At 41.6% G+C, this 144,179-nt stretch overlaps 1 protein-coding gene across 5 annotated transcripts; it reads left to right on the top strand.

Moving 5' to 3' along the window:
* The first annotated feature begins 37,732 nt into the window (after window positions 1-37,732).
* On the top strand, window positions 37,733-91,242 carry LOC147612111 (Beta-ketoacyl synthase). Of its 5 annotated transcripts, none has more exons than XR_015263654.1 (14): window positions 37,733-38,032; window positions 38,596-38,828; window positions 39,436-39,543; window positions 39,753-39,824; window positions 39,918-40,004; window positions 40,133-40,284; window positions 49,287-49,367; window positions 49,460-49,493; window positions 49,706-49,772; window positions 60,464-60,540; window positions 61,552-61,608; window positions 61,683-61,765; window positions 61,857-61,928; window positions 90,566-91,242. XR_015263654.1 is itself a non-coding variant. In XM_086783987.1 (14 exons), the coding sequence occupies exons 1-14, from the start codon at window positions 37,894-37,896 to the stop codon at window positions 90,728-90,730; spliced, it is 1,431 nt and encodes a 476-aa protein (XP_086640113.1). In that variant the 5' UTR covers window positions 37,733-37,893; the 3' UTR covers window positions 90,731-91,242. The 5 variants fall into 5 exon arrangements, 3 of the variants coding, with proteins under 3 accessions (XP_086640113.1, XP_086640115.1, XP_086640114.1); XR_015263655.1 differs by having other exon boundaries at window positions 61,867-61,928; window positions 90,566-90,630; XM_086783987.1 differs by having other exon boundaries at window positions 61,548-61,608.
* The last annotated feature ends 52,937 nt before the right edge of the window (window positions 91,243-144,179 follow it).

Here is a 144,179-nt window from a genome sequence, read left to right as displayed (position 1 = left end):
AAATTTATTTTAATAAGAAAGGATATTTTCCCATCCAAAGATATCTAAAAACTGAGTTACCTCTCTCTAGAATATTTTCTCTCTCTAGGCCAAAACAGGTAGAAACAAGATCTTTTATTATTCTGAAACGGAGATTGATTATAGGGAAAGAAACTGGACATCTTGAGGGCTGGGGAGGAATCTAACATCCTCTCCCACTTGAAAAACATGAGATGTCCTCATCTCGCAAACTGGGGGTAATCCCGCATCAGTTCGGCTTCTTTCTTTCCCAGGTGGCATCTTCAAAAGGATAGAACTTCCATTTGACTAATAATTCTCTTAGAATTCTGCTCCTGAGAACCTTCTCTCCAACATCAAGGATTTCTTCAGGTTGGAGTTCCATTAGCCCTTGGGTTGAAGAAGTTAAGAGTTCATTAAGCACATGATTCGGGCTTGGTACATACTTCTTAAGTAGGTTGACATGAAATACATTATGTACTTTGAGATGAGGATGCATAAGAAGTTCATAGGCTAAGTCACCTACTTTCTTTGTAATCAAATATGGCCCACAGTATCTGGGGGATAACTTCTTGTACTTTCCAAGAGATAGAGAACTTCTTTTGGGGTGTACTCGAATGAAGACCATATCTGCTTCTTTGAATTTTCTATTTGACCTCTTCTTATCTGCATACTACTTCTGTCTATCGTGGGTAGCTTTTATATCTTTGCAGATTGACTGCATCTGTTGCTCCATGTTGTCAAGCATGTGTCTAGACATCTTGACTCTAATCAATGGGTCGGACCAAGTTAATGGTGTTAGGCAATCTTGTCCATACAAAGCTTTGAAAGGGCTCATCCCGATGCTTCAGTGATGATGATAAGAGGCATTGTAGGTGAACTCGACTAGGTGCAGATAGCTTAGACACTTCTTGGGTTCCCTGCCCCATAGCATGACCGAAGTATATCTTCGATTAGTGGGTTCACCCTTTCTGTTTGACCATCGGTCTCGAGGTGGTAAGCTGTGCTGAGATCTAAGAAAGTTCCTACTGCTTCGAAAAATGCAGTCCAAAATCTTGACGTGAACTTGGGATCTCGATCACTTACTATTCTCCTGGGTACGCTATGCAATCTGAAGATTTCCTTGAGGAGGAACACTCTGGCCGCATCCACTGCAGTGTAGGTTTCTTTTACTGGAATCAGATGGGCAACTTTGGTTAGTCTATCAACTACCACAAAGATGGAGTTGTAACCTGATTGCACTGAAGGTAGTCCAGTAATAAAATCCATACTGATACATTCCCACTTTATCTAGGGGATGTCTAATGTGGATGTAACTTCCCAGGCATTTTTACTCTCTGTGCTTTGACTTTCTGACAAATTAGGCATTGACATACATGATTACGTACATCCTTTTTTAGTCCAAGCCAAAAAAAGCTTTTCTTTACAGACATGTAGGTCTTGATGAAACTTGGATGTCCTGCAATAAGGCTATCTCATGGGCTTTATTTAGAATTTGACCCTTAGTTCCCTCATTATTGGGAATGCATAGCCTGCTATTGTAATACATAATTTCATCATCCACCAGGCTGTACCCTTGAACTTGGTTCAACTCCTGATGAGGAGTTTTGTTTTCCTGCATAAGTAGGGTAGCAATGGCCAAAGAATCTATCCTGCATGATCTTCTCTATTGCTTCAATAATCAATGGATTTGACACCACTGTGATTGCAAGCAAGGAGGCTTTTCTGCTGAGGGCATCTGCTACCACATTTTCTTTGCCTGGGCGGTTTCAAAATCAAATTCTTGCAGGGTCTGCATCCACCTTCTTTGGCGCATGTTGAGATCCTTTTGAGTGAAGATCCACTTTTAGCTCTGATGATCTGTCATCAAAGTGAATCTTCGACCCAGTAGGTAATGTCTCCACAACTTCAAGGTATATATTACTGAAAGTAGCTCGAGGTCATGGACAACATAATTTCTCTCATGTGTTCTGAGTTTTCGGGATTCATAGGCCACTGCATGACCTTTCTGCATGAGTGCACCTCCCAGGGCAAAACCACTGGCATCAGTTACTACCTCAAACGGTAGAGAGAAATCTAGCAACTTTAGAATAATGGGATTGGTTATACCAAGGTGGTCTTCAGCTTATCAAAAGCGCTTTGACACCTGGCAGACCATTGAAACAGGATATTATTCTTGAGAAGATTCATTAGGGAGGAAGCTATGAGAGCATACTTAGATATAAAAATTCTATACCAACTAGTTAATCCCAAGAATCCTCTGACTTCTTTCACTGTCTTTAATTCAGGAGGCCAATGTATGACTGCTTAGACTTTTGGGGAGTCTGGAGAAATTCCGTCTTTGGATACCAAAAAGCCCAAGTATTCAACATGGTCGGTAGAGAAAGTGCATTTTCTCTTTTTTGCAAAGAGTTGGTGCTCCCTTAGAATCTCAAAAACTTTTCGAACGTGAGCTTCATGGTCAGCTGCATTCTTTGAGTGAATCAGAATATCATCAAAGAAAACAAGAACAAAATCATCCAAGTATTCTCTGAGAATGTCTTGCATTAGGCGATTGAATGTAGCTGGGGCATTTGTCAATCTAAATGGCACAACTGTAAATTCATAGTGCCCATATCAAGTATTGATGGGCTGTCTTCGAGATATCTTGCTCATTAATCTTGATCTGGTAATACCCTAATTTGAGATCTATCTTTGTGAAGATCTAGGCTCCACTTAGCCTGTCCCAAAAGCTCATCAATTCTAGGGATAGGATATTTATTCTTAACTATCAGCTGATTGAGACCTCTGTAATCCACACAGAGTCTTAGCGTTCCATCCTTCTTTTTCTGAAAGAGAACTGGCACTCCCCAAGGTGAAACACTGGATCTTACAAACCCTTGTTCTAACAACTGCCTAAGCTATTCCTTGAGTTCAATGGCTTCAAGGACTGGCATTCTGTATGTGCACTGGGCTACTAGCTGAGCTTCAGGGGTCAATTCTATCACATGATCTACTTCCCGAATTGGAGGCATCTCTGTTAGTTTTGTTGGGAATAAATCATCATACTCACTCAACCATTCTGGTTCTTTAGCTTTTAACTTTGAGTCTACCTGATTCATTTTGACAACATAAATGAGTTACCTCTTTCAGTAATTTAGAAGCTTTTACTAATTGCAGAATTGGGGATCCGAAAATTCTAGTTCCTTGAACATTGTTTCCGTGAAGGTCACAGAAGGAAATGGTTCCACTGTGAGAGTGAATGTCAGCTTGATTTTTTGTGGAGCCAATCCATTCCAAGGATCCCGTCAAAAACTCCCAAGGTAGGACTCTGAACTGACAGGTCAGTTAAATTCTCATCTAAATTAAACTGAATACGATCTGTCTCATGGGGGTGAGTGAAAAGGATCTTTCCCGTGGTGGCCAATTCAACTTGCATAGGTTTCCTTGATTTCTGTTCTAAGACTAGCTTACGCAAGCATCCAGGGGAAATAAATGAATGAGTACTACCTGAATCAATCAAAAGTTTGAATGACTTACCCTTATACTGAGCTAGAGTATGGATGACAGAGAATTGATGATTTGGCCCTTGGTTTTCAATTGTGGCATAAATCTGACCTCTTTCCTCTTCCACTACTTGTGCTATTGTAACTGCTCTAGCTACTGCAGATTGGGGCAGAACTCTTTCTCTTTGGTTATCCCAGTTCTGGGAGGGAGTTCTGAGATTACTATGAAGAGAGGCAGATGGCTGAGCTAGATTCCTCTTGGGATTGCCCTGATTTTGACGAGACAGACCCTGATTTGACTGATAGGAAGGGCTGGTCTCTGCATTCTGGGTCCTTGACTTCCCTGTCCTCTTGACATGGCGGGAGTCGGGCAGTCTTTAAGCTGGTGAGATTGAAACCCTGACATCCAAAACATCTGTTCTCACTTCTAAGCTCATCCCTCTGAGTACTTAAAAAAGGTGGGGCTCCGAAGAAAGTGTTCTGAGGGAAGGGTCTTCCTTCACTTTTGAATCTACCAGCATCTTGATTTTGATTTGGGCCTTGCTGTCTCTTTGAGGGTGGAAAGTTTGAAGTACTTCCCGAGGTTTGGAACCTTTTAAAGCTTGAGGGTGCAGGCTTTGGCGGGACCTTGATAATAAATGCCTTGGAAAAGTCCTTTGCCATTATGATAGCTTTCGCCATTGAGACTGGTTTGGCATTTTTCACTAAGGTGTCCAATGGCTCATTCATTCCTCGAATGAATCTGGCCATCAGCTGCTCTTCATCCAAAAGTGGAGAATATTTGAGAAGGGCAAATGCCTAATGGTATTCTTCAATTGTCTAGCTATCCTGTTTCAATTCCAAGAACTCATTCATTTTGGTTTCCAGGAAGCCCGGAGGACAGAACCTCTTCCTGAGGTATGCTTTAAGATTTGGGTATTTTGGTCTCTCGAGACAGTTTGTCTTGCAATGGTTCCTCCATGCGACCCTGGCCGTTTCCACAATTTTTAATCTGGCGAGAGCCATCTTGCTCCTCTCATTATAATCGGTTACATCAAAGTACTCTTCCATTATAACCGGTTACATCAAAGTACTCTCATTATAACCGGTTACATCAAAGTACTCTCATTATAACCGGTTACATCAAAGTACTCTTCCATTGACTCAATCCATTTTTCCAATGTTTCTCCTCCAATGTTTCTCCTAAATGTTCCTCTTCACCCTTAAATGGACCAGGTTGGGATCGGTGCAGGGCTTTACGAATGTCCGGATCTAACTCTTCATCATCGGTAAGAGGATCCGTCTGTCTAGCACGGGCCACGTGCCTCATGATTCTGACAAAACGAGATTTTTGTCAACTTAACTTTGTCATCAGATTTATGACTTTTTTTTTGAGATTTATCTCTTAAACAATTAAATATTCCATCATAATTCTTGAAAACAAGATTCACTCTCTGATAATTTTGTTAACCAATATTCACAACCACGAAAACAATTTGGAATCTTTTGCAAAACATCATTTATTATCAAAAGTTTTTGATATATACATAGAGCGTCTTGGCTCCAAAAGTCACTGCCTCAATCGCGTACGCATAAAAAGGCGATACTGTGATGGAGACATGCTATGATATACACGATTCATCACTAATAAGGGTGCTGTAATTCTTCTTCTAGGAATAAAGCAGCTTAGAAGTGTAAAAATTCGACAAGATTTTCTAAAATTCCAAGGCGAATGATTAAAGAGTTGGACATAATGAACAACTCCTAGCCTTATCAAGATCATAGCTAGTGAGATATTCTGCCTGAGTCTTTGAAGCTGATTGGTATTGACGTTAATACATTGCCCTCCTCAGAGAACCACATGTGCTGACGTCGCTCTTCTGGATCAGGGAAGTATAGATCCTCAAAGTAACGAGCGAGCCTCACTCTGCTTTCTCAGTTTTGCTTTCTCGGGTTGTAGATAGCAGAGTTGATAAGATTTTTGAAGGCAAAGGCGATCATATCCTGACTCTAGGAAATTCCAGGAATGCTAGACAGATTTGGGGTATCCATCTAAAAATACAATTCAATTTATGAGTTTTCAATTTATGAAATCATTTCAACCATAATCTTAGCAAGTAAAACATTTTTTTCGCAGATTTACTTTAAAATTTTAGGCAATTTCCGCTGCTGTTTCATAAGTTTACAACAGCGCTCCAGTTGTGCCCCCTCCACGCATTGGATTCTCGGTTGATAGCAATGGAAGTAACTTCCTCTTGCGTAGGGCAAGGTTTCCCACTCAGGGCCTTGCCCTCGAATGTTTGGACACGAGACTAACCTGGTGGTCATTCCGAATTTGAAGCCGAGAAAGTTTTCCTTGCCCAAAAAACGGGGACGATTCCACCTTTTTGAATTGCTTAATAAATTTTCTAACGGGGTCAAGAGACTAAACTAACCTTCACCTGATTAAACCAAATAGAAGGAAAACTATTATAGACTTAACTTAAAGAAATCAATGCTTTTTTCCTAAGTGAAATCAGGCAGCACAGCTGTTGATCTATTCATTTGAGAAGTCTTCAGGTTATTATTTAACTATTTGAGTCCTAAGCGTATTCCTATTATTCAATTTCATTATTAAAACTCTACTGATTCCAGCCTAACCCTATCCGGTCCATGGGGCCTGTGGGTTAGCCACTGCCCAACCACCACTGGAATTGGTAGAACCAGACAATTACTCACCCACCCATATTTGAATGCCTTTCTTAACTTTTGCTTTCGAATACAGATACGCACACACTTCTCTTTAAAACTTAACTTATAAAACAATCCAATAACAAACAATTATTAGTTACAGATGTTATAACTCAAAATTTTCATCCAATCCTTATTTCTCAAAAAAAAAGTATTACTTTGGACTCTCCGTCGAGAATTAGCAGCAGAGCAGCAGCACAGTGAGATCCAGTAATAGATTACAATAATCATTGGTCCATCAAACAAACTTCCACAACATACGCATGGGTGTCCTAGGCACCGCGAGCCCGTGCATTGCTGCCTGCTTAGAATCCTCCAGGATCCTCCTTAGGTGTCTTGGCACTTCACCCCCAGGGACCGCTTTGTCGGCCCTCGTCCATCGTACCAGAAGTGCACCATTTTAACCGTACCAAGGCAGGTCAAGGCTTTGCCACGTGAGCTATCCTTTGAACACTCCCTACCAGCTATTGCAACCAAACTTCCCTTAGAAAAACACATATACCAATGGATATTGGACCACAAAAACTTCACTTCCCTCCCTTTGCATGAAATCTCAATTTTCACATAGCCTCTTGCCTTTCATCTCCTTTATGATTCAAGCTAGAGGGTAAGGGTTAACATTGCTCAGTGGACAATCGTAAAGATTTACCTATGGTCCCCAAAGTCTTTCCGCATGCTCATTCCGCTAAAACCATTGGTACCTCCAAAGGAGGGCCGCAATAAGGCAAGGGCTACCTTGAGAAGTCACAGGCCCACTAAGATAATAACTCTTGATCCCACTTATCATGAATCATAAAAGAGGTTCAAAATTGGGTTAAGCATGAGGAGCTAATGCTAAATGAGATATTCACATGTAAAGAGAGTGTTTGAAAGATAAGAGAATGGCAATGACACAAAATGCTCAATTGAGGAGGCTTCATTCATTGGTATGAAACGGAGAGGAGGGCTCCTTTTATAGGTGGAGAATCACCCTCTCTTCCATTGTTACAAATTACAATATAAAAATCTTCAGCCCTTCACTGACATAAGGGTAGATGTCACCATCAATTGTCCTCTTAGGCTAGGTCTTCTATTGATTATTAAATTGAAGACTTTTTGACTTTGAAAGTGTGATGAGATAATAGCCAAGTCTAAGTGGCATGTAGGTGGAGATCCCACTTACACGTGGCAGAATTCTCCTCTTCCATGTAGGCATTCTAGAAGAATCTTTCCCAACTATGCACCTACACACACTCCTCCACATGCCTTCCACACTCCCCAGCTTGTAGCCTTATGGTGAATACTATATTAATAATACAATTAAAATCCATGTGAGCATGAAGGCCCACTTTTATTTTCCATATATCACTAGCCTATCTACCATACCAAAGTATTTATCAAGCATACTTGTGGCATTTACAATGTGTGCACCCTAAATCAAGTAAAACCATTATATTTGAAGATAGAATAATGCTGTTATCAGGGTAGCCACCAAGTCGCCGCATCACCACATTAGGACCTCAATGGAAGGCTTCTTGGGCCCTTTTATTTGGCAGTTTAAGGGAGTCAAACCTTTTCTCTTAAGAAGAAACGTTTTCTAATTAGAAGCTTCAAAACGGCTACTTTATTCCAATTTGAATTTTGGGGGAAAATGGAATTTAAAATCTAGCGGATAAAACCATATCATGTAACATATCTATGGAAAGCTCTTGATGCGTAGATCATGGATCTGTAATCTCCGCTCAAATCGGAGCTTGTATGTAGAAGTTATGGAGGTCCGAAAATTGTAAAATTGTCCCCCCCCCCCTTTTGGGGAGAAAAAGTGCACCCTTTGACCACTCTTACACCTCTCTTAAAAACCCAACATTTCAGTCCACATGGCAACCCCCCATTTGGCTATTCCTTAATCACCTTGATTAGGCTTGGGCAAATTAAAGGGCCCAAGAAGACCCCATTCACTTCCTAATGTGCCGTTATTCCATTATGGGCGCCGCAATCTTCTTGGACAAGCTTCCACCTTATTACCATTGAGAAACCATCAAAATATGCACAAATTTAAAAATGAAAGATATCAATTTTTCATGTCACAGTACGTTGATTCAGGTGCTTCGAACCACATGACAAGTCATGGGGAGTGGTTCAAGGAGATGAAAAACCTTGAAAGGCCAAGTTTTGTGAAAACAGGGGGGATGATACTGCTCATTCAATTGCCCATGTTGGAGATGTGCCATTGTCTATGCAAGATGGCAAAGTGAAGTACCTTGCAAATGTACTTCATGTTCCTAACATAACAAAGAATCTGGTTTCAGTTGGCCAAATGATTGAGCAAGGTTTGCAGGTTTGGTTTAATCCTAATCGTTGTTATGTTGAAGACTTTAATGACAAGTGCAAGTTGGTTGCAAAAGGCAACAGAGTGGGCACAATGTTTACATTGAATGTAAACATGCCTAAAGTGAGTGCTGTAATGTTTGCAAATGGTTCAGGAATTGTTGCTGCAGACATAGACATTTGGGCGTAAAAGAATTGGACATGTGAATGTGCAGAGAATGAAGAGTCTGTGCAGACTAAAGGAATTGTGACAGGGTTGCCAAAATTTAAAGTTGAAGGTATGCAGAGAATATGTGAAGCATGCCAATTTGGAAAGCAAACAAAGCATGTATTTCCACATAACAGAAATGTGAGCAGAAATGCACTAGATACTGTGCATTCAGATGTATAGGGTCCTATGAAGACCATGTCTATGGGAGGCTACAAGTATTATGTGACATTTATTGATGACCACACAAGGAAAGTGTGGGTATACTTCATGAAGGAGAAGGGTGAGGTATTCACTCACTTTCAGAATTTCAGAGTTATGGGTTGAAAAGCAAACAGGGAAATATGTAAAGTGCCTAAGGTCAGATGGAGGGGGAGAATACGTCTCCAATGAGTTCTCTGAATTTTTTATGAAGAAAAAATGGTATTCGGAGACAGTTTACATGCAGATACACTCCGCAGCAAAATGGAGTTGCTGAGCGGAAAAAGAGGCACATTGCTAAGATTGCACGAGCATTGATGGAAGAGAAGAATATGCCGCATAGCTATTGGGCTGAGGCTGTTTCTATAGCAATTTACATCATGAACAGGACTCCAACTGCAGCCATACATGATGTAACTCCAAAGGAGAGGTCTACTGGGACAAAAAACCTGATTTGTCTCATCTGAAAGTCTTTGGATGCATTGCATATGTGCATGTGCCAGATGAGCTAAGAACTAAGCTGGATCCAAAAGCTGAAAAATGTGTGTTTATTGGATATTCCCTTGAGCAAAAGGGATACAGGTGTTATAACCCTACTACACGTGAGTTGAGGGTAAGCAGGGATGTTGTTTTTGATGAGATGAGCAGCTGGTGTGCTGCTAAAAAAGAAGCTATTGGGGTTGATGTGAGTGGAAATGTGGTTGCACAGAATGCAAGTCAGTAATCATAGTCTTTGAGTGGACCAAGAGAGTCCTCATCTAGTGTTTCAGTTTTGATAGACTATGGAGTGGTAGGCTACATCATAATACCAGTCCTGCAAATGTGATTAGTACATCACATAAAGGCAAAGAGAAAGTGGTTGAGTCCCCCCTTAGTATGCCTGACATTTCTGCAGGGCATTCTCATGTTGATGGAGAGTCTAGTGGCTCAGAGATGAGCCTTGATGAGGAGCTTGGGATACCAGCTATGAGAACACCTGGTGTAAAAAAGATTATGGAAGCCATGAATGCAAAGCTGTGAAGATCTAGAAGAGTGAAGAATCCTGTGCAGAGGTTTACCTATGATGGTTATGTGGCACATCACTATGCATACATGGCAAAGGTTGTGCAGGTTGTAGAGCCCACATGCATTGATGAGGCTGTTGGAAATGTGTGTTGGGGAGAAAGCTATGGATGAGGAGATGGATGCACTATATGGATTTCTGCAGGGCATTCTCATGTTGATGGAGAGTCTAGTGGCTCAGATATGAGCCTTGATGAGGAGCTTGGGATCCCAGCTACTATGAGAACACCTGGTGTAAAGAAGGCTATGGAAGCCATGAATGAAAAGCTGTGAAGATCTAGGAGAGTGAAAAACCCTGTGCAGAGGTTTACCTACGATGGTTATGTGGCACATCACTATGCATATATGGCAAAGGTTGTGCAAGTTGTAGAGCCCACATGCATTGATGAGGTTGTTGGAAATGTGTGTTGGGAGAAAGCTATGGATGAGGAGATGGATGCACTATATGGAAATGGAACTTGGGATTTAGTGCGATTGCCTGAAGGCAAGAAAGCCATTGGATGCAAGTGGGTGTACAAAGTAAAACATAACAGTGATGGAAGCATAAACAGGTACAAGGCTAGATTGGTAGCCAAAGGATATGCGCAAACATATGGCATTGATTATGAGGAAACTTTTAGCCCAGTTGCCAAGATGGCAACATTGAGAGTTGTGATAGCAGTGGCTGCGTCAAAACAATGGTCTTTACATCAGATGGATGTAAAGAATGCATTCTTGCATGGGGATTTGCAAGAAGAGGTGTATATGTTGCAGCCACCTGGTTATGAGGATGTGGGTCACCCCGAGCATGTTTGTTGGAGGTTGAAGAAAGCCTTGTATGGCTTAAAACAAGCACCAAGAGCATGGTCTGACAAGATTTCTGAATATCTTGTCACTATTGGCTTTCAGGTAGCCAATGCAGATTTCTCGCTATATGTGAGACATGGTGATAGAGGGGTTGTGCTTGTTGTCATCTATGTAGATGACTTGATCATTACGGGGGACCATGATGCAGAGATCTTTGATGTAAAGATCTTGCTTAGATAGAAGTTCGAGATGAAGGATCTGGGGGAGCTCAGATATTTCTTGGGCATTGAGGTGATTAGGTCACCACATAGTATTGGATTGCTGCAGAGACAATATGGCTTGGACATGTTGTCCAAGTATGGTATGACCGGCTGTAAGCCTGTTTCCGTGCCATTGGATCAGAATGGCAAGTTGAGTGCAGATTCAGGAGAGATCTTGGAGGATCCTACTATCTATAGGTGCATAGTAGGAAGCTTGATATACATGACGATAACCAGACCAAATTTGAGCTATGTTGTTGGGCTGGTGAGTCAGTTTATGCAGGTTCCACAGAAACCGCATTTAGATGCATTGAGACGTATACTGAGGTATGTGAGGTCTACTTTGCATTGTGGACTATTTTATGAGACTGGGACAGAGATATGTGTACATGGGTACACAGATGTTGATTGGGCTGGTAGTATCTCAGATAGAAGATCTACTAGTGGCTTCATGTTTTCTTTGGGGAGTGCTGCTGTGACTTGAAGCAGCAAGAAGCAGCCTACGGTTGCTCTATCCAGTACAGAGGCCGAGTACAGAGGAGCTGCTATGGCAGCATGTGAGGTAGCTTGGTTGAGAAAGCTACTTGAAGATTTGGGTCTATCAGTGGATAGACAAGTTGTCATTTTCTGTGACATTAGCAGTATACAGTTGGCCAGGAACCCAGTCTTTCATGCTCGCACGAAGCATATAGAGGTCCACTACCATTTTGTCAGAGAGAAGGTCTTGGCAGGAGACCTTGACCTTGTTTCACCAAAGCATTGGGTACAGAGAAGCTCCGCAGATTTAGAGCTTCACTTGGTTTACATGAGATGGAGTTGAGCTCGAGGGGGAGTGTTGAGATATCGAGCTTGTGTAGTGAGGCGGTGGACACTGATGACCCGCCTGGGGGATAGGCCCCACACTTACACCACTGGCATGGTTGGTGAGATCTTGGGTGATATGCGGCCAGTGGGATGACAGGTTGTGTGACAGCCATTCTAGAGACTGGCATAGTTATAGCGCCAGCTCATTTAGTTGGGTTCACACTATAGAGAACCCTTGTATGTATTTGGTTGAGTACCTTTCATATTGTGTGTACTCTTATCTTGTATATGGTGTGTTGAGTGTTGAGTAGAGAAGAAGAAGATTTTCAGCCTCTCACCTTGCGTGTTCTCTATTAGGGTTTTGTGAGTGTGTGTGTGCTTGCAAGAGCTCAAGCTCTCTTCCCCCCTGCATCTTTTCACAATTGAATCGTAATCTCAATGTAAACCCATGGGAAGTAGAGAGGTCTTCAAAAATGTGCCTCGAATACATTCGGAATAGGGAAACCAAATGTAGTGAAACAGGCAAACTCCTCCAAAAATAGCATGTAGGATTGTTATGGCAGCCATGTTGTCGATGAAGCTTTCCTTGAAATTTTTCATGAAACCTCCATAAAAATGAGCTGCAAATGATGCATAGCCGCACCCAAAAGGGTCCCACAAATTTGTCATCGAACCAAATGATCTTCCAAGTGTGTTGGAGTAGATTGGTAACCCCAACAATAGATACAACCAAAGCTGTCCAGAGATTACAACACATATAAAACCTCATGATATGCCCATTCTTCACATAATAATCATGCCACTTGATCAAGGAATACTTCCATCAAGTAAACCATGTTGTTGAACATACTCCATTGATTTCCAAGTAGCCTCATCTATGGGCAAGCGCTTCTATTTCACAAGGAATTCATCAATGTTCCGGTGTTTGGGACATCATAGCATAGCGGAGGCTACACTCCAACCCACACACTTTGTCAATCCGTGATTGCAACCCGGTTAGTGCATAGAGGCTATCCCGAATGGGAGAAGATTAGTTAACCACACACTAATGACTTCTAGTCCTACTCAATCCTTCTTCAACACTCAAGCAATCAATCTAACATAATCAAAGCATCAAGATTAGGCTACACTTAAGCATAAAAATGCAACTTATGCAAAGAACCTAACATGCAAAGAGCTATCACACAAGCCTCAACTACACATCATTTCATGCACAAGCTTCATCACATGCACTCTTCAAATCACATTTTAGCATCAAAACATCATTAAGAAATCTAGATTAGCAAGTGTGTAGACCATAACCTCATATCATTGAAAATGTAGAGAATAGTGAGTACAAGATTGAAGCATGAATGGAGATGGAGAGCTTGGGAGAGCACATGAGAAGGAGCTATGGAGCAAGCTCTCTCTATGAGCCTCTCAACCAAATGACCAAAGAGTCCTCTCTAGCTCTCAAATGGGCCACCTTTTATACAAAAACTCTAGAACTCCCAAAAGTTCCCATGTGGGATTATTGTCAAGCCCTCTCCCACATTCATCTACAACTTGGAACTCTTTTCAAGAGCCCTAAGTGTCTTTTTTGTTGCATCCTTGTATTGATCTTCATTTGTCATGCAACACTCTCCCCTTCCTATTTTGCGCACGTCCTCGAGCGCGGTAGTAGCAAAAGCTGCAACAAAAAAACAATGGATACAAGTAAAGTCTTTTATTGAAAAAAAAGAAAAGAAAAGAAAAGAAAAGAAAAACCAGCAATGATAATTTCACACGTGAGCATACAAGTGCAAGGCTGATTAAAGTTTTAATGAGTACTAAAATAGGTGAGTAAAGACTAGTCAAAATGAGACTTAAGTGGTAGATAGTGCTATGCAAAGGCAAGTGTGCTTTGTACACCGCCGGTTATGACCGCAGTCTCAATGTCCTACAAGTATGTAAGTTATTCCTAAGTGGCAAACCTACTCCTAAATATGAGCAAAGGTGATTGGAACTCTTTTTTTTTCTTTTTTTCTTTTTGATGTGTGTGTAGAAGGTGATAAAGATTAAGGTTCCATCCCAAAGAGACCCAAGCAATGGCCAAGAGACCTCCGCCAAGAGAATCTAAAGACCGCTAGGTATCTCAAGGGCGACAGACCCTTTTTCTTTCTTTTATGACCTAAGGAGTACCCCATGAAGATGAGGGCATCGGTCTCGAGGGCCCATAGTGTACCCCAGAGTCCTACCAACATCTATCAAGGCGATAGATTCCTCAAAGGTCTTTTTCTGAAGCTTTTAGACATCAGTGTTCACCCCATGGAAACCAAGGCATCGGCCCCAAGGTGCTAAGACAACCCCGGGTCCTACCAAGCATTCCACATGGCTGTAGACACATCATGTCTCAATTTACTTTGTATATATTTTTTTTGGGTATAATTTTTATTACTCCTAGCACCTAGCTCATACCTAAGAGGTAGCTACCACTAGGGATAACTAATATACCTTGAAAGCATAAGAACTTGGCATACTCCCTTGGTATATATCCTACACTGTCTTTAGATAGAAATATCTTTTACTAAGTCTTCTAAGAGTCTAGAATTCACTCACCATATTTTAACAACTAATCAAAAACTTAAACCAGCCAACATTGTGTGAACATACAAACCATATATTCGAAAGATAAGAGCACATAAAGAAATAAAGATTAAGATTTGAATACACCTGTTTGCAGTGCCCTGTTGATGTTGTTCGTTTGCATTGATGCATTGCTGATTTTGTGCAGATTGCTCCTCCTTGATTTTTGTAGGCATAGCATGTCTCCCCCCTTCCTAATTTGTGTGCACGGTAGTGGACTATTGGAGCGTGTTTGATGCTCTTTTTTTAGCGGAGATCTCTGCAAAATTTTTATTAACAAACAAGAAAAGAAAAGAAAAGAATAAAATTTGCTATTGGTGCCAATCATCGAATATAGCCGAGGGGAAAAACCCAATGAGAGAAAAGTGCCCTGGCTTGTCGATCTTATTATGGAGTCACTGATCTTACCCTTGCCCTGGTGGTGGATATTACTCAAAAAGAACATAATCCTCTAAAGGCATAAGGAACTACATTATTCAAACATTGATCTACCAAAGAGCTTCAATTGTAGTGTTAAGGCCTTATCTTTGGTTTTAGGTATATCCTTTTTAAGAGGTGGGAACTTTAGCAATTGTCTTGGAATTTGAGCAAGATAAGAGGATTTAGGCATTGAAATGCTAGAATCTATGCTCAAATGAGACTCATGTGAAGTTGGATGTGTCTTAGGTACACCAGTTTTGATGATGGAATTGTGTAATATGGAGAATTTGGGACAACCGGTGATTCATTACATGTTTTAGGAAGATCAACACAAGTAGATTTGTAGGAGCTATCACAGCCACCTATCCTATCTTGAAGAGTTTGTGTTGATTTCTTTTGCACCCACTGATATGGAAAATCAAGGGTGGCTTTTGGAATCTTTTTGAAACACTTTTTTACCCCTAGCAAAGCATGGCATTTTGGAAGCCAAATTGATGTTGCACCCTCATAATAGCCTTGTGCTTTAAGAACATGTTTTGGGACCCATCGAGTAACAATCCAAGGTTTAGGCTTGGAAATGATGTGCTTCTTAAGAGGCTTAGCAACTGGACTCGATGGTGCAAGTTTGTACGCATCTTTGGGTAGCCACATTGATAATTCCTTCTTGCTCGGCCTTCTTTGAGCAGCAACTAGAGTAGTTGGAACATGCCAGCCATGGCCCTCACTTGAGTACTCATCAATTATCCACATCATTTGTTTTGGAGCTTCAAGAGCAGATTTTGAAAGTGGGTTGTGTAGGGTAGAAACACCACCCTTTTGACATGATAGAGCTCGTGGATTAGCAGAGACTTCCTCTACTTGCAGTGCTGTTGTGGATGTATCTCTATAGTACAAATCATCTAGAAGGGCACGTGGTTGTACCATTCGTATAGGAATAATGTCATATCCATCTGAGTCACAGAATTGAATTGGCTTAGGTAAAGCACAGGTTGATAATGTTGCCAGGACATGACTCCATTCTAATGGATCAATTAAATGCTCAGGGAAGGGTTGTGGAATGTATGCCTCATCTGATACACTTCGATTACCCTTAAGTCTCTCAGTATTGAAACCCCTACATGAGGCTCCACACATCCACAGATCTTCTCGCCCGTCTGACAATGTAACTCTTGAGCCCTCAGATGAAGCAGAATCAAACTCATCTATTGGAGACCTTGTTACATCACGATATGAGTGATTCCTTAGGTTGACCCTTGTGATGACAGAATCATGTCGGAGGTACAAATAATTGTATCCCCAATCTTGAATCATTTTAAATTGTCACATGAATGGTCTACCCAATATTACTTCATAGTTTGGGTGTTTTCCAAAATCCACTACTGCAAAGGTGTGCTCATATTCAATCCCACATGTGGTGACCAATATGTTCTCAAGCAGCCCAAGGGGATGTTCTAAGCTTCCATCTGCTAGCTGCAAGCGCATCCTGGTACTCCTAATAGCTGGTTTGCCCCACTTTTCCCAAATGGACCTTGTCACAATGCCCACTCCTGCACCACTATCAAGTATTGCAGTTGAAGCTACTTTTCGCACTTCTAATGGGAGTGTAGCATTTCCCTGATCGTCCTCATAAAATTTTCCTACTTTGTTGATAGGAACTAGCATAACATGCTTTGTCTCAGGGTGTATAGTACACTCATGGTGACCCTTTTGTAGCAATACCTGCTCTGACAAACATGTGGCAATATCATTCCACAACTCAGGTCGAATTTTTATCAAATCAAGCAAAGGTAAGGTACAAGCCACTGGTGCTGACAAAATAGCTTGCACGATACTCATATCCTTCTCCTTTGTCAACCTTTTATGCATGGAGGGTATCCTCAAGGTTTGAGAACAGTTCTCATATTCTCCCAGATATGACGGTAAGGTTTTCATTGTATGCTTACTTCTAGAAGAAACGATTGTTTGAACTTCCTCCTGGATGCTTGGGCGTCTAAAGTTGTTTTCCGTGCCCCTGGTAAAATCCACCTCAGAGAATGGAGGCAAACTAATAGAAGACATGTTCTCATTAACTTTCTCATGAACTGCGGCCCACATCTCATTTGCCATGTCCTCATTAGCATCAATAACTTCATCATTGCATGGGAAGGCAAGGCTAGGTGGTGGCAGATTACCTCCTTTCAATTGGGTGTCAATTGGTGCAGACCTTTCGCTATGAGCTTGTGAAATGAGCTCACTTTTCATTTCCCGACTTGATGACACTTCTGGTATGGTTTCTAATGTTGGCTTAAGAGAGGTTGGGCCCCAAGGAATAGGTGGTGGTGGTCCCTCAAGTATTGACTGAGCTTCCCTAATGAGTTACTGATGTACAGCTAGATTGATCTTCTCCTCACGAGGGTTTGGGTATTCTTGAAGCTTCTTGGGTAGCTCAGATAAAGCTGCAATGCGACTTCTATGAGCATCAATGATGGCATCTAGAGTCTCATTCACTTTATCCACAAAAACAGAACCCCCAGAACTATCCTCAGTCGTACTAGCCTCATCTTGTTTAGTACTAGGCCCAGGTTGAGGTTGATGCTCCTCATGCACTTCTTGGGATGTAAAAGTTTTATCCCTCATGTTTTGTTTAGAGGCTTCTTGAGAACTAGTGGATGTACTTTTAGTTTGCTTGTTTCGGTTCTTCTTCCTCCGAGTGGTTTTTTTTCTATTGGACTGTAGGGTCTTGTCCACTAGATTTGTCTTTGCATCCCTAGTTCGAGGTGTCTCATCAGTTTGTATTTCAGCATTTCGTGTCTGTAATCTAGTCATGACTCTAAGTGGCACGACATCCTCATTCTCAGATGAAGGTGGTGATGGAATTTCCCCTACAAGGTTGAGTGAGACCTTTGGTTGAGAGGTGCCTTCCTCATGTGGTTTCAGCAGACAATCTTTTGGGAAGTGTTCTACACAACACCCTAGACAATATCTTTCAATTGGTGAAAACTGTTGTACTGTTGTATTGGATCGAGATGCTTGCCTTGAGCAATGTGGATAATCACGAGCCCAATGGGGTTCTCCGCACTCATAAACAGGGACCCATTGGTTTGGCCTCTACTTTTCTTGGCTGCCATTGACCTGAGGGGCCTGGAGTCCTAGGTTGGTAGCCACCTAGCAACATTAAAGAGTTTTGTTCCCTTGGTTGAGTGTCCAGTGCTGGGCTTGGGTATGCAGGACTTTCAAAAAGATTTTCTTTGGATGAAAATGATGCGTATTCCTCCTCCACATAGCCCGGGTTTACTAAGTCTCTACACATATTTGAATTGTCGTAGTCGACAACCCTCACAGGAGCAGTCCCTGGAGCAGGAGGTTGAGCACCAAGAACAGGTCGTGCTTGCTCTTGTGCCATCGGTGGCTTACGTTCAAAATTAGTATACTGTTGATACATTTGTGGAGCCACTCCACCCCTTGGCTGCTCACGTTCCTGTCTCATTCTCGCAATGCGAGTACATTCCTGTGTGGTGTGGGTAAAGTTCCAAGCACAGGCTTGGCACCACTTTTTTGTGGGTTGGTTTGTGACTAGTGGAGAAAAGGTATTACATTCCTCTGTTTTATGGTTACCGCCACATGCTCCACAAAGATGAGGAACTGTAGGAAGTACACTCCTCATTCTCTGCTGCTGTTGTTGTGGCTGCATGGGTGGACGATAGGTCTGTCCCAATCTCCGTAGTACTAGGTTAGCTATCTGGTCTGGATTTACTAGCGCGCTAGACCTTGAACTTTGGTCATCACCCCATTGATCTCTAGGTTTCACCTCTGGGCCAGACCCATCTTGGAATTTGAAGTTATCGGTGAAATCCATAGCATCATGGCAACACTCATTGAAATTTATATGCTTCTTCGCATAGAGATGTGTATGCAGTGTCGAATTTTTGAGTCCTTTTAAGAAGAGAGAAATTAATCGACTTTGGGCGGGATTCTCATCTTCTGGGCAACGATTAATGTACTGCTTCATTCTATTTACACAGTCTCTAACACTCTCATTCTCGCCTTGCTTGAAAGAGTAGATGTGTGCTACTGTGTCATGTTGAATTCCCATCAAGGAAAAAGCAGTAATGAATCTCTCTGCTTATCAGCCACTTGCTCAGCTCGAACTGCTTGCCTAAATGCTGCTACATGGTCGTATGGATCTTCCGACCCTTCATACTTCTTTACCAGTTTCTGAAGAGTTGATGGCCTTACTTGTCTTGAATACTCATCATAGGGCCTACGGCCTCTCACTCTCTGTGGGAATTGTTCCTCTCTTTGGAAAGATGGTCCACATGCATCCCAAATTGGTGTGGGTATCCTATTACCAGCCTCACCAAACCCCTCCAAAGATCTTGTCACCCGCGGTGCATTAATGGGAGGCCGAGTTGGCTCCCCTCTCCTCCGATTGTCATAGTGAGAAAGATGTTGTTGTGGTGTGACCTGTGGTCGCACATTTTGTGTAGGACGATATCTTGGTGCTAGAGTTGGGCTACTAGCAGTGGTCCACTTGGATGTTGAAGGTCCCTCTCTAGTGAACTCTCGTAGGGGAGGAGCAACAGTTTCTCCAAGAAAGGCTGTCTCTCCTGGTTTGGTTGTATTTGTTGATAACACTTCCATGAATAATGGTTGTAATTTCCACGTGAGTTCCCGAATCTCTTTCCAATCTAAGGTTCGGTATTCATTGGCCCATTTATCAATTATTCTGTTCATGTGTCCTGCAAGCTTCTCAACTACCACTACCAGTGCTAGAGGAAGATCTAGCTCCGGCAATTTAGTTGTGGCATAATATCCCTCTAACGAGTCCTTATAGACCACTTGAAGTGGGTCATCCTGTAAGACCTTTGTCACTGGAATTTGTCGTACAAACTCCCATTGGTTCTCAGCCCCCTGATCCATTTTACACTTGCCTTTCCTATCCTTTTGCAAATTTAGATCTACAAGAAGTAAATCATCTATGGATGGCTTTGAGGACTGGGCATTGGAGGGTCCAGGCATGTCCGGCTCAATGAGCCAATCATCTCTAGACTCCCTTGCTCTGGAAAGTTTTGATAAGTCTAAGAACTCGGTTTTAGTGAGCTCTCCTAATTTGTCTACATTTTCTGGATGGTAGGTGACTTCGTAGCGAACACCATCTCCACCCATGTACATGTTACCCTGGTCATTGACTAGAGGTGCTCTATCAAGTTCTGAGAAAATGTCTACGATCTTAACAAGATACCGTTGTTGTGGATCCCTAAAGATCTCAGCTCCTTGAGCATTTGTGTAGACATATTGGAGTCTTACATTGAGTGTTAACCCCATGGTGTCGGCTTCAAATGGATTAAAGGATCTTGTGGGTGTTCTATTTGGAGCTACGGACTGACTATTTGACGGCCCTAGATTGTCCATGGACAATGAACTAGTTGTTCTGGAGGAAAGGGTATCGGATTGGAATTCAGAAAGGGTTTCAGCAATATCTGCCAAATTTCCTACCGATTGGGTCCCACTTTCCTGCGTAGGTACTCTAGAAGGTGCCCTAGGCCCTATGGCAGAATCTACAAGACGTCCCGACCGCAAGTGCATAAGGTCAAATTTTTTTGGTTTTTTATGTGTTTTTGTTTTGTTTTGTTTTGTTTTGTTTTTGTTTTTGTTTTTTGTTTAGTGTGGCGTAACTATCTATCCTATTTTTTTATTATTATTTTTTTAAATGATTTTTTTAATGATTTTATGATTTTATGTTTTTACTTTTTTTTTAATTACAAAAATTATGAATCACACTAAAAAAATACTAATTATGCACAAAGTTACAAAAACTAAAAAAATGCAAGTTACACTAATTATGCAAAAAATTAAAAAAAAGAAGAATTACAAAATATGCAAAAAAAATAGACTCCTAAAAAACACTTAATTTATAGAAAAAAAAATTAATTTTTTTTTGTTTTCTTCTCCTTTTGTTGTTTTTTTTGTTTATTTTTTTTGAAATTAATAAATTTCGTACCAATTACAAAAAATATGAATCTACTAATTATGCACTCAATTACAAAAATAAAAATAAAAAATGCACGCTACTTTAGTTATGCAAAATTTTACAGAAATTTTAAAAAATGGATTCAAACCACAAAAATAAAAATTGTTTTTCTTCTTTTTTTCTCTCTCTTTTTTTTCTCTTTTTCTTTTTCTTTTTTTTTTTAAATTTAATTATTTTTCTTTTTTTTCTATTTAATTTTTCTTCTTTTTTCTTTCTTTTTTTTTAAATCTCTTTTTCTCTTTTTTTTAAAAAAAATAATTTTTTTGTTGTTTTTTTATATTTATTATTATTATTATTTATTTAAAATATAAAAAAACATGAAAAATTAATAAAAATTAAAAAAATTAAAAATTGCACCTACCTTATCCTCCACGCTCCACCGCTCGCCCGGATTCTGCGCTGCCCCCACGCGCTCGCGTTCAATGCGGCGCTCGCTTTTCTGCGCCTCCTGCCAGCTGCACCACCAGAGTCGCCTTCCTCTCCTTCTCTCTCCTTCACCAGAGTCAACCGCCTGCTCGTTCTTTCTCTTCTTCTGCCGGCCGTCTGCTCTTATGCTGCTCCGCCAGAGTCGCCGGCCTCTCCTTCTTCTACGCTTCTTCCACTTCCACTCTGCCTCAGAGCCGCCTACTCCTTCGCTTCCACGTTCCAGCCACTCTGCCTCAGAGCCGCCTACTCCTTCGCTTCCACGTTCCAGCCACCGTCTACTCCCTCTACCAGCGCTTCCACGTTCCAGCCACTCTGCCTCAGAGCCGCCTACTCCACTACTGCTGCAGCCCGACTACACTGCCTGCACAGCAGCCGGTCCTTTTTTTTAAATTATTATTATTTTAACGTTTTTTTTTCTCCCTCGCCTTCGTCCGCTTCACGGCCCTTCAACGAGTCTGCTGCCTTTGGTTGCGCTTCAACTGGCCGCCTTCTTACAGATGCATGTATTGTTTGGGACATCATAGCATAGCGGAGGCTACACTCCAACCCACACACTTTGTCAATCCGTGATTGCAACCCGGTTAGCGCATAGAGGCTATCCCGAATGGGAGAAGATTAGTTAACCACACACTAATGACTTCTAGTCCTACTCAATCCTTCTTCAACACTCAAGCAATCAATCTAACATAATCAAAGCATCAAGATTAGGCTACACTTAAGCATAAAAATGTAACTTATGCAAAGAACCTAACATGCAAAGAGCTATCACACAAGCCTCAACTACACATCATTTCATGCACAAGCTTCATCACGTGCACTCTTCAAATCACATTTTAGCATCAAAATATCATTAAGAAATCTAGATTAGCAAGTGTGTAGACCATAACCTCATATCATTGAAAATGTAGAGAATAGAGAGTACAAGATTGAAGCAGATGTAATGCTCAATGCCCTTATAGAAGTTGACGAAGAGAACTGTTCTTAAACTTACTAGCATGGTTTTCTCTTCTTTTTATTGCCATGCGTCGACATCCCACTGCTTGAGCGTTTGTGGTGATCTTTCGAGGGGGGAAAGAGCCTTTTTATATGTCACATCAATTGGTTTGTTGGTGGTAATTTGATGGTATGGGACATCCAATTCTCACGGAATCGATTGTAGTCTTGGTGGAATGGGACGCCAAGGCTTGTGCATGTAACTTGACTCTTTGGCAGGTCTGTATGTACACTTGTCTGTAGTGATAAAGTGTGCAAGATAAAATTTGAACTTTGAAAATTACCAATAGAGCCATAAGCTGGGATAAAACCCAGTTACAGAGTTCGGAGAAGCTCTAAGTAGCAAGACCATGATGGTGTACTAGTGCTAACAGAGTGATTTAGTTCCGGAGTGATCTAAATCTAGAGGTTAGCAGTAAGACTAGTTTGGTTGGACAATTTCATGCATGGGGGACGCCCTATAGCATTTTGCAAGCGTAGTCTTGCCTATGTTCAACATAAGTGTGCGATTGTGAGCACATTTTAGTTGCTACCATATGAATTTGGAAAATATATTACTTTCCTACATAAGCAATTGTAATATTGCATGACAGGCTATTTTGCTTACAAAGTTCATGTGCGTGTAAACCCTATAAGTCGTATGACCCTTGGGAAATGAGTGGAGCATTTCTAGGATTTAATAAGGTTTTACATCGCAATAGTGAGTAGTATCTCACTCCAGATGAGCCTGATTGTTGTTAGTATCGGATCCAACATATAAAGTGTACATAAACTCAGGCTGAGTTAGGATAGAAGGCTAAGCCGGAGAGCTTAGTGGTAAATCCTACTGTATCTGGTGAGTTTTGACTTAACCGGAGTGTTAAGAAGTAAACTCAAAGTCTGGGGCTGAACCGGAGTGTTCGGAGGCAGACATATCTTTTGTTAAATTGGAGAATTTAGCAAAAGATGAGCTTGGGGTGAACCATGGTACCCAGGAAAAAAAGCTCTTCACACTAAAATAGTGCACAATAATTTTAGGGTGATAAAAATCCATTCGCAGGAATGTTTTACAACTTTCCATAGATGATAGATGAAGACCATGTACTTTACGGAGTTAAAGTACATAGGTGGTGACTTCGGCGCCACATTTTTTGTAGGAAGTCACCAGTGGTGTGGTTAGGTCAGCCAAGACTCCACAAGACCTATGCACTAGTTTTTAAGTTGACCTCTATTAAGGACGTCCAAAAATTCGTGTTGTAATACCAGAGATTGTACTGCAATGTGCAATGAAGGGGTCAATTTGTGTAGTCACTTCTTAGCAGCAAGTGACTTAAGCATCTTGTTATAGATGGTTGTATACGGTACTCCCACTCGGGGGAGGTACGCCATTGGGTACGGAGTTACTCACAGACTAGTATGGAGCTACTAGTGTGATGATAGTGGGTACGTAGTTACTCACTACTAATACATAGCTGCTAATAAAATTAAATCCTCGAGTGAAAGATACTCTACATCAACATTTTAAATTACCGAACCACAATCCATGAGTATCGAGGTACTCATAAATATGTTGACGTTGCTCAAATCGAGGGACCGATTTGTTCGATGGTATGGAATAAGCAAGGAGAGTGGAGTAACTTAAAAGTTACACATCACTAGTCCTAGTAAGTTGTCGAGGTCATCCGTAGTTTGATGATCCCCTCTACCTATCAGATAACATTCAATTTTGCAAGCCCTGGCATTTAATCCGTAGTGATTATGAGTTTGGTGTGAGATATGGTTATGAAGTTCTTACAAGAGTACTCGTTTATTTGCTTGTCATTGGTTATAGCTTGGTAGAGATTGCCACCTGTGATGGGTAGGTAGCTTTGCCGCTATAATGAGGAGGTAGCAAATAATGTTCTCATAGTTATACTTCATACCAACACCAAACAGGGATAGGATGAAATTCCTAAGTTCATCATCACGAAGTACTGTGATGTTTGCATTTATATTGAATGTATGATGTAATGAGACATTGGGCTTGTGTAATTACCATCAATTATCTAGCAACCTATGGCTTCGCAGCAAGCTCAGTCATTATATGCGGATTGATAATGTGGTTATTAGTAGTTTGAAATTTTCTTGATAGATGGTACAACCCACCCAAATGATTCATAAGTGTGTAACCGCTTATGAAGGGTAATAATATGCAACAATGAAGCACTTTGTTACAAGTGTGAAACCACTGATCTGTTGCAAAGCAGTTTATCAATAGTACCACCATATGTGCGTAGACACTATACCACATCTTCGTTGCAAGATGTTTAAAAGTTTCTTGGAAGGACTCAAGAATATAACATATGATATTAAACACGGTCTAGATTTGTTCTTGGACCTATGACACTAGCGTGTAGTCCGCTTGAGAGTAGAGTTTTTGAGGACAAAACCTTTCTTGAGGGAAAGGAGGAATATCCTCAAATATCACATAAACTCGAATAGTTGTGTAAGTCCAGACAATACTTGAAGGGATGTGTCTGGTAATAGCAACAAAGAGTTGTAAATGATTGGATGTAACTCTAGACACCCGTAGTGGTGCAACAATCTTTATCAAACATCTCCACATACTATATGGTCTGTCCACATATATAGTATGGCATAAGAGATAGGAAGTTTGATTGTTATATTTGAAGGGAAATTTTCAAAACTTACATTTACTCTGAGTTAGAGTGGAGTTTAACCATCCGTAGATTGATGGTAGTTAGAAACTCAACAAGATTATAGAGCATATGCTTGTGCAAAGATGTTACTCTAAGAGAGAAAGTATCTCTCAACTTTGGAACTAATCCTTGTGATGCATGATTACATTGACTCTAGTTTATTTCTCCTATGGCCGTAGAGCTTTCCAAGGAGAAGTTTTAACAAGTTGGTGATGCAACATGGTAGCGAGGTCTACAAATATCTAGTAGCATAGTCTAAGAACTTGCGCTACTAGAGTGCTCTCCAGTACATTAGCTTCCGTGCTAATGACATGATGCAAAATCAAGGCATGAAATTTGCCTTAAGGTTTTGGTTGAAATACCAAATCATGGCTTGTGTGAGCATGCTCCTGTCTTTACAGAGGTCTGGCGCGCTGTACGCGTACGCACTTTGTCACAGCCGCGCCCACCTTCCTCGCCGGCACGTAATGCTAGTCCGGAGAGACTGGCTGTAGGTGCGGCAGGTAGCGAGGCGAGAGTTAGTCCGGAGAGGCTAGCCGAGTCTTCGGGGTATAGTTTTGAGCCGGAGAGCTCAGACGTAGGCCCTTCATCACCTTTGTTTTCCTACACGGTTTCAAAGGATGATGCTAAACTTCGTCGTGGGAGAAATATGATAATTACTCCATTGACGATGGGTACTTACTTTACAAGGGTAGAGTATGTGTACCAACTATTGGTGACTTTCGGGCCCAAATTCTTAAAGAAAGTCATGATAGTCCAAGTGCGGGTCATCCTGGGATTCACAAGACCTATGCACTAGTAAAAAGGCAGTTTTATTGGCCTAGTTCCTCAAGGGAAATGGGAAAGCATTTCCATGGATTTCATTACCGGTTTACCCAAGACGAGTCGAGGGAATGACTCGGTGTGGGTGGTAGTGGACATGTTAACTAAACTGGCAAAGTTTATTACCACGAGAAAACTGTAAAAACGCCAGAGTTGGCAAAACTCTTTATTGAACATCTCTACAAGCTATATGGCCTGCCCGCAGATATAGTGTCGGATAAAATAGAAAGTTCAACAGTCATTTTTGAAGGGAAGTCTTCAAAAAGTTGGATACTACTCTGAGTATGAGTACGACAGATCATCCGGAGTCTGATGGTCAAACTGAAAGAGTTAACCAAATTCTAGAGGATATGTTGCGTTCTTATGTTAGTAAGAATAAATCTAATTGGGAAGAGTACTTGCCCTTATTAAAGTTTGCCTATAACAGCTCCAAACACTCAGTGACTGGATTTACACCATTCATGTTAATGTATGGATTCCAGCCGAGATCTCCGATGGCTGTGGGCCTGGAAAAGGAGAAGATTCAATCTGTCAAGGAGTTCCTTGATAAATGAATGATATGCTCAAAGCTGCACGCGAGAGCATTCGCAGCGCACAGGATCGCGCTAACACATTTGCCGATAAAGGACGCAGACAAGTGACCTTTGCAGAAGGTGACTTTGTATTTCTTAAAGGTTCCTACGCAGTCAGCACCATGCAAACGGGAAAGTGTGATAAACTTTCTCCTAGATATTGCGGTCCTTTCAAGGTCCTTAAGAAGATTGGGGACGTAGCCTACAAACTTGAGTTACCGGAGAGTTCTCAAGTTTATCCTGTCTTCCATGTTAGTAAACTGAAGAAATCAGTTCACGGGTTAGAGAACGTAGTTTCTCTAGATATTTTGGTGGAATTGATCACTCCACCAAAGATACCACATGAACCGGAAAGGATTCTTGGGTATCGAGACAGACAAACCCGACATAAAGTGTACCACAAGGTACTTGTTAAATGGACAGATAGGGATGAGCAGGTGGCAACCTGGGAACGCCGTAGTGCAATTTCCAAAAGGTTTCCCCAGTTTGTTTTCGAGGACGAAAACTCTTCTTAAGGGGGGGTAATGTCACGTAGGCTGTAATGCCTGTGACCGACGGCAGATCGGATGGCCATGTCTGGGGTTCAGTGGGAGAGGACGCCCATGCGGAGTCATGGGCGGCCAGGCTAGTGTGGACGGCAGGCCACACACTATATAGCCTGGGGGATGAGGGACAATCCTCATTCTTCCTCTATGGCTGGGTGGTGAGCCAGAGGCCGTCCCCTCTTGTGGTAACGCCCGTAGAGCGGCGTTACGGGAATGTAACAATCCACCACCACAAATACTTGGTCCCATCCATGCTTCGTCTTTGGCAAGCCCGTGATGAAGTCCAAAGCTAGAGATATCCAAATGCAAAACTTTTTAGCTCAAATGGAAGCCTTTGATGAGTACTACAAGCCTATGTAATTGGATCTAGAAGACCTTCAAACCCCTGTGAGACTGAATTAGGGTTTACTGTTTCTGCAAAAACCCTAAATTCTACCCTAAAGAGATATCGAAATACGGAGTTTAAGGGCTCATTGGGTAGCTCTAAGGAAGCACTAAGAGCTCATATGGTCCCTTTTAATTCAGTCCAAAAGGGTTGGGACTGAATTAGGGTTTTTGTGAATCTACAAATTCTTGCCAAAGTGACCCTTTTTGTGTCCAATTGATCTTTGTTTGCTCCCAAACCAATGTCAACACCTTCCGCACCTCATTGGCATCCCAAGGTCTGCAAATTATGCTCCACAAGCTTCAATTGTCCATGTATGACCAAAAATTTGAGAAAATTTTGACATAGTCTCCTTTATTTCAGGAGCTAAATCTCAATTTTTCTCAAGTAACAATGCAAAAATCCATAATCCTCTTATCAATTCCCATCCATTACATAGCATGTGCCTCAACTTGCATCACCAAAAGGCATACAAATTCCTTGCAATTCCAAGCATTCACCATACGTTTTCCCATGGCATAATGCAAGATCAATTCCCATAAGATGTCCATATTAAGGCGCCATTGCCATGTACATAAACCAAGAGGATGATTGTGCGAAGAAGATCGTCGGTGTAGCGCGTTGAAGCTTGCCGATCTCCCGGCGAAGCTCTTCTCACCCCCGTACCTAGTCCGAACCAAGGCACAGGTTGAGGCCAAGTCTCTACCTCCACACCTAATCCTCCACCGTACCGCTTTACCACGGCACTCACGGCACGGTGGATTCAAGCCATGCCCCCCCCCCCCCCCCCGGGGCCTCGCCACCAACACCCGGGGTACCCTCACCAACATATCTAGTTTCTAGAAATTGAAGTGAGTGCAAACAATTATGAGGTGCATATAGCTTGAATATGAAAATGAGGCGGATCACTTACAAGGATGTGGCATGACTCATGCCCATTACAATATACTCATAAACCATTATTCATGAACTCATGCTTATCCACATAGCTCCAAATGTCCGCCATTCATCCAAAGATCCAACATCACTCAATAAGCACAAGTGAGGTAATACCATATACCAATGACATCAATATCCAATTGGTATCACTCCCATAAGCATTGCTTATGAGTAATTGGCATCAACAAATGGCATTCAAGGGCATCAACTTGCATTTGAATGTAGCATTACCAATTGATTCCAATCACACATCAAGCTCTTCCAATGCTCAATAGCATCATTCCAATGCATAAAATCATCATGTCCATAGCAAAAACCTTCTCATTATTACCCAACATCCACTCCATGCATGTGGTTCAATCAATGCATCTAAGCATATGCATTCCTTCATCCATTTATGCATGGATTCATCAAAGAATCATGTGGCCATTTCTCTCACAAATGGCCACATGACATCCAAATGGGTGTGATTAAAGAAAGATGTGAGCAATAAGCTTTCTATGCATCCCCATTAGAGCATGTAATCACTTTCCAATGGATCATGAGTTATGTAGGAATGTTAAAATTCTGTAAATTAGGGTTTCCTTTCATGAATAACCCCAATTTGTCCATAGCATGAGGATTAATCACCAATGCTTGAGAAAATGGCCATAGCAACTCACCAATGGTATTCTGAAAGCTTCAATGGTTGGATTGTTGCTTGATAGAGCCTCCAATGGATCCAAATCTTGAAGATTTTTGTAATTGCTGAGAGTTGCTCTCAAACCTCCTCTTCTCCCTCTCCAATAGCAATGAAGAACTCCCCAAAATCCACCAAAAAGATGCCAAACATCATAGCTAACAACCACATGAGAATGAAATGGAATGAATGAAGCTTCTTCTTGAGATTTTTGGCCGTGAGGCTGCGTGGGAAAACGGCGCAGCCATGCCTAGCCTCATGAGAGCAAGATCAACTCCAAGTTTGGCCCTCATTAGCAATAGAATACATTTACAGCCATTTAGAGTGAGTGGAGATGGACAATGGTGAGCTGTGTGAGAGAGATTAGGGTTTGGAGCAAAGGGAAAGAAAAGGGAAACAAATTTTCAGCAAAAATTTTCAGAAATATGCATGTAAATTGGTATTCTATGTGTGCCTCTCCTCAAGATCAACAAAAGCCCTAGCAAATGGGAGCAAAACGGGGGAAAGATGAGAAGTAATGGCTATGGAAAGCTTGGAAAAGAAGCACAAAAAGATAAGCGTGATTAACAAAGAGATTAACAAGTGATTAATTCAAATATTCCTCAATTTTTATACCCCACCCCAAATAATTGGTCCAGGGTGTCCAAATTAGGTCCAATTGAGCTAAATCTCCATGAAATCACATGAAATGATGCTCCCCTCCACTAATCTCCAAAGATTAAGTAGAAATTAAGCAATATTAAGCCAAAACTCCAAGAAATCAAGAGAAAATTCAGAAAATTATCAAGAAAATGACTAATCTCATGCCCAAAACCTTGATAATGGATCAAAATCAAGGCTCTGATACCAAATGAAATGGATCTAGAGCAAAATATTGAATCAAACACATCAAAGCAAGAATCTGGTATCCATTACTTATGAGATTAGTTATCAAATGGCTCATCACATGAATATACAAGAGAGAGAGAATCTATAAGTGCATGTAGCAAGAGAAGATGCACAAATAGCCTAAGTGTGTTTAACCTCTCACCAAGAGGATGGCTTTCAAGTTAGCCATGAACTTGACCATGGAAGGCCAAATCTCCATTGATGGAGCCCAAAGGTACAAGATGACCAAAATTAGTAAAAGTGTCAAAAGATCCTACCAATGTCCCCCAAGCCCTATTTATAGTCACTTTCTCCTTTTGCCCATGGGCCCCTATGTACATGTGGAAATCAAGCTCTATGGTTCATGACATCACATAAGCAAAGGCTTTGAAATGTATTTTTGTGGGGTATAGCAGGTGAAAGCAAAGGATATCGACTGTATGTTCCATCCAATCAAAAGTTGATTGTATCCAAAGATGTCATCTTTGATGAATTTGCATCTCAACCCATGTTTTCCTATCGGCTACATCCATGAATTGATGCTCCGGATGTATTTGATAAATTGATGCCTTTGTTTGGTAGTGGTGCTGACACCTTTAAGCCTTGACTCAGCTAGCTCCTCCTGTAGCTCATCAACAAATTCATCAGTTCAAAAATATCCCTATTGCTCTTTATCAGCAAGCCCTTTAATTTGGATGCCTTGGGTGATGCATTAATTGAAGAAGATGCCACTATTCGTGATTCTTAGCGGATTCCACGATGGCTCTGGGGTACTTTGTGTGACAACAAGCTGCCTGAACCTTTGCTAGGAAGGACACAAGCTGCCTCTAGACATGCATCTCACTTTGTCAACACAACCCTTGTCACCTACTGTGCTAAATGAGGAACCGATTTCTAACTTTGATGCTTTGAAGGATGATAATTGGGTTTTAGCCATGTGTTCATAATTGGATTCCATTACTAGAAATGATACATGGGAGTTAAGTGATCTGCCTATTGGCAAATGTGCTATAGGCACGAAGTGCTAGCAAACGTACTATAGGCACCAAGTGGGTGTTTAAGCTGAAACGGAAGCCTAACGGCTTAGTTGATTGGTATAAGGCTCGATTAGTTGCCAAGGGTTATGCCAGAGGGAAGGCACTGACTACAATGAGACTTTTGCACCTACATTATGTATGACAACCATTTGGACTCTGGTTGCATTGGCTGCGCATAAAGGTTGGAACGTGCATCAGTTGGATGTCAAAACTGCATTGGCTGTGCATAAAGGCTGGAACGTGCATCAGCTGGATGTCAAAACTGCATTTCTGAATGGTAATCTGCAGGAAGAGGTTTATGTCACACAATCTCCTAGCTTTGTTCCAGCATGGTATAGAGCATCAGGTATGCATATTGCACAAAGCACTATATGGCCTTAAACAGGCTATCAGAAGATACATTCATACTTACTCTCTTGCCTGTTTCAGAATAGCCCCATTGAAAGCACTCCTTATGTCCGCACAAAAAGGGATCATCTCCTTATCCTCCTCAATATTTGTGGACAATCTGCTCATGATAGGCCTTGATGAGTGGCACATTGTAGGTGTCATCCACTAACATGTAGAATACATTTGACATTTCCGACACGAGTCTTCTGCATTATTATTTGGGTGTCTAGTTTATTTTGACTAAGGGGGGGCATCATGTTATCTCAAAGAAGATACATTCAGCAGCTCTTGGAATGCTTTCAAATGACAGATTGCAAACCTGTTTCTACTCATATGGAAATGGTCTCTGCCTGTCAATTGAGGATTCTTCTGAGCCTTTTGATGTAGCCATCTACCATCAAGCTGCTATTGGATGCCTTGTATATCTGTGCAACACCCATCTACATGTCAAGTATGGAGTGTCACAATTGAGTAGGTTTATGCATTGTCTTGGCACTCAGCATTGGCAGGTAGTGAAACATGTCTTCTGCTACCTTCAAGGCACTCAGCACTATGCATTGTTTTACAGCAACAATGAGTCTTCTTTATGTTTGTCTACCTACACAGACAATGACTAGGCAGAATGTTCTGACACAAGAGTGTCAACCAGTGGTGGATATTTTTTCCCTGTTGGTAGCTCATGCATCTCATGGCTCAGCAAGAAGTAGCTGACAGTAGCCACATCCAATTGTGAAGCTAAATATAGGGCAGCATTCATAGCTCCTGTGGAATGTGTCTGGCTTCGCCGTCTTTTGCTGATCTTGGTATCGGACAACAGTTTGATACCACCCTTTACACTGACAGTAAAATCACAATAGAAATTACGCAAAATCCATAATTCCATGCATGGACAAAACACATTGAGGTGCATTATCACTATGTCAAGGGACGGATCCATGTTGGAGAGATAGCCTTGACCTATGTGCCGACACATGCCAATGCAGTAGATGGTTTTACCAATCCCCTTTCTAAAGATAATTTTGAAGCTTTTTGACAAACTCTAAAATTATTACCACTACCAGGGTAGTCTCTTACACCGTGTATTAGTTCACGGCATTCACTTAAGGGGGGGTTGTTAGCCTTCTACCTCCATGAAGTTCATGTGTGAACAGAGTTGATTACCCTATACTGGTAGGGGTAAAGGATTTACCTTTGGTACTTTGTCTCATGGCCTTGACCTATGTGCCAACACATGCCAACGCGGTAGATGGTTTTACCAATCCCCTTTATAAGGATAATTTTGAAGCTTTTTGACAAACTCTAAAATTATTACCACTACCAGGGTAGTCTCTTACACCCTGTATTAGTTCACGGCATTCACTTAAGGGGGGGTTGTTAGCCTTCTGCCTCCATGAAGTTCATGTGTGAACAGAGTTGATTACCCTGTACTGGCAGGCGTAAAGGATTTACCTTTGGTACTTTGTCTCATGGCCTTTATAGACTTGCCCGATGACTCTGATTTCGGCTTGTAAACTACCCTAAAGAAAGGATTTACCTTTTGGCTCTTTGCTGGGCTGGCAACAAAAGCCCGATCTCCTATACGCATGACATATCTGTTTGCCTGGATTGCTCTTCTTTGCAAGAGCACAGAAACCAACTCCTCAAACTTCAAGGCATTTGGATTGCCTTTTCTCATGAGTCTAATGGTAGAAGCAAAACTTTGATACGAGTCTAGCGACATATTCAAGACAATAGACACCAATGAACTGTCAGGATATACTTCATCCACATTGGCCACCTGCTCCTTAAAATCCTTGATTTTTGTAAGAAAATTGTCCATTGAGTCTCCCTAATTCATATGCTTTGACTCTAACTGTTTGTGTGGATAAGAAACACGTGCTTGATTACATACCTAGACAATTATGCAAGTGCATCCCAAGCATGTTAGCAATCCTACATGACTGAATGTGAGAAATGATACTCCTCTTGACTGATAAAGCAAGCAAAGCATGTACCTACGCATCTCTTCCATCCCACTTTGTTTTTTCCTACGTAGGAGGTATGCTATCATGTGGTAATGCACTGTGTGAAACTGAGTCCATGTCTAAAGATGTGCCTTCTACATCATGTTCATCAGAGGAACCATGAAATTTCTACGTACCAACCACAATATTACATAGCCCTTTGGCTACCAATACATACTGCATTATATAGGGCCATAACGGGTAGTTGGTTCCATCAAGCTTATCCTTAGCGTTTCAGATAACATCCAAAATACATCACTATCTAGCCAAGTAATCATGCAACCTACAAGTGCTAATGATCCTTTGATGCAACCAAGGTGGCTGCTAATAAGGCCACCTTAGTAAAGTGAGTAGAGATTTTACTCGTAAGATATAGAGATCGATGTTACTGAAGTGTAGGTCATAGACAAGATCTGGTGTGGTGAGTGTTTGATGATGCTTTCATGTGTCTGATGATGCTTTCACGTGTCTGTATTAGATTTGACAATACTAGTCCAGGAATTTGATGAAGAACAATGCAAATCTAGACCCTATAGATGTCTATAAAAAATCAAAAACTGTGCGAATGGCCCCCAAAATATGCCTGGAACAAAAATTTGATCAAAAAACTTCAATTCAAAGTACTTCACACTTCCAAGTCCTCTTTCTTCTCCTAGAAGAGCTCCTTGGTTCAATTCAAGAAGATAGGCGACTTGGGGTGAACGGGAGACAGCAGCAACAGGGGCGAGGAGCATATGCTCTGATACCAAATGTTGGAAATAGGGTTACAGGAATGCGCACACACACACACACACACACATTGTGGAGAAGCTCAAGGGAGCACACAATGAGATGATAGATAGATAATGAATGTGTGCTGTGTACAAAGATTATAAGGATACACCCATCTTACACAAACATAGTGGAGAAGATGGGTGTATACTAATCATCTTTGTACAGCAAACATTCAGTATCTATCTATCATCTCGTTTTTGTGTGCTCCCTTGAGCTTCTCCACTATGTTTGTTTGTGTGTGTGTGTGTGTGCGCGCGCGCCACACACACTTTCTTGCAACCATGTTTCCAACACTCAATATGAGAGCATATGCTCCTCGTCTCTGTGCTACTGCCTACCCTTCACCTCGAGTCACCTATATTCTTGAATCGGATCAAGGAGCCCTTCTGGGAGAAGAAAGAGGACCTGAAAAACTTCAGTACAAAGTATTGTACACTTCCATGTCCTCTTTCTTCTCCTAGAAGGGCTCCTTGATCCGATTCAAGAATACATGTGACTTGTGGTGAAGGATAGGCAGTAGTAGCAATAGGGGCAAGGAGCGTATGCTTTGATACCAAATGTTGGAAATAGGGTTGTAGTAATGCACACACACACACACACACACACAGTGGAGAAGCTCAAGGGAGCATACAATGAGATGATAGATAGAAAATGAATGTGTGCTATAAAAAGATGATATATAGACAACGAATGAGATGATAGATAGATAATGAATGTGTGCTATACAAAGATGATAAGTATACCCCAAGATAGGTGTATACTAGCACGGAGGGGAAAAAACCTCCTGAAGAGGGAAAAAGTGCCCCGATTGGTCCTAGTGTGTTTACACACATCACTACCAAATATGGATGCATGCTCATCAACCAATCCAAGGCGTCTATTAGGTAATGTGGTTTTGCCAAACTTAAACTTTGACCTCAACACTGGCCCTAACATCAAGGGAGTATTGTCTTACTTCTAGAGCATCAAGTATCTATCAATACACTACCTCACCACCTTTGAAGATATGTTCAACACAAACTTTTGGATGTCATACTACTTCTTTCAGAGGGTCAAGTACCTATTAGCACATTACATCACCACCTATGAAGATATGTTTGACACAGACTTCTAGATGCCATACTACTACTTATAAGTGAAAGGATATAGGCAGAGGGTCTCTACTAGGAAGCACATGGACTTAAACCCATATAAATTTCAAGGACAGAATGTACCTCAAGAAGAGAGGGCACCTTAACACCCTTTTGGGGTTAACAAATTTTCGTATACTCATTTGTATATACTTCCATTGACTTAAACGCATATAAATTTCAAGGTTGAAATGTACCTCAAGAAGAGAGGGCACATTAACACCCTCTTAGGGTTAACAAATTTTTGTATACCCATTTGTTTAACCAAAAAAGCTTAGTCAAGAGTTGTATTCTCCTTTAAGTCTATTTAAGTCCATGTAAAGGCTAATGTTATAAAGTCTATATCCTTTGTTTTTTAAGCCATTTTTTAAGAGTTATGACTGCCAAGTGTGAAATTAAAGGAATGTTATATAAGTGAAGCCTTCACTATTGTATGGGCACCCTTATGCATAAACTCTTGGGCCAAAACTATTGGCTAACTCATGCATGAGAGAGAGAGAGAGAGAGAGAGAGAGAGAGAGAGAGAGAGAGAGAGAGAGAGGGATCATGAGAGATGGAATTACATTGTGCATTGTGCCTCTTGATTTATTGCTTCATGTGTGCGAGAGAGATGAAGTGAAAGAGATCGAGTGAGAGAGTAAGTTGTCTAGTGCTATGAAGCACCGGTGAGTGACACCCCATTAGAGTAAGCAAAGAAGAGAAGTGACCAAATGGAAGCTATCTGTAAAAGGTAAAAAAACACACAAGAAGTAAGATACTAAGCTTGAGATGGATGGTGGACACTAAACAATGATTCTCTCAATGGGATGCCTTACACCTTGTCTCACTGTCAATGCTTTAGCTCATGACCCACTTACTAGTGAAGCATTCCATCTATGACATGTATTACTAGATGTGAAAGAGCAGGTGTTTTTGAATAATGGCACTACACATCAATAATCAATCCTCCCCACAAGATTTCCATCTTTTGGAAAGAGAGGTTGCATGACCCCCCTTATTAGTACCACAGTATGCTATTCAAAGCAATGCTACCTATTGACTTAGCTCTCATCATCTACCGACGAGTGAGACTAGGTTGGAATGGGGGTTTAGAGCTCTAGAGGACAACACACACATTATACTTTTGGCATCGTGCAAGAGACATTCAAAACACACTCTCTTATATATGCCACTGTTTGTACACTTTTCCTCATTTATTTGAAAGAATAAACCATCAACATATTCCTCACACAGATAGGGAAAGTCATTGCTCTATCCACCTTTATCACTCCGATGTCGTAAGGAACTTACCTCTTTCATCTCTTCACCACCAACCATTCATTGTTGTTGCTGAAGGCAACAATCTTTTCAAGCTTATCTTAATCGACAAGTTTAAATGTTATCTAGTACATATCCAGATGCACAAGTCATTGATGCGCAATTCTAACATCCGCAAGAAAGAACCAAATGTTTTCTAGTACATATCCAGATGCACAAGTCATTGATGTGCAATTCTAACATCCACAAGAAAGAACCAAATTAGGATTCTCTAATCAGGAACTTTCTTCATATCTCATGTGGGTTGGACCTTTGTTTCGGGCAAACCAACCACCAAGTGTGCCAAATGTCAATCCATAGTATTAAAACCTTAGTCACCTTAGTCATTATTCCTGCACTTAGATATCAATCGGCATACTGAAACTGTATGTGCCGCTTTATATCTTTTCGATTATCTTATAGCGCAAGGTGCAAGCTCACAATGTAGTAATGGAAAATCATCAGTAGTCAAAGATATCTTTTATAGTAATACATAGATACATTATGCCATCATTGTTTATCTTGTAAATGTATGGTATGTACTGATATCTGCTTATGTTATCAATTGATCGTAATATATTAACATGTCAAACCGTATTGGTTATTTGCCAACAATGGAGTGTGAGCATTTATTGAGACATGAATGGCACAAGGGTGCATGTCTCTTGTGGACTAGGGCTACTATAAAAACATGTAATCCAAAACACCTCGACAATAATACACATAATGCAAAGAAAAAACTAAAGAAAAAGAACAATCCACCTAGAAATTTCAATCAATTTCCTTTGTTAATGTATATTGCTATAGAATATTTAAAATATTATATATGTATTGACTAATCACATGTTAATAATTGTTAAAACCACACAATAAATGTTTTATTTTTAATAATTAATTTATGTTAATAAAAAAAATAGATAGATATGTATTTACTACCAAATTATTTTAAAACTTTTAGTACTTATTTATTTACTAAAATAAGAAAATATTAACTGGTTAACTACTAAAACTTCTCTGAATGAACATCTCCTAAAATCAAAGAAAATAAAAGGGAGACCTACCTCGTCTCTTTTTTGAGAAAGCTTTATTTGAACTTTGTTTGAATGAACATCTCCCAAAATCAAATAAAATCAAAGGGAGACCTATTGAGACCTCCTCTCTTGTTTGAGAAAGCATTGTCTAATTAATTAATTTTACTTAATATAATTGAAAGCACTACATGATTTTTTCAAAATAATTGAAAAGTATAAATAAATATTAATTGATTAACTATTAATATTTTAAACTTTATTTGAATGAAAATCTTCCAAATCAAAGAGGGATACCAATTGAGAGGAAAGCTTTGTATTTTTCTTTACGAACACAATTGAAAACACTATATATGAATGTTGAAACACCGCGGCTGCTTGCACCTTAAGCATTAGCATTTGGATTTGCATGAAGGCGGCAATAATCCCCGGTAGTTGTCAACCCGGGAGTCCTTCTCTGTAGAGTTGCAGTTCTGATGTGTCTGAGGTGGTTGCAAATGGAAAAGCTCTTGAAGAGACCTCGAAGTAGCGTTTCTGCACAGAAACATCTTGCTCGAGGCTTTGCAAGCTTTGGCGATCCGCCCCGCCACTCTCAACGCAGAGTTGTGGTCACAGGTAAGCTGCAATCTCTTCATGCTTGGCTTGTAATTAAGAGAAACAGAGAAAAAAAGAGAGGAAAAACAACATTTCTAGGGTTAGGGTGGTTAGGGATGAGTTCTCTGAAGTTTTCTGTTAAGCATCTAGGATTAAAGCTCAACTTGTTTTCTAGGTTTAGTCATTAGCTTAACCTTTTTTCTAAGGTTTTGATAAGCCTAATCTTCTTTTGTACAGGTTTAGAAGGGATTACATGATAGGAGGGGTTATATGATAAGCCTTGCTTGTTTTCTAGGGTTGGTTATAAACCTAACCTTTTTTTGAGAGATTAATTATATGTATGTGCTAGGGCTTGAACCCTGAACCTGCACGCGCCTTTAGGCCAAGGCATTACCACTTGGGCTAGATCCCCAATGGCCTGGTTAGAATAGGTTGTAACTTGTCTTTAGAATCAGTTTCAAGCTTAACCTGTTTATCAATAGCCTGGTTAGAATAGGTTGTAAGTTGTCTTTAGAATCAGTTTCAAGCTTAACCCGTTTGCTAGAGTTAAGGATGGATATTCATAAGCCTAATCTGTTTTTTAGGGTTAGGGATGGTTACTCCTTTAGCAAGCGGGGTGGAACTTACATGGCAAAGGCTACTTGCGAAGCAGTGTGGGGTTAGAGCATTGCGGGCTGAAGACCTCAAAGTCACTGGGTTGCAGCCTCATGATGCGTTGCTGGAGTTGTTGGCACAAATGCCCTCGCAAGTGATTGCTGGTGTTCCTTATGGCTCTGCACCCGGGGAGTTCGATGCTGCTCAATGGCTTCAAGGCAAGGTTTGATTTCACATGCTAGCCTCACATTAGTGGAAAAGAGGAAAAAAAGCATCTCAAGCAGCAAATGTAGGACTTTGTAATCCCCAAGGTCATGATCTTCCAGACTAGCTTATATTATTTGGACAGTAAAAATGGTAAAGTTTCTTTACAGCTCACAAGACCACAACGGTGTATGAAACCATTGCACATTGGCATCAAAGTAGAATAAAAACTAACACAAATTCATAAATGACTAGCTGTATAGACCAACAGAAATGAAAAAGGCAGTGCAGATGCACATGATGTCATGACCATTATATAAACCATAAATGCTGTGCTCAAGTGCCTTTGCAATGAGTCTCTCTGGATCAGATATGAGGAATTAAGTAGCAAGATGCCTCCTTGGAATCATGATTGCTTGCCGCTGTGTTGTTGTCTTAGGCCGTTTGGTTTGAGGCCTTGGGTGGCTATTCTTATCACTTCAATTGAAATATTACTTTGTTTTCTATGAATAACATGCTGTGTGTATCATGTTTATTAGATGCATGGTAAAGCCTTTGGCTTTTTTCAGCTTTACTGATTCTGAATGATTGGCCTTTATTTTTGATTGCACTGTGGTATTCTACAGGATTCTAAATCTCTAGCACCATTCATAGCATATGCCTTGTGTGCTGCTGAAGAGGCCCTTTCAGATGCCAAGTGGCATCCTCAAGATTCAGGAGAGCTTGAAAGAACGGTATGCAAGTAGTGGCACTTGCATTATGCACAGGCCGTTGTTAGTATTTTTCCTTCTTGATGTGTTTTAATTTCTTTCATGTTTTTGGTTGCTTACATACATACATAAGTGTGTATGTATGCACTCAAATAGGTACGTTACATATGTGCAAAGGTACATACACATATACATACACATACATACATGTGCTTGTTTTCTCTTTTTAACAGGGAGTTTCAATTGGAGGTGGAATTGGTTGCATAAGTGAAATTACGGAAGCTGCTGGACTTATCCTGCAGCAGGTTCATTCTTGCACCAGCCATGTATTAGCTCTTTGCAAGGAGTCTTATCAACCGGTGTTTCATATGCCTTTTTTTTTGGAATTGCAACTGCAGCGCACCAGGCGCCTGAGTCCTTTTTTTGTTCCTCGCATTCTAATCAACATGGCAGCTGGGCATGTGAGCATGAAGTATGGATTTCAGGTCAGTAAACTAAACTTTCCTTGTGAACGGGGTTATCAACGCTCTTAAGTCCATCCTTTGGTGAGCTTGTAACGAAAATTCGATCCCTTCTATTTCACCTTTTAATTCTGTCTTTTCATGAAATACAGGGTCCGAATCACGCAGTAGTAACTGCTTGTGCAAGTGGTGCACACTCAATAGGGGATGCCTATCGCATGGTCAGCTTTGGTGATGCTGACGTGATGGTTGCTGGAGGAACAGAATGCAGCATTGATGCTCTCTCAATTGCAGGTTTTTCCCGGTAAAACATGGACATTTTTCTCATATGGCTCTTTGGATACTCCTGGAAACAGCAAATTGTCATATTACTGTGAAAATCATGGAGTTCTGCTGAAATCAGATCTCCACTGTCAACTTGACCTACATCGAAATTGGGAATTTTGATTTCCTCAACTGACCTGTCACTGTCATCATATACTTTCTGCAAAAGCTGATCTCACAGCACCTCTTCGGACAGTGTCAAGGCCAGAAAGCTGATCTGTCAGCATCTCGTACCCTCTCCTGTCAGTGTTAAGTCTGCTGCTCCATTTTAGAAAACAGGATCCCTGTTTTCCAAACAGGAAAGGCATTCCAAGCGTCATTCCCTAATACATCACGATCTAATCAAGGGAATTGTTGCGAGTTGGTTACGGAGAGAGTAAAAATGCTTGTTTCCAGGTGACCCTTTCTATGGTTGCTACATGCACCATTTTTACCTGCATACACAGCCATCCAAGAACCCGATGGGAAGCACGAATAAGTACAAGAGTAGATGTAGGAAGTGTCACACTTGTATCAGGGCCAAATGGCTTTTTCATGTAGAGATGGCCATAATGCTTTAGCCTTGCTATGGACTCTTTTGCTTCAATGAAGTAGCTAGAGAAGCAAATGAAAAAAGGAGAAGAGACAGAGCGGCGAATTCTGCAAGACCATTACCTGAAACTGGGAAAATGTTTTCCTTCTCATTCCGACCTGAATTCAAATGTCAAAAAGAAGGATGAGTCTTGGGTTGCCACACTCATCCACAACAATGCCAGGCATGCATTCTCAGGCTTTGTGTGGTGCCAGCCCCGGGTTTGGTACCTGTTGTGGGCTGCACGACCCCGTTTGCAGTGGGCAACCTTACTTTCTTTGGTTGCCCCTTATCATGCAGCCCAATCAGCCCAAATACGCTGCCCATTTACTGCCTGCCGCCCTTCTGCATGGACGCTCACTTTTGTCTAGGGCTTTCAAGCCCAGTTTGGGTGCTTACAAAACACGGGCCATGCTTCGTAGATGTGGCTTTTGTTGAGTGTGATTTCATGGTGGGATGATCACACACAGACCATGTAAGTTATATATTGATTGTATGCAAAATGAATAGAACCGGCAAGTTGTAAGAGATGTTGCAAACAAATTAAGAACACTTCGAGATGATTGTTTTGGGTGCATTCTTGCTTTATTGATGCATGTGCTTTATTGATGCATGTGACATGGTTGAAAAAAAGGAAGAAAAAAAAGCAGGAAAAAGGTAGAAGCTTTGTTTATTTTTCACATGCGTCACTTACGTGAGTGCTGTGTGGACACGATTCTTAGAATTAGCAGACTCAAGGGCAGAATTGGATCAGATTGGATAGTCCAATAGGCACCTAGAAGTGCCCAAGATGCATCCATAGGTGGCACATCTTTTGGGAACAGTATGAACACAATGCATGATATTTAGAATAAGTTTTTGGGGTCTGAAAATTGATAGCCGACCAGAAAATGACCAGCCATCAGAAATGTAAAGCTAGAGTCAAGGAAATAGATGAGATTATCCAGATGCCGGTATTTGCAAGTGACAGTCCTGAGAGCAAGAGAGGCAAGTAGTGGGTCAAAAGAAGGGCATTCTCAAGTAGCTATCAGAAAGGTAAAAATAGAGTTAAAAAAAGCCATATGCTGGTATTTGCAAGTGCCAGTCCTCAGAGTAAGGGAGGCAAGTAGTGGGTCAAAAGAAAGGCATTCGCAAGCAGCTAGATTCAGCCTGGGAACTGCCAAGACAAGTTTGTAGCATTAATGCACAGAAGGATGCAGCCGGATCTCTTATAGATCTTGTGTTTTATCCATTGTAATATACTGATTCATGCAATACATAGTACATTAGGTCAATTCCACCTTGTCTATTGAAAGAGGTTACAATGTATGGTGTATAAAAGAGAACACTCACAAGAAGTAGGATCTTTCACAGCACAAAACTTTAAAACTCAAATTGCACAATAATAGATAGAGAAGAATTTTACATTATTGAAGTGATACAATAAATGGCAAAATCCCACACCCGTGTGCTCTTGTGAAGAGAGCTTCGATGGCTAATCTAGAACTACTAAGATGGAGGGTGTATGCTAGTAGAAGCTAGGGAGTAATTTCACAGTGATTACTAATGAATTGTGAGAAGGGGCTGTGTATCTATGTGGGGCAGCCATGACATGATTGCGTAGGTCTGTGGTCATAGTCGGTGCCACCGTCCGTGGTGTAGACTTGGCCCATAAAGATGAACAAAAAATTGTTACGCAGTAACGCCACCTCCCACGGCCATTCGGGCTCATATTAGGCCCTGTTCAGGCCCTGCAATGTGATAGGGTGTCCAAGAGTATCTAAAGCTCACTAAAAAGCCAGGGTAATCTCTCTGAAGAGTAGTCAATGTCTCCCATGTAGCGTCCTCCTCAACACGATCCTTCCACTTGATCTTGTGTTCCGTGATAAGCGTATTACGCAATCTTCTTTCACGAAATCCAAGAATCTTTTCAGGTTCGTGCGGAACAAATGTCATGTCCTCGACATCTATAATTTCTTGAGGAGTAACTAACTGATTTGTTCCACCCAGTACTTCCTTAAGTCTATTGACATGAAATACAGGATGAACTTTCACATGAGAAGGCAAATCCAATTCATATGTAAATGAACCAATCCGTCGTGTAACACGAAATGGTCCACAGTATCTAGGGGATAATTTTTTCGGAAATCGACCTGTCCGTAAAGTCTCGGAATCTTTAGGAGCTCGTAAATACACCATTGTTCCTTCAGAGAACTCTCTGGGTGAACGATGTCTATTAGAATAAAACCTGTCTCGGTCTTGAGCACTTCTAATAGATTCTTTCTCAACTTGTAACATTTCCTGCATATCTTGCAAAAAATTACGTGCTGTATCATGCTGAAGTCCTGAGAATCCTACTGTAACAGGTGATCTAGGTTGAAAGCCATACATAAGCATGAAAGGACTAAAACCTGTACTCGTATGCTTAGTACTGTTATATGCAAATTCTAACATAGGAAGATAATCCTCCCATGAACTCTGTCTTTTGGATACATATGCTCGAAGCATATCCTCCAAAATCTGATTCACTCTTTCAGTCTGGCCATCAGATTGAGGATGTTCAGAGGAACTCAAATTCAAAGTTGTTTCCAACTTCTCAAAAACAAGTTTCCAAAAATCACTCGTAAACTTAGAGTCCCTATCACTGACTATGTCCTGCGGTAACCCGTACAGTCTAAACAATTGCTCGATAAACTGCCGTGCTAATTGCGTAGCTGTAATAGTCTTTCGGGTCGGTAAAAATCTAGCCATTTTTGTCAAGCGATCTACCACAACCCAAATAGAATCGTGGCCTTGATGTGTTCTTGGCAATCCGGTAATAAAATCCATGGAAAGACTTTCCCATTTATTACCTGGGATTTGCAAAGGATGCAACAACCCAGCCTGTCTAAAGTGTTCAGCTTTATTTGCCTGACAAATTTGACACTTGAGAACATAATCTTCTACATACCCTTTCATCTTTGGCCAATAAAAAGTGTGTTTCACTAATGATAGTGTCTTGTGTACCCCAGGGTGTCTAGCAGAAGGGGCGTCGTGACACTCCTTAAGAATCTTGGACCTAATGTCCGGGATCTGTGGTGATAAGACAATCGTGAGGTGTCTGACATGATCCTCAAGAGTACGACTATATATCAAAATATCATCCAGGAACACCACCATAAATTTTTCCAAATGTTCATGAAAGAGTTCGTTCATCATTTGCTGGAAAGTGGCTGGAGCATTGGTTAACCCAAAAGGTAATACGAGAAACTCGTAATGGCCATACTTAGTTTGAAAGGTGGTTCTTTCGACATGCCTTTCATGAATACGTATCTGGTGATAGCCAGTACGTAAATCTATCTTCGTGAAATATTTCGCTCTTGCTAACCGGTCAATCAAGTCATCTGATCTAGGGAGAGGATAACGGTTCTTAATGGTCAGCTTGTAATCTCTTGTAATCTATACACATTCTCCAAGTGTTGTCCTTCTTTCTCCTAAGCAACACAGGTGTACCCCAAGGTGATTTACTTGGACGGATCTGGCCCATCCTCAAATAATCTTCGAGATGTTTAGCCAACTCATCTTTCTCAGCTTGGCTCATCCTGTAAGGTGGAATACTGACAGGATGAGCACGAGAGATCAAGTCAATACTATGATCTACTGCCCGTTCAGGTGGTAAACCCGATGGTAGTTCCTTAGGAAATACATCTTGAAACGAATCAAGTATCTTGTGTAATTCTTTGCTTTCAAACACACTTAATTCATTTACATCCATGGAAGGTATGAGAAATGAAGAAAGTGGAATCAAGACGCAATGGAAAGCGGTATACAAAGAAGAATCCATTATATTTCCAAAATCAATTGTATTTACAAGAAGTCCCTGAGAGGGATGAATACAATCACCTAAAATACTATACTGGTCCCTATGCTGAAAAGAAAAAATATGACTAGACCAATCTATCTGGAATCGATGTGTCTTAAACCACTCAATCCCTAATAACAAGTCTACATTCACTAGGTGCATTACATAGCATTCCAGAGTATCTTTGTAGTCCTGAATCTGGATTGGAAGCATCTCCACCTTTCGATCCCATACTTGCCTTTCCGCAGGTAGGCATACCTCATTGGTATGATCGCTGGGTGTCGTATCAAGACTCAATTTCTGCACAAGTTTGTAGTTAACAAAGTTGTGTGAGCTGCCAGGGTCTAGAAGAATGTGAATCTTATGGCCATTCACTTCTCCATAAACTCGGAGAAGATCATGCAAGCCAAATACTTTAGAATTGAACAGACAATCAGAAGAAGTACTAGGGCGAGAAAGTACAGTAATTGACGTACCTGTCAAAGACAACTGGTTAGCTGCCTTTGGCTTGGGTCTTGCGTTTGTCTTTGCACCCTTTTGCTTTGGGCACTCGTTACGCATGTGTCCTTTTTCTTCGCAGATAAAACAACGTCCTTCCTTCTTGAGCTTTAAAGCCCTAAGGAGTCGTTTCTTCTTCGCTGGTGTCGAACCTATACAAGGCATTTGCCACTACATTCTTCTTTCCCGGAGTACAATTTGAAAATGGAACATAGAAAGGAAATTTGTCATTCTCATTTGCTTCTCAGAGAGCTTTGTTTGAGATAGAGAGTACCTCAAACTTTGGTTATCGGATTTGACTATAAATTCAGTCCCAAGAAGATAATGCTTCCATATTTTCAAGGCATGAATTACAACCAAGAGCTCTTTTTCATAAATGTCCATATGGATCTCTACATCATGCAATCTACGGCTCTCATAGGCTACTGCATGACCCTCTTGATTTAGGACTGCAGCTATGCAATTCCCACAAGCATCACATTCCACCGTGAATGGCTTCTGCAAGTTTGGAATGATCAATACAGGCCCACATATGATAGCATCCTTGAGTTGGTACAAGGCATCCTGTTCATCTTGGGTCCATTTGAAAGTGGCTTTCTTCTTTGTAAGCTCATGTAGTGGCGAGGCAGTCTCAACAAAATGCCTTATGAATCTCCTGTACTATGAGCATAATCCAAGAAACCTACGGACCTTATGCACATTATGTAACTCTGGCCAATTCCAAATGGTTTCGACCTTAGTAGGATCCATTCTCACACCCTCCTTGGATACAATGTGTTCCAAATAGTGTATCTTTGAGAGAAAGAACTCACTCTTCTTGGCATTTATGAAGAGTTTATGCTTTCGCAACTCTTCAAATATTGTGGCCAAGTGAATCCTATGCTCTTGCTCATTCTTGGAGAAAACCAAGATGTCATCAAAGAATAAACCTGTGAAGTTACGATGGGCTCGAAAGATCTTGTCCATCATACGGTTCAATGTTGCCGGGGCATTGGTAAGGCCAAAAGGTATCACCAAAAACTGATACAACCCAAAAGCTGTCTTGAACGCGGTCTTATGGACATCTTGGGGACCACACGAATCTGGTGATAACCACTCTTCAAATCGATGTGGCTAAAATAAGCCGAACCATCAAGTTTATTCAAGATGTCATCTATGCGTGGGATTGGAAACTGATTCTTGATAGTGAGCTTGTTTAGAGCTCGGTAATCCACGCACATACGGAATGATCCATCTTTCTTTTGCACAAGAAGCACGGGAGAGCAAAAAGGTGAGGAGCTTGGCTGAACCAAACCCTTCTCTAAAAGCTCATTAACTTGCTTCATGATTTCCTCTTGTTGTGCAGCACTCACACGGTATGTGGGTTTGTTAGGTGGAGAACTACTTGGCACAAGATCTATGCGATGATCCTCGGGCCTCTCAAGAGGTAGCTTTCTCGGCAATGCATCGGCAAAACAATCTCTATATGCATTAAGAAGATTTAGCCTGTCTCGAGTCAATACATCCACATTCACATTACTTTGTTCAATCTCACGAACAAAAAAAAAGTACGTAGAAAGACCCTTTTTCCTTGTCTTATTAATCTGGATGTGTGATACAACCAGGATGGAATTCCCCTCTTTGCCAGCATCAATGACATGCATGCGGTCTCTATGCATAAAAGTGATCCTGTTCGTTTTGTACTCTTTGCGGGGCTCAAGCCTATGATGCCATGGCTTTCAAGCAACACATCACATCCATTCAAAGGAGCAATCAAGAAGTGCTCATGATATAGATAACCTTGTATGTGTATGCGCAACTTCCCAATAAGAGGAGTAACCTGCACCTCTTTGCCAACAAAGGCGGCCTCTACCTCAACCTGGGGCTCCATGTTCTAACCTCTATGCCCAAGGCGGCTGCCATTTGTGTAGAGATGAAGTTATCTGTTACACAATCATCAAACAAAAACAAGGCAGGCTAATCCTTGATTTGCCCCCAAGCTTTGTATACCACCCTCTCGTTGCCATCATGCTTAGTGCTACCTTGCACATCGGGAACGGCATGCACATTGACCTTAGGTTGGTTGTCCTCTTGCTTTTGCTTGCGGTTTGGGCATTGCCTCGACATGTTCTCTTTGCTACCACATGGAAAGCATTTCCCCTTTTTCGTATATTGCTCCCTTTGCTCGGGAGTCAAGCCAAACTTGTTCTTCTTTGTTCCATTGTCTTTAGATGAGGTATTTTCAGCTTTACCTCCTTTGTGGGCTTCCCGAAAGTTCTTTTTAGGTGGCTGTCCACCTTTTTGCAGGTTTGGGACAGCCCCCTCTTTGCCCTTGGAACCCCCATTATCTTGCTTAATTTTAAGCACCAATTGCTCCATAGTAAGAGCAGATGAAAGGGTGTATTTTGGGTGCAATTCGATGCCCGAACGGTAGGCTGGTTGCAACCCGGAGTGGAACTTTCTTTTCTTCTCATCTTTGGAAAGATGCATAAAGGGAGTAACCTCCAGCAAGACCTTCCAAAACTTGTTCACATATTGTTGCACACTCTCATTGTCTTTCTACTCAAAGTCTATCCCACTTTTGTGTGAGTTTGCTCCGCATTCGGAGGCAAAAATAGGGCATAAACCTGTCTTTGAACTCTTTCCAAGTGCAAATGGGATCTTTGGTGGTCTTTTTGGTGATCCACCAATGTGCGGTTGTCCCCTTCAAGAACATGCTTGCATGGCGGGCTTTAGACTTCTCGGTGAAGTCCTTGTAAGCCCAACGGGGCGTGCAGTGAAAAGACTCAACCGTGTGTTCAAGATATCTATATATATATATATATATAGAGAGAGAGAGAGAGAGAGAGAGAGAGAGAGAGAGAGAGAGAGAGAAATGAAGAGAGAGAGAGAGAGAGAGAGAGAAGGGAATAGGAATCTTGCACAATACACCACACTGAGCGGGGGGAACATGCCCCGTCCCCTTTCAGGAATTTATTGAGGAACAATCTAGGCCAGGATCAATACAATCAATGAATACAAAACAAACAGATATGCCGATGAATACACCACACTGAGCGGGGAACAGGCCCCGTCCCCTTTCAGGAATTTATTCAGGAACAATCTAGGCCAGGATCAATACAATCAATGAATACAAAACAAACAGATATGCCGATGTAGGATATCCAAGTCGATGTCGATGTCGAGGCAGAAGATCTCTGATGTCGAGCACACCACGGGGATGACCCACAAGTATCTCTCATCGGGCTAGTAGCAGAACCAATATCCAAATCCAATGGATCCAAATCCAAGTTTATGTCCAAGTTCAAGTTCCAGTTCCAATCCAAGTTCCAGTTTATATCCAAGTTCCAGTTCCAATCCAAGTTCTAGTCCTATCCAATGATAAGTCCAAACTCTAGTTCCAAGTCCAAGTCTAAACTCTAAGTTCCAAGTCCAGATCAAGTCTAAGTCCAAAATCCAAGTCCAAATCCAAGTTATATGTCCAAGTTCTCCATGTCTATGCTGCATGTTCAAGGTCTATGTTCATGTCCAAGCTTCATGCCCAAGCTATATGTCCAAGTTCCATGTTCAAGTTCATATCCAAGTCCAAATCCAAATCCTAATCCAAGTCCAAAATCACTCGCTCATCCCATGAGTAATCTCCATAACTCCTATAGCTTTGTCGATGAAGGAAACCATGAAAAAGCTCTTTTTGACAAGAAAACTGATATAAAACCTGTTTTAATGGTTTTCGGGCGATAAAAACCACCAAAAAATAGTTTTTAGGGTTTTTGGAGCAATTTTAGGTTTTTTGAAATTTTCTGTCCGTACAGTCCGCATAGTTCCCTATAGCTGACAGATCCGTACAGCCATACAAAAAGATGATGACATGGCTGTAACACTTTTGGTCTCATAGACTTTTTGGTCTTCTGTAGACGTTAATATACCTTTCTTTGTGTGGTGTGTGTGTGTGTGTATGCTATTCTTGATTGGTTCTGTAGGGATAATGTTTTGAGGAGTCTTGCTTATTCCTCGGCTGGACTCTTGACTTTTGTATGTTCTATCATATTTAATTCAAGATTTTCATGTACTCTGGTTGTTTTTTGATGGTGTAAAAAATGTTTCTTTTCTTCAGGGCTAAAGCTTTAAGTACAAGGTTTAATCACGAGCCAAAGAAGGCCTCAAGGCCATTCGATAGCAATCGCGATGGGTTTGTGTATGTAAATAAAAAAAACAGAACTCCCCTGACCTAGCTTTTGGCCTTGGAAACTTTGTATCAGACTGTTTATCATTTGTGATTTTCTACAGGATAGGTGAAGGTGCAGGCATCATGATTTTAGAGGTGAGCGCATGCTTTTAAGCATAAAATCGAATTCATTGAAGTGCCCCAATTAGCGAGCCATTCTGATTTGAATGCGCTGTGATCTGCTCTCCTATTGTTGTCGTCTTTTTTTTTTTTTTGGGGGGGTTGGGCTGTCTTACATGAGCAATGCTCTGCAAGTTGGACTTCGTGTTTTCTAAGTTAAGAAAATCACTGCTTGTTGGAAATTTTAGGAGTTTGAACATGCAAGACATCGTGGTGCGAAGCTTTATGCCGAAGTTCGAGGTTACGGCATGTCAGGTAGAGCGACCTAAGATGCAAAATGTATCAGCATGGTCTCTTGGCAATGCTAGTGGAAACAAAAGAACACTACACTCACACATTAGGTATGAGATTGAAGGTGCTGAAAGAAGGCATATACTCTTATTTTCTGAATCATGCAATGTGCATTTCATCGTGTCCACTAATGCCAAGGTTGTTCAAAACTTACTCTTAATGCCATAGTTGTTCAAAAACTAGTCCGATAGCCAAAGTGCAGCTGGTTTGATTAAAAGTTTCCACTGCAAGGAGTCTCAACTTGGTTTATTGATTTTTTTGAGTGGGTTTCTTGATTTTTTGCAGTGTGAGCTTGTATTTGTGTTTCCCCTCCTTTAACCTAAATCTCCTCGCCTCACTTCTCCAAGGTGCTCCATCATTGGGAAGCAGTCACTGGACTTCCGTACCATCTGGTAACAAAGTGCTGCATGTTTATTATGGGATTCTCGAAGGGCAAATATGCGTGGTGGGAATTCTAGAGGGCTTAGCTAGGTCTGTGGCAAATGTGAAAGAGAAATGGCCGAGGGAGAGGTCCAAGACATTAATTGTAGTATGAGAAGATGAATACCCAAGGGGATTAGGCCAGCTACTACTGTGCAAGGGTGGACTTATCAAAACATGTGAAAAGACTTTCGAAAAATTCTAAAGAGGAAGCATAATCATTAAGCAAAGGCTTGTTCATGGTTGGGAGGTGAAGAGAAAAAAAGTGCCTCTAGCCGTTGTGAATTGTGTTTCTGCATGAAGCTGTCTGTGAAAAGTTGGGGAAGGTAAACTTTTTATTAGCACACTTGGACCTTGTGGATCGACCTTAGAGTATGGCTCCATCCTCAAAACCACACTTTGGACAATAAGGATTTACCTTGTGAATCCTTATTGTGTCACGTAGACAGTGACACACTGGCATCATCATCAGTGCAATATTTGTACAGAAGTAATACCTTCTTCTAGGAATATTTGTCGTATGCCATGACCCCATTGTGAGCCCTCAGTCCAGGGACAATCAGGCACGAGCTATGTAGGTCAGTCTCTGAGCCATATAGGGCAATCTGGAGTTAGTCCTCTTTACCCACTTGGAGAAAGCAGTCAGCCTTAGCAGTAGTGTTGCATTCGAAAGCATGTAGCAGCATATATGTCAGGTAGGCGTGCCCATGGGTTAGCCAAAGGCCAACCCATGGCTGGTGGACCTGACAGCAGCAGCCTGGTTAAGCCCTGAACCCTTAATAGAGGCAGCCAACAGCAATAAGGGATCATGTGTCCCCGTCGGCCAGCATATGGGGCTGTCTTAGGGATCACATCAGCAAGTCGTGGGCCTTTTAGCAGTCGGCCAGCAGGTTGGCAGCATTAAACCAACAAGCGCCAGCCTTAAATGTTAAAACATTTTTATGTCCAATATGGACCTAGCCCACAGATTACTTTGGCTGACCAGCATCTAGGGAATCATATACAAGCAAGCGCTGATTTTCAGCATAAATCATTCAGAAATTCAGCAAGTCTCAAGCAGATTTCAGCAGTAAATCAGCAGATAAATATCCTATCCTCTCGAGGCAAATATTGAAGCTCCTCTTCCATTCTCAGCCAGCATATGTGCAGTCCTACAGCTATCAAGACTTGCATAAGAGACTTCTGCAGAGCCATTGGATTGGTGGATACTCAGCCAAGGTACGGTCTTCCTCTCATCCTTGCGTTGGGTAGTCATATTGCTTGTTATCAAGCATTGTACAACAGTTCTCCAAAGAATTAATATAAGAAAATACTCTTGCTTGCAGGAGAGAGAGGGGTGGGGGGGAGCTTCAGTGGGTAATTGGGACCCAATACTGTGTCGTCTACTTCTCTTCTATTCTCTTCTCTCTCTCTACTCTCTGCTAAAGATCTCACCACATAAAGGTATAAAAAAGGCCCTGTTGTGTGTTACCACAATCAACCTCAGTGCATGTAACATATTAGGATTCACTTGGGACCTTGTGGATTGGCCTTAGAGTATGGATCCATCCTCAAAACCACACTTCGGACAATAAGGATTCACCTCAAAAATCCAAGCTCATTGGCACCAAGCGGAGAGCACGGCCGGTTGCCAAAGGCTTAGCACAAGTCGAAGAATTCGACTTTCAGGAGGCTTTTGCTTTCACAAGTTTATTGACCACAATATTCACTGTCGTAACATTATCGGCTCATGAGAGTGGCATGTATATTAGATGGATGCCAAATCTGCTTTCCTCAATCAAAACCTCAAGGAGAAGCTTTGTGGAGCTGCCATAAGGGTTTGCAGTTCATGGTTTCAAACAAGGTGTGTAGGTTGCAGAAGGCACTGCACGGGCTGCAACATAGGAGTGTGTTTAATTTGTGTTTATAATACTAATCATATCTACCTTAGGAAGGACTAAATAATGAAGGTGAATTTGTGAACTTGGAAGGTTCACTCAATGAGTGACAAATTTCTAGCAAAGGAGATATAGAACCACGTCAGCTAATGTGTGTCAGATTTCTTGTCATGCTTTGGAAGATGAACGAATGTACCAAAGCCTGAGGACTCAGAGAATCAGATTATGCACTGTACCAAAGCCTGAGGACTCAGAGAATCAGATTCAATTCTTAGCCACAACTAATGTGATTCAAAAGCTGAAGGGCACAATCTATGGGACAAGCTTAGGACGAGATCCACCTCTACGTACACTTGGAGTGATTAAGCTCTTTGAGTCTACAAAAACCCCAGGTGACATAGAGGAAGCCTCTCAATTAGATGGAGAAAAACCATTTTCACCAAAGAATCACCAAAGACGCCCATCTAAAGTGTAAACCTAAAAAATCAATAGCAATAAGTATACTTTTCAATGAGCCATTGATGCACTTGAAGCTTTCTACTTATAATGTGAAATGGATTTAAATAATGTCTTTGTTCTATTAAAATTAATAATGATTGACAAGGAAATGAGATCATATTGTGTGTTATTTGTATGTTTTTTTCTGAGCAGGGCATGCATATCCTTATAGTTGATCACTAGAAGAAGATATCACGAATGCAAAAGATGCTTAGTGCTGGGTTTAAGATGACATTTCTTGGGCTCATGCGCTATTGTTTCCAGATTGAAGTCTGGTACAAGCCAAGCAACATCTTCATCTCTTGATAGAAGTATGTAGGGGAGATACTCAAGGCATTTAGTGTGTCAAAATGCATGGCAATTGTTACCTTGATAGAGATTAACTTGAAGATATGTGGTGGACACTTCAAAACTTGTGGATCAGACTTGTACAAGAAGCTAGTCGGGAGCATAATCTTCTTGTGTACTCTAGATTGGACATCAGTTTTGCAAATTGGTGTTCAGAGTGGTGAGTCCTAGAGCTGGAGCTCCCTTGCTAGCATGTACAGCCTCCCCGTCTCCTGTGCGTGTTTGAGACAAGACCATAGTTGTTTCTCGTACGCGTACGAACCTGTTCGTACGTACGAGTCGTACGGTACGATACTGCACGAATTCGTACGGTACGAGTTAGGTGTTTTTTTTTCCCCCAAATTTTTTTTTCCTTGAAAAAAAAATTCCAAATGCTAAAAAAAAATAGAAACCCTGCTTTACGAAGATCCCAAATGCTCGCAATACTTCGCAACTTTCGTGTCCACTCAGTATTCCATATGGGGTTGTGGAGAGACCTAAGAAATCTGGCGAGGTAGATTGGTAGTGTACACTTGATTGGTAGGATGAGAGAATCTTGCTACATCACTTGGGGATCCCTGGTATAGGTAGGCTAGACAATTAGATTCTCAAGTTATGCACGAGGGAGAACATTTGGACATGGCCATTTTGATCTAGAGAGGAGTCCCTAAACTTATCACCCTAGATGCACTCCTCGTATTTGTGCAAGGACGGTCCCTTAGTCATAAACGCTACACTGGGAGACCTTTGGTATTGCATTACCCATCCAGGTTCTTTTTTGGAGACAATCGGGAGATCCAACCGGGAGAGACACATATCCATGTACTGGTTTCTCAAGCACTGTAGACTCCTCCTCTCCCAACCTTCCCTCACATTCAAGCTTGAAGCTCCATAGCTTGTAAGTGTGGGGATATTGAAAGAGTATATAAACTTAGATGTGGTGTTCTTAGGCCCAAAATTTTATATGAAACCGGCATTACAGGTAAGGTTAATCAAGAGACATGCATCTTTGGCTGTGCCTAGAGAGAGAACACTTTTCAGGCACATTTCCAGGAGGTACAAACAAAGCCTATAACTCATTGATCGGACCAACAGCCTACTTAGATGTGGTGTTCTTAGGCCCAAAATTTTATATGAAACCGGCATTACAGGTAAGGTTAATCAAGGGACATGCATCTTTGGCTGTGCCTAGAGAGAGCACACTTTTCAGGCACATTTCCAGGAGGTACAAACAAAGCCTATAACTCATTAATCGGACCAACAGCCTTGTATGGGGCACCATTCTGGGCTCTTGACTAGAAGCTTGATAGAGAAGCTGCAGGTTATGATGCTCTGATGTCTCATACTTGGCAAGCATCACAACAGCTTGCAGCCTGCCCACTACACATAGATGCCTCGTTTCAGCTTGTCATTACATACATAGGGTATGGCGTCTTGAATGCACACGACTGTCCCATGGCTGGCCTTGCCTTCATCCATACACTTAGTGTCATGTGCACAAGGCAATGCCATGTCTAATCACTGATCATATCCCTAATTAGGCAACCGTATTAGGTGCATCTGTGCATCATCATCAAGTTAGCTGTTGCATGCGTGGAAGCCTTGCTATACTGATCCACAGCCCTAAGCCTGATTAAGAACAAGATGCTGATTTAAACATGATAAAGACAGAGGAGAGAGATAGTTGGTGTCAAGTTTTCTTGTATTTAATATGGTACAAAAAGGTTACTGAAAGCTTGTACATGATTAGGCTGTTGGCCAGCCCCTTAGGGGTGACCTCTGGCCCCTTCTACATGCTTGATGATGACTTATACTTAAAAATGATGAAATGACTTGGTGTGAATGTTGCAAATGATGCCTTTGCTTATATATTATGCTGGGCTACCCCGGAGCTTAGTATGGGCATGGGAATGGTGTGAAAACCATCCCCATGAGGGCCAGGAAGGCCCAGGCTGGAACCACCAGCCATGGAAGGGCTGTGGGACAGCCCTAGGGCAAAGATAAGGCTATTTTCAGGAGCATACAGCCTTTAGATGGCTGTAGGGCATGTATGGGGCAGCCCATACAGGCTGCCCAGCCTTGGGATTGTGGACAAAAGTGGTGTCCAGCCAATCAGAAGCAGGCGCATTACTTTCAGCCTGTTAGGAAAAAAAGGCAGTATTTTTTGAGATTTAATTCAGCATTTATTGCTGAATTTCCACCAGTCGTGGGACATAGCCTGTTTTTCAGCTGGCCGACTGCTCCTGAGGAGGAGTATAAATAGTGGAGGCCATAATCCCATCATTCATCTCAGTTTTCACCAAGTGCTCAAGCCAATTAAGGGCCAGTCAAGCCAAGGAGATTGCCAAGCAAAGGGGTGGACTTTTGAAGGTCAAGGGCAGGATTTTCCAGCCAAGAAAAGGTCAAGTTTCCTGTATTTGTTTTCAGATTTACATCATTCTAATAAAGCAAATACACCATCCGTGGTGGGGGCCCTACAGAGGGTAATTGGGACCCAATACTGTGTCCTCTCCATCTCCCCCTTCTCTCTCTATTTTCTGCACATCTCCTTTCAGTTTGTGCGTTAATTCCGTCGCAAAAAGAGTGCTGATTTCTGAGTTTTGAAGTACCGATCCTTCTCTGAAGCTTCCGCATACTACAGTGGTATCAGAGCCTACTTCAAGGACAAAGATTTAGCAAAGAAAACTAGAAATTTTTTTTCGCTCGTGTGGTTGGTTTTTAGACGCCGGTGGACTACCCCTTTCGGATTGACTCCTGTCCCTCGAAGGACGGTTGGTTTTTAGCCTCCGGAAGCCTCCGGAAGTCTCCCCACACAGATAGTGGATGGTCAGATTGCGTTCCGGAAAGGAATTGCATTTCCCCGCTATGGCGAGCTTCGGCGACGAGAGAGAACCAGAACCATGGGACCAGAGTGCACCAGGCAGCCCAGCTAGGGCAGCTACCTCCGAGTTGGACTATGCACGATGTATTTCATGTCAGTTGGTTAAAGCCATATGCAGGTCCACCCCCTTCAGAGGTCAAAGACGAAGCGGAACCAGACATAGTTGATAAAGCAGAAGTAATGGTTCCAGAACAGATCCTTCTGCACCGTTTCAAGCATGGCTCAGGCCGAAGACTACAACAGTTCCTCACGAAGTTTCAGGACCGAGGAACTCATGAAGCGGTATGGCTCGACAAAGAATTTTTCAAAGACTATCTGGCATTATTGACAGATTATTTGGAGGCTATGCAGCTTCCGTCAAGTTAAGCAGAAGGGGATGTCACGTGCATCCCGCACTTGGATGCCACGTAGACATTTCTGTACAGAAGGTGCAGGACTTGGGATGGTGAACTAGTCCCATGTGAGCCCAGTTCGGGACGAGTCAGCTAGGGATCCATCTCAGATGTCCGAGGTCAGGTGTGCATTGTCCTGCATAGGAGTCTAAGGTCAGGTGTGCACTGTCTTGCACATGAAACAGTGCCGGTCTGCGCTGTGAGTCTCCCTCTAGAATGATGTCAGTGGTTCTGTGTATCTGGTATGGTACCGGATGCCAGATCACTGAGTAGATTATGTTTAGGACAAGGGGCCAGCCCATAGGGCTACCCCGGAGCTTAGTATGGGCATGGGAATGGTGTGAAAACCATCCCCATGAGGGCCAGGAAGGCCCAGGCTGGACCCACAAGCCATGGAAGGGCTGTGGGACAGCCCTAGGGCAAAGATAAGGCTATTTTCAGGAGCATACAGCCTTTAGATGGCTGTAGGGCATGTATGGGGCAGCCCATACAGGCTGCCCAGCCTTGGGATTGTGGACAAAAGTGGTGTCCAACCAATCAGAAGCAGGCGCATTACTTTCAGCCTGTTAGGAAAAAAAAAGTATTTTTTGAGATTTAATTCAGCATTTATTGCTGAATTTCCACCAGTCGTGGGACAACCTATTTTTCAGCTGGCCGACTGCTCCTGAGGAGGAGTATAAATAGTGGAGGCCATAATCCCATCATTCATCTCAGTTTTCACCAAGTGCTCGAGCCAATCAAGGGCCAGTCAAGCCAAGGAGATTGCCAAGCAAAGGGGTGGACTTCTGAAGGTCAAGGGCAGGATTTTCCAGCCAAGAAAAGGTCAAGTTTCTTGTATTTGTTTTCAGATTTACATCATTCTAATAAAGCAAATACACCATCCGTGGTGGGGGCCCTACAGAGGGTAATTGGGACCCAATACTGTGTCCTCTCCACCTCCCCCTTCTCTCTCTATTTTCTGCACATCTCCTTTTAGTTTGTGCGTTAATTCCATAGCGAAAAGAGTGCTGATTTCTGAGTTTTGAAGTACTGATCCTTCTCCGAAGCTTCCGCATACTAGAGTTGACCTTCAACCTGTCGCCTAGTCGCATGTTGCCTAGGTACCTGTTGGCTGCCGGCAGGGGTCTGCTAGCGATAGGTCATCCTAACCCTCATGATGATGTTGATGATGATGCTTCTATTGCTAATGATGCTCTAAATGCTGTCCAAGTCAGGGATTGATGATGTTCATGGCACATGCTGGAGATTAGCGTGGCACGGGCGTGCACGTGACATCCCCTCCTAAACTTGATGATGGGGTGGACACTATGTCATCCTTCCTCCGTGGACTACTGACTTTGACTTGCTACTTTAACTTTGACTTTGATATTTTTGTCTGAAAACCTTTCACTTCTGATCTCTAGTTCCAAGTCTTGCTGAAGAACTAAACATTTGTCCATTGTTGTCCCCATGCTTGTTATCCCTTTTCGCTTAACACAGCGGAAGGTCACTTTTTGTCGGAACTGATCATGCCTGTTGCTAGAACTTTGGAACCATCTTATTGATGGATTGGTTCGAGTACATACCCACAAGGAATGCTTTCCTCTAGCTTCGCCTGTTGTAGACCACTCCATCTGCTACCTTGATTGCATTCTTCTGTTGGATTTGTGCACCTCCTTGGGACTATGCTTAATGGCTGAGCCTGAATGCTTTGATACCAATATTGCATGCGTGAAAGCCTTGTTGCACTGATCCATAGCCCGAAGCTTGATTAAGAACAAGATGCTGATTTAAAAATGATTAAGACAAAGTAGAGAGAAGAGAGATAGGTGGTATCAGGTTTTCTTGTATTTAGTATGGTACAAAAAGGTTCATGAATGGACAGAAGATTTCAGCATATATTTGTCAGTCGGCAGCAGTAGATGCCAGTCGGTAGCATCAGCCAGGGTTGGCGGGATTTATCAATATTTATGGTGAAGAGTTTGGCATTTTATGTCACACATCTCATGTCAGAGGACACTGAAGCTGGCGGATAGCCCTTGTAACTGGCCAACGAACATCCAAATATCATATATATAGAAGTAGCATCTTTTGCATCATTTCATCTTTCTCCCTTTTGGAGATCGGTCATAAGTGGTTAGTAGCCCTTTTGGGAAGGCCTATGGCCAAGCATAAATGTAACCTTTTCTATGTACATAATGCATTATATTGGAAAACCTGGCTATCTCTCTCTCTCTTCTCTCATGCTTTTTGCGTCAATGTTCCTACAGGGTGCTTAAGGGCTGTGATTAACCGCGTGTAGGCTTCCGCTATGTCACACTTAGCATCTCAAGGCGTAGAAAGCTGTTGGGATAAGATGGATGACAACCCATAGCTTTTCCATAAATGCATTCTTTTACCAAGCCAAGAATTGAACAAAGTCGTAAGAAATGACAGTTGACATGACACAACCAAACACTTATCCTCTAAAATGAGCTTGTAGCGGGGCCGTTTTCTGATAGTGGCAGTAGATGGGTTTATCTAGATACCAGGATACTTGGGGATTCATATGTCACATGCACTGTAGTCAAATTTAGCAGACATTCAATTGCTGATCTGGCCATGAGAAGCATAGGAGCCAAAGATTCTCCCAATCAGGGATGCTGCTGTGTTGGAGGCGATGATGACCAATCGCATTCCCTATGCTCTTTAGCACGTGATTCATCTGGAGAATCAACAGTGGAGAGGGCTCAGTTGAAGCACAAGCTAGTATGCTGTGACAAATATGAGAAGGTTGACTCAACCTAAATTTGCATTTCTGAGCTGGCTGCCTTAATGGGGAAGCTGTGAGCTGATGCCCAACTAGGTGTAAGCTGCTCTTTAGGGAGCTACAAGCAGCGTATACAAAAGGCTGCTGATTTCATTTTTAAAGGAATAGGTGTGCTTGTTGCTTCAAAGGAACTTTGGATGGAATGCCTCACAAGAAGATCTAGGGTTGCTTCTTGGGAGTAGATCAAATCATCAATTGAAAAAAAGCATTTAGGGGATATATATATACACGGCAAGACCTCTCTTCGGAGCTATAGTATGCAGCAGATTGTGAGAAGCACTGCCCAAGAAGTGACAATTCTTCTTCTTCTTCTTTTTTTTAGTTGAAAACAAGCTGGACATTGGGGTTTTAATTGCAAGAAGACTGATGGCCAAGTAGAAAAAGCTGTGAAGGGATGCATATACATGGTAAGACCTCTCTTTAGAGCTATAATGATCAAGTGTAGGTAGAGAAACAATTTGCCTAAGAATTGACAAATTTTTTGAAAGAAAAAGCAGGCTGAAAGTTGAATTCAGCCATTGCATTTTAGGCTTTGTCACTGCTTGAATATCTTGAGTTTAATCTACAGGTTAAGACCTTTGTTTTGAGCTGAAAACATAGCAGAATCTGAACAATATAAAGAGAGACGAGCATTCCAAGAACTGATGAGTTGCAGCTTTCTCCACATTACCATAGATGGACTTTGGGCTTGGGAGCTTGGAAAACTGGTTGTTGGTTGTTTTGGGGCTTATTAAGAGGATCAATGTTTGCAACATAGTAGCAACAAAACCTGTTTCAAATCATATGAAACCGAGCGAAACTTTTACGAAACGTAACTCGTTTTTTATTCACCAAAATTTTTAAGGCCCAAAAACCTTACATGCCAGTTTCATACATACGCATTTCTGAAGCGCATTTTTTCTTGTTGCTTGCTACTCGACTTGCATGCGCACGTCCTTTCCTGCCTGCCAATGACTGGTCGACCATCTTGAGAAGGACGCTTCAGCCTTGGCCATGGCATAAATACATATTTTTATGTATATTCTAAACTTATATTTTTTGTTTTTTTTGTATGAAACTTTTTTTTGACATTCCTTTTTTGCTTGGTAGTGACTAGTTGACCATCTCAACAAGGACGCTTGAGCCTTGGTCATGGCCTAAATACATATTTTCATGTATATTCTATACTGAAAAATATATATATTTTTGCATTTTTTGTATGAAACTTTTTTTGGACGTTTCAAAAAAATATGAAACTTCTGAAACCTTTTTGAAACCCGTTTCAAATGAGGCGTTTCTGAAACTCTTGGTAACTATGGTTGGCAAGTCTACCCTACTTGTTGATAGACAATAAAACTTCTTTGGCTGTTTGGGACTTATTTACTTGTGGAGATATTGTAGGTCCAAGAATGAATGTAAATAAGATTTGTTGCCTTTAGGCTGGAATCATTTCTATCTTTTGATGCATTTTTGCAATGCACTGATGTTTTCAGGTGATGCACACCACATAACACAGCCTCCTGAGAATGGCCGTGGAGCCATGTTAGCGATGCACAGAGCATTAGTTCAGGTTGGTTGATGCTGTCTTGGCAGCGCTCTTTGTTTAGAAGAAGGTTTTACTTTCCATAAATGTAGTAATATTTCCACAGCATAGTATGAATAAAGCTTGACATATGCAAAGTGAAAATATGAAACCTGATAAAAAGCCAAATATCAAAAGACCTACCCCCCCAACCCCCTCACCCCCCAAAGAAGAAAAGAAAAGAGAAGAAAAACGGAAAAAGAAAAATTCTGGCCCTTTTAAGTGAACCGCTCGAGTTATGGCTTGCACCTATGGTATGAATTCAAGATTGTTCCAAATCTCAATTTTTGTAGCATGCCAAGATCTTTTTTTTCGGAGGGATGAAGGCAATGGTTTAATAGTGGCCTACCACTTTGTTTATTGCATGCTTTTTTGTTGCTTCCCATTCAGCCTTAGGACCATGGGTGAGGGGTATCATATCATTAGGTTTCAGCCATGAGAAATTAGTAGCATTCTTTCTGATAGGCAAGGACCCCTCCTTTCCTTGCTAGGCTTCCGTTCTTAGCACTCACATGGTGTGACCATGTCTAGCCACACCCCATGAGTGAGAACCTTAGTCTTTCTCATTAGACAATTGTGTATTTTGCCGGTGGTGGGGTTGGAACTTGTGCCATTGGGCTTCAAGCTTACCGCTAGACCAACTCTGGATGACTGCACCAAAGATATTCAGAATTGACTTTTAACGAGTTGTGGGTTGTGGCCTAGTGGCTTGATGCTAGGCCAACTCATTGAGGACAATACCAAAGATGTTTAGAACTTGAGTCTCTAGGTGGTTGCATGATACTTTCATATTTCATCTAGAGAAAAAGGTGGAGTGGTCTTTTACCAGGGTTTGACTTCCAGTTAAGACTAGATGAACATTGATTGTCATTCAACTAGACATTGGTTAGCGCTCTCAATTAGAAAATGAGTTCTTCTTATCTACTTTGTGAAAGTTACGAATCACTCCTTTTTTTAAATACTTTTGTTATATTTTTTCTTGCAATTTTACTCAGGCAGGTTTACAACCGGAACATGTGGATTACATCAATGCTCATGCAACGTCCACACCTTTGGGTACAGACAGTCTCACAAGTTGTACTTTTTCTCTTCATATGGCTGAGACTGAATTTTTTGATGTGATGATTCAGGTGATGCAGTGGAAGCCAGAGCAGTAGAGGAACTTTTTGGAGAGCGTGCAGTCTCTGGCAACATGGCTCTGTCTTCCACAAAAGTAAAGATCCCCAAACTGTATCTTTAATAAAGTTATTACAAATCAACATGTTTCAACTTCCTATCTCATGTTGACTCGTTGTGTTTCTTAGGGTGCCACAGGCCACTTGCTGGGAGCAGCTGGAGCAGTGGAGGCGATCTTCTCAGTGCTAGCTCTACATCATGTATGGATGGCATGATTTTGTGCTTTTGTAGTCTACTTTAGCTGGCATGAGAGGCAACTTGATGGTTTTTATCATCTAATTTTTCACTTATAACTGCCTTGGTCCTCTTCACTCACGCTGCAGCATGGAAAGAGTGTGTGTGTGTGTGTGTGTGTGTGTATAAGAAGAGGGTTATATTCTGTATATTGTATTTGTGTCTCTGGCTTCTGGACAGTGGTATGATAGCCACTTGGGTAATTGCACACTGACTTATTTTTTCCAAGTCTAAGTTATCTGTACTCTGTAGCTGCATCCTGATGACAGGATTAATAAAGCCTTCACACTTGAGAGTCAAAGAGGCTTGGTGCGTCGGCGGCATGTTATGGGCGGTTTTTAAAGGGGTTAGAAAGGGTTGGACGTGTAACTGATTTAGATCCCCATTCAGCTCCATTTTGTTTGTCTTTGAGAATTCTAGTGTGTGCCAGAGGTCATAGTGCTTGTGGACTTAGGAATGAGGCTCCTTGGTAGAGCATAGTGGATTGTGATACAGGAGGGCTAGAAGACTTGTGGTTTTTTCAGCCGCTATGCCTGGAGGTTTATACATGTTTAAAACAGGTGAAAAAAACACTTTTTTTTAACAAAATGCTTTGTACAGTATAATACACATGTTTCAGGGCAACTAAGACCAAGAAGTTGAGTGAGTACTGGCACCATGCATTCTTTTGGGCTCACGCAGGCAACCTCGAGGAGGAGGGCGTAATTAACCACCCTTCTTAAGATTAGCAGCAAAGGAGGAGTGATTAGTGTTGCAGATAGATGTGAAGTTCCCTTTTTTCAATGGGAACCTCGAGGAGGAGGTACTTAATGAGAAGCTGGTGGGGTTCTGTGATTCTTGTTTCTGAAAGCAAAGTTTCTAAGGCTTTATCAGGGTTTCGCGTTTTTTGATTTAGTAAGCAGTGTTTATAGACTATCCAAAGCACTCTAGGGACTGAAACAGCCCCCTCGGAATTGGTACCAGCAGATTAGTCCCTCGGATATCCCTTGGATGCAAACTCATATGTTTTCTTTGAGGAGAGCAAGCACATGATCATCGTCCTTTATATGGACAATTTCATGTTGATGGAAACCACAACAAGAAAAACTCACAAAGACAGATCTTGGGATCATGCGCTTATTGTTGGGGTTCAAAGTCTAGCAATAGCTAGATGGTAAAAGTAGCTCGAGAGATACTGAAGGCATATCATTTGAAGTACAAGATATTCAGCACATGTTACGTACCTGATGCCAACCATAGGGTTAGTTGGTCTAATCTTGGATTAGAGGGCGCAAAAGATCAAGAATGTAGGCTTATTATGTAAGAGAACACAATACCGAAAGAAGAATCTTCACAATAGAAAGCATTGAATTGCAGAAAGAAGTGGAGAGTAAACAATACTACTGCTTGCAAACGTTGATTACAAAGTGATGGTTGTCTACGCACCCGTGTGCTCCGGGTAAGGAGCTTTGATGGCGATCCGGCAAACTCTAGGCGGTGTATGTCTTGCTTACAATAGTTATTGAACACAATGAACTCGATGATGAACAAAGGCTGCTAAACTAGTCTATAGTGCCTAGGGTCGACATGGACGTAAGTCAGCCAATCCGCGAGTTGGTCCAAAATGACTAACTGATCATATCATCCGATTAGGACTATATTAGACTACCATTTGAGACCATTTGGACCCTCAAATGCCCCACAATCGGAGACTAGTGTATCCTTGGTTTGTTTCTCACAACTGTGGTCACAGCCCGCACAAGCATGTTGTCAGCATTTGGCCACTTAATTGGTCCACTCTTGCTTTCTCATTATGTCTATATATTGGACTGGCGTCCATGGCTGTTATGCAGGGGATTGATGCCAGTCATGTGATACTGTGGATTTGGCTTTCCGTTAGGACTTGTGCTTGTGTACATGCTCGGAAATGCTTGGAGGATTGGTGTTCCATTGGGTTTGGTGCCTCGTGTACTTGCCTAGAACACATCTATTTCGGTATAGTCTCATGAACGGGGATTGTCCATACCAATGTTGCATTGCATAGCATCTTTATGTGCTTGCCTACAAATTGAATTTACATGTTTTTATGCTTGCTTGACCAATGTGTAGTTCCGGGTAAGGAGACACCTACCCGTGAACTGTGCGTGTGAAACTGTAACATACCCATCTTCACTAATAAAGAAATGTCCATGTAATTATGAGTTTTTATGGTATAAAAATCAATGATTTTATTATTTGAGTCATTTCTACTTAGAATCTTCAAATTCTGAGCCCAAATGACTCAAATAATAAAATCATTGATTTTTATACCATAAAAACTCATAATTACATGGACATTTCTTTATTAGTGAAGATGGGTATGCTACATCAAATGACTCAAATAATAAAATCATTGATTTTTATACCATAAAAACTCATAATTACATGGACATTTCTTTATTAGTGAAGATGGGTATGTTACAGAAACTGTCTTCTGACATGGTTATGTGGCATGTGACAGGTGGTAAGTATTGGTCATAATCGAGCCTTAGGATCTAGCATTGATTTATAAGTGAGTGTGTACACACTTAATTAAGTTTTGGGTGACCAAAACTCACTTATAAATTATGACCAACTGCAGACACTTATGTCCTGAGGTGGACAAAGCTCAATGTCCACCGCCTAGATCTTATCCCATTTGTTCAAAGAGAGCAACCAGCCATGTGTCAATCCCAGCTTGGACCCAAACTCACTTTTCCTCTGTCTGTGACACCCAAGGTGGACATCTCGTCATCTCTCTCTTCTCCCTCTCTCTAGAAGTTGGCACTCCCTTCAGGAGGCTTTATGGTTGTATTTTTTGCACGTTCTCCTTCCCTACATCATATCCAAGCTTGTTAAAGTGTTTTGTAAGCTTCCAAGAGTGATTCCAAGCCGTAATCATTCTCCTTCATACACTCAATGGCTCAAATTCAGCAAAATAGTCCTTTTATATACTGTTATTTCGGGTCTTTTGGCTGAAAACCCTAATTTCAACCTTCCTTTCACAAGTTGAACCATAGGGGAAGCTTTCTTAGGGTTCCTTGCATCCACTTGAAGGCTTTTGTCACGAAGGATTGCGCGACAAATTGAAGATTTCAACACTCTGGACACTTCCATCGCAAAGACTTGTGCTGACATGGACTCTACTTGCAATTGGTAAGCTTTAATGCGCAATTATGGAAGCAAGTAGCAAGAGGGAGGAGCAAGACTCCATGTTCACATACCCCGTGTAGTGTTTTCTTGTCCTACATTCTCTCTTGAAGATTGTTTCTAACATGTGTGGGTGAAACAATAGAGAGTTGATGGTAAGGAACATGGGCACTTGAGAGAGTAGTGTGAGTTGAAGATCTTCACCGACAATCATATTGTTTGTAATACTGTATTTATATACATTGGTATGGAAATCTGGCCAAAAACGCTCATGAAACTATGTACTTGATTCTCCCAAGATTAGTATACATTATTTGAGAGAGGGGCCGGTTGTTCTGGCTCATTGTGCGTCTCTTGTCAATTGAGCAAATTACATCTTGTATTTTGCTTGTTGTCCTTCAAATCTGAGTGTATGTAAGTGTATTGATTAGCATTGTGTTCAATCAATTCCACACCGACCGGTGGAATTACATTGGTATCAAAGCATACGGTTCTCTTTCACTTCCTGATCACGGCAAACTATCGCTATTTGGCCACCCAATTGGTCCACCCGTGCTTGTTCATTATGAATGTACATTGGACTGGCGTCCATGGTAGTTACATATGCCGGGGATTGATGTCACTCATGTGATACTGTGGACTTCGCTTTCCGTTGGGACTTGTGCCTGTGTGTACATGTCCAGAAATGCCTAGAGGATTGGTGTTCCATTGGGTTTGATACCACGTATACTTGCCTGGAGCACGTCTATTTTGGTATAGTCTCATGAACGGGGATTGTCCATATCAATGCTGCATTGCATAGCATCTTTATGTGCTTACTTGCAATTGAATTTACATGCCGTTTTCATGCTTGCTTGACCAATGTGTAGTTTCGGCTAAGGGGACGCCTGCGCGTGAATCGTGCGTGTGAAACTATCTCCGACATGGTTATGTGGCATGTGACAGGCGGTAAGTATTGGTCAAAAACCTAGCCTTAGAAACATAGTTGTCAGGTACGATACCGTATGGTTCGTACGATACGATACCGTACGGAAAAATACGGTATGATATAAAAAACTTTAAAAAAAATACTTAGTATTTTCAGTTTCAAAGAGAAGACAAGTTGTCACTTGACTCAAACCAAAATTCCATTAAAACCAAGTTGAAAACATACATAGATGTTAGGCTAAAGCCTAAGTCATACAATGCGAGGTGCTGTAGGTGCATGTAGTCATAGTAGTAAGTACAAAAAGTGGTGCACAAAAAAGGGAGGCTAGAGGGTTGGGACTAGAATCTAGATGGAGAAGTGATCACTATCAAAATCAGAGCTCTCACTAGGATCATCTCCATCATGCCATGGAAGAGCCAGTATTTGTGCCGTGTCTTGCCTTTGGGATTGTCACTCCATAGGGAGGCTCGTGCCTGGATCTGTGTCTTACCTATGGGACTGTCACTCCATAGGAAGATCGGGACTTATGTTTTCTGTTGTGCCATCATTGTGCCCGACAGAAATGTTTAGTACTTGTTCCATGAACGGGGATATGTCCATGATACTGTTTGCACATGCATTCATGTTTTGCATGTTTGGAACTGTTTTCGCGTGACTTGTATTCTTGTGTTTGCTTGTTTGACGTGCCACTTACTGAGCGGGGACGCCTGCCAGTGAGTCGTGAAGTTTGCTCTGTCTTCTGACGAGTTTTATTGCGTGTGAACAGGTGGTAAGTGTATTGCATTTGTTTATTTCATAGCATTCTTTTTAACCTTTGTTTTTTATAAGGTTGCAGTTTCACACTCATTAATGAGTGGACACCCTTCCCAATATTTCATGGTACCTCTAGAAGGGTGGGAACCCACGTTTGAGTCATGGTGGGAAAGGGAATCCCTCATGTGTGTGGGGGTGGGTGCATGGCCACCTACCCACCCCCCCCCCCTTGGAACCTTTGGAACTGGCTGCCTCCATGCAAGCAAGGTGGCCGGCCAGATGTTGGACGTGTGCCCTTTCCATCGCTCAGGGTGATCCTCCTCTTGCATATAGACGGCTATGCATGTCCACCTTCTGCGGGATCTGACGGCAGAGGTGACCTCTCCATCGCTCACATATAGGTGACCTTGATCTTGCTCTGCAGGCTGCTGTCCTCTTGCCTTGCAGGTGACTGTGCGCAGGTCCTCCCATACCTCTCTTGTCTTGCAGGTGATTGTGCGCAGGTCCTCCCACTCCTCTCTGGCCAGCAGGCGGCTGCGCCCAGACGCCACCTTCTCCACCTTGCAGGCGGCTGTGCACAGATCTCACTCCTCTCTTGCTAGCAGGCGGCTGCGCCCAGACGCCACCCTCTCCACCTTGCAGGCGGCTGCTCACAGGACTCACCTCTCTTGCCAGCAGGCGGCTGTGCCCAGGTGTCCTTCTCTAGCCCCTATGCAGTTGCACTTAGGCGCCTCTGATATTTGTTCTCCCACTAGCGAGCTACAGGCGACTCTGTCACTTGCGGGCTGGCAGCAACAGCAGTAATAGAGACTTCTCCTTTCATACGTGGGTGCCTAGTACTTTTGAAGGCCATATCCATTATTTTGCAAGGTAAGTGGATTGAGATTTAAGCAAAGGTCTTTGATGTAAATCTTATAAGGGATACTCTCTGCTGCTAATACCCGTTCGGTGCCGGGTAGTCCAAGCTTCTGGAGAACCACGGTCCATGGGTGCCGAGACCGGGAGAGCTAGGCGTTAGTACGGGAGCGCCTGTTTGTGCGTGGTCCTGGAACACCAGTGGGGCGCTCTCTGCGGATTCGAGTGAAGGCACAGGACCGTAGAGATTAGACTTCTTCAAGTGGATCGCTCTCCTTCGAACGTCTACTTCAAGTCTCTTGTTGGGTAAGTGTATTCATCTCAGTTGTACATGGACATCATCTGGTTCATTGAACCCATGGAGCATTGTATCACTTAAATACTCCCAATAATATATCATATATTGAGGGGGGGGGGGGTCGGCCCGTTCCGGCCCGAGTGTTGGTGTCCATTGATCAACATTTCATTTCATTTCAGTTTTCAGTTGTTGTTGAGTTGTCCATTTATATGATGAAATTCAAGTTGTGCTATTACGCGTGTGGGTGTCCAACAGAGTCTATTCCCACTTGACGGGATCGGTTTCATGGGCCATAATCACCAAAAATGTGAAATAGGAACAAAACCGGCACCTCCCTCGAAAACGGAAATGGGTACAGGTAGGAAACGAAAACAGGTAGGAAACGGCACAGAGACTTGGTTAATTAAATTACGGAACCAAAACGAGTAATTACAAACTCAATAGCCAGACTTTCTCAAATTTGCATAAAAGAGTTCACATTTAGAGTAACGAAAGAAAGGAGACCTCAGGATCAAGTCAACTGCATGTTAAATTTAGAACACAAAGTACAATGCAAATACATCTCGCGAGTTTGGAACTCATGAGTAGACTCAAACTTGAGAGAGGTGCATATCATCTGAGCCTAGATTATCGTTATCTAGGAAGTCGTTGGAGCCGCACTCCCCTGCCACAATGGAACAAGCTATCATGTTAGGCAGTAAAGTGGATTGCTCCTCTACCTCTAAACCCTTCTCATCTTCCTCTGACGAATGCTTCCAAGATCGGGGGTTCTCACAACTCTCAAGAAGATGCAAATTGTCACCCACAAAATTTAGATCATTGGTCTTTTGAATGCCAAGTGGGTTTCACTTCTTTGAAGCGATATGGCTAAACAAGCTCCATAGTTATTCCAAACAAGAGGAACTAACTGCTTGGCTTAGAATCTTGATGGCCGATTGCTGCAACTTTGGAGTGTCTGCCCCATGGTCCTCCCACCAAACACATGGACCAGTGGTGAACTGATCCGGCAAAGCATTGGCTCTTCCAAACGTCCTCTTCCAAGCCCTGTAATCTGGCAGTTGATCCTTGATAATTCTCTGCTTTGCAATGTCAGGCTCAAGTCTCTCCAAAACTATGTCCCATCCATTTGCCACCTTGCTATCTGTGTATTGATTGCCCGTTTGAAACTGACCCCAAGTTCATGCCATTGCCACATATTTCTATAGAGGACTTCTCTCAGTCAGTCCCCACCCCCCAAATTGAGGCAGCAAGAGAAAGCGTTTGGCAGTACACACGAGGTGGTCCACCCTATAAGAATATGGCACAACGAAAAGAGATAGCAAGACAAATCACAATAGACAATGCAATAGATACACAATGGAGAGAATTCAAAAATTCTGATTATACCAAAGAGATACAAGTGATGGTGTTGTCCACCCATGCGCTCTCAAGTAGAGATTAGATGGCGATCTAGACAGACTCTGGATGGAGGATGTACGAAATGTAAAAGGAGGTGGATACTCACAAGCATTGGATGCCTTAGCTCATGGCAACCATGTCCATATATAGTACTGTAGGTGGTGTGGTAGATGCATATACAACGAGAGCGGTTACACTGCATAGACATGGTGACCGCCCACGTATAAAGAATAGGACCCACCGACCACCAACCACCACCCACCACCCACTAATGATGGACTTGGTATCCATAGTTGTAAAAAAACGCGTTTTTTTGAAAAAAATAAAAAATGTGTACGTTTCAAAACATCCCAATTTTTGGGACGTGTTTTTTTAATGGCCGATATGCTGCGACCTACCGTAACGCTTGCACGAGTGTGCGCTCGCCGACTCGTGAGGTGATATCGGCCGTATTGGTTTTGCCCTGTATGTCGGGTACTGTTTCCTTCCCTGCCATCTTTGTAGCCGTCACCTGTAATCCGTGCAGGTGTGTCCGCACCCCCTGGAGGCAGTTTTTTTATTAAAAAAAAGTAAAAAATTAAAAAATATTTTTTGCTTTTTTTTTGGGACGCGTTTTTTTAAAAACAAGAATGCTCAATGTTGAATGGTCATTGGTAAATCAATATTAAAGTTGGCATTGCCACCACTAGACCCATGGGGGCCTGAGGCCATGGAGCCATGTGAATGTATTATCATTATGATTTAATGAATTATGATAGCCACAGGCTTCAAATTGTTCACTCTTGAGTTTTTATGCACAAGTTTAACTTTTATACATGAAATCCGTGATTCCTAGGATTAAAAACTATATACACAGGCCATAATTATAGCTGAAAATCCCGTTTTAAAAACGTTTGGCAACTATGATGGTATCCGAGAGAATATTCCTCATACCGTCACCTCGGGGGCTCCCGTCCCGGAACCCCCACCAAGGGGGTTGCTATCCCCTCTGGGACCTGCCATCCGGGGCGCTACCTTGGGCCCCAACTAACGAAAGTACCTCTGACCATCTCCTAACCATCATCAATGGTCACAATAATGACTCCATCAACGTCTAAGCTGGGGTTCCCACTAAAGACATATACACCATGGATGCTCCTCATAATGGGGACCTAACAAATGTGCATTACACATCAAAGTAAGATACATATTGAGAGACGGGCATTGAGTGTATACTAACACACCCAGGTTTACAAAGTTTCTTGTGCTCTCGCTTGATGAGCTAAGTGACCCTGCCTCGCAGTAAGTGTCCCGATGAGGATTGCCTCCCAGTTTCCCTCTTTGCTCTTTCACCAGGATCTTATGGAAGGTGGTTTCTGGGCGGCCTTCAACGAGATCATGGTCTCTAGTCACATGCTAGAGCTGATCTCCAAGGGGCTTATTGAGGGAGTGATCGTTGTATTCGGAAGAAGCGAGAAGGTGATCCAGTTTGTAGCTGATTGAGAAAATACAACAAGGCAGCTGGCAAATTGTTGATTGACAAGTTTGCACATGTAAGCCCAGCAGGGCGTGCCGTGACAGACTCAACCACGTATCCAAGAGATAAAGATATAGAGAGAGAGGGGAGAGAAAGGGAATAGGGATCTTGTACAATACACCACATTGAGCGGGAAACAAGCCCCGCTCCCTTTCAGGAATTTATTCAAGAACAATCCACGGGCACACTGGCTAGGATCAATACAATCAATGAATACAAAAGCAAATAAATATGTTGATGTAGAATCCCTAAGTCAAAGTCGGTGTCGAGGTACGAGATCTCTAATGCCGAGCACACCACGGGGATGACCCACAAGAATCTCTCACCGAGCTAGTACCAAATCCAATATCTAGATCCAAATCCAAGTCCAAGTCCAAGTCCAAGTCCAAGTCCAAGTCCAAATCCAAATCCAAGTCCAAGTCCAAGTCCAAGTCCAAGTCCAAATCCAGATCCAGATCCAAGTCCAAGTCCAAGTCCAAGTCCAGATCCAGATCCAAGTCCAAATCCAAGTCCAAGTCCAAGTTTAAGTCCAGGTCCAAATCCAATGAATCCAAGTCCAAATCTAAATCCGATGATCAAGTCTAAGTCTAGATCCAAGCCCAAGTTCCAATTTCCAAGTTCCAAGTTCCAAGTTCAAGTCGAAGTTCCAAGTTCAAGTCCAAGAATCACTTGCTCATCCCATGAGTAATCTCCACAACTCCTATAGCCTTGTTGATGAAGAAAACCATGGAAAAGCTCTTTCTGGCAAGAAAATTGATATAAAACCTGTTTTAATGGTATTCGGCCAATAAAAATCCCAAAAAACAAATTTTAGAGTTTTTGGAGTAGTTTTAGGATTTTTGAAATTTTTAGGTTTTTGAAATTTTCAGGCCGTACAGCTCCACACATGTCCATACAGTGCCGTACGGTCGTACAGACAGATTATGACGTGGTACTACAGCCGATGAAGGCGCTTTGAATTAGCGGGCAACAATACAAAACTCCATGGTTTGGTTCATGATCAAGAAGATGATTTCCAAGCTTCAACGCAGATGGCAACACCTTAAAGATGAAGAGGAGGTTCTCCAACTTGATGCTCAAAAGAGACTCATGCTACTTTTATACTTGAAGAGGGCTCTGCTTTTTGCCAAAAGCTTATCCATGCTTTGCTTTTGCCTTTTTACTCTTTGCTTTTCCCTTTTTACTCTTTGCTTTTCCCTTTTTGCTTTTCAATAATAAAATATTACTCAACTTTTGTCAAAGTTATTTAGCTTTTGCTTTTTAACTTCAGGGCCTTGCTTTTTGGCCCTAGAGCTGCTTTTTGGAAAAGCGGCTTTTAACTTTTTGGCCTGACTCAATCTCCTCTTGCCAGTGGTTCCCTTGGCTCACGGTAAACCTAGTTTGACTTTTTGCTTTTTCTTGCTTTTTGACCAAAACTGGTGCTTTTTGTTAATCAAACCTTATGGACCATGTCCCCATGTCTTCTTCCACCTGTCTAGTGTCTGGACATTGGTTTCATCATGTGAAATAGAGCTAGGAGGGCCAAATAGTTACACCACATATCACCTTTTTCGTATCCATGGCACATTGCCTCAACAATCTTCTTAAGGACATTGGGAGGTTGGAGTGGATTGTTCCCATCATACAGCAAGGCACACAGATCGTATCATTCATTTATAGGCACATTTTCTTGCTGATTGAGTACAGGAAGAAGTCATCTAGAATCGCGCAAGTATTCAAACACTCGCTTCAGATGTAACTTCCTCATGTTGACTGTTCCCATCATACAGCAAGGCACACAGATCGTATCATTCATTTATAGGCACATTTTCTTGCTGACTGAGTACAGGAAGAAGTCATCTAGAATCGCGCAAGTATTCAAACACTCGCTTCAGATGTAACTTCCTCATGTTGGGGTCCCTTAACAAGTGTTCTAGTGCCCTAAAGCAATTGATGGTGAGTGATGAGTATAAGAGGCATGCTTTGTCTAGAACTGCTATAGGGAAGACATGTGCGTCGCATATCGGAGACCCTCTTTGGTGGGAGCAAGTGAGATGCATCATAGCTTTGGTAATGCCAATCATCCACTTGTTGAGAATGACAGATTCACTTCAGCCACGCATTGGGAAGGTTTACGAGGGAATGAACAAGATGGTGGAAAAGTTAGAGCACATCGAGCCAGGTGAACAAAAAAACCAAGCTTTAAGGAACCTATGCCATGATAGATGGGATGAGTACCATTCACCAATGATTGCAGCAAGCTTTATGGTAGACCCTGCGTCTGACTCGATGGTAGCAGTTGCACTCCGTAGCTTTTGTCCTCTTTTCTGCGATTGTGGGGACATAGTAGCTTTAAAAAATCCCGAGTGACCCTATCTCTTAGTTGGGTCCAGAAAAGATGCTTGGACATGATATCAGAACTCCACCCTCCTCTCCTCAATCGAGCGGATCTCAGTAGGGCTCTCTTTGGGACTCCATCCAGGGACTATTTGGGGTCTGCCCCCGGAGGCGCTGAAGGGAAGCAAGGCTCCTGTGAAAGCTTTGCTTGAAACCGATCCCGTCGAGTGGGAATAGACTCCGTTGGACACCCCCACACGTAATAGCACAACTTAATATCACAATTTGAAATGGACAACTTAATAACAACTTGAAATTGAAATGAAATGAAATGAGATAGATGGACACCAGCACTGGGGCCGGAACGGGCCGACCCCCCCCTCAATATATGATATATTTATTGGGAGTATTTAACAAATACAATGCTCCATGGGTTCCAAGAACCAGATGATGTCCATGTACAAATGAATACAGTACCAAACAATAGGCTCGAAGTAGATATTCGAAGTAGAACGACCACTAGGGTGGTCCAGCCTCTACGGTCCTGTGCTTTCACTGGACTCCGCGGAGAGCGCCCCACTGGTGTTCCAAGACCACGCACAAACAGGCGCTCTCGTACTAACACTTGGCTCTCCCGATCTCAGCACCTTTGGACCGAGGGTCTCCAAAAGCTTGGACTACCCGGCACCGAACAGGTGTTGCCGTGAAGAGAATCCTTTATCAGATTTATCACAAAGTACCTTACTTAAATCTGAAAATTCACTTACTTGTGGTTGGCGGATGGAAGGCCAATACCCATGGTGTCTGTCTGTGTGCAGCTACTAGTGGGAGACACCAAGGTACAGCAGCATGTCGGGAGAAGTGGCTGCCTGGAGTAAAGTATAGCCTCCTGGCGGGCAGGAGCACAACCACCAACAGGAGGAGATAGAGGAGTAGCCGCGAGTTTGCACAGCATAGCCGCCGGCCGCCTGGCTGTCACAGTCGCTTGGTTGCAAGGAGAAGATGGAGGCGCCTGGTAGCCTGCTGTAGACAGGCGCACAGTCGCCTGGCTATAGTGGAGAAGGTGTGGGCGCCTGCAGAAAACAGGCGCAATCTGTTGGTCAGGTAAAACATGCACAACCTGCTGGAGATGGCAGCCCGCTGGAGGTGGAGCCACCTGTGTGCAGAGCACAGTTGGCTGGTAAAGTCGCCTGGCAAAGAGGGGGCAGCCTGCTGGAGAACCAACGCAGCTGCCAACTACAGTTATACCAGCCGTCTGGTTGCAGCACACAGCTGCCTGAATCAAAGATGGCGTGGAGGAGCAGCCGTCTGTAGCTTGTAACATAGAGGAAACAGCCGCCTGAAAGGGCTGAGAAGCATGCGCTGATGGAAGAAAACAGCCACCAGCTAAATCATGCGCAACCGTCTGTGGATGAGGTGAGGGTGGCGCAGTTCAGTACAGCAGTCCACTGGGAGAACATGTACAGCAATACAGCAGCCGCCTAGGTGCCACGAGGAGTAGCAGGCTGGAGGATGAAGCGTACAGCCTGAAGCGGAGAAGCTGTTCCTTCAATCATCTGCGTGGAGAGATAGTCGTGGTACTTCTTTTTGTAAATATCAAAGTGGAGTAAACAAAAGTGTTGGCTGGCTCCCCACGTTTGCATGTGGGCGGCCAGTTCCATGGGGATGTGGGTAGGTGACCATGCACCCACCCCCACACACACACAAGTCAAGTGTGGCTACCCACCTTGGCCCCTAAGTGGGTGCCCACTTTTAAGTGTATGTGAACATATAACCTTATAAATCAAAAGGTTAGAATATGAAATATTAAACCAACATGTGCAATATACTTACCACCTGTTCACATGCACCAAAACTCGTCGGAAGACAGAGCAGACTTTACGACTCATTGGCAGGCGTCCCCGCTCAGTAAGTAACACGTCAAGCAGGCAAACACAAAAATACAAGTCATGCGAAAACAGTTTCAGACATGCAAAACATGAGTGCATGTGCAAATAGTATCATGGACATATCTCCCGTTCATGGAACAAGTACAAAATATCTATCGGCCACAAAAATGGCACGACGTAAAACATAAATCCTGGTCTTCTTATGGAGTGACAGTCCCATAGGTAAGACACAGTTCCAGGGACGAGCCTCCCTATGGAGTGACAGTCCTATAAGCAAGACACGGCACGAATACTGGCCCTTCCATGGCGTGACAATCCTATGGATAGAACACAGTCCAGGTCATACACAGGTGGCACCAGTCAGGCTCCCGTCCATGTCAGCAAAATACTGGCCTCTTCACATGAGACACTGGCCTGGCCTCAAGTGAATGAGACACAAAATCTGGAGATGGACCAAATGGTCGCCAATTGGTGACATCCCCCCGGCTTCTAAAGAGTTGTCCTAAACTGAAAAGCCTCAAGATATGCCTGCAACAACTGTGGGTAGTCAACAAAGTAGTCCTCATTTACCCATTTTGCATCAATAGGCAAATAATTTTTAAACTTCACAAGGTATCTCCTGGAAAGCTTCCCTGCAGGTAGCTTTCGCTCCTTGTGAAAAACAATCTGTTCTGGTTGGAGGATCTCCTCAAGCTCATCAATCTCTGGCGGATCTTCTGTGATAGGCTCGTCAAGATCTGGCCCCACATATTTCCGAAATAGACTCACATGAAATGCATTGTGAATCTTGGAGTGACTAGGCAAAACAAGCCTGTATGACACTTCATTGATCTTTTGAATCACCTTGAAGGGTCCATAATAGCGAGGAGAAAGCTTAGGATATGATCCTTCTCGTCCTGGCCTCTTTCGAAGCCTAGCCTTCTCAAATTTCAGCAAAACCCAATCACCTTCTTTGACTTCCGTGTCCCTTCTATGCTTGTCAGCAGCCATTTTATGCTTATCTTGAGACCTCGCAATGGCTGTCCGCACTTGACCAAAGGCTACATCCAAGTCACGAACATATTCATCAGCTGCAAAAATCTCATCCTTTGTACGAAGGATGGGTGGCAATACCACTCTGCCATAAATAATCTCAAATGGAGTCTTTCCCATGGAGGCATGGATCGTGTTGTTGTAGGCAAACTCAACAAGTGGAAGATACTTCTCCCATGTAGTCTTTTGTTCTGCCACACAACATTTCAACAAATCCAACACGGCTGAATTTGCAGCTTCACTTTGGCCATCCGTTTGGGGATGATAAGCTGATGAAAATTCAAGTTTAGTACCATATTATCAAATAAAGCCCTCCAAAAGAGGGTTGTAGTCCTGGGATCTCTGTCCCCAACAATGGATTTAGGCATACCATGATGCTTGAAAATATTAGCAAGAAAAAGCTTTACCATATGATCAGCTTTAATGGTTTTCTTGACTCTTTTATCATTGAATACACATTGAGTCTTCCCTTTGAGATGCTATCTTTAAAGCATCTTCCCTTTGAGATGCTACCATAGTTGTCACGATACGAAAATACGATACGGTACGGTACGATACCGTACGGGAATATTCGGTACGATATGAAATTTTGGGATACGGTACGATAAAATACGGTTTTTATTTTTTACACTTACAAGCTATGGAGCTTTAAGCTTGAATGTGAGGGAAGGTTGGGAGGGGAGGAGTCTACAGTGCTTGAGAAACCAGTACATGGATATGTGTCTCTCCCGGTTGGATCTCCCGATTGTCTCCAAAAAGAACCTGGATGGGTAATGCAATACCAAAGGTCTCCCAGTGTAGCGTTTATGACTAAGGGACCGTCCTTGCACAAATACGAGGAGTGCATCTAGGGTGATAAGTTTAGGGACTCCTCTCTAGATCAAAATGGCCATGTCCAAATGTTCTCCCTCGTGCATAACTTGAGAATCTAATTGTCTAGCCTACCTATACCAGGGATCCCCAAGTGATGTAGCAAGATTCTCTCATCCTACCAATCAAGTGTACACTACCAGTCTACCTCGCCAGATTTTTTAGGTCTCTCCACAACCCCATATGGAATACTGAGTGGACACGAAAGTTGCGAAGTATTGCGAGCATTTGGGATCTTCGTAAAGCAGGGTTTCTATTTTTTTTAAGCATTTGGAAATTTTTTTTCAAGGGAAAATTTTTTTTTGGGGGAAAAAAAAAAAACTAACTCGTACCGTACGATATCGTACGAATTCGTACGGTATCGTACCGTACGACTCGTACGTACGAATAGGTTCGTACACGTACGAGAAACAACTATGGATGCTACCTTTAAAGGGAACAAAATAAAATAATTGCTACAAGCACCTTAAAAAATATGGTATGCTTTCCTAGTAGAGGTAAAAATTATGGCCTTTCTTTGAGTCCTTGTCGATTACACTTAGCAATGTTAGACTTGGTTAGATTACATCTAGGATCTAGGGCTCTAGAACTCAACATGGTTGTTGGAGCTATATATAGCTCCAATAGGGGAGACTACTATCTAACATCAAGGTCTGCCATTTGAGCCATAAATGAGCTTGCTTGCTAAATCTGTCCACAATGGTCCAAATAGCATCATTCCCATGCTGGGATCTAGGCAAATCCATAATAAAATCCATAGTAATACTTTCCCAAGGTTGCGAGGGAATAGGCAATGGCTGAAGCAAACCTAGAGGTTTTTGCCTGTCAAATTTCACCTTTTGGCAAGTAATACATGCACGCACTTAAGTCTCAATGTCTTTACGCATGGTTGGCCAAAAGAAATATCTCTGAATCATGCGTGTAGTAGGCATGATGCCTCTATGACCAGCATAAGGTGGAGCGTGACATTCGTCCATAACCTTTGGACGCAAATCCTTCACCACACATAGGCAATTATCCTTCATAAGATAACCCTCATTGATAACATAAGACGCATGTGAATGACCAGCCATCAAATCAGTCCATATATGGCAAAAATCAGCATCCAAATGATACAAATCTCGCATAGCAGATAAGTCTTCATGAGAGGCCACTGAGACTGCAGCTACATAAGGCCTCCTGGATAGTGCATCGGCCACCATATTTTTCTTTCTTGGAGTATGCACAATCTGAAAATGAAACATGGAAAGAAAGTTTGCCATTCTCATCTGCTTCTCCAAAAGCTTTGTTTGAGATAGAAAGTATCTCAAGCTTTGATGATCTGTCTTGACTACAAATTCAGCCCCAAGAAGATAATGTTTCCATATCTTTAAGGCATGAATTACAGCCAAGAGCTCTTTCTCATAGATATCCATATGAAGCTAAGCATCATGCAAACGATGGCTCTCGTATGCAACTGCATGCCCTTCTTGATTTAGGACAACTCCTATACAATCACCACAAGCATCACATTCAACTATGAATGACTTGTGCAAGTCAGGAACAATCAATATTGGACCACATATAATAGCATGCTTGAGCTGCAAGAAAGCATCCTGTTCTTTTGAAGTCCATTTGAAAGTGGTTTTCTTCTTTGTGAGATCATGTAGAGGAGTGGCAATCATAGCAAAATGCCTTATGAAACGCCTGTAATCGTAGAAAACTACGTACTTGATGTACGTTTTGCAATTCGGGCCAATTCCGAATGGTCTCTATCTTTGCAGGATCCATTGTAACTCCATCCTTGGATACAATGTGTCCCAAATAATGAATCTCTGAAAGGAAGAACTCACTTTTCTTGGCATTTATGAAAAGTTTATGCTTCCGCAACTCTTCGAACACTGTGACCAAATGAGTTTTGTGTTCCTGCTCATTCTTGGAGAAAACCAAGATATCATCAAAGAATACTCTTGTAAATTTGCGATGGGGTCGGAATATCCTATCCATCATATGATTAAACGTAGCAGGAGCATTGGTGAGACCAGAAGGCATTACCAAAAATTCATATAGTCCAAAGGCTGTCCTGAATGCAGTTTTATGGACATCTTGTGGCACCACTCGTATTTGGTGATAACCACTCTTCAAATCAAGTCGGCTGAAACAAGCCGAACCATCAAGCTTATCCAAAATATCATCAATTCGCGGAATTGGGAATCTGTTCTTGATGGTAAGCTTGTTCAAAGCTCTATAGTCCACACACATGCGGAATGATCCGTCCTTCTTTTGAATAAGAAGTACAGGAGAGCAATAAGGTGAGGAACTGGGTTGAACCAAATCTTTCTCTAAAAGCTCGTTTACCTGTTTCATGATCTCTTCTTGTTGTGCGGCACTCACTCGGTATGCGGGTTTGTTGGGTGGAAAACTACCTGGCACAAGATCTATGCGATGATCTTCGGGCCTTTGGGGAGGTAATTCTCTTGGTGGCAAAGTATCAGCAAAACAGTCATTGAATGCATAAAGAAAATTCAGCCTATCATTAGTCATAGCATCCACATTTTGATGATTTGGCACAAGGCTATCACGAACAAAAACCAAGTACGCAGAAAGACTCTTTTTCATTGCTTTATTAATTTGGATGTGTGATACAAGTGGGATGGAATCCCCTTCTTTGTCAGCATCAATAAAATGCATGCGGCCTTTATGCATAAAAGAAATCATATTGGTCTTGTACTCTTTGCGGGGCTCAAGTCTATGATGCCACGGCTTGCCCAACAATACATCACATCCATTTAGTGGAGCAACTAGGAAATGTTCATTATCAAGGTAGCCCTGGATATGGATGCGCAATTTTCCTATCAATGGGGTAACCTGCACCTCTTTTCCAATAAATGCAGCTTCGGAGGTCCCATGTTCTCAACCTCAATACCCAATGCAGCTGTTGTCTGCATAGAGATGAAGTTATCGGTTGCACAGTCATCAAACATGAATAGGGCCGGCTGATCCTTGATTTGTCCCCAAGCCTTGCATACCATCCGCTCTTTTGCATCATGACTTATATTTCCTTGCACATCAAGAACTACATGTACATTAGCCTTGGTATGCTTGTCCTTGTGCTTTGGTTTGCGGTCAGGGCACTGCCTAAACATGTGCTCTTTGCTACCACAAGAAAAATATTTTCCCTCCTTGGCATATTGCTCTCTTTGCTCCGGGGTTAAGCCGAATTTGTTCTTCCTTGGGCCCTGATCTTTAGATGTGGTATTTTCAGCTTTACCACCCTTGTGGGTCTCTCGGAAGTTCTTTTTAGGTGGCTGTCCACCCTTTTGTAGATTTGGGACAGCCTTGTCTTTCCCCTTTGAACCACCTTGATCCTGCTTAATTTTGAGCACCAATTGCTCCGTAGCAAGAGCAGAAGCTGTGAGCTGTTACAAAGTACGTTTCGGGTGTAATTCAATGCCCGAACGATATGTTGGTTGCAGTCCAGAGCGAAACTTCCTCTTTCTTTCATCCTCAGTGATTTGCATAAAGGGAGTTACTTCCAGTAACACTTTTCAAAACTTGTTGACATACTGTTGCACGCTTTCATTATCTCTTTGCTCCAGCCTGTCCCACTTTGGGGTGAGTGTTTGCTCCGCATTTGGTGGCAAAAACTGAGCATAGAATCTATCCTTAAATTCCTTCCAGGTGCAAATGGGATCCTTGGTGATCTTTTCAGTGATCCACCAATGAGCAGCGGTTCCTTTCAAAAACATGCTAGCATGGCGTACTTTTGACTTCTCAGTGAAGTCCTCATCGCTAAAAGCAATGTCGAACTGTGCCACAAATGCTAACACTTTAGAAGCATCATGCTCTCCATGAAAAACATCAAACTTAAAAGATTTGTCACCTGCTTTAAATTCCTTGAGCTTTCTGGCATGAGGCTCATGGTCTTCTCTTTTTCTTTTCCCCTTATCCAACGGGACAGCCCTATCTGCATGGGCTCCATGGGCCGTCAGAGGTACGGTGGCATGTGCTCCACAAACTTGAAACTCAGATGCATGTGACTTACCTGCATAAGGCAGTGTCTCTCCATGAGACAACTCAGAAGGCAAAACTCTAGTAGCAGACCTGTCACCCCTACCATGGGATACATGTCTTGAATGCATGTGACCTTCATGCCCTCCATGAGCACTAGCATACATATACCTGTCAGGTTTTGTGCTTGTGGAGAAGATGCATGTCGAGAGGTGACTGTCACCTCTTCCTTCTGCATAAAAGACCTCAGCCTTTGAGATGCGGGATCTCCATGCTTCAAGCGGGGTGGATTTCTGAATTTCAGCTCTCCGTCGTTCCCCTCTTTGATATCACCTTTGCGGAGGAGGTAGGCAAGTGCCAACTCCCTTGGCTTCTTGCCCACTTCCCGTGCCATGGACTCAAAAGTTACATCTACCATTGCATCAGCTTTCCTAGCTTCAATGGCACTTTGCACATGGGGATCTTCATGCAAAAATTTTAACTCTTGCTCTTGTGCCTGCAAAAGTTTTCTCATATGTTCCATTTCAGCCCTCATTGCATCAGGCTCTTGTTCAAGCATGACTGTCTTTCCTCGAGACAGTTGTTCCTTTGATTCACTATCATTTACCCTTTCAAGGGGTTTGTGCCTTCCTCGCAGAGCATCAGAACCACGAGAGGCACTAGATGGACCCCTCGAATTAGGCACTTCCAAAGGGCTGCCTTGGCTGTCCATTGTGTTAAGTGTGCTAGAAGGGGGGTGTCCAGTACACAGGTTCCTTTCCCCACTAGGAAAAGGGAAACAACCGTGCTCTGATACCAATGAAATCGATCCCGTCAAGTGGGAATAGACTCCGTTCGACACCCACACGCGTAATAGCACAACTTAATATCACAATTTGAAATGGACAACTTAATAACAACTTGAAATTGAAATGAAATGAAATGAGATAGATGGACACCAGCACTGGGGCCGGAACGGGCCGACCCCCCCTCCCCCCCCCTCAATATATGATATATTTATTGGGAGTATTTAACAAATACAATGCTCCATGGGTTCCAAGAACCAGATGATGTCCATGTACAAATGAATATAGTACCAAACAATAGGCTCGAAGTAGATATTCGAAGTAGAACGACCACTAGCGTGGTCCAGTCTCTACGGTCCTGTGCTTTCACTGGACTCCGCGGAGAGCGTTCCACTGGTGTTCCAAGACCACGCACAAACAGGCGCTCTCGTACTAACGCTTGGCTCTCCTGATCTCAGCACCTTTGGACCGAGGTTCTCCAAGAGCTTGGACTACCCGACACTGAACGGGTGTTGCCGTGGAGAGAATCCTTTATCAGATTTATCACAAAGTACCTTACTTAAATCTGAAAATTCACTTACTTGTGGATGGTGGATGGAAGGCCAATACCCATGGTGTCTGTCTGTGTGCAGCTACTAGTGGGAGACACCAAGGTACAGCAGCATGTCGGGAGAAGTGGCTGCCTGGAGTAAAGTATAGCCTCCTGGCGGGCAGGAGCACAACCACCAACAGGAGGAGATAGAGGAGTAGCCGCGAGTTTGCACAGCATAGCCGCCGGCCGCCTGGCTGTCACAGTCGCTTGGTTGCAAGGAGAAGATGGAGGCGCCTGGTAGCCTGCTGTAGACAGGCGCACAGTCGCCTGGCTATAGTGGAGAAGGTGTGGGCGCCTGCAGAAAACAGGCGCAATCTGTTGGTCAGGTAAAACATGCACAACCTGCTGGAGATGGCAGCCCGCTGGAGGTGGAGCCACCTGTGTGCAGAGCACAGTTGGCTGGTAAAGTCGCCTGGCAAACAGGGGGCAGCCTGCTGGAGAACCAACGCAGCTGCCAACTACAGTTATACCAGCCGTCTGGTTGCAGCACACAGCTGCCTGAATCAAAGATGGCGTGGAGGAGCAGCCGTCTGTAGCTTGTAACATAGAGGAAACAGCCGCCTGAAAGGGCTGAGAAGCATGCGCTGATGGAAGAAAACAGCCACCAGCTAAATCATGCGCAACCGTCTGTGGATGAGGTGAGGGTGGCGCAGTTCAGTACAGCAGTCCACTGGGAGAACATGTACAGCAATACAGCAGCCGCCTAGGTGCCACGAGGAGTAGCAGGCTGGAGGATGAAGCGTACAGCCTGAAGCGGAGAAGCTGTTCCTTCAATCATCTGCGTGGAGAGAGAGTCGTGGTACTTCTTTTTGTAAATATCAAAGTGGAGTAAACAAAAGTGTTGGCTGGCTCCCCACGTTTGCATGTGGGCGGCCAGTTCCATGGGGATGTGGGTAGGTGACCATGCACCCACCCCCACACACACACAAGTCAAGTGTGGCTACCCACCTTGGCCCCTAAGTGGGTGCCCACTTTTAAGTGTATGTGAACATATAACCTTATAAATCAAAAGGTTAGAATATGAAATATTAAACCAACATGTGCAATATACTTACCACCTGTTCACATGCACCAAAACTCGTCGGAAGACAGAGCAGACTTTACGACGCATTGGCAGGCGTCCCCGCTCAGTAAGTAACACGTCAAGCAGGCAAACACAAAAATACAAGTCATGCGAAAACAGTTTCAGACATGCAAAACATGAGTGCATGTGCAAATAGTATCATGGACATATCTCCCGTTCATGGAACAAGTACAAAATATCTATCGGCCACAAAAATGGCACGACGTAAAACATAAATCCTGGTCTTCTTATGGAGTGACAGTCCCATAGGTAAGACACAGTTCCAGGGACGAGCCTCCCTATGGAGTGACAGTCCCATAAGCAAGACACGGCACGAATACTGGCCCTTCCATGGCGTGACAATCCTATGGATAGAACACAGTCCAGGTCATACACAGGTGGCACCAGTCAGGCTCCCGTCCATGTCAGCAAAATACTGGCCTCTTCACATGAGACACTGGCCTGGCCTCAAGTGAATGAGACACAAAATCTGGAGATGGACCAAATGGTCGCCAATTGGTGACATCCCCCCGGCTTCTAAAGAGTTGTCCTAAACTGAAAAGCCTCAAGATATGCCTGCAACAACTGTGGGTAGTCAACAAAGTAGTCCTCATTTACCCATTTTGCATCAATAGGCAAATAATTTTTAAACTTCACAAGGTATCTCCTGGAAAGCTTCCCTGCAGGTAGCTTTCGCTCCTTGTGAAAAACAATCTGTTCTGGTTGGAGGATCTCCTCAAGCTCATCAATCTCTGGCGGATCTTCTGTGATAGGCTCGTCAAGATCTGGCCCCACATATTTCCGAAATAGACTCACATGAAATGCATTGTGAATCTTGGAGTGACTAGGCAAAACAAGCCTGTATGACACTTCATTGATCTTTTGAATCACCTTGAAGGGTCCATAATAGCGAGGAGAAAGCTTAGGATATGATCCTTCTCGTCCTGGCCTCTTTCGAAGCCTAGCCTTCTCAAATTTCAGCAAAACCCAATCACCTTCTTTGACTTCCGTGTCCCTTCTATGCTTGTCAGCAGCCATTTTATGCTTATCTTGAGACCTCGCAATGGCTGTCCGCACTTGACCAAAGGCTACATCCAAGTCACGAACATATTCATCAGCTGCAAAAATCTCATCCTTTGTACGAAGGATGGGTGGCAATACCACTCTGCCATAAATAATCTCAAATGGAGTCTTTCCCATGGAGGCATGGATCGTGTTGTTGTAGGCAAACTCAACAAGTGGAAGATACTTCTCCCATGTAGTCTTTTGTTCTGCCACACAACATTTCAACAAATCCAACACGGCTGAATTTGCAGCTTCACTTTGGCCATCCGTTTGGGGATGATAAGCTGATGAAAATTCAAGTTTAGTACCATATTATCAAATAAAGCCCTCCAAAAGAGGCTTGTAGTCCTGGGATCTCTGTCCCCAACAATGGATTTAGGCATACCATGATGCTTGAAAATATTAGCAAGAAAAAGCTTTACCATATGATCAGCTTTAATGGTTTTCTTGACTCTTTTATCATTGAATACACATTGAGTCTTCCCTTTGAGATGCTACCTTTAAAGCATCTTCCCTTTGAGATGCTACCATAGTTGTCACGGTACGAAAATACGATACGGTACGGTACGATACCGTACGGGAATATTCGGTACGATATGAAATTTTGGGATACGGTACGATAAAATACGGTTTTTATTTTTTACACTTACAAGCTATGGAGCTTCAAGCTTGAATGTGAGGGAAGGTTGGGAGGGGAGGAGTCTACAGTGCTTGAGAAACCAGTACATGGATATGTGTCTCTCCCGGTTGGATCTCCCGATTGTCTCCAAAAAAGAACCTGGATGGGTAATGCAATACATACATATGTATATACATACATATGCATATGTATATACATACATAAGAAAGAAGTGCAGTTTTTGTGGTCCAATACCAAATTTCAACCGGTAATTACTCATCACTCGGGTGTTGGTTTCTCAGTAGCAGACCTGTCACCCCTACCATGGGATACATGTCTTGAATGCATGTGACCTTCATGCCCTCCATGAGCACTAGCATACATATACTTGTCAGGTTTTGTGCTTGTGGAGAAGATGCATGTCGAGAGGTGACTGTCACCTCTTCCTTTTGCATAAAAGACCTCAGCCTTTGAGATGCGGGATCTCCATGCTTCAAGCGGGGTGGATTTCTGAATTTCAGCTCTCCGTCGTTCCCCTCTTTGATATCACCTTTGCGGAGGAGGTAGGCAAGTGCCAACTCCCTTGGCTTCTTGCCCACTTCCCGTGCCATGGACTCAAAAGTTACATCTACCATTGCATCAGCTTTCCTAGCTTCAATGGCACTTTGCACATGGGGATCTTCATGCAAAAATTTTAACTCTTGCTCTTGTGCCTGCAAAAGTTTTCTCATATGTTCCATTTCAGCCCTCATTGCATCAGGCTCTTGTTCAAGCATGACTGTCTTTCCTCGAGACAGTTGTTCCTTTGATTCACTATCATTTACCCTTTCAAGGGGTTTGTGCCTTCCTCGCAGAGCATCAGAACCACGAGAGGCACTAGATGGACCCCTCGAATTAGGCACTTCCAAAGGGCTGCCTTGGCTGTCCATTGTGTTAAGTGTGCTAGAAGGGGGGTGTCCAGTACACAGGTTCCTTTCCCCACTAGGAAAAGGGAAACAACCGTGCTCTGATACCAATGAAATCGATCCCGTCAAGTGGGAATAGACTCCGTTCGACACCCACACGCGTAATAGCACAACTTAATATCACAATTTGAAATGGACAACTTAATAACAACTTGAAATTGAAATGAAATGAAATGAGATAGATGGACACCAGCACTGGGGCCGGAACGGGCCGACCCCCCCTCCCCCCCCCTCAATATATGATATATTTATTGGGAGTATTTAACAAATACAATGCTCCATGGGTTCCAAGAACCAGATGATGTCCATGTACAAATGAATATAGTACCAAACAATAGGCTCGAAGTAGATATTCGAAGTAGAACGACCACTAGCGTGGTCCAGTCTCTACGGTCCTGTGCTTTCACTGGACTCCGCGGAGAGCGTTCCACTGGTGTTCCAAGACCACGCACAAACAGGCGCTCTCGTACTAACGCCTGGCTCTCCTGATCTCAGCACCTTTGGACCGAGGTTCTCCAAGAGCTTGGACTACCCGACACCGAACGGGTGTTGCCGTGGAGAGAATCCTTTATCAGATTTATCACAAAGTACCTTACTTAAATCTGAAAATTCACTTACTTGTGGATGGTGGATGGAAGGCCAATACCCATGGTGTCTGTCTGTGTGCAGCTACTAGTGGGAGACACCAAGGTACAGCAGCATGTCGGGAGAAGTGGCTGCCTGGAGTAAAGTATAGCCTCCTGGCGGGCAGGAGCACAACCACCAACAGGAGGAGATAGAGGAGTAGCCGCGAGTTTGCACAGCATAGCCGCCGGCCGCCTGGCTGTCACAGTCGCTTGGTTGCAAGGAGAAGATGGAGGCGCCTGGTAGCCTGCTGTAGACAGGCGCACAGTCGCCTGGCTATAGTGGAGAAGGTGTGGGCGCCTGCAGAAAACAGGCGCAATCTGTTGGTCAGGTAAAACATGCACAACCTGCTGGAGATGGCAGCCCGCTGGAGGTGGAGCCACCTGTGTGCAGAGCACAGTTGGCTGGTAAAGTCGCCTGGCAAAGAGGGGGCAGCCTGCTGGAGAACCAACGCAGCTGCCAACTACAGTTATACCAGCCGTCTAGTTGCAGCACACAGCTGCCTGAATCAAAGATGGCGTGGAGGAGCAGCCGTCTGTAGCTTGTAACATAGAGGAAACAGCCGCCTGAAAGGGCTGAGAAGCATGCGCTGATGGAAGAAAACAGCCACCAGCTAAATCATGCGCAACCGTCTGTGGATGAGGTGAGGGTGGCGCAGTTCAGTACAGCAGTCCACTGGGAGAACATGTACAGCAATACAGCAGCCGCCTAGGTGCCACGAGGAGTAGCAGGCTGGAGGATGAAGCGTACAGCCTGAAGCGGAGAAGCTGTTCCTTCAATCATCTGCGTGGAGAGATAGTCGTGGTACTTCTTTTTGTAAATATCAAAGTGGAGTAAACAAAAGTGTTGGCTGGCTCCCCACGTTTGCATGTGGGCGGCCAGTTCCATGGGGATGTGGGTAGGTGACCATGCACCCACCCCCACACACACACAAGTCAAGTGTGGCTACCCACCTTGGCCCCTAAGTGGGTGCCCACTTTTAAGTGTATGTGAACATATAACCTTATAAATCAAAAGGTTAGAATATGAAATATTAAACCAACATGTGCAATATACTTACCACCTGTTCACATGCACCAAAACTCGTCGGAAGACAGAGCAGACTTTACGACTCATTGGCATGCGTCCCCGCTCAGTAAGTAACACGTCAAGCAGGCAAACACAAAAATACAAGTCATGCGAAAACAGTTTCAGACATGCAAAACATGAGTGCATGTGCAAATAGTATCATGGACATATCTCCTGTTCATGGAACAAGTACAAAATATCTGTCGGCCACAAAAATGGCAGGACGTAAAACATAAATGTTGGTCTTCTTATGGAGTGACAGTCCCATAGGTAAGACACAGTTCCAGGCACGAGCCTCCCTATGGAGTGACAGTCCCATAAGCAAGACACGACACGAATACTAGCCCTTCCATGGCGTGACAATCCCATGGATAGAACACAGTCTAGGTCATACACGGGTGGCACCAGTCTGGCTCCCGTCCATACGACACCATCCAGCTAACACAGGTGGCACCAGTCTGGCTCCCGTCCATGTCAGCAAAATACTGGCCTCTTCACATGAGACAACTGCCTGGCCTCAAGTGAACGAGACACAAAATTTGGAGATGGACCAAATGGTCGGCCAATTGGTGACATCGCTTGTGCACCCCATATGAGATGATCCAGATCTCCTTGATCCGCTTGCCAATGTCTGGATCCTGAATCAAGCCCTCTGGGATGCGGACACTCTGCTGCGCACCTCTGGTCTTCAGTGACACTCTAGGTGAAGGAGAATTGTGAGAGAATGGTGCCTGCAATAATGCCAATCATGCCTCCGTGACTGCAAGTCCACTTATCCATACAGAATCTGTCAATGCAGAAAAGGTTTGGTCCATGCATCCTCCTACCAGATCTAGAGAATCGAAGGCTCTCCCACGTCGTGTGACCAAACCTTGGGAGGTGCCACGGATCGTGCTCTCATGGTGAGTATCAACTTCTCTCAGGCGGAGTACTCAGCCCGTGAAATAGTGTCAAGTCCTCCCTCCCTGCCTGTCCTCTGGGTCCTCTTAACATTTAATGAAACTATGGGTGTGTGTGTGGGGGGTGGGGGGGTGGTGGGGGTTGCAAAGGATGGCAGAAGCAGGAAATGAGGGCATGGGAGTCGGAAGTAGAGGAGGGGATGGCGATGGCAAGGGAGGGAAGCAGAGGAGGATTGTGGAAGCAGGAGACAAGGGTGCAAGAGGCAGAAGTAGAGGGATAGTGATTGCGAGGAGGGAGGGAGGAAGGGCGACGGAGAAGGCAAGGATAGAGGGGGAGTGGTGGAGGAGGGGGGGAGGTGAGGATGTTACGTACCTAGTGCTACTCTATAGGATTAGTGGCGTAATCCGGCAAGGTTAGGGGAGCCCTAGGATTAAGGATAGTAGGCTAATCTGGGCGGCTAAGGTTATTATTAATAAATCCATGTGTTTTGTCTATTTATAATAGGATGGTTATTTATAGCAATATTGGGCACTATATAAGTGAAACATGGGTCATTATTGTCATAACCTCACTATTGGTTAGAGTTCGACCAAGACTCTAACCACACGTGGTAAGAGCATAGATTGGCTTGCCGAAGGCCTCTATGGGCAGATTGGCATGGATCCATGGGAGTCAGACCTTGGCCCCTAGCTCGGGGATGGTTCGAAGCATAGAACCTACAGTTGGGAGGTGAGCTAGCTTGCACCCCTCTTAGGGGGTTTGTACTAATCACTTGTTTTGTGTTTAGGAGATCCGTGGGGTTGTAACACTTGGTATCAAAGCAACCTAAAGGTGGAAGGTATCATGATGCACGGAAGGTCTCAATAAGATTTTCCGTTTTTGCTTCCAATGGATTAGCGAGAACTGGGTATTCTGTACACTTTTGTGCTGAGGTTGATTTGATGCATACTCGTTGAAGGTATCTCTACGCCATGCCTAGGTTTTCATCTCATGAAAAAGTTTATGTTTTTTGGGGTTCTGCTGACATGTTAGGTTACCTGGATTTTGAAAGATGTGAGAATTGCACATTTCGATGTGCAGAGAACCCTTACAAAGCTGGAATTTGTCCCAGGTTCAACTCTCATATGGGCTGCGTTTTTTGCTTAGCTATCTATCCTTGACAGGTACTATCTGCATGCTGGCAAGGGGCTGAGTTTGGTGCCCTGAAATTGTGGCAGAGGGCTGTTACAGCCTGTGCACAATGGTTATGTGGGAGGTAGACCCACTCCCATGTTGGTGTGCCCGTTGCAAGGAGTCACTAGAGGTGTCCCCGAATACCCTGGTGGAGAATGTAGCACCATATATTGTGCTCATGCATTTGGGGTCATGGAACAGATCTTGTTCTGATTCACTCAATGGCCTCCCCGAACCTTGAGTTCTATCACCTATGTGGGTGGATCGAGTCAGTAAAGCTTCTTTAATCTCTTCAAATATGCAGGAATGTTGTGTATTTGTACTCTGTAATTCTTGAAGAGCCTTGAATTTTTCCTCCAAATGGGGCAAGAGTGAGAGTAACACCAGCTCATATAACTGATAAAGAGTGGATGTGGAAAGTCTCTGTGCCATCATCTTGCCTTGCTTTTTAATGCTACTCTCATTGACCATGTTTAAATGAATGAGATACATACACGCGCACATGTTTAAATACATGACATACATACAAGTCTTTGTGCCCTCATCTTGTGCTACTTGTTCATTGACCATGCTTGAATGCATGAGATACATACACACATGTTAAATACATACACACGTTAAATACATACGAACATGATGGTTAAAATACATGATAAACATTGTTGGGAAACTTCTCATCAAGTGATGGTTTTTTTTGGGGGGGACGACATACATGCAAGCTTTTAACCTTTTTTTTCTGGCTGTCAAATATTGGCAGGGCATTGCGCCACCGACGCTGAATGTAGAAATGCCGGATCCACTCTTTCATGGGCAGTTCACACCACTTACTTCTGCAATGACCAGGCCTATCCATGCAGTCCTTACGAACTCATTCGGTTTTGGTGGTACCAATGCATCTCTCATTTTTACAAGCCCCATCTGAAGGTTTCTGTAGAATTCTGGATGGATTTTGTGGCATCTTGCTAAGCCAAGAAAGTTGCACACTTTTCATTAAATAAGAATGCTGCTTTCTTCATTGAAATTTTTAATGTTCTATGGCTCTATCACAATGGCATCACGGTTTTCCTTCCTTGGCATTCATTGTCTCTGCCAAAATAGTCTCTTTTTCTGTTGCGCTCTCACCACAATCTCTCTTATGGCACTGGATGGAGTTAGACATAGATCTGCATAGCATGCTTGTACTACCCCTTCAGCATATAGAGATGCATCTTGCCTTAGCACTCCATCCACATCCCCACCCTCCTTTATATTGTTTGTATATGGGCTCCACTGATCCATGATGATTCACAGTTGTATCCAGACACATGCACACTTTTTCTTTTCTTTCTTTTCCTTTTCTTCCAATGACCGGAAGAACACAAATGTATTATTTTTTGTCTCATAGGCCGACTTTGGCCTCTCATAGACGCTAATATATCTTTCTTTCTTTCTCTCTCTCTCTCTCTCTCTCTCTCTCTCTCTCGATTCAACATGTCGTGTTCAAATCTCACTCCCATTGGATAGATCATATTTGGTCTCTTGGGATTGTTCCTACAACGTTAAAAAGGGCTTCTTCATTGGGTGTGGGTAAATAAACAACATGGGCTAACCTTTCTACCCAAGTGTGGTATATTGCTTAGTTCATGGAGTTGTTATTCAACACGTCTTGTGTTCGAATCTCACTCCCGTCGGATAGATCATATTTGGTCTTTTGGGATTGTTCCTACGACATTAAAAAAGGCTTCTTCTTCTTCTTCTTCTCTCTCTCAGAGTTATAAAAACAATACTTTTATAAATGAAGAACAAGCGATTTTACAAAACACTTGATCTGATCAAAATGCACCCCTTGAGTTGCATCAATGTAAAAAACTCTATTGTTCCTAGATGTCCACAAGCAATCGAATCTGATCAAAGCATAGATACCAATTTACGAGTTTGCTAGTGAAAAGCAAAGCACCAAAATTTGCATGGGATACCTAAGGTGGTTAAAGAAAACCAAATAACTTGTTTGCACATTCTTTTGCCTTTTAGGGATTTTGTAACTTCAGGGTCCTTGTTTTTTAAGGGTTTTTTCTTCCACTTTCTTTCTTTCCCTCCCTTTCTTTTCTCTTTTTGTGTTTTATGGTTTTTTCTTGTACGTGGCAATGTGGATCACAAATGGAACTTTGTGCTCAAGCCTTAACTTTGTATGGAGACAACATTGAGAGAGGTCATTTTCTACATGGAGGCACTCCAAAGTCTAGAAAGATGGCTCCTAGTCAGTGCGCTTGATTTCATAGATAAATCTCACATTTTTTAGTTCTTGCATCTCGATTATCTATTCATACTTAGGATTAGTTTTGTATGGCCCATGAGTTATTGGCTTAGCATCATCCACCTACATTTACATGCTACAATTGGTTTTCCACTTACTGATGGGGTGAAGATAAAGAGTAGAGATACGCAGCCAGTTTTATTGTTTTGCGTTATTTCTCACTTATTGGACCACCATACATTAGTAAAAAGGTCACCTCTCCTTTTTTGTCAATTAAGTAGGACATTGTGGAGTCCTCAAAACAAGGAGGACATTTTAGTTGTGGACTTCAATTTGGACAACTAACAACTATACGAGTAGGATGCACTAAAATACTTTCAAAAATTGATGGACCGTGAATCGGATAAGCCTATACTTCTATAAATCGACTATGAGGATTTTGTTATGGCTATAGTCACACATGATAAAGGGAATGCCCACCTCATATGACAATGTTCCTTGACATGGGGTATGTTGTCTGACTGATAATTTATAATGGGATTTATGGTGGCTAGTCCAAATTTGGTGGTTTTAGTCAGACAAGTAGCTATTCCTTTTTGGAGACCTGACCTTGTAAGGATAGAATGCAGTAGGGTGGTCAGGAATAAACCATCTAAATCACATGGTATCATTCTTGCTTAGTTTGGGGCTCTATTTCATATTTGGCCTCTTGCTTTTGATGGCCTCATTTGGGAGCATATGCATCTGGTGGGAAGAGATGGGGTATTATAGGGTCATTGGGATCATTCCCCTTCCTCATACAATGGATCAATAGCCACTCTTTTAGTATAGCTTAAACACCCCTACTCTTTGCACTAATAAGCATGATATTAAGCAAAGCACTAGAATGGTTTTACACCCCTACATCTATCAAACCATTGAACTTACGCATCTTCCCATGATAGGTTTCATCTCTGTATCACCTTGACCATCTTTTGGAATTGGAAGTGAGACAGATTCTTAGGTGATTAAGATGAGACATCCTAGACCTAGAATTATGGTCCATTGACACTAGAACTCGATAGGTGGGCGAGACTGGGAGACAAACATATGACCGGATATATACCTCAATTTGATGTGGAGGAGCTAATTGTGGAGGTCTACAGTTTTATTTGGGAGGTAACACTTGGCTCCATGCACACACACCATAGTTTCTAGTGGTGCTTTGGGTGCATTTGCAAGTCAACTTAGCATCCACTTTTCTATTTATTTTAAAAATTGTGTTACGTTTCGTTTACATGCCTTCACTTTCTTTTGTTTTGAGTTTTGGGAGTTATACTAATGATGTATTGCATGGTTTACATTTATGGTGTGTCTCTCTCTCCCTCCCTCTCTCATACACATTACATATTAATGGACTCTCTCTCTCTACATTAATGGACTTTCTCTTCCCAAAACACACACACACACACACACACACACACACACACACACACACACACACACAAACGTGTACTAAGGAGCCTTAGGCACCCATCATACAATCATAAATGATGCTCAATCCAAGCAACATTAGAGGGGACAAGTCCATTATAAGATAGGCACTTCAAGATGAAACCACCTCAAGTTTGAGGCATGTTGGTCTTGTGCACACGTGGAGTCCTGAGAGAGATTAGTTCCCTTCACAATGCTAGATGCCCTCGCCCTAGGTTCTACTCATCGGTTTCATATAAAGGAGTGATAAAGCGACACCCACATGGGGGGAGGAATCGACTCTATGTGTCAATAGGATGCCACATGATAACACATCCAGTAAAACATAGTACATGGGCCTTGTTTTAGATAGACGTTTGTTTTCTTTCCATCTTAATGACATTCAACTTACACATTGAGTTCCATGGTATCTACTATCTATCCACTCATAATGATATTTGTTTTATGGTCACTTCAGATATTTATTGAGAGAGAAATTTTCAATGATATTTATCCACTCATAATGAGAGCATTACATTTTTGGTATTCAACTAGTGATGATGCATCATTCATGACCAAATTTACCACGCACCATAACTATTTGCCGATAAGAGATTACTAAACAAAAACCCAAATAAAGAATTTTGAGAATACAAGGGTATCACAATACCCACAAACATTACTTTAAAAAATGGATTATATATACATATATATACATACATACATACATACATACATACATACATACATACATACATATATATATATATATATATATATATATATATATATATATATATGTACACACACACACACACACACATATACACACACACACACACACACACACACACACATATATATATATATATATGAAATGCTCTCTAATTTTATATTGTAAGAGAAACATAATAGGACATGAATAGGCCGTAATTTCCTATAAATAAGAAATTATGGCCTTATCATGTCCAATTATTTTTTAGTATAAGAGAAAAACATAATTGGACATGATAAGGTTGTAATTTCCTATATAAATGGGAAATTGTGGCCTTATCATGTCCAATTACCTTTCTCTCTCTTATACTATAAAATTAGAGAGTATTTCATATATATATAACATTACTATTGTCGAATGTTCCTTCCAACGAATCTAGACCAAGAGAATTACAGGTGCGTCCTCTAGTATAAGAATCACACCAACATATTTCTCAAAATTGTGAATGTGTACATGAATGAAAATCTATTACTCCTTCAAATGTAAAACTCTCTCTCTTTGAAGAGCATGATGTGACATCCAAGGCTCATATTCAATGGTATTCTATTTTCATTAATGAAAATTTTACAATTTAAGCTACTTTCTTAAAAACATGTGCTTTAATCCAACCAATTGCTACTAGATTCTTCTTTCATACAAGTTTTAAAATTATTTATTAAATTTCTAATGTATAATATCTTGAAAATATGAATTTTGTTTACCTAGAGACATACACTAACATGGTTTTTATTAACTTTGATTCTAAGTTTTCTCTCTCTCTCTCTCTCAATCTGAAATTTAGAGTCGACCTTAACTGAATATGTCTCTTACCCATGTACTTTTAGATGTCAAGTTGCTTGGAAGACGTTTCTTCTAGGTGGATTTTGTTTCCGAGGATGCAGCCTCACAAGTTTTGAAGGGCATCCCTTTGCCATTGGGCCCGAGGAAGGTTTTTTTCCTTCCCTACTCAGCTATTTTGACCCTGTTGAGGAAGATCGGAACCGTTTCCCGATTACTCTCAGATTCCCAGGTCTTCCTTGCACATATTGGCCTATGCTAGAGGCCATCGGGTCCAACTTTGGGCTAGTTCTTCAAGTGCCCCCCCTCCACGCTTTGCCGACATCTTCTGCCCCCCCAGGTGGTTACTGCCTCGGCGGATACTGTCCCCAAGGTCATGGTTCTTGCCCATGTCTGTGAGCTTTTTGAGGACTATGTTTTGCTTCCGGGCCCCCTAGTGGTCTTTTGAAGCAACGTATGGAGATTGCAAGTAAACCCGATCAGTGAGGGTTTGTCACCAACAGGGTCACTTTGCTCGAGATTGCCCTTGGGCTCGGGATCGCAGGAGGCCTCGTAAGCATGCTTCTCAGGCGCCACCTCCTTTGGATCCTTCCCGTCCTACAGTCCGCTAGGTGTGGCGAGCTGTCTCTCACGCTCGCCCCCCTAGTGCGATTGATGGGAAGACCTCCTCGGATCTTGCACCTCAGATAGATGATGTTTCTGGGCAGAGGGATGTATCAGCTCTCGTGCTTCTTTGCAAGGAGATGATATATCAAATCAGGATGATTTTGTTGAGTCCTCTCTACTTAGAGGGGGCGATATACAGGATGCTCCAGCGTAGTGGGGATCATGTATGCAGGATTTTCAGCATAATGCCATTGCCCTTGATGCCCCGCAGGGCGCACATGTTTCTCGTACATATGCAGGTACCGTGTAGGGCCTCGAACAAGGGCATGTCAGTGGACTTTGCCCCGTGGATTATCCCGTCCTCCAGCATTATGAGAGGCATCCTCAAGCTGCCCATCGTCTTCTTAGATCGGGGGTCAAACCCTCTTCTCTTCCATGAGAATCGTCTCGTGGAATGTTCAGGGCCTTGGAGGGCTTCCCACTCGTGGTAGGAAGCACCTTCTGAAGGACCAGCTTCACCCTGCTGTTATAGGAGGGTCTATAGATATACTTTTGTTGCAAGAACACAAATTGGATAGATCTTAGAGTGGCAAAACTGGTAAGATGCTTTCTGGCCACACCTTCTGGTCCTCGGCTGTTGGGACTAGAGGGGGTGTTTGCATTTCAGTGGCACCATTTGTTATGCCTCATGTTATTGGGCACGGTGTTATCATCCTTGCTAGAGCGCAGTGGATCTTGATCATGCAAGAGGGTCAGAAATTGGGAATCTTGAATATTTATGCACCTAACGTGAGAGGTGAAAGGGTGGCCTTTTGGGACACCATTACAAATGTCATTCCCCAGGTTGGTCATTGGATAGTGGGAGGAGACTTCAATATGGTTGAGCAACCTTTTGACAAGAAGGGTGGACGCGAAGGGGGTTTACACCCTTTGGAGCAAGCCTCATGGGAGAGGTGCACACTCTCTTTCTTTGGTAGGGATTGCTGGACTGAGGATGACTTCTAGTAGAGAAGGCCAAATTCCTTATCTTTCTCTTGGCATAACCGCAAGAGCGGGGTTGAGAGCATCTTTGCACTTTTGGACAGATTTTATGTGGATGATTGGTCCCTGGACAAAGGAGGCACCATTGCTATTATGCCTGGCACCACCAAATCCCATCATTGCCCCGTCGTTTTGTGTCTCAGGGAGCCTGGGGCTCGCTCGGCCTCTCCCCGTGTCTGTATTGTGCTGACTCTTGAGAGGACCAGCCATCATTATCATAGCGCTGCCTTGTCCAAGAAGAAGGAGGCTTTGGACAAGGAGAGAGGTATTAGTCGTAGGATTGCTACTCTTCAGAGGGAACATGAAAAGCATCCACATGCGTCTTGGATTACAAACCTCTTAACCACAGTTAGAGCAGAGCTACAATTGGCCATGGACAGGAGGGTTGAGTTCGCGTTTCATGCGAACGAGGCTTTTGGGACTTAGATGGGTGGCAAAGGCAACAAAGAGTTTTTTTCAGCACACAGGCCTTCCCATAGCAGGGATTCTGTGAGGTATTTGTAGGATTCACAGGGTGAGGTTCAGATTGAGCCTGACAAGGTAAGGGGTATTGCTTCATATTTTTATCGGTCTTTGTTGACTGCAGAGGTGCCCTCTCCTCAGAGAGATGTGGCACGACAGAAAGTCCGAGAGCGCATGCCCAAGCTCATTACAGATGCTATGTATTCTTCCTTGGATGCCCCTTTCTCGAAGGATGAATTCCTTCACGCACTACATGCTCTTTCTAGTGGTTCATGCCCACGGGATGATGGTCTTTCTCCCGCCTTCTTTATTCTTTTTTGGGATCATATTGGAGATGCTATCACTGTTGCCCTTTAGGAAATGTGGCTGTCCCCCCATACCTCACGAAGGGGTTGATTCACCTTATCCCCAAGAGTGGGGACAAGACTGACATTAAACAATGGAGGCCCATCACTCTCCTTGGATCCGCATATAAGATCTTCGCTAAAGCCTTGAGTATAAGGCTGTAGCCAATTCTCCACCAAAGGACTATCCATGATACACAGAATGGGTTCCTCCAAGGAAGGAGTATATTTGATAACATCTTTTCTTTCTGGGAAGCTGTCAAGTGGGCAAATTCTAGTCAGCAGCCTCTTGCCATTCTTTTGCTTGATTTTGAAAAAGCTTATGAGACAGAGTTGATTGAGATTTTTTGGAGGGCACTATGGCACATATGGGGTTTTCCCAAAACTGGATATCAGAGGGGTGTCCTGCCTATACAGGGAGGCTCATAGCACTGTTTTAGCTTGTGGGGGACATGGCGAGCGCTTTCAGATTTCCTGTTCAGTGAGGCAGGGCTGTCCCCTCGCCCCTTTACTGTACCTCATTGTAGCAGCTGAGGCTATGAGCAGGTTTCTTCGGGCTGCCCCTAGTGTTGTGGGTCTCAGGCTACCTTTATGCACGGAGGAAGAGTTTTTGGACTCTAAGTTAGCAGATAATACGGCATTGTTCCTTGAGGCTTCACATGCTTGTTTATGTGCTTTCCAGAGACAGCCTTGGAGGCCTTTTGTTTGGCAGCAGGAGCTACTATCAATTGGCATAAATCAGTTGGTTTTTGGATCAATGAGTCTCCTCTTGTAGATTGGGGCACATATGTTGGTTTTACTTGGGTTGAGAGAGGATGCTTTGCCAGATACCTTGGTTGTCAGGTGGGCATTGACATCTCCCCTGCACAACACTTTGCTCGAGTGCTCTTAAGCATTGAAAGCAAACTTCATTACTGGAGTAGGAGGAAGCTCGACTTGGCCTCTAGAGCTTTGGTGGTTAACCAAGTTTTGCTAGACACGTTTGGTTTATTGCTTCATGTTGGATTTTTCATAAGGGCTGCATTGGCCAGCTTCGTCGCCTTATTCGAAACTTTCTTTGGTCAGGGCTTGATGGAAATGTACACACGAGTGCTAGAGTTTCTTGGGAAACCATTATCAGGCCTAAGCAAGAAGGGGGATTGAATATCATTGACCCCGAGGTGCAATGTAAGGCTTTGCTCTGTAAGCTTTTGTTAGGGGCTTTCTTCCAGGCAAGCAGTGAGCCGTGGAAGGAATTTCTCATGCAGCAGATCACGAAGTGTGTCCCTATTCGCGGAGGTGACTAGACTCTCAGCTCACGCTTTATTTTTTCAAATGCAATTCACCGCTCCCCTTTGTCCCCCCTAGTTAGGTCCCTCCTACAGGCTTGGGACTGCCTGAGGAGTTTTTTGGTACACATCCGCCCCGCGTTCAACGGAGGAAGCTAGCCGGCAACCCATTCTGTGGAATGATTTGATCTTAGATGTGCATGGTAGGCCTCTTGGGGTAGATATGCATACTCTCTAGGTGGGCTGGGAGACCCTATGCCCCACAGTGTTGGCTTGGAAGAGGTTTCAGAGCCTTACCAAGGTGCAGAGATTGGATATCACGCAGCATTTGAGGGGTTCTATAGCCAGAGGATTGCATAGATTGATGCAGCCATTCCCACAACCATTGGATTACTGGATCTTTTTTGGAAGGTCTTCATCATTCTTGGTTTGGGGTTTTCTCTAGGAGAGGTGTTCCTCTTCAGGTTATGGGTATCTCCTTGCCTAGGGAGGATGATGTACCAGTCTTTTTTTTTGTACATGATGGATGGCAGAGATGTGATGTGCAGGAGTTATACGGTGCGGAATGCCAGACATCTTAGCTTGGGACACATTCAGAGTGTCCCTACTGTTAGACCCCATTGGGAGTCTTACGACATTTCGATTGACATTCAGAGGCATTTTGGCGGAGATTGTGGCACTCTTATAGGAAGCCACAGATTTCCTCCTTTATTTGGGTTTCCCTTCATGGTGGTTTGGCCACCAATCAGTGGAGGTCTGTTATTAGTGGTGCTTGCCCAGCATGCCCTAGATGTGCAGGAGTTTCGGAGTCAGTTTACCATTGTTTATGGGAATGCAAGGAAGCATAGAGGGTTTGGTCTGCGATTGCACACCTCTTTGGTAGGATTAAGAGGGATGCTATCATTTCTTTTGGTTCTATCATTTGGTTGACACAGTCTGGGCCTCAGCTGAGGCTTGAGGGGACTGACATGAGCTTGGCCATAATGGTTAGGCAAGGAGTTGCTCGACAGTGTTGTCTTCAAGATTTGCCACTTTCACACTTTGTCTCTCCGGCACAGAGGTTAGATAGTTCTTGGGAGATTATTGCTAGCATCTCATCCTGGAATATCTGGAAGGCTAGATGCACTGAGGCCATTGAGGGTACTCCCATTCTTGTTTCTCTCAGTCTCTTTGTAGGATTTGGAGTGATATTATCACACCATTATGGCTAACTAGGCTAGAATCTAGGGATCTTCTTCGAGGGCTGGAAGGGAAGTGCGACCAGTATATGAGAGAGTGGGACATTGGTATCTTTTTCATATCCTCTCATTCGGGACCCTATTAGCAGCTGAGGGCTCTTGATTGGTTGAGATCTCCAACTGGCTTGGTCTGAAATCTCCATTTTGTAAAAATTTTCATACTTAATAGAAGTCTCCTTTCTGAAAAAAAAGTAAATATCTATAGATTGTGCTATGGGATATTTTTTATTTTGATTTTCTCCATGATTTCTAAGCTTTCTAAACAGCAAAGTTTGATTTTCCTTTTACATGATTGAATGTCACTTTTTGAGATGGTTTTTCAAATGTATACAAAACTCGCACAAAAGGTGTCAAGTTTATGATTTTCTAAAATCATGACTGATTTTTGGTGTGGTATTTTTTGAGATGATGTGATTTTTGAAGAGTAGATGGTACAATGTTGTCATCAATCTTGAAAGATCATATTGTGCATCAAAATATTGCATACTTATTGAAGAGGTATGGTAATATTCGGTAAATTTTAATACTAGTTTTTTAAAAGTTATAAGAAAATTAGCATCATAAAGTGTCTATATAAGGCTTACGTATTGTATATAAATGTGGCATCCTATTGAAGTAGAAGACTTATTGAATATAGATGCTTATTACCTTTGGTAGTTTTAATTTTTGATGTAAAATGCATATTTTTCAAGTGTTATTTGGATTTTTTTAAATGGATTCTTTTATTTTTCAAGTGTTATTTTGAATTTTCTTTTTCAAATTTCTTTTTTCTTCATTGATCTTCATTTTTCACCACATGTTTTAGTACATTAGTAAATCTAAGTGGATTTTCTTCACTTATTAAGGGGTACATTGTCTTCATTTGATATATTTAACCACACCATATTTGGCATGACATACTTTACTCATATGTGTTAATCTTGGAAGAATTATCAATATTTTATATCTGAGTTTAATGGATGAATCTAATGATATCTCATGTGTTGGTTTATATGAGGTTTATGCTAAGTTACTTCAAATACATATTTCTTTTCAATGTCAATAATTATAGTTTAGTTTCTTATATAACCATGGCTGCTATGATGGGTGTTCATGTTTTAAAAAATGATTCTCTAGAATCGATACATTGAAGGAGAAGAATGAACCGCCACTGCAGGTGCAAAGGAATGTGACTACTATGAGAGGTAGTGAATTAGCTTCAAACTAAGTCTTTGGTCCCATTATTACTATTATCATTATTATTTAACTACAAAAATTGGAACCATTATTACTATTATCTTTATTATTTAACTACAAAAAGACTAAGAGAAAAGGAAACCATTATTATTTAACTACAAAAAGACTAAGAGAAAAGGAAACCATTATTACTATTGTCATTATTATTTAACTACAAAAATAGAACCATTTTTAAGAGGATTTTTGATGAAAATAGTACTAGCATTTTTTATCCCCTTCTTCTTGATAGAGGTTGGGTGGTTTATTTAGGCTAAGTTTTTTATGGTTCCTAAAACTAGAGCTGATTCCTATGAAGAACTTCTTTCTCAATTTTCAGGTGTTGATGTCTCCCCTTCTCAAGCTATCTTCCCACTTCTCAAGCTAGCTTCTCAGGCTAGTTGAATGGGTAGATCATGAAACATGGATTCCTCTCAAGCTTTTGGGCAAACATAAGTCTACTAGGATTGATGGAATTATAATGGAGTTGTGACAAATATCCCTTTGTGATTATTCTTTTTAATCAAGCTGTATATCTTCATCCTTGTTTCAAGGATGAAGATATGAAGCTATATATTTTTTGGGGTGAAATTTATCCCTTTGTGATTATGTTTTTTAAATCTAGCTTTATATCTTCATCCTTGTTTTCGAAGCTCTTATCAATCTTGTTCCTAAATCATTAGGAACTCAATGGAGTCTTCTTGGGCCCTTTAATTTGGACGTTTAGTGAAATGCTTAAAATGCTAATCCATCTTTGACCAAGCCTAGAAGCCTAGTCCTAAAAGCATATATTTGATTTTTCACAAAAACAAAAAAAAATAAAAAAAAAGGAGATATTCCTAGATCTGGCCACCTAGGTGACTTTAAAGCTTTGTAATGGGCTGTCAGTCAGTAATCATAGCCTGCAGCAACCTTTTCGAACTCCAAACATTCCAAAAATTCGTCACTTTCTTCCCCCCTTTTTTGTGTGTACACCAGATCTCTTTCTCTCTCTAAATCTTCTCTCTAAAACGCCCTGCACTCCTTCTCCATGGAAAAAAGCGTCTTTCTCTACTCCAAAAGCCATAGCTAACAGATCTGTACTCCTAAATGAGCCTTCTCTCTCCAAACCCACAGTAGTAGCCATGGCTTGCAGGGAAGAAGCTTACCATGAGCATTCTCTCTACAGAACTTGGTCCTCTCTCCATAGCTAGCAGGTCTGTACTCCTAAATGAGCCTTCTCTCTCCAAACCCACAGTAGTAGCCATGGCTTGCAAGGAAGAAGCTTACCAGGAGCATTCTTTCTACAATACTTTGTTCTCCCTCCAAACCCACAGTTTTAGCACAGAAGAACCTTTTCATGAAGTATTCTCTCTCTATATTGCTTAGCAGCCATAGCTTGCACTAAAGAAGCTTCCCATGATGCATTATCTCCTTTGCATTTTCGTCTCACCATTGCCAACCCTCTCTATGTTTCTTTGGCTCCCTTTCTGGCTTCTTTCTCTATCCACAATGCAGCTCTAGAGAAGCAACCCTCATCTCCATTCTTCCCATTATTTTTTGATACCATATCCTGCTCCTTCCACTCCTATTCAACCCAAGCTTACAAGCCTACTTTCTTGTAGATGGCACTACAAGACATCACCAATAAGCCTTCTAAGATCCGCCTTCAGGTTGATTTGGAGACAGAATACGCAACCCTACGCAGTAGGCATGTTGCACCCAATATTTCATACGATCAGCTTCGAATGCAAGGAGCAAAGGCCATTGATCTTTGGATTGATGGAAATCTTTATCCACCAGATCCAATATCTGGTGCCCCTCCACCATTCAAAAGCATTACAAGTTTTCTTATGTTTGTTGGTGATGGTTTCAATGGGCTTCTTGGCTATTGTAGGAGATTACACATGTTGTGGCTAGATGAGGCAGCTGAAAAGAGGCAAACACAATTTGTCTTCGACCAGCTTCAAGCGGCATCGACTAAGCAGATCAATGGTTTGATGCAGAGGAATAAAGAGCTCTCAGAGGAGCTGGAGGTGCAGAAGAATAATCTAGCAGATCGTGTGCGCACAATAAATCAATTTACCGATAATTATGTTCGGCTTCAACACTCCACTCGTAATCTTCGGCGTCGTGTTCACCATTTCACTCATCTTCCCATGGGATATCACGCAAGGCAAAGAAAACGTAAAGCTGTTGGGTTGCTTTCAAAGACAGCAGGCGCATGCAAGAGGCGTAAACAAACAACTAGGTAAAAATTTTTGTAGGAATTATAGCAGCTTTGAGAAGCAATTAATGAATAAAGCATCTCTCATGGTTGACCATTGTGATTGTAGGGCTTGTGCAACAGCTATACTAGGATGTAACAACGCTGAGGACAATGTTAATGCCTCCCTTCTTCAGCATGTCCTTCAGGAGAAGGATATTATGGAAATGATAACAGGTTCTGGTAATGATAAGCTGCGGGAGACCCTTCGTCAACATTTCTTGAAGGAAATCAAAGAAATTGTCACCCCCAAAGAGATGCTTGATATATGTGACTCAGCAGGTATTAGCCAGAAAGGTTACAGAGCAATGTACAGGTCAATCACTTTAGGGTTGCGAGCAAAGGGAGTTACGCAATCCTTGCTTCCAACACTTTATAGCTTACAGATGGCAAAGAAGTGTGCTAATGGTGATATTGCATCCATGTTCGAGGGTGGGTACAAGTGGGTGGAGGATATTATGCCAATGCCAACAATCAAACCCTTTCAATACAATGCATATAACAATGTCTACATCGACATGGAAGTGCTACAAAAAGCAATGATTCAGTACTATGGCCTCACACTTGAAGAGACAGGTGGAAATGCCGTGTTTGTCTTGAAGCTGGATGAATGTCAAGTGGTTAAAGGTCAAAGACTGGAGCGTGTTAGTTTAACCTTGATGAGCCGAGCACTTAGAGGAAGGCCTTTAGAGACCCAAGAGTTGGATGCAACTGAAGACAGCAACAATAGGGGTCAAGGGCATAAGCAAGACTACTACGGCATTCAATCAGAGAAGAACATCTGGTGGCAAGCAGCATGGGTCCTCCCAAAAGAGAACCATGATACCTTGAGGTGGTATTTTGAACGGTCTGGCATTCAACATGTCGTCTCTTGTCAGGTCAATGGTCAGAAGCTTGATGTTCCCGGAATAGGCTGCTTTAACGTTGAATGGCACTTGGGTGGCGATTTAAAAACCTTAAAGTGTATGTTGGGTTGTAAAACAGGTGCGAATACTATATTCTCATGTGTTTACTGTTGTCATTCCAAGACAGCAGTAGACTCAAGAGTAAAAGGGAAACAACCTAGCAAAGGCAAAAGTCAAAAACAGGTGGGTGCAAAAAAAGCAATCGTTTTTGATGCTGAACAGAGGAAAGGATCAAAGGTATGGCATAATGGCATATTAAGTTGTGACCAGAGCAAGCCACCTAGTCGTGACCAGGAGGACAATGCTTGGAACCCAATCTTGGAAATTCCACTATGTCAGGTGCATGTGTGCACATTACATGCAAGACTGAGGATTTTGGATAAGCTATTGATGCTCCACATAAACTATGTCTGGAACATGGAGCCCGAAGATCGACGAGAAGAGTCAATACGTGCACTAGAGGGTGTACTTTCCTCTATGGGATTACATGCTGGAGCAGTGGTCTTGACAAAGGACAGAAAATCAAACCCTACACAAGACAACCCTAATAAAATTTGCATGGGTGGATCAAAGGCAAGACACTTGCTATCAAACCACTTGGGTTCTCATAGCCACACTGACTTTGAAATTTGGAAGAAGATATGTGATGTCACAACATATCGAGGAAATGATGCCAGGCTTGGCCTAAAACGTGCACATGTATGGGAGGTGTGTAATAAAATGGTCGATCTTCTAGAGCGACCTCACCTGGATGACCATGGTATTGAGGCACTTAAACAAGCCACTTGTAGATTCACAGAAGAAATGGTCGAGGCCTGGGGAGAAACACACATTACTCACTACATGGTAATGTTGTATTTATTGTGTCCTTGTAGTATGTTCTTCATACTGTTTGTTGACTTTTTGTAATTTTCTATGCAGCATATATTGTATGCACATGGGCCATACTTTCTCGATAGATATGGCTCTTTAGCACTTTGGAGCAATCAAGGCATGGAGAAATCACATTACCAAGCAAAGGCCGTGTATTTTAAGGGCACTCGCCATGGTGGTGGCAAAGTCAAGAGTAATGCACTCCATGAAATGTTCAACTGGTTCTATCGCGTTCTGGTTGGTAAAAAAAGGCAGAAAAGTCGCGGTAATTTGTCTCTTAGGCGTCAAATAATGAAAACTGTTAATGCAAGAAGAACTGAAGGATACAACAGATCAAATGCTAGGGAGAGACTACGGCAGTGGGTAGCAAGCAAGCGTCGGTGTGGTTCCTCATGGGCTTAAACTCTCTGATTATAATCTTTTTGTGTTTTTAAATTTTCTAGAAGTTTTAAAAAAGTTTTAAATTTTCTAAAAGTTTTAAATTTATAGACATATTTAAGTCATTTTTCATTTATAGAAACCACATTTCAATTTCTTCTTTGTGCTCTACTCTCTCTTGCCCTCCCACTATCTCTTGCACTCGTAAATACCTAGGCCATGCCAGAAGAACAGGAGCAAGACTTGCGGTTTTTCGATCAACTCGGCCCACTACCTGCTACAGCAAAAAGGACAAGTCTACCCATCGTAACAGAGCAAGAGGCAAAGGAGATGAGAGAAGAAGAGCGCAGGAAGGAGGCTGAAGAGGCACAACGCAGGAAGGAAGCTGAAGAAGCAGGGCCTAGTAGAGAAGCAGAAGAAGAACGGCGTCGAAAAGAAGCCGAGGAAGGTCAAGGGCAGCCACCGGAGATTGTTATTGAGGCCGACACCCTAGAACAGCTAGAGGTTATCTTACAGAACAGGGAGGTCGAGCTCTTGTCCTACGGCATCACGAAAGATACCATTGACAAAGAGTTTGCTCTTGTGAGGGCAGCTTGGGAGACAGAAATGCAAAAGAGACAGCAGCCCAAAGAGGACGCAAGGAGGGCAAGCCAAGCACAGCCACAGGCAGCCACAACATCCAGGCGGCCAGTCAAGAAGTGTGGTAAAAGAATGGAGGGCAAGTTTCGGGACCAACAAGAAGAGGAAGAGCGTGCACAAAAGAAGAAGAAGTTCAGGTCTGAACGACCACCGTGGGAGAATCAAAGACCACCACCGCCTCCACCAGTTACAAAGAAGAAGAGAAAATGGAGGCCAGGGACAGTCGCGCTACGAGAGATTAGGAAATATCAGAAAAGCACAGATCTTCTCATCCCCAAGGCACCATTCTCTCGACTGGTGAGAGAAACAATGGAAAAATATTCTGACAGGGTTGACCGCATACAGAGCACAGCTCTTGAAGCTCTTCAAGAAGCTGCTAAAGATATTGTAGTTTCTGTTTTTGAAGACTCAGTGCTGGCTATGGTACATGCCAAGATAGTTACTTTGAAGCCTGTAGATATGTCCCTAGCCCTACGTCTACGTTTAGAGCGTAGCCTTCTACCTCAATAGGCTAACCCATTTTGTAATTCTCCCTACAAAATTTTGTAATGTTCCCAGATTCCTTTGTAGCTTTTTCACACATTAATGAAAACTTTGTGAGTTTTGTTACATTCTTTGTTGAGTCCATTTTTTTTGTATGCTCAGTGCCAATGAACATTTCATTTAAAAATTATAAAAGCACTATACACACAGGACAAAACACACACAAACACACACACACACACAAATATATATATATACACACACAAACATATATACACACATATATATACATATACAAATATATATACATATGCACATATATATATATATATATGTACACACACACACACATATATATGAATATTTATATATACAAAAAATGTAGATCCTATAAAGTCAACTAGAGAAACTTATAGAGTGCCTTATGAGCCTCAAGGCAAAAAAAACAAAAAAAAAATAAAAAAAATGCCATGTGCGCTACGGTGCGTTGATCTCTAGTTTGACCAGGTCAAAATGGAGATTTACGCGCCGTAGCGCACATTGCATTTTTTTTATTTTTTTTGATATATATGGTCTGGTGACCATTATAAATGCACCTAGAGACCCTTATAGAGTGCCTTTTGAGCCTCAGGGTCAAAAAAATAAAAAAAATAAAAAAAATTTACCATGTGCGCTACGGCGCGTTAATCGGCACTTTGACCAGGTCAAAATGCCGATTTACGCGCCGTAGCGCACATGGTATTTTTTTTATTTTTTTTTGATATCAAACGGTCTGGTGAGGCTCATAAGACACTTTAGGTGCCCTAACAGCCCTAAAATCTTATATATTTATATAAAATATTATATATATGTATATATATCTGATAATAGCCTTAAAATCTTATACACACACACATATACACACACACATATATACACACACATATATATATATGTGTATATATACATATATGTACATATATATATACATATATGTGAGTGTGTTTACATCTATAAATACAATATTTTTTCATACCGCTCTAACCCAATCTCGATTACTTTTTTTAATCACGATCACAATTAAAAAAAATCCTAAACAATTTTTCCTATGAACACATGAACAAAATCTTAAAATTGCGAGGCTTGAAATGGTATATCACAAGTACGCCAGGAAAAATCACAACTTACAATGCACAACAAAAAAATTTTATTAAACTTGGAAGAGAAGTTTGCATTACATCTTTTTAATAAGCTCTTGGAAGAGCTCAGGAGAGAGAGTTCTAGAGGCTGGTTTCTGGCCTAAGCTTTGGAATACATCACTCGGCTCATTGATTCCTTGAGCCTGAGAAAGGGCACAATGGCCTAAAACTGAGCCGGGATGGTTGCCCGTGAAGCAATACAAGGCAGCTTCCCTAGCTACCAAAATACATTTATTTATGTTCGAGGCTAGGGGGTTCTCTGACAAGACAGCACTAAGTGCTTTACATTTTAGGAGCTCGGCATAGGCGATCTCTGCATATTCTAAATGAAAAACCCGCACTATGTCGGCCCTCAGGGCAGGTATGTAGTGCCAAAGGGATGCATCTCGACCCTCTGACTTTGGCCGCGTTCCTCCTACGCGCATAGCAAACTTGTCCACTTCAAAAGCAGTCTGTCAACATGTCAATATAGAAGTTAGGAAGCGTGAAATGATACAAAAAATAATTTGCTTTACAACTAAGAAGTAAGGACATACCTCAGTTGCCTCGTCACTTGCAACTAGTTGCTCATTCGTCAGGTTTATGCTTCCTTGGTCTTGAGCATCGCCAGCAACCAAGGGCATGTGTGGTTCAAAGGCAGCTACGCTCTCATAGAATTGCACTTCATTCTTTATTTCGACGAGCGCTTTGGCCACTACAACTTCCAAGGTACTGCTACCAATATCATATGCAAGCGCTTTTGTGAGGTTGTCATCTTCAAAAGAAATTTTTACTTTTCCTTTGTCTTGACCCCCAGCATTCACGGCAATAATAGAAAGTGCCTCATCCTCACGTAACCCGAGTGTCTTGGCAATGTCATCCAAAAACAAAAACTCTTTCCCATCAATAATGATTGGATGCAAAGACATGATAACAAGGTCTGGGACCTCCTCGAGTACTTCATCGCCCTCTAGAACTAGGTCCGGAACCTCCTCGGGGACATTATCTTGTAGAGCCACCAATGCCATTGAGGCCTCCCATTGTTCTGTAACATTCTCTTCCTCAGCATGGGCCTCTTGGACCTGCTCCATTAGCTTTACTTTGCCCTTTTCTTTTTCCTTGCCACTTTCTTTCGCCACACCCTCTTGTAACAGAAGGACCAAAACCATGTCCCAGCTTAGGAAAGAAGTGCCGATGTTGCCCATCTGTAGTTCCAGGAGTAAGTCTTCCTCCTCATTTCTGTAGTCCTTTTCTGTGAGGGATTTTAAAAACCTGGATAGGCGAAATCTAAAATTCTTCTCTTCCCTGAATATGTACCTGATGAGGTCAACTGGAACCCATAAGCCCTCATCACCCTCAAACATGATGGAGTACGTGCTGACGTGTTCATCCATATACTGAATGACATCTGTAAAAGCATCCGCGTGTAGATGCATTGTTGCACGTACATCAATTGCCCCCTCAAACATAGGGACGATCTCATCAACCCTATGAAGTAACTCAAGCTTTCCTAGCTGTGCAATAAGTGCATCAAGTAGAGGTGCCATGCTATGAGTGATTGGAGGAAATAGAGAGTGTGCGATACAGAAAGGTGTGCGAAATTGAGAGCAAGTGTTAGGAGAGAACGATAATTGTCAATTGATGTAAATGAGTAAAGTATCGTTTATATATGGGCGACCTTGTTATAAAATTTTTAAAAACTTTTAAAATTTGTAAGTACCAAAAAATTTTAAAAAATGGTATGCGAAAGCAAGAACGTATCCTTCCATCGCAAGGTCATTTCCAATTTACTAGTGGCTCACGCCACAGATGCTTCTGTGACCAACCTTACACTATCACAAAAAAATAAAACTGCACAAGACTATTGAAAAACCTTAATAAGACAGTGAGGCAAAAAAATTGAAATTGTATTTACTTCAATTCAAGATTACATATCCAGTGGTTATCTGATAGCTACACAGCCAGGGAAAGTAATTTCTCTACAAAGAAAAGATCGTTCCTGCCTTTTGCGCACTACTCTACCATTGATTATCAAAGCAAAATCACCACTGAGTGAGAATCGAAGAACTAAGTAGTCACGTAAGTTGGCAAGGGACCAGTCATCATTCACAGTAACATCTTCTACATCCCCACCTTGCATGGATATATGTAGCACACCCTGTTCTGTAGAGGTTGTGTCGGAGTCTAACGCCTCCCATTCTCCATTTGTAAGCTTCCATCGCCTGTAAGGAAACGCAATGGACAACTGTTGCTTAGCAATATGATAGTGCATCACAACCTTCTCAACAATTACTCCGCATCTGATGGTGTCTCCATTGTGTTGAACAACTTTTTTATCCCATGCAGGTGATAAGAAACAAGTCAGAGCTCTCTCCCCCTTTGCAATCCATAAAGTTGGGGTACGATGTGTGTCACTTGTACGGAACAGGTACACAAAGAGGTGTAGAGGTATGAAGCAGGTTATGGTTGCTTTGTGAGATCCATATGTGCACTTCATAGCATTTTGCACCTTGCTTTCGATCTGCAAACAAGCCATGGCCACTGAAGCATTGTCTGGAATTGGCCATTCAATAGATGTGAGAGTTGGCGTAGGTTTTGGAACTAATTTTCCAGTACCATTTGCTGTCGTGGGAACCACATATGTATCCTCATAGAAGAAGATGTTTCGTGCAAGAAGTTGTGCAGCTGGACACCCTCCAAAGATTAAACTACCAAGCTCCACATGGTATGCTTCAAAGGTTCCTGAAATTGCCTCCATAGGCTCCCATTCACTATAGTTTGAGGGAAAAATATCTACGCACAGGAACCCAAGAACAATCAACGCAGTGCTCAGTATACCATTATTAGCACACAATTGATTTAAAAACAAGAATATAAAGTGGTGAAATAACTTACAATTTGCAGGAAATCGTTGACGTTGGTCATGGTCTGCTAGTTTCAGCTCTGTTGCCTTGTAAACATGTTGGACCTTAGCTAGCTTTTTTCCATCACGATTTTGTTTGAGCTCCAATATCCGCCCTTTCCAATGGTGACTTTGTATATCAACGTATCGCTTTGACACCTTGTGGCTTCCTCTTGTACTAGGCTGCATCGTAATCCAGTTCCACTTCTCGTACTGTTTGATGTTCCAGTGCCCATCCTCATCTTGACCACTGCTACAAGAGAGAGATTGAATACTGATCGGAGGCCTTCGAGCTCTAGAAGAAGACATCAGATGTATATATTAGAGAGATTATAAACCTTGATGGCAAAGAAAAATAGAATGGTGAGAAAAAAACTTAGACTAGGGAGATGTAAAAAAGAGAAGGAGTTGTAGAGCAAGTTCCAAGGGCTTGGCTGTGCTATTACTGCACTTTGAAAGAGGATATTGGAGGGGATGAGAGGAGACAATGAGTAAGATTATGAGAGCCAAAGCATTTGCAACTCAAGCTTCCATAGCTTGGCTCCACTGTTACACTCTGTAAAAGGAGGTTGGACAAGGTAGAAGGATGTAAGTGAGGATCAAACTTCCCTAGCTTCTGAGAGGAGGTTGCAGATCAAGCTTCCATAGCTAAGCTCTGCTGTTACACTCTGTAAAAGGAGGTTGGACAAGGAAGATGGATGAAGTAAGGAAATGTAAGTGAGGATCAAACTTCTATAGCCTCTGAGAGGAGGTTGCAGATCAAGCTTCCATAGCTAAGCTCTGCTGTTACACTCTGTAAAAGGAGGTTGGACAAGGAAGAAGGATGAAGGAAGGAAATGTAAGTGAGGATCAAGCTTCCATAGCTTCTAAGAGGAGGTTGCAGATCAGAGGATCAAGCTTCCATAGCTTCTAAGAGGAGGTTGCAGATCAAGCTTCCATAGCTATAGATCTGGGTTTCTGAGTGAAGAGAGAGGTAGATCAAGATGTAGATAGCTAATAGAAGTAGTCTAGAGAGTGAACAACGCCTTGCTATGAGAAAGGGGGAAGAGAGAGCGTTTTGGAGGGAACGTGGGAGAGAGGGATAGTGGAAAGTGAAGGGGAATGTGCATTGAATGCATGGGAACTCGTTTTTGGGCCTCTATCACTTTGGAGGCCTTAGTTAATGATGGCTGCAGGCTGCTGGCAGGCTGCAGCTATCTTTTTCTATATAAAATAGGGGAAAAATGCATATACGTTTTGAATTTTTGAGTTTTAGTTGATTTTGAAAATTTAAAAAGAGCCTATTTAGCCTATTATTCTAAGTTTGACCACTACCTTCTAGGCTCTTACAAACCATTGGTGTCAGTCCACATGTAATCTCCCTATTTGTCTATTTCTTAATCACCTCCATTAGGCAATGGCAAATTAAAGGGCCCAAAAAGACTCCATTGAGTTCCTAATGAAATTGGCTACTTGTCTTTCAAGCATTGATTTTGGGGGGTGGGCACAGGGGGGTGTACTTTCTAAGGTGTTGGATAAATGAGAATAATGTCCGCTTGTCTTTCAATCATCATTGAAGGGTGTCTTTCAATTGTTTCCGAGAGTGGGGAGGTAACTTTATAAGGTTTTGGATAAAGCAATATCTATGAGAATAATGCCACCCTTTCTTTAAATTTCCCTTATGGATATTGTCTTGTGCAAGGTAAAACTAAACTATCATGGATACTATTCTGATGATGAACGCTTCTATTAGAATGGAACATGCTTATTCCTGTTGAAATTACAGCAATGTGATGAGCTATGGTGGATCAAATGCTAGAATCAACATCATTAACAAAGTGATTAGATGATAATTAAGAAATAATTAGTGAGCAATTAACTAATAGCTTAATGTAGGCATGGATAATAAAAAACCAGCAAATTCTCATTAGGCCAATGCCTCAATTTATAGAGTTTACATCAAAGCATCTAATCCCACTAATTTCTCCTTGATTCACTCCACCTCTTTTACTTGATTCTCTCCACCTCTTCACTTTTCCCAGAATATCTCCACACTTCCTAAATCTTCTCATGCTACCCTTTATTCTCTCCCAGTAGATTCTTCTCACCTTTTCACAGGTTCTTTCACATTTACACATTCTCTTTTACAGCCTCTAACCAAGGGCTTGTTCCTGCATACACCCTATTCACTTGTATATTTCAACACCTCCCCTCCTCAAGTGAATACTCCTAGAACACTTGGACCCTATACCAAGTTTCCCTCTTACTTGTTGATAGTCTGCGAGACCAGTGTCTAGCACACCTCCCCTCAAGTTAACTTAGCACACCTGGACCCTGTACCAAGTTTCTCTCTTACTTGATAGCCCGCGACCAGTGCCTCAAGTCCCTAAACTCATAGTCCTTGACACTCTCTCTCTCTATGTGTCCAAGGCTTACTACAAGTGCCCGCGACCTTGACTAAAGTGCTCACACATACATCTACCACGTGGCCTACATCATCGGTGTGGCTCAGAGGTGGTTTTACTTTGTTGGGGAAGGTTACATTGGGTTGTGGGGTCTCTCTCTCTCTCTCTCTCTCTCTCTCTCTCTCTCTCTCTCTCTCTCTCTCTCTCTCTCTCTCTCTCTCTCTCTCGCTCTCTCTCTCAGAGATTTTCACATGGCTCCTCACTCTTTGGAGCCTTACATCTTCTCTTGTCTTCAGTCTTCTTGTCGTGGCAGCTTCTCTCCACGCGTCCATGTCTTCCTCTTCTTTCAGTCTTCTTGTGGCAGCTTCTCTTCTCGTGTCCATGTCTTCCTTCAATGCTTCCTTTAGATCTTCTTGGCGTGGATCTTCCTCTTGGAAAGAGATGTTCTTCTTCTTTCATGGCTGGGACCATGAGCTTGTCCGTCAGGTCTTCTTGCTCCATGTGAGCAACATGTTTAAACATTTTGTTGACAGTTCCTTTGGGTTTTTGATGTTTATCTTGTGTCATTATGCAATGCAAACCCAAATTTATGCGGGAGGTATTACCTCTTGCCTTATTCTGGACGACAAGGGCAGTGTCTGATCCCATTTTTACACTAATGTAATGTGCCCAATACATAATGCATATAGCATTCATTCTTATGCACATTCCCAAATGCAACTCTGGCTGTGAATAATCTTGAATTTGAGTGAGATTTACAGGCATTAACCAAGGGTTAAATGCAAAATGATGATTACCATAAATTTATCAGCATAATTTTACCATTACATTAAATCAAGGGTAACCAATTTGTACGGAATGGTTGGAGTATCAAACCAACTCTGAATTGCAATCTGAAGTTATATGGATCTGGTATCAGATACGTAATGGTTAATTTGAACCCTCAATTGTACCAAAATATAGTGATTAGCATTAATTAATCACTAATTAGCAAATTAATCCACTATTTTGTGTGTAAAAATAGAGTATGCGGGGAGTCCATATCTGGGGCCTTAGACTTCAAATGAGCTCAAATGTTATCAAGGTCATCAATAGCAATGAGTCTAGTAGAGGATTAAGCCAATAAACACAAGATTTGACCAAATATTGAATGCTTAATCTTTGTTTTACCAAAGTCACCTGCAGATTTGATGAAGAGCTTGGATCTCATTGTAGACTTGATCAAATTGAATTCTGACTTCACCAACTTGTAGAGCATGCTTTACCTCGATATTTTTTCCTAATCTAAATAATGATTTTCATCTAGATAATTTGCTAAATCTTGAATAATTTCCATCTATGGACATCATCAAATGATGAAGCTTGTCTTTTTTGTTGGATTAATTGGCTACTTGGGAAGCTAGTTCCAAATGATGTAATTATTGGCTCCTTCTTTAATCATGGTATCATTTTTTCAAATTTGGTTGGATAGAAACCAAATGCTTAGCTTCATGTATAGGCTAGATGGTCCCTTTTTATAGGTGACAGAGATTCCCTTAGCAAAGATATAGGTAGTGTGAAAGTGGTTTGATAAAGAGGTTGTAATTGGACCAAGTCTTAGCTGTTGCTAGGTCCAAGGTGGTGGAGGAAGATGCCAAAAGATATTACAATTTTCTATTTGAGCCAAGGTTTTCAAAGGTCATATTAAATAGTTGTGGGGTGAAAACATTGCAAAGTGGGGATAACTGTGGGTAAGAGAAGAAGTAAGGAATAGATTTGAGCAAGCTGTCCAGAATTTTTGCAAGCTAGGATTTTGGCTGTAACTTTTTTAGTGTAGCTTGGATTGAGAAGCTTCAAAAAGAAAAGTATTCTACATAACAATTTTACACAAACTATTTTATAGGTCGTGAACTTTGATTGCTAAATCCTGAGTAGAAGATTCTCAAAAATTTGAATCAAATTTGCTTGCCCCAAAACAAAAGTCTTCCAAGAGGGCCTCTTGATTTTTGCATTCTTTATTTGGAAGATGCTTCCTTGGTCACTCACCATAAAAGAATAAGGCATGTGAATACACATGGTGTATGGACTTAGCAAATTAGTCCCCACTTTGAAGAGCATGTCAGCACTCCCTTGTATATGTCTTAAGCAAGATATCCATGCACCTCCCAATAATATTATGAAATTAAAAAATATTGACTTATTTACTCACTACATAATAATGCATATCAATAACTAAGGTATGTCTCCCACCTATTCTTAACTTCATTTTGTGAGTCCTATTGGCATTCACTTGGTTGGTTAAGAGTTATTCATGAATGAAAATATTCCCCCTTAATAGGTTGAAACTTATTACTCTAGATAAAACCACCCAACAACAAAAATGGAAATGCTTAATGTGTGTGTGTGTGTGTGTGTGTGTGTATACACACACACACACACACACACACACACACACACATAGATGTAGGGGGAACATAGTGATATGCATGATAAATAACAAGGAAAAAAATAAAAAAATAAGTGATTTGTAAATAAGTTATTGTTGAGATTACAAGCTCGATGACAGCTAGAGCTAGGCATGATATATGCTGGCATGGTAGATAGTAGCATGTGTGTGACAATAAATGGCCGTGTTGAGCTGGCCACATTTCATCAATATTGATTTTTATGCATAAATAGATGCATAAAAGAATTTTTTTAATTATAAAAGTGTTACTTTCATCAAAAGGGTTATTTGGTGTGTGAACACAACACATTTAGTGTGTGGTGTATAGTTCTCTTCTATTATGCATTGTGTGAGAGTGGATATGGCCTCCCTCTTTGGTTAGGGTTACACTAATGGATTAGAGTTTGCTCTCTTGTGTGTGTGTGATCTCTCTTTATATCAGTCTTTTATCATGGTATCAACAAAGCTTGGTGCTCTCTATTAGGGTTTTGTGAGTGAGTAAAGAAGAGGGAAAAATTCTATTTTGGAGCTATCCATTGGAGCTTGGAGCTGCTTGGAGAAAAGAGAAGCTGGGAGCACACCCCTACTTAATAGATCTGAAAGCCAAGGACCACGGGTAAGAAAAGCTAAACACCCTTGACCAGATTGCAGGTGATTTGACACAAGCAAAGTAGAATTTGAGCTGCCCAAAGTAAGTGAAAATTCTAGTTTTTTGCAAGCTTTAATGGAAAGCTTGAGAGCTTGATTGGAAGAGGAAAATGCATGTATTAGTTGAAGGGCACATGCATCTAGCATTGATGAATGGAATAGAAATGCATATGAAATCCCTTGCTTGATTTTGGAGCAAATCTATGTGATATTAAAGAGGTCAAATTTTGGTTTTTGAGCTACACAAGAACAGAGGATGTATGCAAGAAATTGGAGCCATAGGAGAGGGTCAACCTATGCACATTGGTGTGATTAGGGTATAGCGCAAGTTCCCATATCTCATCCCACATGCTTGCCACACTCAACCATGCCATTGTGGAGTAATTGAACCACCTCACTGTTTCATGGAACCTCAATGTTTCATGAAACCTAACCAGTTCACGACGGAACCTCACTGTTTCATGGAACCTCAACGATTCAGGGAACCTCACTGTTTCACGGAACCTCACTGTTTCATGGAACCTTACTGTTTCATAGAACCTCAGTGTTTCATGAAACCTAACTAGTTCACGAAATCTAACCAGTTTATGGAACCTCAATGTTTTACGAAACCTAACCACTTCACGAAAACTCACTGTTTTACGAAACCTAACCACTTTACGGAACCTCACTGTTTCATGAAACCTAACCAGATCACGGAATCTCACTGTTTCACGAAACCTAACTTCACGGCCTGTAGGTTCATGAAACCACTCTAACCCTGCACCTTCATGCCACAGCCTTCACCTCACTGTTTTACGAAACCTAACCACTTTACGGAACCTCACTGTTTCATGAAACCTAACCAGATCACAGAACCTCACTGTTTCACGAAACCTAACCTCACTGTTTCACGAAACCTAACTTCATGGCTTGTAGGTTCATGAAACCACTCTAACCCTGCACCTTCATGCCACAGCCTTCACCTGTTTATTAACACACCCTATGATTGCTCCTACACTAAATCACTCCTCAATTCAACTAACCAATTATCCATTAACCAAAAAAGAAAAGAAAAAAAGAAAAGAAAAGATGGTATCAACCCCACTAGTCGAAAGGTTTATGTGCTGTTCATGTACAGATGTTGGCCTCCTCAGAGTCGGAAGCTCTCGAGACCCCAGCTGCAACTCAAGCCAGCACGACTGGATCCCCATCAAGTCAGAAAAAGAGGCTAGTGTGTGCGGGTCCCAAAGTTAATTTTTTTGGGCCCTTTTGCCTAGGCCTTCCATGGGGCCATCATCGCCCAAAGAAGCCCTCACAGACCATGGAAAGGTAGCCCTACATTACCACAACCCAAAATGCCTCCAAATTGTGGAAGAGGGCAAAGTCAAAGAAAAGTTGGACAAGGTTAGCTTGGGGAAAATGGCACAAATACTACCAAGAAGTGTCAACATAGAACTCTGCCGCCCCGAATACCTCAAGACCTACGACGACAAGGGTACCAAAAGGGGAACTATCACCAAGGCTGACGACACCTAATCCACAAGACATCTTCTTCTACCCTTTACATCCTATAGTGCTAAATCTTCGTAGTTGGTGTCGGGTCCTCCAAAATTCAAAAATTCTAGACAATAGTGTCAAAAAATTAGACCTGTTTGTCCTAGATGACATTCCTGAAACATCGACCAACTATGAGGTGGTAGCACATAGTTACCAGTGGATTATAAGTCATGGTTGGCTTGAAGTATATAATACTCACTAGCATCTAAACTTATGTCAGTCAACTTTATTTCATCCTTTTGGCATTCTAAAGCTATACTCTAATATCTACAAGCACTTAGAAGCCATGTTAACAAATGTAAAATACAATTTTGATGCTACCCACATTGAATATCCCACTATCAATTCCGCGAAGAGATCCATGACTTACAAGAACTTATAAAGTCTCACAAGCCTAGCCACCCACCCCCTAGCACAGGTCAGGGTCAAGAAGAATCCTTTTCCTCATCTTCAAAATCAATTACCCTGTCTATTCTAATGTCGCTAGTAAGCTACTTAACCCCTATCCTAACACGCCACCTACTAACACATCTCAAGCTGGCTGCATTGTATCAACCTTCAATCCTCCACAGATAGATTTTCCCACTAACCCTCTTGCCCCCGAGGAGAAACTGGCACCTCACCCGTCTCCATAACGGCACTCTCAAGAGGTACGAAATCCTATTCCACAGGATAATATTGAGGCATTCACTAATGACACCATTTTGGAATCTTTGTCAGTTGTTGCAGAGAGTACGAGGGTTTCATTCGTGCTGGCCACCCTCTTTTGGAATCTTTGTCAGTTGCAGAGTACGAGGGTTTCATTCGTGCTGGCCACCCTCTTTTAAAGCCAAAATTAATGTTTAAGGTCCTCATGCAGATCATTCCATTTCAGCTAACTTGACAAATCATGCTAGAAGCCTACTCTAAGATCACCCCAACAAAACAGCACAATGTGCCATACCCTCTTCAAGCTCCACGCCCTGATTTAGAACAATTAATTACAGCAAGTGCAACAAGAGTTGTATGGACATGGATATCAATGTGAACACTCCCTGCTTGTGATGATGAGAATACAACAGGTGGCTCTTTGGACTTTACCTCAACTCCTTCATCATGTGATCTGTATATGTATCAACATTTGGTTTACAGGTAGCGGGTTGAGTCCAAACCTCTGAGGTAGCTACCTACGAAGTTAAAAAGACTGTTAACTGGCTTGACTAGTGAGGCTTGGTTAGGGTTCTCACTTATGGGGACTCGAGATCCTCCCATTGACTCAAAATTTGATGAAGTATCACTGGCCCCTAGTGTAGGTCTTTGTACAATGCTAAATTGGGTTCCGACCAAAGGTCCTGAGCCTAGTGTAGGATGGTACACACCTACCTGGATAGATGCACTATCATCTATATTGACCTCTAATACATGGCCGGATCGTAGGTGCATATGAATATGGGTTGTGGGACGGTCCTATAGATGCCCTCAACAAGTTTGAAAAAGTTTTAAATTTTTTGGTGTTTTTAATTATTATTTTTTTGGGCTGCCCAAAGTTTTTTCGAAACACATTTCTAGTGTTTCTTAACCCGGCACAAAAAATAGTGCACTTTTTTGGGTCAGTCAAGCGCTAGCTCCCATAGGGAGAAGCTCAAATATGTAAAAATGCACATTTTTGGAGTGTCACACAAGTTGCGTTAACATGACCGATAGCCTAAAACATATATTAGGCAATTTGTGCGTCCACTTTTCAAGCGTTCACTTTTCAAAAAATTTCTATACTTTTTTGGGACCCCTTCCCTTTTTCCCTTTTCCCTTTTATTTTTTTATTTTTTTTATTTTTTACCTTTTACTTTTTTACATTTTTGATTTGTTGTTTAGAGTTTTAATTTTTGGTTTTACTGAAAAGGGGTTTTCCTATAATTTTGACTTGGGGCGTGCCTAAAAGCCTGTGTGCATTGAATGCAACCAGCCCATCAAAGCTCACCTGAAAATGGGTATTGAGTGACAGGCCTTTGGACTTTTGGGGCTAGTGGCCTAAAAGCCTCCATGCATTAAATGCGAACAACTAGTCAAGATGTCCTATATTAAGGAGAGGATTAAGCTTAATTAACTCACATTAATTACACTAATGCAAAAATACAGAATGTGCAAAAAACATAGAAATTTTTGTGTGTTATAAATCCTCTCCTAATTTTTGTTTTTATCTTGATTTATCCACGCAAGGAGTCAAAATTGGGATAAACACTATGCTAGGAAATTAATTTTATGGTCTATTTAACCCAATTCTTTCAATTTTATATTCAATTGATTGGTTTTTTTAAATAAAAAATGTTAAAAAATAGGAAATGTAGAAAACCATAAATTGAACTTGTAAATGATAAGTGGGAGAAAAGTTATCCTAAATGCACAAATTACAGAACTCACAGAATTTGAAAAACATGTAGAAATTCAAGAACATGTAGAAATAGAAAAACATGTAGAAATTATAGAAATTGAACATAAATTTCTTTAAATTTCAACACTAATGCAACAACAATTTCAACATTTTGTTTCTATCATTATTGAAAAAAAACACAAAAAATAGAAATATACAAAAATTAATCATACGCACACACGTATTCAAAATGCATTGTCGCTATGTGGTGGAGCTATTCCCCAACAACGGCACCACTTATGGGAAGCCCTTGCACCATTGAAAGAGTGCATGAACAAACCAAGTCGTGGGGCTTTGCCCAACCGCACTCAGGAGCATAAAACAGCCCACAACTGAGAAGCTAATCTTCCATAACCTAGCTCACAAGCATGGGCAAGGTGTGTCACTCACCTCGTGAATACTTATGCTTGGATTCACATAGGAGATGATGTTGTCGCACACAGCCACACTCCAAAGCTCCACTCCATCGTTGCTGCACTCCAAAGGAAGCTCGATCCTCCTCTCACTTAATCTCTCTCTCTCTCTCTCTCAGATACACTCACACATACACAATGAGCATATATTAGCTCTAACTGCATTAGCAAACAAGACATACAAGAGAGTAAGAGAGTTCTGAAGAGTATTCTATTATTTACATAAGAGAATGAATGGTGATAATACAAATTGACCCTTATCTTAGCCCCCGCTCTTCCCAAACCTTCACACCTTGGCCGGACATACTTAAAATATAGGTCCATGGCTTCCCAAGGCCGCCTAGGCTTGTGCAAACACTTAATCTAAGCATGTAATCTCCATAATTAATCCTGTGGTGTGCCTTTCATAGACAAGAGGTGATCACACACGTAAAATACACAATATTAGCATTTTTAATGTCAATGGTCAAATGAAGTGACGGCTGCCAATGGATGGTGTCGTCACTAAGAGGTGTCCAATGAGGGTTAACATAGATCTCCTAATTAAGATCTTACTCCCGAAGGAAAGAATTTCCAACATTCCATTTTTATATTTGAGCCAAAGAAAATAGCATTCTAATGCTATCCATCTTGACTACAAGAGTAAATGTCTCCTCCTCATAGTCAATTTCATATTGTTGGCTAAATCCACAAGCTACTAATCTAGACTTATACATGCTGTTAATTAAACCATCAACATTGTACTTGACTTTGGAAATCCACTTGCAGACATGCCACTTTCCTACCAATTGGCAAGGGAGTCAAATCCCCTCTTCCATTCCTTTGTAACTCATCCATGGTCTCTTGCCATTGGTCTTTTGCCATTAGAATTATCATACGCTTCCTCATAGAAAAGCAGATTATGCACCACAACATACTAATCCTCAACAATACGTCCTCAACTTGTTGTTAGTGTATACCAACTCTCTGATGTGTCAACGTTAGGTGGGTGGGGCTCATCTAGGTTGAAGTGTTTGTTGATTTTGATTAACAAATGGAAAGTTTGGATAAAGAGTAGTGACTTGATTTTGAGTTGAAGAAGCGGAGCTGAAATTTCTCAAACACCTTCTTCATCAAAAACAATGCATCTCTATGAACCATAAAATTCTTTTGAATAAGATCATAGAATCTATAAGCCCTTACTATGCTCTGAGTATCCTACCATTAGAACCTTCCTTGATTTTAGATCAAACTTTCTTCTATCATCATCTACATCTAAATATCCTCAAATGTGAAATAACAAGCTTTCTTTTATGCAAAGCTTCATAAGGTCTCTTACCATCAACAACTTGTGTGTAGGAATCATATTCGTGAGATAACTTTAAGTTGGAGCTTTGACGTAGAATATATTATTTATCCTAAAGTTTACCTTTACATCTTTCATTAACTTTTCTTTGAGATAAAGTCATAGCGTGCTCATTGTGTTTCCCTTTCCTTGCTTGGATAGCTTGCTTCTTGTGCTCAATCAGATTGTAACATAGCTTGCAATAGAAACTGCAGTTTGATAGCAATTCGACAAACTGTAGTGGATCCCTTTGTGGCCACAGACAGCAGGTCCGCCATAGCTACTAGACTTTGGCTCCAAACACTTGCGCGTCAGCTACTCACTTGCTGAGCTTTTGCTCACCGTCTCGTACAGACGACCAAATAATCTCAGCTATGCTTGTGCAATATTGGCATATAATCCTTTGATTTCCACCTTTTTAGTATACCTCTTCTCCACACTGCGCCGCTCACGTGATATACTATCGTTGACCGCCTCTCTTCTCTTCTGTAGGCGTTACTGGAGCTTCTCTCAGCTGCTTCTATTTCTTCGCCTCCACGTCCTATACTGTGACCAATGTTGATAGTAGTTTCTAGGTGATTCCTTGCTCCTTGCTTTCCTCTATTGATATCTGCTACATGATGCTTGCCCACATGTTGCATTCTAGTAGCTGCTCCAACTTCTCTCTCTTCCTTTTTCTCAACCTTTAAGTTTCTTCTTTCTCTCATGCTTTCCATCACTTTTTTGAACTCCCAAATGGGCTCCATCCAAACCTTGCATGAATTTCCTTCATTGCTTGCAACCAAACAAGGGTTTCTCCCAAGCTTCTCCATTGAAGCTTAAGGTGCAAAAACGATGCGTGAATGCTCCAAATGCCTCCACCAAATTATGCCCATCTTTCATGATGAGAAAATTTTTGAGCTCGGCTCCAATACACGAGCTGCAACCAGCCCATCATGGCTTGCCACCAAGTCGACAAGCTTGCACCTTCAAACTTGCTCTTTGCCAAATGCAAGAGCCATGGAAATTGGAATTCCTGACGCAGCAGCCCTTCATAGAGAATTCTTCCATGCTCAAACACCAAAAATATCGAGGCAATATATAATACACAAACCAACCTTCAATGTTGCGCAACTACAATTTGCACCATCCTTGATGGATGAGGTGACTTCCAAGACTTCATCTTTACTGAAATCTCCATTTTCAGCTTCCATGGCAACTATATGATCTTTCCAAATCACCAACAACACAATCTCTCTCCAAATGCAATACTAATGACAATGAGTGTGCTTAATTTTTTTCACAAGAACATGAAAATAATCTCATAAATAAGAAAACTATACATAGATATTCATCATAATCAAGATCCCATCCAAGCTCTGATACCATGTTGAAAAACTCAATATGGGATTGATCATGGTGATTAGCAAGCCTTATACTTTATATGTGCATACATATACAAGTGTAAGGCTTGCATATCACAATGAACCATACAATGAGGCTTCTAATATCTTGTTGTCTAGGCCCATGTGGCCACGTGTCTCTACAAAACAAGTGTATGCTCCAGTGTATCCTCCATTTGCTACTTTCATATAAAACTAGTGTATGCTCCAAGGTATCCTCCATTCTCTACTTCCAAACGCTATAACTACAGCCATATCAAGCTTTTGGAATGATTCCAAACTAACTCTAAAGAGATTATTCATATTAAAAATCTATAAAGAATCACTTCCAATGATTATAAATTAGATAGATTACTTATTTAGTCCCAAAACAGTGAAGGCAATTTGCCCACTCTTTCACTAAAAGTGTGAGATTATGAAGTAGATAGATTTCTTATTTAGTCCCAAAACAATCAAGGCAAATTGCCCACTCTTTCACTAAAAGTTTGAGATTATCCACAACAAAGTGTGAGATTATCCACTCCTAATTGAGCTCCCCAAGTTGGTGTAGTTGAGCTGTAAAGATACATCTTGTAATGGTTTATTGAATTAAGTTTTCCAACTCAATAACTCAATTAGCAATAAGCATATGCAACCCTATGCTCTGATACCATGTTCAATTCTAGGGAGTAAGAATGAGATCACAAACATTTCAAAAATCCAAATATATTTAAATTTAGATCGACATTAAAGCTAATATAATGAACAAAAGCTCACTAGAGTTGCAGACTACAAGTGAACTGTAATGTTTGCAATGCTATAAGAAATGGATAAAATTATAAGCGAGAATCACTCAATACCAAGATCAAAGGAATCTTATCAGCCTATAAATCTAATCTATGGCGGTTGATATGATCATCATGTTTATGAAGCATGTTTAATTGTCACTAAATTGCTCCAAGTCTCTTACAATTTAGGTGCATGTAAATCACGCCATAACTTTGGTTCTTTGAGGAAGTAAGACGATCTCAACAATCATAATCTTTTTCATAAGTTTCTCCAAAAAGAAAGTCCCCTAAGTAGGGTAAGTTTAGATAAAACACCAAGCTCAAAGGATACTGTTCAGTGCTTTTTTACTAGGAGGTGTAATTAGAGCAAATAGGAAACTGTTTTTTAATATTAATATCCTTGAGGCACGGGAGAGCCTAAGGACTATGGTTGGGTTGTTTTCTGATGTTACTGATCTCTTGTGGATTGGTTGGTTAGTCATGTGGGGAGCGCAAGAAGGCCCATTTTTCTTAATTATTTTTTTTGATGTTATTGTCCTTTAGGCTTACTCAGTCCGTGCTGAAGCCGAGCTTACTCAGTCTGCATTGAAGCCGACTGTGCATATAGAAAGTTGGCCGGTTTCAAGATATAGATCTTTGTTAATGGGTTGATGTTGAGTTGGGTTTTATTAGTGGGTTGTTCTCTTGACTGATCGGCTAGTTGTTGGGAGTACTTGAGAGTCTTTGGGCTGCTGCCATTGAGGGCGCCATAGAAGAGCTTCACATTGTAGTTTTCTGATATAGAGGAAAATTAAGGTGTGTGTGAGATTATTGGCTCAAGGTGAATTCCTCTCACCGCACACTTGGCTTGAGGTGTTTCAAGGAAAGAAGGAGATCGAGCATTCAATCCATGATAAAAGTTGCTTGAGAAGTAAGAAGGTGAAAGGATATTCAGCTTGGATCCGGGTGACTGGAGCTTATAGATATTGCTAGAGTGTTGTTGTATGCTAGGTGCTATGTTGGTTGGGGATAAAATGTTGTATGCTAGGTGCTATGTTGGTTGGGGATAAAATCTGTCTTGATGAGTTTAGTTTGTGTATGAGCTATTGTCAAGGTTGTTATGCTTGTGTCCAGTGTGCAACTAAGATCAACAAGTGTAGACTTGAAGCCTTCTAGAAATCTTGTATCATCATCATCTTTGATCTTTGTAATATTGATGTCATCCCAAGGTATGTGAGTAAAGTGATCCAATTGGTCGTCATGTATTTGTCGCTTGTCCTTGAGCCAAGGGAACCGATGTTGATACTATTGGCTTTCCATGTGGTAGAAGCTTCGTTGCATACGGAGTTTGAATGGTTTCTCATCTTGTAGCTTCCCGACTGATTAAGTCAAGTTTCTCTCTGCCCAAATATGCCAGACATTGTAATTGATGCTAAAGTAATGCCAGATGAAGACATGAATTTCCACGAAGAAGAACCCACTTGTGTCCCTGAATAACCTTGTAAACCTTTGAAATTTTTGCTACAAGAGTGTTTAGTGCAATTAGTGGTGGAGATTATTGATCTACACCTATTGAATGGTAGTTTTTGTTTCTCAAGTTATAATCACAACTTAGGCATGTTTTATGCGAATCTCTACCTTAAGTGGTCACTAAGTTGAAGTGGCTGGTGTTACCATGCTGGATGTTGTATTTGGTGCGCCTGAGGTTTGCTTGCAAAATAGTGTCAGTGGTGTTTTGTTTTCTGGTGTTGTAGGTGTTGGTGCTGCGAGCATGGTATTGGGTTAAGCTATATAGAGGCATTGTGCTTCTCTACCAAACGCATAACATTTGTTTTGGTGTCCCCACTAAGGAGTTTCTTGGGAAGTGAGGTGACTGGTGAAAGCACTCAAAGACAAGTGTGTGTACGTGGTCCAAAAATGGCTCAAGAGCTTCCCAAATTTATTGGGTTACCGAATGAAGATGCAGGCCCTTTTATTAAGGATTTGGAATTTACACCTTTAATGAAGGATAGGGACACTCTAGAAGTTTTGCTACAAATTTTGGCTTATTGTCTTAAAGGAGAGGCAAAAACATGGATGCAAGTCTTTATTCAAAATTGTCGAAGTACTCACAAACCTCCTTTTGTGAACCTGAATACAAAGAAGTGAAAGCTACTTTTTTGTCACAGTATGCTAAAGAAAGGGATCCCAATGGGATTTAGAGATAACTGTGTAATTATCAGTAAAAGCACTAAATCAAGAGGTGGTTCAGTATATGATACGGTTTGCTAAATTATGGAACTACTAGAGAGCTACCTTATATCCTGAAGTTCCACCCAAAATGATAAAGAAGGAGAGATTTGTGGCTGGACTTAAACTATATCTCAGATTGAAAGTAGAACTGAAGAATCCTCTCCGTTTGATGAAGCTATCCGGTTTGCTTGAGAAAAAGAATGGAAAATGAAGAGAGTTAGGCAATGAAGGTTGCAGGAAGATTCAACAAAGAGGCCTGTCACCAATGAAGTCATTCCTACTGCCAAAGAAGAACCAGCTCCTCCTCAGTTAAAGGGCAAGGATGATTCCTTGAAAGAGTAATTACATGAAGTTGTTGAATTAATGAAAAATATGAGTCTTAACATGGTTGGTGGTGCAGGTAGAGGATGAGGAAGAGGATCAATTGGTGGTAGAGGAGTTGGCTCTCAATTAAATCAAAATGGGCAAGCTCCATGGCAAGGAGGAAGGGGTTGTGGAATATATCCGATGAGTGTACAATGCTTTAATTGTGGAGAATGGGGACATTACAGTACCTACTCTGATAAACCTTATCGCATGGGAGGAGATATGTTTCCTTTGCCTCAAAACATGAACAACAAAGCAAATGATTTTGGTGTAGAGATTAAAGATGTTCCTCAACTCAGCAGAAGTGACACTATTACTGATTGAGAAGGGGAAAGGTAAAGCAGTAAGCCTTATCGTCGGTGTGGAAGAGGAACCAGGAGTGATGCCCATAACAAAGGGAGCGAGAGCTTCTATCAATGGAGGGGCTGAGCCCAGCTCAAAAGAAAGGGAAACAAGAGATGTCACAAAAGAAAACGAGGAAGCCAAGAAGACAATTCAAAGTGACAGACTTGCCTTTGGGGAAGGAACATGAAGATTATGATCTGGTAAAAGACTTGGCTCAACAAAAAGCTAATATTACCTTTAGTCAAATGATGGGTATGTGCCCAAAGCTAAAGAGGGAATGGAAACGAGCAGTGAATCCCAACAAAAGAGTTGTTCCAAAACCATTAGGGGGAGTACTGTCTGTAGAAGAACTGCCTAATATATGTCCATTTGTTGAAGCTTGGCATCAAGAAGTAGGGTTGGGGGAAGCCTATATTGATGGAGGAGCTCAAATTTGTGTGATCACCCAATCTCGTATGGAGAAACTTGGTTTAAAGATTGCTTCTCAATTTGGTTTTAGGATTAGACTAGCAAATCATGCCAAAGTAAAATGTTTGGGCATTGTAACTAATCCAGATGTGGAAGTTTTTGATGTGCATTGTAAAATCAATTGTCGTGTCATGCTGGCAGGATTGGGAGCCTATCCTCTCTTTCTAGGAAGTCATGGTTGCGAAGAGTGCATGCCATTCGGAATTGGGAAAAGGGGATAATAACTATACACACAAGTGATGGGAAAAGGATGAGCTTCGATATGGTAAATTGTATGGAGCTGAATGAGGATGAGGAAAGGATTGCTGAAGAAGAGGAGACACAGAGTGAAAGTGAAGAAGAAGAGAGTGATGATTTAGAGATAGAAAGTGGAAAGGTGTCTTTCATACTTGGGGAAGAAGATACACAAGAAGTTCAACTCACGGACATACATGAAGCAGGAGAGGAGGAAAGGTTCGAAACTATGGAGAACCCAATGCAACCAAAGATATCCAAACCTCAACCACAAGAGGTAATGGAGAAGATGGCTAAAAAACCTCATCACTCTTGTACATATACTATGATGTGATTGCATTATTAGGGGGATATGACATTTTTTTCTTGATTCATGTATATCAAGGAAGGCATGGTGGTGGCACATAATATGATGAAGTTTCTCATGGTATAGGGAATTTCATCAAGATGAGATACCAAGATATTTTTTGGTGTGGCCAATCTCCCACTAAATCCATTGAAAGCATGGACAAAGGCTATGGGTGCGAAGCTTACTATTTTACAAAAATCTTTTGGAGAAAACTTTCTGTGCTACAAATCATTTGTTTTATACTCATTTCAAAAAAATAACATAGATAAAATTAAAGGATGGAAATATGGATATTTTTGGCGCATCAACTAAAGGAAAAGAAGTGGCCATGCATGAAAGAAAGATTTGACGATGGAAAAAGAAGAGAGGCTCGCAACCATCGAAGGTGACAAGAAGGAGAATGTGCATGATCCAGCTAAAAAAGAATGGAAACAAAGAGAAAGAGGGGTAGAGAGGAAGGTAAACCCCGGCTACTATAAAAGCCTGAGTCAGGTTGGTGCTGATGAAAGAGAGAAGAGGGAACCGAATCGCCCCTGAGATGTTTTCTTTTTTGGTGTTCCTGCTGATCTCTTGTGGGTTGTTGGCTAGTTAGCCGGGTGAGGAGCGCAAGAAGGCCCATTTTTCTGAATTATTCTTTTTGATGTTATTGTCTTTGAGTCTGACTCAGTCTGTGGTGCTGAAGCCGACTGTGCACATAGAAATTTGGTCGGTTTCAAGATATAGATCTTTGTTAACGGGTTGATGCTGAGTCGGGTTTTATTAGTGGGTTGTTCTCTTGATTGATCGGCTAGTTGTTGGGATTACTTGAGAGTCGTTAGGTTGTCGCCATTGAGGGCTCCATAGAAGAGTTTCACATTGTGGTTTTGATAGATGAAAATTAAGGGGGGTGTGTGTGTGTGTGTTTATTGGATTAAGGTGAATTCATCTCACCTAACACTTGGCTTGAGGTGTTTCGAGGAAAGAAGGAGATCGAACATTCAATCCATAATAAGAGTTGTTTGAGAAGCAATAAGGTGAAAAGATATTCAACTTGGATCCGGGTAACTGGACCTTATACATCATTGCTAGAGTGTTGTTGTTTGTATGCTGGGTGTTGTGTTGGTTGGGAATAAAATCTAATAAGACCAAAAAGTTGAGACTTGAAACCTTTTATCTTGTATCATCATTATCTTTAATCTTTGAAATACTGATGTCATCGCAAGGTGTGTGAGTCAAGTGATCCAATTGGTCATGTATTTGTCGCTTGTCCTTGAGCCATGGGTAATCGATGTTGATACTATCAGCTTTCCACTTGTGGTAGAAGCTTTGTTGCGTATGGAGTTTGAATGGTTTCTCATCTTGTAGCTTCCGGACTGGTTAAGTCATGTTTCTCTCTGCCCAAATATGCCAGACATTGTGATTGATAATGAAGTAATTCTAGATGAAGACATGGATTTCCACTGAGAAGAACCCACTTGTGTCCACTGAGAAGAACCCACTTGTGTCCATGAATAACATTGTAAACCTTTGGAGTAAGACAAAGTTACTGTTCTTTTTTTGCTACAAGGGTGTTTAGTGCAATTAGTGGTGGGGCTTATTGATCTACACCTATTGAATGGTAGTTTTTGTTCCTCAAGTTGTAACCACAACTCAAACATGTTTTATGTGAATCTCGAACTTAAGTGGTTAAAAACTTGAAGTGGCTAGGGTTACCATTTTGGCTATTGTATTTGGTGCTCGAGGTTTGCTTGCAAAATAGTGTCAATAGTGTTTTGTTTGCTGGTGTTGTAAGTGTCGGTGATGTGAGCATGGTATTGGGTTAAGCTATATAGAGGCATTAAGTCAATATTAGATAAAATGGAAAAAATCCCTCAAAATGGGAATGTATTTAAAAAATTTGTTTTGGCCATAACTTGAACATGCAAACTCCAAATTTGTCGGACAAAGTAGATCTAGATTCTACTTTTCAAGCTCTTTCCAATGATATGTCACATGAATATGTTTTGACAAACTTTTGGATGAGTTTACCATACCCCCACTTTTTTCATGGGAATGGGATTTTTCCCACTTTATCTAATATTGACTTCATTGTTGATCTCTACCAAACACATAACATCTATTTTGGTGCCCCCACTGAGGAGTTTCTTGGGAATTGAGGTGATGACTAGAGAAAGGACTGAAAAATAAGTGTGTGTGTGTGTGTGTGTACGTGGTCCAAAAATGGCTTGAGATTTTCCTAGGTTTCTTAGGTTACCGAATGAAGATTAGGGCCATTTTATTGAGGATTTGGAATTTACAGCTTTAATGAAGGATAGGGACACTCTAGAAGTTTTGATAAAAAATTTTGGCTTATTGGCTTATTGTCTTAAAGGAGAGGCAAAAACATGGATGCACATCTTTATTCAAAATTTTCTAAGTACTCACATTCCTCCTTGTGAACCTAAATACAAAGAAGTGAAAGTTACTTTTTTGTCATAGTATGCTAAAGAAAGGGATCCCAATGGGATTTGGAGATAACTTTGTAATTATCAGCACTAAATCAAGAGGTGGTTCAGTATATGATACGGTTTGCTAAATTATGGAACAACTAGAAGGCTACCTTGCATCGCATCCTAAAGTTCCACCCGAAATGATAAAGAAGGAGAGATTTGTGGCTAGACCTAAACTATATCTCAGATTGAAAGTAGAACAACTGAAGGATCCTCTCCGTTTTGATGTTGTTCGGTTTGCTCGAGAAAAAGAATGGAAAATGAAGAGACTTGAGCAATTTAGGTTGCAGGAAGATTCAACAAAGAGGCCTGTCACACCAATGAAGTCATTCCTACTGCCAAAGAAGAACCAGCTCCTCCTCAGTTAAAGGGCAAGGATGATTCCTTGAAAAAGGAATTACATGAAGTTGTTGAATTAATGAAAAATATGAGTCTTAACATTGTTGGTGGTGTAGGTAGAGGAAGAGGAAGGGGACCAATTGGTGGTAGAGGAGTTGGCTCTCAATTAAATCAAAACGGGCAAGCTCCATGGCAAGGAGGAAGGGTTCATGGAATATATCCGATGAGTGTACAATGCTTTAACTATGGAGAATGAGGACATTACAACACCTACTCTGATAACCTTATCGCATGGGAGGAGATATGTTTCCTTTGCCTCAGAACCTGAACAACAAAGCAAATGATTTTGGTGTAGAGATTAAAGATGTTCCTCAACCCAGCATCAGTGGCACTACTACTGATGAGAAGGGGAAAGGTACAACAGTAAGCCTTATCGGTGTGGAAGAGGAACCAGAAGTTATGCCCGTAGAAAAGAGAACCATAGCTTCTATCAATGGAGAGGTTGAGCCCATCTTAAAGAAAGGAAAACAAGAGATGTTAGAATAGCCAAAGAAGAAAGCAAGGAAGCTAAGAAGATGATTCAAAGTGACATACTTGCCTTTGGGGAAGGAACATGAAGATTATGATCTGGTAAAAGATCTGGCTCAATGAAAAGCTAATATAACCTTTGGTCAAATGATGGGTTTGTTTCCAAAGCTGAAGAGGGAATGGAAACGAGCGATGAATCCCAACAAAAGAGCTATTCCAGAACCATTAGGGGGGGTAATGTCTATAGAAAAATTCCCTAATATATGTCCGTGTGTTAAAGCTTGTCTCATCAAGAAGTAGGGTTGGGAGAAGCCTATATTGATGGAGAAGCTCAAATTTGTGTGATCACCCAATCTTGTATGGAGAAACTTAGTTTAAAAATTGTTTCTCAATCTGATTTTAGGATCATACTAGCAAATCATGCTAAGTAAAATATTTAGGCATTGTAACTCATCTAGATGTGGAAGTTTTCAATGTGCATTATAAAATCAAATGTCATGTCATACCAGCATGACTGGGAGCCTATCCTCTCATTCTAGGAAGGCCATGGTTTTGCGAAGAGTGGGTGCCATTTAGAATTGGGGAAAGGGAATAATAACTGTACACACATGTGATGGGAAAAGGATGAGCTTCGATATGGTAAATCATATGGAGCTGAATGAGGACGAGGAAAGGAGTGATGAAGAAGAGGAGACAGAGATTGAAAGTGAAGAAGAAGAGAGTGGCGATTCTGAGATAGAAAATGGGCATGTGCCTTTCATACTCGGAGAAGAAAATCCACAAGATTCTCAACTTAAAGCCAGACATGAATCAAAAGAGGAGGGAAGGTTTGAAACTATGGAGAACCTAAGACCTCCAAACCTCAACTACAGAAGATACTGAATACCAGTCTTACGTTAATGGAGAGGCAATAGTATCTTGCTATGTTTAACAAATTTCCTAATCTTTTTATTACTTCTTATGAAGAGATAATAGGATTTACAGGTGAACCACTCAATATTGAGCTAAAGGAAGGTGTAAAACTGGTATTTCAAAAGTTGAGAAGACTGGGACAAGAACAGATTCAAGTACTTAATGAAGAGGTACATAAACTTTTAAAAGCTAGTTTTATTTATCAAGTTGAAAATTCAGATTGGGGTAATCTGGTTGTGATCATACCAAAGAAAGATGGAAGATGGTAGGTATGTGTAGATTACAAGCCATTGAATATAACTACAAAAAGGAACCATTATCCTTTGCCTTTCCTTGATGACATTTTGGATAAAGTTGGAGGGCATGAGAGAGATAGTTTTTGTGATGGATATTATGGGTATTTCTAGATAGCCATTACACCCGAAGATCGAGAGAAGACAACTTTTATCACATCTTAGGGATGTTTTTGCTTTAGAGTTATGCCATTTGGTTTAATAAATGCTCCTTCCTAGTACCAACAAAGATCGGATGAAGTGCTTGCACCATTCTTATATCACTTTGTTAAAGTTTTCTTGGATTACATTTGTATTTTCAGTTTAAGGTATGAACATTGCAGTAAATTAGAGCAAGTATTTAACAGGCTAGATTCAAAAGGTGGAAAGCTGAATCCCAAAAAATATTTTATTGGACAACTGAGAATTAAGTTTCTTGGACATGTGGTGTCTCAAAATGAGATAGAGCCAGAACCAGATGCACGTGAAGGAGATTCTTGGAGTTAGATCCTAGGTGAAACTAGGAATGTATATGACATGCAGACCATGCACAGGTTACAGGAGCAGTTGGTGTTGGATCCTGGAGGTTTGGATTGGTTTATGTAAGCAATAGGCTGGTGGACTTATCATTGGCCTTTTGATCTAGGCGATAACTAACAAATCTTCGACTACTGCAGGACATGAATGTCCGTAGGCTAAGGGGTGGGCAAAATATGTTAAGAAATTTTTGTGAACCCTATCAATGCAGAAACTTATGCTAGGATTGAATTTAGGAAGTCATAGAAAAAAGAAGACACCAGGTTTTTGAATAAAGCAACCCAGTTGTTAGGGGGGTATAGTTAGGATGAAAATTTTTTAGCCATTTGATCACTCTTGTACATTGTTAACCTATTCCTAGGGTTAACAAGAGCTACCGCCATTATCTTACATCAAGGAGTCAAGGTAGATACACCAAAGGGCCATACATTCAAGATATCAAGCAATGGTGTCCAAAGCTACAACTTGGATGGGCGCCCGTAAAATGGTCCGATGGAATACTTAAGATAATTCCCGCTTTAAGAGTGTGTTGTAGCATGCAGGATAAAGTCCTAAGTGATGTACTTCATGGATATATTATGATAGTAGTCATTGTAATAGAATTAGGCCTCTTATGAGCCTAAGTGCTCGGTTGACCACAGTGTGAGTGTGAACACTTATAGCCATGTATATAAGTGAATTTCTCTCATAATACAACACACTCTCCCTGTGTGCAATTGGGTCTTGCTCTTGCTAATCTCTCCCCCTAATGCATGCTAGTGAGTGTGTGTAAGTGAAGTGAGGTGAGGTGAGGTGAGAGGAGGGACGAGTACCCGTAGTAGTGCAATGAGGCAGTGTGACAATGCTCGCAGGAGGCATGGTGGAATTGCTTTTCAAGGAATTGTAGAGCTTGGAGACCTCAAGGGTTACGAGCTCAGCCATTGGAAAGATCCTCACACGACAATTGCGGTTCACCAGGTAATCTCCTGTTGGATGTGTGTTAAGAGGGGTTAGGGTGAGCCATAACATTTTTGGCACCGTCGGGGAGCCATCCCTTGGCCTTTTCCATCGTTTTTCCTCTAATCTAAGCATTACCCATTGCCCATTATCTTGTTTAATGGTTTTCCATGAAGAAGATGTGGATTTGATGGTGATTTGGTGTAAAATAGCTCTCTTTTTTGTTTTGAAATAATATTTTTTTTCTTAATTTCTAGCTTAATTTATTGGTTTTTGTTGTTCTTAATGTGGTTTTTCATGTTCTTAGGGCTTGCACATAGAGTGTATTAGGCTTAGCTTACATCCATTGCATCAAACAATGCAATAGAATGCAATTTTTAGTGAATGTGTTAGCTCTCTTTAGAGTTAAACATAGAACTAAAAATCATTAACTTTAGCTGAAATTGTGTGCTTTTTGTTGAAATTGTTTGCATTAGAGTGTTAGCAAGCATTAGTAGTAGCTTAATCTTTCAAAAAATTTCTCAAAACCATCAAAAAATCCTTGAATTTAACTAATTTCTCTTAATGGACTAGTTTTGTCATTAAGGGTGATTAATCTTCTTCAAGAGGTAAAATTTTAGAAAATGTGTTAATTGGAGTCCGAATTGATCATATGTAAGTAGTTGAAATTACTATTTTTGAGTGTTTTAAGAGCATCTAAATGCTTCAAAATACCTAATTACATCAACTGGAGGAATTCGACTCTCTTTTGCTTAATTTTACCTTAAAAGAAGACAACAAAATTAAGAGCTTAATTAATCTTTAATTATACATTAAATTATGCATTAGTTGTTGATGCGCGTAACTTAGCATTCCCTTGCTTTATCCAATGATGTGCTTAATTGTATGAATTAATTAGTGATTAGGAATTAATTAGTCTTTGATTAGTGTAAAAGAGAGAAAGATTAGTGAAATAATTAATCTTTGATTAGTTATTAATCACCTTTTTACATAACTCATTAAAGCTAATGAGTAGATGCCCATGAATTGTCAAATTGTCCATTTTGGGGGTCATTTATGAAGGGTGTAAAGGGGGTGTCATAATAAAAAGGTTTAATTTTTGATTCCCACTTACCTTTTTGGAAAAATATCTATATCTCCTTAATTTTAAATTAAAACAATATCCCCCCAAAACAAGGAAATTCATATTTTCCACTAGACTCCAAATTTTTTTTTAAAAAAATGGTTCACGTGTGAACCATTTTTTACACTCACCCCTTAATGGTTCATGTCCTAGAAGTCCAGGCAAAAAGAAAAAAATCGTGTGAGAAACGTGTCTTACGGCTCACGCGACTAAGTATTTCACGGCCTAACATCTCACGGCCAAGCATCTCATGGCCTAGCATCTCACGGCCAAGCATTTCATGCCCTAATATCTCACGACCAAGCATCTCATGGCTTAAGCGTCTCACGAATTAAGGGTCACACCTTAAGACCTTACGAAAAAAAATTCAAAATTGATAAAATCCGCAAAGTCAGCTTCATGCTGTAAACTGCACCTTGCTAGTTCACGACATGATAAAGAAGCTCCGTCGGTAAAAAGAAAAAAGAAAAAAGAAAAAAACTCTAGAAAACACCCCTGTTTAGAGTCTCGTATCTCCTAAACCGTCGTGAATCCGATGAAGGCGCTCTAGTGCTCATCAAAAAGCCAACATCGAGCTCTTCAAATTTGGTCTTGGCCGTCCGAAGTCAAAATCGATTGTTTTGGCCTCCAACCAGCAGCCTACAAATTCGGCCCGAAAATCGAGACAAAAACTACGCGAAAAGCACTAAAAATCACAAAAAATAGCACGAAAACGACTTTGAACCATATTCAGGCTACTTTTTGAGGTCTAAACGACTTAGAGAGACATGCATTAGATGTGTTGGGCTATTCCTCTAGAATTTTCTTATATGGGGATATCAATGATTTGTGACCACTACTCCTAGCTCTTATAGCATACCTAGCAACACTTGTTCGGATACAGTTCATGTGTTTGAGCAGTCATGCATAATGCATGAGGGTAGTGATGACTTTATTGAGGTGAGGCCTTGTAGGAGAGGCACAATTATACACAAGGTATTGTTGATGTCATTGAGGTGAGGTGAGGCCTCATAGGAGAGGCATGATTATACACAAGGTAGTGATGACTTCATTGAGGTGAGGCCTCGTAAGAGATGCACGATTATACATAGAGATCACATGGATCTTGATAGCTTTGAATTTGACTTTGGAATTATCATAGATCAAGTGATTATGGAGGCATCATTCATGGAGACATACCATACCTATGATGATATATCAAATTTTTATCCAGGCATTGACTTGAATTATAAGGCATTCTTTTGTGATGCTCGTGGGATGCCTTTGTATTGATATGGATATAGTTTATTGGAAATTCACTTTTGGTCCCATTGGAAGTCATCTTAAGAGCATTGTGTTTATTGATGCGGCACACCATCACGACACATTCATCTTCGATCTAAGTGGATATCTACACTATGATTTTGGTGGTGTATCTCACATATTTCTAATCGATCCGGGCATTGTTGGTGACCATCTTTTGATGGTGGGGTGGTGTTACTTCATATTTGATCTAAGTGGCCATCGCTGCATGCTTATGACTTTGGGTGATATGACTTACCCTTTTGATCGAGATGGTATGAGATCTATGGTTATAATTAGTTGACTCCTTGGTTTCACATTCGATCCGAGAGGATGCATTTTTAGCCTTGTCCCAATGTTTCTCTACATTCCTTTCCATTTTATTTAGGAGGGATCATACACACCTTGGCCAGATGATAATGACACGACATCAACATTTTAGGCATGTGATTTTTGGCTTTTGTATGTAGCCTTTATATATGTCTCTTTTTGTGCAACCACCCTTCAATTTCAAGAACGAAATCATTATAGGAGGGGATGGTTTGTAATTGAGCAATTTTATATGCAAATGCACATGTATGGGTTTGGGACTAGTAGGCACATGGACCTTGGGTCCCTTCGGCATAGATTTGGGCATGGGTGTATTATTAGCCTAGTGTGAATTGGCCAAGCACTATGTAACTAACTTTGGTCTAAGGTATTGGACCTTTTGATACTTTTTGATATCTTTTACTCTTTTATCATTTAATGATAATACGCATCTACCTTGGAGATTTCAAGCTTCCATGGAAACTTTGTCCCATGTCTTAGACCGCATGTAAACGATGTTTACATGTCTATAGAATCCATGTAAATGAGTCTCTTCTTCCTCCCTTCCTTTCATTAGCCTACTCCATGCTTGAGTAGCTCCCTTTCTCTTAGCTACACTGTATTGGGGTTCTTTTCTAGCAATCCCAATACACACCCCTTGCCCTCGACCCCTCCCCCCCCCCCCCCCCCCCGCGGTCGTGGTTCCTCCTTTCCTTCCCTTCCCCTCCCCTCCTCAAACCATAAGAGATATAAAGAAATAAACCTCTTAAAAAACACACTTCATTGAAAACATTTTTCTCAACACATCCTTAAACTTTAGATATTTTTCTTGAATTAGCTAATAGATAGTTTTTTTTATAAAATGCCTTAAGAAAATAAAAAATTATAAGTGAAAATGTAAATATTGTAAGTACACTATGCATATAGTTTGTAGGTTTTCTATAAACACACTAAATCAAAAAGACATTTGATTTCTTGACTTTTAATCATACCACCAAGGACTTTGTTTTCCAAAGACACTCCAAAAAGAATTGAGATGGCCAAAATTTAAATGCACCACTATTTTTGTATATAATAACATGTCTAGGCTTAAAGTGTTATCACACCATGATACACATCACATCACACCATGATACACATCACATCACATCACACCATGTTACACTTATTAATAAAATTTTGCTTATAATTTTCTTTTAAAAATGTATTAGCATGAAGGCTTTGACTCACATGCAATGTTATTTGTGTCTCCACACTTATGCTACCGACATGGTTGTGAGATTATGGACAATATGCTGCCAAGTGGTTTATAAGCAGTGTGACAGCCACTTTAGTGTACTAGAGCTATGGCATAGTTATAGCACCAGTTCATATAGTCAAGTCCACACTATGGACCGACCTTTGTATGTTATAGTTTTTACTTAAAGTATGTACTCTCTTTCATAAATAGTACAGCATGTAGGTACTAAAGAACAAAAGAGGTTGCCAAATGGCATACACAATGTCTCGCAGAAAAGATTCATATTCATGCATAAAGTGGTACAACACAATCTTCATTCTAGCCAGCAGTAAATTGTGCAAGAAGCTTAAAGCTTCTTGCATGCACGGGCACTCTGTGAAAGTTTCAAATTTGACTATATATGCCGAATGTATGCCCAATTTCTAGTCGAAGCAAAGTTGTAGAGCAGAAATTTGGTTGGATAATCTATGTAGATATTTTGAGATTTTCAAGTTGTTTGGTGGATGTATGATTGTCTAACTATTCCATCTACATTTGCAGTATAACAAGTGTACGATACTGCTCTATTGGAGATTACAAATTTGCTATAAGTGCTAAAGTATTTGCAAGCCCTATTGGTAAGTTGTAGGTAATCAAGTCAGTCTATCCAAGTTTGTATGAGAAGATAGACAATAATAATTTCCAATCATGGAAGTTCGAGATGACCAATTTCCATATTGGGAAAAGGATATTGCGAGTTCACACAGGTGTTAAAAAGGAGCCATAGATTGCTGAAGAAGATCCCACCCCATAGCAGGTGCATGCATTATAAAGCATGGTATGAAAGAGCCAAAAATATGTTGTACTAGTTGTATGCCATTGTAATAGAGTCTATGATCATGCATATATATGCATAAACACCTAAGAAGGCTTGGGGCACATTGGTGTGAAGATGTACAATGCAAACACTCAAGCTTGGAAGATGCAACTAAAGTAGGAGCTACATAATGTGACCAAGGAAGGTTGAGTATAAATCATTACTCAGTAAAGATTCAAGGGCTTGCAAATACCCTTGCTTCTATTAGATCACTCGTAGATTATTATGATATAATGTCAGTGACCTTGAATGATCTTGTCAAGGAATACTACCAGTTTCAGACCTCCATTAGAGCTCGAGAAAACTTTTCATATTTTTAGGAACTGATTGCTCTCCTCATTCGTGAGAGGAGGAGATAAACCATAGGGGAGGTGCATCCTTTGAAAATTCGCATAAGTAGGCCTTCTACTTAGATATAGGAAGAGTTAGAGACAAATCATCATCTAGAGGACACGGTGGTTTGTCAATTTGGAAACAAAAATCATGGGCAGCAGCAACAACAAGAATCTAATGTATAAATAGGTGAAACACGTGGCCACTCTAGAGGTAGGGGGAAAAAGAATCAAAGGTGGTTGGCAAAGAAATCAAAATCCAAATAGCATGGAGTACTATCACTATGGCAAACTAGGGCACATTGTAAAGGATTACTATAAAAATCAGAATGATATCAAAAGTGAACAATTACAGGAAGGAAACTATGTATCAAGTAAATAGGGTGATGACAAAAGTGAGCACTTATTTGTGAGCTGATGCAGTATATGCTCAGCTCTATGATAGAGGAAATAGGGTGATGAGACATAAGTGAGCAGCTATTTATGATGCAACATATGCTCAGTTCCACGACAGGGGATGTGTCAAGATCAAGAGATATTTGTACGTGGATTCTAGCACCTCTCTAACCACATGACCACTCATGGGGTGAATGATTTAGAGATATGTAAAAAATGGAAAAACCAACGTATGTGGAAATAGGTGATGATATTGCAGATCCCATTGCACATGTTGATAGTGTTACTATCTATGTAGGATGAAAAAATAAAGTATCTAGCAGATATACTTCATGTTTCTAATAAACTAGTTTCTTTTGGATAGTGATGGTTGAGCAAGATCTATAAGTAAGGTTGAATCCTCGAGGGTGACTTCAAAAGTAAATGCCACTTGGTTGCAAAGGATAATAGAAATTTTAGGATCTTTACTTTAGATGTTGACACACCTGAGATAGGTGTCATTTACAGATATTGACATATGGCACAAGCACATTGGTCATGTGAATATACATCAACTAAAGTCTATGTAGGCCTAAAATATCGTTTTGCAAGTTTGCTAAAGTTTAAGGTTGATGGTATGCACAAAGTATGTGAAGCATGTGCTAGCTTGGTAAGCACGCCAAATATGCATTCCCACATGAAAATCATGTCATTGCAAGGCCATTGGATGTTATACATTTTGATGTAGGGGGATTGACCACCAAGACTATAACAATTACATGTTGCAGGTATTATGCTTATATATTCATTGGAACACACTAGGAAAGTGTGGTTTACTTTATGAAGGAGAAAAATAAGGTGTTTACTTACTTTTAGATATTTGAATCCTTGGTTGAGAAGGAAAAAGTTATATAGATTAAATGCCTAAGATCAAATGGCGGGGGAAAATATTTATTTAATCAGTTCAGTGATTTCTTGAGAAAGCAAGGAATCAAGAGGTAATTCACATGTAGGTACACTTCACATGTAGGTACACTTCACAATAAAATGGTATTATAGAAAGAAAAAATAAGCACATTGTAAAAGTTGCTTGTGCCTTGATGTTTCAAAAGAATATGACAGATTATTTTGGGCTAAAGTAGTAGCAACTACTATTTATATTATGAACATGACCGCCACTGCAATTGTTCACGGAATGACAATTAAACAGAAGCTTACAGGTATAAAACCATATGTGTTGGAAGTGTTTAAATGTATTGCATGTGCATGTCCCTGATAAAGTGAGAACCACACTAGATCCACAGGTAGAGAAATACATCTTCATTGGTTATACTTTGGAGTAAAAAGGTTATAGATGTTATAACCTTACCACTCGTGAGATGCAAGTAAGCATAGATGTTGTCTTTGATAAGGTGAGTAGCTAATATGCACAGTGAAGGCAATTGAAGATGTAGATGTAAGAAGTAATGGTGTTATCCGACATGTAGAGCAACAATAAAAGGTGCTTAGTTGACCGCTAAGCAATGTTAGTCCATGGTCAGGTAATTTGAGCACATACACAAGGAATGTAGATGCATCATCTCATAGTACTACAGGTGTTGGTACACATGTATCATATGCAAAGGGAAGGGAAACATAGATTAAAATTTTGTGCCACAGGTAACTCTTATGTGGATGGTGACTAGTCACCCTAAGTTGAGCCTTGATGAGGAGCTTGGCATTCCATGAGTGGTTACTCCTAGTGCATGGAGAACTAGAGTTGTTTTGAGGACACTCAACAATGATCCAAGTGTATGCAGGTCTACTATGGTTAGATACCCTATTGATAGGTTGCAATATGATGGATATATAGCCCATCACTGTGCTTACATGGTTAAAGCAATACAAGAGACAGAACCCAGTAGTTTTGAGTAAGCACTTCCCATTGGATTTCAGATATCTAATGCAAATTTTTCACTTTATGTGAAAAAGATAGATAGAGGAATCATGATACTAGTCATTTACGTGGATGACTTCATTATCACTGGTGATAATGATGCTAACATATAATAGAAGTTTGAGATGAAAGATTTGGGTGAGCTGTGGTATTTTCTTAGTATAGAGGTGGAGAGATCACTTGATGAAATTTTACCGTTTACAGAGGCAGTATGGCTTGGACATGTTGTCCAAGTATGGTATGGCAGGCTATAAGCCTATTTTAATGTTATTGGAGTAGAACGCTAAGATTTTTGTAGATATAGGTGAGCTTTTGGAGGACCCCACTATGTGCATATACATAGTGGCTTAATCTACATGACCATTTACTAAGCCAAATTTGAGCTATGCTATTGGACTTGTGAGTCAATTCATGTAGGTTCCCAACAAGAAGCCACACTTGGATATGGGGAGATGGATTCTTAGATACATAAAGTCCACTATTGATTATAGACTTCTATGAGGCTGGTAGAGACATACAACTACATGGGTATATATATGCTGATTGGGATGGTAGTGTCTTAGATAGGAGATTTACCAGTGGCTTTATGTTTTCTTTTGGGTCTATTGCTCTGCGAGTTGGAGCAATAAGAAACATCTAACAATTGCCTTGTGTCAAGTACATAGGTACAGTATGGCAGCTTGGTTTCATAAGCTACTTGTGGTGATATGGGAGAGCCCATGGATAGGGCCATTGTTATTTATTATAACAACATCAGTAGGATATAGCTAGAGCAATAACAACATCAGTAGGATATAGCTAGCTCATACAGCTAGCCAATAACCCAGTCTATTATGCTAGGACAAAGTACATTGAGGTTTATTATCATTTTATGAGGGAGAAGGCTCTAGCAGGTGATGTAGTTAGCACAGCGGATTAGGTGGCTCTTGACATCTTCATGAAGGCACTAGGTATAGAGAAGCTCCGTAAGTTTAGGAGCTTATTTGGAGTGTAGTGTGTGGAGTTAAGCTCGAGGGGGAGTGTTGAGATATTGAGCTTAACTAATGCTGCGGACATTAATAACCCACTTGGGTGATAGCTTCCACACTTACGCCACTGGCCACAGTTGGTGAGATTATAGGCAATATCCACTTTGGTGTACTCGAGTTATGGCATACTTATAGTGCAAGCTCATGTAGTTGGATTGACACTATGGACCAACCTTTATATCTTATAGAAGGATAATACTTTCCCTTATAGTATATACTCTTATCTCTTTAGTTTATGGTTGTAGACAAGAGAAGAGAATAAAAGAAATTTCAGCCATACATCTCTCTTGTGTGCTTGTCTAATCTTGTATGTGTGTGTGTTTGATTTCAAGGAGCTTAAACTCATCCTCTCCCCTGCATTTTTCTCATCTCATCTCTCTCCTCTCTCCTCTCTCCTCTCTCCTCTTCTTCTTTTCCCTCTCTCTCCCCTCCTCCTTTCCCTTGCTATTCCTCTCTCTCTCTCTCTCTCTCTCTCTCTCTCTCTCTCTCTCTCTCTCTCTCTCTCTCTCTCTCTCTCTCTCTCTCTCCTCCTCCTCCTATCTCTCCATTTGTCTCTCTCTGTCTCTTTCTATCTCCTATTCTATTCCTCTCTCCATGCCTATTTCTCTCTCCTTATCCTCTCTCCATTTCTCTCTCTTCCCCTTCTATTCTCTATGTATCCATCTACCTCTCTCATTATCCTCTGACCCCCTTCGCACCTTGTCCCCATCTACCTCATTAATAATATGCTCATTTGGTTTTACGCACACTATGTCTTTATTTAGATCTCTCACAACTCTTGCGAGGTCTCTAGTCCCAACAAAAAGGTCTAGCACCACACCTCCTCGAACGGTCACACTCCAACAACTTCTTCCAAAAATCTCTTCCACATTGTAACCCGAGAGAGAGAGAGAGAGAGAGAGAGAGAGAGAACCATATATATATATATATATATATATATATATATATATATAGAGAGAGAGAGAGAGAGAGAGAGAGAGAGTAGCATAAAAACAAGGGAAAAAATTTCCCTCCCCCACCCCCAAGTGGTAAGCTCGCCATGGGAGAGAAAAGGAATTTTTTAATTTAGTTCTATTTTTAAAAGAAAACTTATATATATATATATATTCGCTCACCCACTCCCCAAGTTGCGAGCTTGCTTAGGGGGTGGGAGAGGGATTGTTTCCATTTAAAAAATCCCCTAACATCTTGCTAGTCTCTCTCTCTCTCTCTCTCTCTCTCTCTCTCTCATGTTGACCTCTCTTCTTTTCTCTCTTTAATGGTTACTATTATCCTCACATATGGAAGTCTTTTTGTGTTTACGTGGATGGACATTGGGTGATGGGTATGTAAATGAAGAGAGAAGGAGAGATAAGAGAGAGAGGGTGAGAGAACGAGGTGAAGAGAGAGAGAGAGAGAGAGAGAGAGATGACAATGAGAGAGGTAGATGGAGACAGAGAGAGGGACATGAGGGGACAAAGAGGGGGAGAGAGAGAGAGAGAGAGAGAGAGAGAGAGAGAGAGAGAGAGGGAGGGAGAGAGGACAATGGGAGAGAAAATTGAGTTATGAAAAACGACAACTAAATCACGTAAACAACTCTTTTTTTTCTTATAGAAAATCACTATTTTTTAATATTTTGAAGGTTTTGAAAGATTTTTTTAAAACAAA

The sequence above is a fragment of the Cibotium barometz genome, chromosome 46 (assembly GCF_041138505.1).
Source record: "Cibotium barometz isolate CiBa-2024 chromosome 46, ASM4113850v1, whole genome shotgun sequence".
NCBI lineage: Eukaryota > Viridiplantae > Streptophyta > Polypodiopsida > Cyatheales > Cibotiaceae > Cibotium > Cibotium barometz.
The sequence above is the reverse complement of the archived record's forward strand: the minus strand, read 5'-3'. Positions and strand labels throughout refer to the sequence as shown.

Coding starts and splice junctions, on each gene's coding strand:
- LOC147612111 (XM_086783987.1), top strand. CDS start 37,894: ATGTGTCTGAGGTGGTTGCAAATGGAAAAGCTCTTGAAGAGACCTCGA. Junction 39,825..39,917: donor CTGGACTTATCCTGCAGCAG/GTTCATTCTTGC, acceptor TTGCAACTGCAG/CGCACCAGGCGCCTGAGTCC. Junction 40,285..49,286: donor TCAATTGCAGGTTTTTCCCG/GTAAAACATGGA, acceptor TCTTTTCTTCAG/GGCTAAAGCTTTAAGTACAA.